This window comes from Phalacrocorax aristotelis, chromosome 6, assembly GCF_949628215.1.
Source record: "Phalacrocorax aristotelis chromosome 6, bGulAri2.1, whole genome shotgun sequence".
In the NCBI taxonomy this organism is placed as follows: domain Eukaryota; kingdom Metazoa; phylum Chordata; class Aves; order Suliformes; family Phalacrocoracidae; genus Phalacrocorax; species Phalacrocorax aristotelis.
Genome location: NC_134281.1, coordinates 44110798 through 44230110, shown reverse-complemented (window position 1 = coordinate 44230110; position 119313 = coordinate 44110798). Strand labels below are relative to the sequence as shown.

At 42.4% G+C, this 119313-nt stretch overlaps 4 protein-coding genes across 45 annotated transcripts in view; 1 reads left to right on the top strand and 3 right to left on the bottom strand.

The window, feature by feature from the left end:
- Positions 1–6427: 6427 nt before the first annotated feature.
- On the bottom strand, positions 6428–29802 carry FYB2 (FYN binding protein 2). 14 transcript variants are annotated; one of them, XM_075097493.1, is made up of 21 exons: positions 29652–29802; positions 27886–27986; positions 25510–26281; positions 24338–24532; positions 23227–23260; positions 20347–20447; positions 19561–19589; positions 18262–18293; positions 17314–17398; positions 16824–16977; positions 14981–15107; positions 14838–14881; positions 14478–14547; positions 12237–12314; positions 10889–10917; positions 10040–10100; positions 9385–9471; positions 7678–7762; positions 7221–7377; positions 7038–7071; positions 6428–6601 (listed from the first exon to the last, which is right to left on the bottom strand). In XM_075097493.1, the coding sequence occupies exons 3-21, from the start codon at positions 26210–26212 to the stop codon at positions 6559–6561; spliced, it is 2148 nt and encodes a 715-aa protein (XP_074953594.1). In that variant the 5' UTR covers positions 26213–26281; positions 27886–27986; positions 29652–29802; the 3' UTR covers positions 6428–6558. The 14 variants fall into 14 exon arrangements, 10 of the variants coding, with proteins under 10 accessions (XP_074953594.1, XP_074953592.1, XP_074953590.1 ...); XM_075097491.1 differs by lacking the exon at positions 27886–27986 and having other exon boundaries at positions 6428–6605; XM_075097489.1 differs by lacking the exon at positions 27886–27986.
- C8A (complement C8 alpha chain) lies at positions 29232–56751 on the top strand. Of its 13 annotated transcripts, XM_075097511.1 has the most exons (16): positions 29232–29534; positions 30653–30744; positions 33353–33462; positions 34039–34098; positions 36546–36593; positions 37555–37609; positions 39690–39786; positions 40732–40876; positions 42073–42217; positions 43726–43915; positions 45403–45621; positions 46948–47188; positions 50860–50988; positions 51534–51691; positions 53989–54211; positions 56151–56751. In XM_075097511.1, the coding sequence occupies exons 5-16, from the start codon at positions 36572–36574 to the stop codon at positions 56300–56302; spliced, it is 1776 nt and encodes a 591-aa protein (XP_074953612.1). In that variant the 5' UTR covers positions 29232–29534; positions 30653–30744; positions 33353–33462; positions 34039–34098; positions 36546–36571; the 3' UTR covers positions 56303–56751. The 13 variants fall into 13 exon arrangements, with proteins under 13 accessions (XP_074953612.1, XP_074953603.1, XP_074953602.1 ...); XM_075097502.1 differs by having other exon boundaries at positions 30653–30710; positions 34039–36593; XM_075097501.1 differs by having other exon boundaries at positions 34039–36593.
- A 3581-nt stretch (positions 56752–60332) lies between these two features.
- On the bottom strand, positions 60333–81744 carry C8B (complement C8 beta chain). The gene is made up of 12 exons (XM_075097513.1): positions 81500–81744; positions 79762–79915; positions 78543–78684; positions 77441–77582; positions 75091–75223; positions 74053–74250; positions 71667–71907; positions 69066–69191; positions 68136–68299; positions 65717–65870; positions 64380–64448; positions 60333–62962 (listed from the first exon to the last, which is right to left on the bottom strand). Exons 1-12 carry the CDS (start codon positions 81634–81636, stop codon positions 62811–62813), a joined length of 1812 nt encoding a protein of 603 aa, XP_074953614.1. The 5' UTR covers positions 81637–81744; the 3' UTR covers positions 60333–62810.
- A 6595-nt stretch (positions 81745–88339) lies between these two features.
- DAB1 (DAB adaptor protein 1) overlaps positions 88340–119313 on the bottom strand; it is a 483333-nt gene continuing 452359 nt past the window's right edge. For 11 of the 17 annotated variants that reach the window (XM_075097522.1, XM_075097519.1, XM_075097518.1 and 8 more), the window contains 8 exons: positions 108767–108823; positions 106175–106237; positions 104932–105040; positions 102117–102665; positions 101171–101298; positions 100175–100246; positions 91245–91296; positions 88340–91049 (listed from right to left, as the gene is read on the bottom strand). In XM_075097522.1, coding sequence (XP_074953623.1) covers positions 91012–91049; positions 91245–91296; positions 100175–100246; positions 101171–101298; positions 102117–102665; positions 104932–105040; positions 106175–106237; positions 108767–108823 — 1068 coding nt within the window. In that variant the 3' untranslated portion in view covers positions 88340–91011. Of the gene's footprint in view, positions 91050–91244; positions 91297–100147; positions 100247–101170; positions 101299–102116; positions 102666–104931; positions 105041–106174; positions 106238–108766; positions 108824–119313 lie in introns of all 17 variants that reach the window. The other 6 variants (XM_075097528.1, XM_075097527.1, XM_075097532.1 and 3 more) reach the window with 4 other exon arrangements.

Below are 119313 nucleotides of genomic sequence, written 5' to 3'. Positions count from 1 at the left end.
GGATGGAGAATCCAGACTCCCACGTGCAAAAAAAACCCACCCCAGAGCCAAAGCTGAACAGCACCCAGCACTTTAGTACCTCTTGGATCCGCGCTGAGACACAAGCAAATTCTGAGCAAACAGCCCTAAATGGTTTTGGGTGCCGGAGATAAGCCACTTTGGAAAGAAGCAGGAGAGGGCGGCTGAGTGGCCATAGGGACAGACATTAATTTTCATCCAGGAAACAGTTAGGAGTGTCCATAACCCCGCCATGAAATGCATTTGAAATGTAAAAGGCTGTTTAAATCATCACTCAACAGAGCATCTTGCCAAGTCACTTGTCCAGGAAACACCTGTTACCCAGTTGATAACGGGCTGGTGCATTAGATATAATCTGCGGTTCAGGAGTATGTAGATGTAGAGGTGTCTTGCCTCAAAATGACACTTGTTCCCTGGGATTTCCTACCCGCAGAACTAATAGTATTAAACAGCAGCAAATGCCCTTGGGAGGAAATATTTGCTTCCTGGAGGTGCGTGGGATTTCTAGGTGGTAGGATAAGCCCTTGTGGCACTTGGCATCTTCTCAGACCCATGCAAACATTAACTCCATATATGGATCTGCAAAACCAGTCCTGCCTAGAAGGCAGTAAGAGTGGCTCAGTTTTCCATATGGAGAGAAACAAAGAGATGAAGCAACTTTTCTGCTTGATGTCAGCAAAGTCAGTGGTGCGAGGAAGTACCTCCTCGATGAACACATTGGATTAAACTGTTCATAACAGCCTTACCCAAATCCACTTTGCATTTTGAAATGTTTTGAGATGTTTCACTTTTTTAAAATTTATTTTACCTTCAAATAGGCTGTCTTCTCATTCCCAGCTGCAAAGAAGCTGCTGAACTTTGGTTACATTTTTCTAGAGGAAAAGTTTAACTTACACAGTTACACCGTGGTCAGTTTTTCTGAGTTATGCTGGTACATGCAGGTGCATCAGGAAAAACAGGGTAGACATATTTTACTACAGAAACTTGAATTACTGCAAGTGCAATTCTTCGAAAGCCACTGGACAGCTGTGCTTTGCAAGCCACAAACTCACCTAAACTTTGCTTCAGCCCAAGGGAGAGAGAGACAAAATTCAAAGGATAATGTTCAGTTAGGCTCCAGCATTAACCTCTAGCTCCTGGATGAGTTAATTCAGAAATATCTTGTACTACACTAGTTGCCAAATATATATATGTATATACTATATATGCATACAAATATGTGTATCTATACATATATAAAAAAAAAAAATGTAGGTAGCATCCCTGTCACTGGCCTCTCAGTTTTGTTTGCCCAGCGGGGTAGGTGGACGCCTGCCATTGCACACACTAATCCTGGCATGCAAGAGGACACGGAGAAAAGAGTTGGTGTTTTTTACACCCTCTTCTAGGTAAAGCCCAGGAGTAGCTTAGCTGACACCATCGGACCCAGCACGGCCTCAGCGGGGCAAGGGAGGAGAGGTGGTGTTTGGAGCCGTGAGCATCCTACCCTCCCACCCTTCCCAGCCAAAGCACTGGTGCCAATAGGGTTTGGGACAGTTCTATTTTCAGGAGTCAGAGATGAGCAGGCGAAGGCAGCGGGATTTTTTCCCTCTTAACGGGTCAGAAATGCATCTTCAGTGTGTGTGTGTCCAGTTTAGCATTTCATAAGTTGTGTGGGCAGTATTGTAAAAATGAAGCAACTGGTTAGTTTCTGTTGTATATACATTTTTTCATGTGATTATGCTATTTGTATTGGAATAGATGAAGTTCAAACAAAATAACCATTCTGTCTACTCCTTTTCATTTTACTGCTCTTTATCATCAGTCACCTTGTGTGCACCCATACAGAAAGAAGAGAGATCTTTGCACAGGACATGAAATTGTGCCTTCGAAATACATTAGGACTGCTGGAAGTTGTAGCTTTATTTCACAAAGTGCACAAATCCCCCAATTTATGCAGTATCTTACTGGTGAGACATGCAGGCCATGTTTCTAAATACTTGAAGTACCATTTGTTGTGCGGTTATTTGGCTTCACCCTTTTATTAGCTGAGAGGAGAGGGGGAAGAAGACTCACACCTCCATCCCTTTGGATGAGCTGGACAAATCCCTGCTCCAGCTCCTGCAGTATTTTACTGGCAAGTTTAAGGCTCCATTTTTGTTTCAGGTGTATGATTTAGCTACTGGAGTCCTCTTTCTTAAGGTCTTACTTTGGTATGGGGTTTCCATTTAGTGCTTTCCTTTGGCTTCCTCAGCCCTCCCCTTATATATTCTTTTTCATCATTTACTTATGAAAAAGCAGCAGCTTCTTGTAATTCTGAATTTCCAGGCAGCTTCTTGGACATGGCGTTAATGATGCATTCGGAGGTACTCACTCTGGTTTTCAGAATTCCAACATACTCTTGACAAACACTGACTTGCAGAGAGCAAATCTAGCATTATTACATGTATTCGATATACATATGTTTGGTCATTAGGAGAACCGGAGAGTAAATCAGAGCTCAACTGCAAAGCATGAGTACACTTTTGGTGTTACAAAAAGTCTGTTTTCAACAAAAGCCTTGAAATTCCTGCTGAAGCTGCCTTAATTAAAAAGAAAATCAAAGTTTATTTGTAAGACCCATCTCAATGGGGTTTTTTCAAGTTCTGAAATTATTTATCCTCATCTCATGAAGCTGTGAAGTACGTACTGTCAACATGGTAATATTTAGTCTTGTTGCTGGAAGCATGTTCATGTCTTCTGTATCATGTTATGTTCATGTATTTTGTACCTCAATGCATTTGGGTTTGGGTTTTTTGTTTTGTTTTGTTTTTCTTTTTTCTTTCAGAGCGCGAAGCAAAACTGAATCCCAGGATAACTGTAGCGTCTGTAGCCCAGCATCTTTGGGCAGGCAAACCTCAGCTCTGTGAGGGAAATGAACTGGACTAGTCCATTGTAATTTTTTTGTCCATATTATAAGGCGTATTTATGATACTATATATTTATGATTTTTTATTTTTTGCTAAAATACTGAACTTTAAAAAGCTCTGAGTATAAAAGCATCCCTTCAAATGTATCATTAACATGAAGCTCAGAAAAAAAATCCTGAGCTCTGTAGATACTCCATCCTTCTCAGTATTTTCTATATTGTCAACTGATGGACTGAGAAGGTTTTGTTTTCAAATTAATTGCTTTAGTACTTTCTGGGGCTAGCTGTTGTGGAAGGGCACAGAGCCTAGGTTCAGTTTTGTCCTTTGTGCAAGTAACTGTGCTTTAGATAATCACAACGAAGCCTTTTACCTTCCATTTATGGTGTGGAAAGTGTTTCTTGACACTGCATGTGATAGCTGTCTCCATGGCTGACATTTGCACTTTAATAAACTCAGCGATTAAAAGAGACAAGAGCAACAAATCCTAAAACTTACTTATTGCACAATCCCTTTTTGCAGGCTGCAGTTGGCTGGAAGCGTTTGCCTCTGGAGATGCTCCCAGCACATCCTGGCTGCAGGGCCATGGATGCCCCAGGGCTTTGGGTGGTGAAGAGGCAAGGAGGGGAATTTTTTTAAAAATACATATATATATATATATATGAATAACAAGAACAGCTTTCCCATCCCCAAAATACATGCCAGGAGCCAGGCCTAAAGATTTTCTTGTATAGTAACATGCATCCAGCAATGCTGATGGACCTGTGCTGACTCAGATCTTGATTCCTTATGCAAAAACTTGGAGTGAAGGATTTTAAAAATATCTCCTTTCTTTGCAGGAAAGGAGCTGGGGGTGGGGGTGGAACTAGGGCCTTAGTTCATATACACCTGTGATGCAGAGGGATGTAAATCCAGTTTAAGCACAAAGCTGCAGTGGGTGGTCCAGCTTCATCCCTGTTCAGTGTCTCTCTTTTACACAATTTATGTGGTACAGGATTGGCTCCTAAGAAATTTCAGTTCTCCCTCAGATTCAGCAAATCAGAATGGTTATCACGATGATCTCCATTTTGAGAAGGAACATGGAGGAATAGGGTTTAAAATTCACATGAAAATTTCTTCAAGTTTTGATGTGCCTAGGATGTACCAGCAAGGCTATTGTCATGGTTGAACCCCAGCCAGCAACTCAGCCCATGCAGCTGCTTACTCACTCCCCTGCCCCGGTGGGGTGGGGGAGAGAATCAGAAAAGCAAAACTGAGAAAAACTCATGGGTTGAGATAAAGACAGTTTAACAGGTAATGCAAAAGCTGTCCACAAAAGCAAAGCAAAACAAGGAATTCATTCACTACTGCCCCTGGGCAGGCAGGCGCTCAGCCATCTCCAGGAAAGCAGGGCTCCATCACACGAAACGGTTACTTGGGAAGACAAACGCCATCACTCTGAACGTCCCCCCCTCCCTTCTTCTTCCCCCAGCTTTATATGCTGAGCATGGCGTCATATGGTGTGGAATATCCCTTGGGTCAGTTGGGGTCAGCTGCCCTGGCCGTGTCCCCTCCCAGCTTCTTGTGCACCCCCAGCCCACTCGCTGGTGGGGTGGGGCGAGAAGCAGAAAAGGCCTTGACTCTGTGTAAACACTGCTCAGCAGTAACTAAAACATCCCTCTGTTATCTACACTGTTTTCAGCACAAATCCAAAACATAGCCCCATACTAGCTATTGTGAAGAAAATTAACCCAGCCAAAATCAGCACAGCTATAAAAGAAAAAAGGAAGAACTTAATTTCCTGACCAATATCTTGACCTAAATATAACCAACCTCTGGTTTAGTTGAGGAAATCTACGTTGCTAGATGTAAAACATTTTTGTATTGTCTTGGGTCATCCCATATCAAAGAGCCTTCCTTCTGTACATGCATTGGCATCTGTCCATAAAAAAAAAGTAGTTTCAAGTGCATTGTAAGGCATCCTCACGTTGAGTCAGCCGCCAACACCAATGCAGAAGTTTGTATTTCGTATTGAGTTGGATCCCAGCCGACAAGGACTGTGCGTAATTGCACCAGGATCAGGGCCCAGTCATGTTTATCACAGGACATATGGGGAGATGTTCTTTTTAAACTTAATTTAAAATAAGAAAAAATTGTTAAATAGCTTCCTTAAGAGACCAAAAAGGACTAGTGCATGTGGCTAATACAAGATTTGCCTATAGTGCTTACAGAGCATGGGATTAATAGATTTCAGGACCTCTGAGCTAGTGCTAGATGGGGAGGAGGATGAGGAAGGAGACCAGGAAGGTGATTTTTTTCTTCACAGGATCAATCCTAAACATTGCCATCCAAAAAATGTCCCCCAGGTAAAGCACCTCCACAACCTCCAACAGGATAATTCCCCGCAAAGGCTATAGGTGAAGGACACAGTGCACATCTCCTGCTCTGAAGCCAAACACACACTTTAGCTCCCTGAACTCTCAATCTCTGCTAGAGAAGTCCAAATATTTGGGCTGGCAAGCTTGCAAAGCTGCGCATGCTTACAGGGGATTGTTTTATTTATTTTTTTGTTGCAAGGATGGATGCAGGCCAACGCACTTAATAGTAACCACATGGTAAAATAAATAAAAATGCCTGTATAGACTTAAAAGTAAATGTTAAATATTTGCTCTGTTTTTTCTGGTGTCTTCTGTGCCAGCTTTGAAATGGCCGTGTGGCAAACAGCAGTTTTATTTTGCTGTGTTTTCCTAAGCCTGGAACATTTAATAATTTCTAATTAAAACATCTACATTTTTAGGATATTTATAAGCAAACTGATACGGGCTCTTAAAATGTGCTGGGGACAGGCAGAAGCTATACACTACAGTCCCATTTAAGGTTTGTTTTTCTTTCAAAGCTAAGTAAAAACCCTATCCACATTTTTCTGCTTTTGAAAAGGTATCCACTGGATACAAATTGCTAATGGATTCTCTTCAGTGTATTTCTCTTCCTACATTTAGGAGCATTTTTCTTAAAATAAGCAATCATATTCCAGGCCCACAGCAGAGAATAGCCCAAACACAGGAGCAACTGTTGGGTAACTGCCTGCTGCTGTGAGTCAGTGAGACGCAGAAGTCAGCCTTTACATATCTGGGATGCCTAAGTTAGCTTACAAAAATAAAGTAAATTTTGACTGAATGCTTTATTTACTCTTTTAAAATGTTTTTTGGAAAGAAATGAGTCAAGTTTTCCACTATTTTTTATATTTAACCCAGCAAGAGTGGTGGTACATACTTCTTGTCTCAATATTTTTGTCAAGACCAAAACCAGTTCATATTTATATGGTTTGCTTTTTAAAGAGCAAATCTTTTGGGGAGTCTTGCAATTCCAGCACCTAAACGGGACAGTAATGAGATGGAGCAACTAAACTGCACAATTTTTTTTCATGCAAATACAGAAGTGTTACCGCTATTTCAGAGCTGACCGGCAAGGTACTCCAAAAAGTGAGAAATAATGAAAATAACTGATGCTGAGGTAATCATTGAAGACATCCTTTCAACAGCAGACAAAAAAAAAAAAAAGACACATTTATTGCATATTTAACAGCGTAAGTGTAAAAAATAAAGCTTTGTTTACATTCACTCAGCTCTCCACAGTTGACCAACTGTCATGGATGCAGGAAGCACAAAAGAGACCTTCAGGGATGCTCCGGGGGATAGCAGCTCTTGGGGCAGTTAGTACTGTCTCAAAAAAAGAAAGTTTCATAGCAATGGGCACCTGGGCAATAGGAGGTTCATTTGTATCAATTATGCATGAACATGCAAGGAAATGATATTGCAGCTGGGAATTTAAGGGTGTATTTTGGCAAGACAATGCACACAGAGTGGCCCATGTTCGCTGCAGATGTGAATTAATATGGGATATGTGAAGGCAGTCAAGAATCTCCAATTTATACAAGTCATCACTGGACGGAGCTTTTTTTTTAGCTGCAGTTGGACTAGAAAACTATAACAGCAGAATAGCAGACTGAAACTGGAAATACTTATTTAATACTGGCTGCTTACATTAGCCTTCCCCTGCCTTCAGAAGTTTTAAGTACATTTCTCCAGATCTCAGATATCTATACACAGGAAGGAGAAGAAAATATGCATCATAATAAATAAAATCTGAGTTTACCTGAAGTTCAAATGTTCCACTAGAACATACCCATCTGAGAGAAGGGGAATAAAAAGAAGTAAATTAGTAAACTCAGAAGCAAATAGACTTGCAGTGGCTAAACACAAAGAATATACTGTTACTTGCCCCTCAAAACTGGATTGAAAAGTGACCACCCATACCAGAGGCTTTCTGCAAACTTACATCTGCCCTCCGAATTGCGGCAAATCACTGCATTGCCCTCCGTGACATCAATAACGTCCAGCTGTTCTCCAGCTGTGACTGGGAGATCAACTCTCCTCTTACTGGCAACCGAGCACTCAGCAGTGGCTGTGTTGATGACACTGATCTCTTTGTCATACTGCAGAGAAGAAATAAACGCATGAGTTATTCTACACTTCTGTGCGTGATGTCTTTAAGGACAGTGAGAAGGGACAGAGAACAGATTTCAGGGTGGGTCGTGAGGCTTTGTTTGAGGCTGAAGCGGGGGAAAAAACACACAACAACACCCCTGATGAAGATACCAGATTAAGGGAGAAGGCAGCAGGTCAGTTGGACATCTCTCCCAGCACAGCTAAGGACCAACAGCTATCCACCATGCTTCTTTTAAGTATGACATGTAGCTGCTTTCTTCCCTAATTCCCTAAATATAGACACGTACCATAAATGTTTCCCTAAAAAATTTCTCTTCTTTTTCCATCTTCTTGCTTTTTTCTGCATTGCTTTTCTTGACTTTGAAACTATTTCTGCATCAAGAGAGAGAGAGACACACACACACTTCTAAGTTCCATTTAAATAACCCTTGGTACATTGAGAAATGCAACCCAGAACCTAACTCCAGTCTTGTCTGCCGCAAACTCTTGAAAGAGCAGAACACACCACTCACATTGCTATCTTTCATTAAAAGTTGAATATACAACTATAATCTGTTGGTGAGCATAACTTGAGCCATTTTGTATCTCCGTTTGGAAAACTCTTGTCTCTGTAAGCAGCGTGGGAACAAACAGACGCTCGATCAAGTGTTTCAAATCAGTTGTGTTTTTATAGAAGTCAACAATTCACTTTTCCCCCAGCAATTTGTCTCCCTATGGTTTTATTTATATGCAGACATAAAGGGTCCCCAGATAACTCTCATCCTGAGTCATTTATGGAAGTTGGGCTTGACACAGCTCTGCAGATTTTTGTTGCTTTTTTAGCACATGAAAGAGAATGTCACCCAAGCAGACATTTATATGGCACTGTAAAGTGAAAACCAAGCTTTTATAACGAGCTCAAGAGGAAAAGTGACCATTCATGCCAGGGCATTCCCTGGGTATGGAGATAACACTTTCTGGTTTTTACATAAAATTTCAGCTATGGCATTCATTTTAAAACTAAGACAGGAAAAAAACAACCAACCACCAAAAAACCACCCACTTGCAATAAATTATTCACCCTTGGCTAACTTTCACACACTTAAAATCAAGAGGAGGGCAAAGGAGAGCTGACATTAGGGACTTCTAAGCTGTGAAGAGACTCCTCCTTGGCAGACTCAGCCTGCAGGACCTGTGATCTCTAAGGAACAGATGAAATTGCATCGACTTCTTGATAGTCTGTAAAATTATACACGTGGCTTTGCACAACACAATGAGTGGTGTTTGAGCAACCCCATGAAGGAGCTCTGTGGTGAGAACCTAGAAAATAGATCTCTGATTTGCATTTGTTTGAAGTCCCAGGTACTGGGTCATGAAAAAGCTCATTGCAATGCACATTTTTCTGATCTAAAAGGGAAATGAAAACTCCTACTTCAATGCGAATTTTTGCAGCACTGGTAACAAAAAGTTTTATTTTTGCTTTTGTGCACAAATGGTACAGCAAAAGGCAATGCAATAAACCCAACTGGAAAAAGAAGACCCAAGAAATCAATACTTTAAAATAAGGGCAAGGGGAACACACGGGCAAATACTATGCTGTGTACAGGACTTCTAAACACAGTGCTTTTGCCAAAATACTAATGGCTGATCCACAGAGATCAAGTATTTAATCAAGGCACAATTAAAGAAGGAATGGGACTGGGCGTGGCAGAAAAGCAGACAACTAAATAGCAAGTAACACCTTTGTCTCAGCTAAGTGGGAAGACATGATACAATTTCAGGATGACACCCTCCGGGTATCCCCTGCTAGCATACAGCTCAGATCCAAGAGTTTGTTTTGCCCTCAAGATATTTTCTGCAAAGTTTGCTGAAATCTGGGTTCAAAGGGAAGGGACCCTGGAGCAGCAGCCAACACAAAATGTCTGCACCCTCAGGGGCATCCCACCCCTGCAAATGACTTGAGACATGCGTGCAAAGTTAGACAACATAGGAAAACGCAGAATGGAAATCAAGACCTTTCCACATTGTTGCTGCTTTTCCTTTGGTCCTTATCCTCTCGCACCATCAGAAACTTTGGCATCCAGTTTTTGTACTTCTTCTCTCTGAGAGGAGGGCAAAGTCACACAGAAATTCGAGTTTTTTCCAGCAGACCATGTCCCCTTCCCAAACCTGTGTACCTACAAAGTCGTAATTTTTCTCTCTGTCTCACCCCACAACCACCACTGAAATGCAAACACTTGCTGCGATTTATACCAGCACGCACTGCCACCACAGTCATCTGGCAGCAAGGCCTTGAGACATGCTGTTCCTATTAAAAGTAATTTTTCTGACAGGGAGCTTGCCAGAACAGGGCTGATTATCGGGGCTGGGAATGGGAGTTTTCCTTCCTTAGGAAAACTATCTGAATTTTCACGTTTCAGGGAGCAGCTCTCTCCTTTTCACATCTCTGACACTAACTAGGTAACATTGAAGAAACATTTTGCAGGATGCTACTTGCCAAATTAAACACACATGGAGAGGGCACCTGGACTGTCTCCAGAGGACTGAGTGCTGACCAGCTCATGACCCTCAGTGGCTTGCAGTATCACAGGCTCCCCAGGACACAGGTTTGTGCCAAAAGGAACATCTCGTTGGCCCATGGCCAGCCCCAGGAGAGGGCACCCTCCTCACCTTGGCTCTCTCGGCCCCACTTCAACATCATCATACACCATGTCCTCCTGGGAAACAGCCGCTGTCAACCAAAACCCAGTAGAGAAAATTATTAGAAGATATCTTTCTGAGTCAAGTACTCAAAGTGATGTATTGCAGAGGAAAATTAAGGCTGCTGCTAGTCGCTCACCCCAAAGGGGCCAAGGCAATGTGAAAGGAAGATCCTCAGGACTCTGAAAACCAGCAAAAATTCCAGCACAAAGCAGGATGCTTGGGTTTGTTAGTTGTGTTTGGGGGCAGTTTTCTGGATGGGTTTGGCCATCCAGCTCCAGGGATGGAACAGGAGCAGCAGCGAAGGCCCAGCTTTGCACTGCAGCCAGCCCAGGCAGGGTTTCCCATCCCAAGGACAGGTGTACATTCACTTCAGCGCCTTCTCAAGGCTTGATTAGTGGGGACAGTTTTTACATCCACCCCCATTTACACAAGGCATGAACTTGTCCCTCCAGCAGACAGCGATAAGCAGCAAAGTTTTACAGAGAGCTGCTGCAGTGCAGTTGGCTTTTAAACACCACTACCGGCCTGGAAGCAGTGGCTCAGTGTGGACTGCTTCACACATTGCCTTCCTAAATATATTCAGATCTGCAAAAGGAATGCTCCTCTTCAAAGAAAATCACCCTAAAATAGGCAAAATACCCACCCTTAAATGAAGCACGAATCTCTATCAAGTCTTCAAAGTTAAACTGCCACGTTACATGATTTTGAGAAAGGCATGATGCCTGAAGTTGATTTTCCATTGTGCAATACATTTGCCTCTTCATACACACACACACAAAAAAATCTCTGACAGAGAGATATAGGTATGTTGCTTACCTAAATTTGGTACTGAAATGGAAAACAATCTGCGGACAGAAAGAGGCTTTTAGAAACAAGTTTGAACATCAGCATCACCCAAAAACACATAAGCACCAACAAGATGGCAGCAAGCAGTGCTTGCTACTTGCTACTAAATGATGGAGGCAGGTCTAGGTATATGGGCTCTGTGACACCAACAGCATTGGCCAGAACTACATCCTTTGCTAAAGAAGCATCATCATCCTCTGGCAACGACAAGACCCCTGTGTTCATGAAGCAAGTTATAAAAGGTCTACATTGCATCCAAAGAACAGTCCAAATTGGCAAAAACACCCTCCTCCTGCCCACCCCTACACCCCTTTCCAATAGCTGGAGGGTTGATGGACAGTTGGTAAGTACAGTCAGTGGTAATGTCCTCCTTGTAGTCTGCCAATATCATGGGCTGCCCAGGAATTTAAATGTGGCAATGATGGTAGATATCTAAGATGCTGTGGGAGCTTTAAGGGTACTGTGCAACAGGAAAATGGCATGAAACTTGGTGGCTTCTTCCCTGTAATGATACTTAGCAGTAATGCAGAAAGGAGCCACTGTCATGGCAGAACACCTAGCATGAAAAGCTTTTGAAGTTAAACAAGCCTTCCTCATATAAAAGAGGAAAGGGTTAATCTGGAATTTCCAAATAAATATGAAAAAGTAGCATTTTCCTGGACTGCAGGCACTGTGCACAGGGTGAGGCATATGCTGGCAGTGGTGGAGGACAAGTTCTGCAGGCAACTACTGTGCACTTAAGGAAAAGGCAGTTTCCATGGAATCTTAACCAGGGTTTTGAATATTAAAGTAAGAGTACCCAAAAGGGCACTGTAGGAAGTTATACAATATCCTCTTTCCTAACTTGTTAGGCTACAGACTCAATAGTAAACTTCTTCAGCAGATGCTGTTGCCAACTTGACTGTAAGTGGTACTTGGAATAAAAAAACTCAACCCTTAAGAGCTACATCAGCGAGGCTTTCCTAGACCTGACCCACAGGTCTAGACAGCAGGTATCACATTTCTATGTTCCCTTGTATGCTTGCATCATACTGAGGTATCAGAAAGGTACCAAAGGCAGCAGAAAGCCTACGAAAACTCAAACACTGCTGTAGGACCAACTCCTGTAGTTTCCTGATGCCAGAGACTTTGGACAAGCTGCACAGATGGACCATTGGCCACATCTGCCATAGCTCCTAGTGAGTTGATAGAAGCACTTTTGGCATAACTTTCCCAGTAAAGCTGTATTCCTTACTCTTAGACCTCCTGCTTTCAAATTATTGCAAATATGAATGCTCAGGTTTGGAGGAGGAAGGGGTTGGACAACCAGTTTTCTTACCTTAAGTTTTCCTTGAACCTGGTATTCTTCAGCTTCAACTTTTCTATACTTAAGTTTCCAAATCTCTGTTTTTCTGTTCTGTCCAAAAGAGAAACCGATTTTAAATTAAAGAGGCACTAGGCGCTGAAGTATATGGGTGTTGCAATAGTCAAAGCCTCAGAGATCCTGAAGCAGGTAAAGTAAGGTAACAGACCTTAGATCTCAGCTCATCAGCAGGCTTTAAGACTTAACAGCATCATGCGGATGAATGGTTGATTCAATGGGATAGGCACCAACACAGCAAAAGGTGCTTAATTATAATATCTGAGATAAAATCTTTGCTTAGCTTTAAACTTTTCTGTGTTAATTGAAGTTGTCCTCCTCTGACCCAACAACTGCAGAAAGATCCAGGTTTATTTGGACTAAAAATTCCCGATGCAAGGGACAAAAATTGCCCAGAAGCATGCAGTCCAAATTAAAGGAGGACATCAGGAGAGTCTGTCTGTGCCACCCTTCATCACACATTTCTGTTGTGTATGTTCTTGAGAAGGATGTTCCACTACCTGCACTGTTCTCTGAAGCTTACGGGGGACTGCAAAGCTACACAGCAATTTTCTAATAAAGTATCTGCAAAGAACAAAGATCATCACATGGGGGACATTACCCATGCGCAACTACTATTAAAACTACTTTATGTGTATCAGTACACCTAATCTTACATGTGGGATCGGCAGAAAGATTGCATAAAGACTGGTTTGGGGTTTAACTTATTTCCTGTGAGGGTGCCAGAGCAGTGGCCCAGGCTGCCCAGGGAGGTTGTGGAGTCTCCTTCTCTGGAAACATTCAAAAGCCCCCTGGACACGGACCTGTGCCCCCTGCACTAGGTGTGCCTGCTCAAGCAGGGGGCTTGGACGAGATGATCTCCAGAGGTCCCTTCCAACCCCTACCATTCTGTGATTCTGTGATTAAGATACTGACCTCTGAACCCTGTGAATTTGGTCACAACCCTAGGTTGGTCAAGAAATTATCTTGCAAACCCAGCAAGATGCACTGTGCCTCTGTGAATTAGGAATAGAGTTTAACTTCTGCTGTTGAGCACCCATGTGCAGAGAGGCGCAGAAGAGGCATGGGTACATTTCCCAGTGGGTGGGGAACATGCACGGTCAGTCTGGGAGCCAGATGCAGATGCCAGCACACTACCCTCTGGCCTGAGAAGCTCATGCACCTCCACCACTCAACTCCCATGGGCAGTTTGCAGAGAAATAACACTTTCACCTTTTAGTAAGTGTCCAGACACCTCCAGGGTTTCAGGTTTCCCATACCTTTTTTCCCCTCTCCAACACACACAGGCTCTATATGCACGCATAAACTAGACTTGAATCCAGACGCAAGCCAGTACGCGTCTCACATCCATAAGGGAAAAGCAGATGTACAGCAACACCTTATTATTCCTCCCACACTGCTCCTTAGAAGAGAGCCACCAGATGCACTCGAGACAATTGTGTGCAGCATCTCCAGCCCATATGCCATTCCCAAAGGCTGTCTCTATTTCTTACAAAGGGATGCAGGAAATCTTTTACCGCATGAGGGTAGGGAACCGCACAAAACTAATAAGTAAAAACACAACTAACTTCATATTTCACCTCTTAATCCATTTGGAAGCTCAGGCAACCTATAAACCTTAGGCTGCAAAACTCATTGCTTTTATAACACACCCTGCGGAAGCAAGTATCTTGAGAAGCTATATAAAAAAGAGCGGGATGCAAGTTAGTTACAGCATGTCAGCCTGGACTCCCTTTCAGCTTTCCAACCTTCTGTGATCTGAAATGTAGGCATTTTGTCCCTTTTTATGGGGACAATGTCCCCATTTGTCCCTTGAGCATTACCTCTTCTGGCACACAAAAAAAGGTGTAATTTCTTAGCTACAGCTGAGCAACGCTTTTGATCAAGAGAAGGCTAGCAAGACTGTCCTGTGTGTTTTATACAAGGAGAGGTCTGTAAGGGGAGAGCTTCCAATGGGTGGAGAGTACTACAAGATCTAACAGAAAGGCCTTACTGCTTAGGGATTTAATTTTGGTAACTATTTTTTTCTCCTGAAGTATCAACCAAAGGGGAGAGAGGGAGGAAGAGGGGGAAGAAATCCACGTATACAGCAACTTTTCTGAAATTGTATTAGGAAAAAATAAAAGGCTTCCAGTCAATACCTGGCATGGGAGATCAAGGTCAGTATTTCAAAATACAGGCTAAGAAATTGCAACTTACTGCCTTTTTGCCGAATTATCACCCCCAATCTCAACATCTTCATATGTTTCTTTGTAGCTGCTTCCTGAAACTTAAAAACCAAGGCATGCCATTATCACAAATCAGTAGCGATGAGGTGAGGTTTGTTGGACAAATTTCACCCAGGCCATTATATTTTACAGAGGTTTCAAGGTCGCTCAAACAAATTCCATGCGACACGTGTGTTGCTCCTCACTGGATTTAATGGGAATTTAGATCAACCAGGCCAGAAGAAGACACTATAGATGCTGAAAGTTAAATGAAGCTATTCGCATCATCTCCCAGGGACCAGCCCAAATTAAAAGCAGCTCCCATTCAAGCTTCCCCATGTGCTGTACTTACTGCTGGCTGAAGCAAACAGACTTGAGGCATCTGACATGTGGCTGCTGGAAGACAGAAGTGTTACATGGGGACGTGCTGCAGTGTAGTTTTTAAAAGACATTGCATAGGAAGAACCATTGCAAAGAGTCCAGGTCCATACTCACAGTCTATCTTGCATTTCTTCAACATCATCATATATATCCTCCAGTGCTTGCAGAGGCTGCCAGGTGTTTTGCTTCAAGGCTGTTCTTTCTACCTCTGGCTTTGGACCACCAACATACATGCAGTGCACTGGAAATGAGAAAGGAATTTGCTTTAGAAGCTTTCTGAGGAACTTCTTTTGGGGCAAGGACAACTCTTGAGGGTAACAGTAGATGCCATAACAAAGAAGAGCCTACAGACATACTTTCCATTCCAGGAGTCCAGGAAAGTCTCTTCTCTGAGCCACTTTGAGAAAGAAGAGCAGAGAACTTCAAAAGATTTTAAGTTTTAAAACATTTAGCTTTAAAACATTTTAAAGTTTTAAAATATTTTAGGTTTAAAAAAATTAAAACATCCATCAGTATTCTTAACTGTGGCAGCTCTGACCCAAATCCTCTTCACCAGAAAACATTCCAAGAGACTATTCATGGATGTCCAGAGAAGTGATTGAGGGGAGGGCTTAGCATGGTTGGTGGGTGTGCTAAGATCCAAATAACGGGACAGTCCACTGGGAAATACACTGTAAATCAACATCTCAGATGTACTTCACCAAGGGCCAGAACCAAGCATGAGAGTTGCACCTCAAGAGGTTAGAAAACAATTATTACTGGAGAACTCCACTAAGTGGCAATATTAAAACCTTAAAACTGATTTAAGAGAGTTGGAGTAATGTAGAAATGCAGCTACACACATAAAAGTAGATAGCGCTTCTAAGTGAGCATGGGTACATGCAGTAGGTCTCACCTCAATATGGTCTAGTTAATGACCAAAATTTCTGCAAAACATTCAAACCCCCATGAAGAAGAAAAAGATGGGGGGGGGGACACGACACGACACCAAACAATTCTCCTAATCAGCCTCTATGATGAAGCAATAGCAGGAGGCTCACCATGAGTCCTTTAAAACAACAAAAAAATCCCAACAGAAATTGCCTCCAGCTGTTCAAAGGTCAAGCAAACCAGCAAGATTTCTTACAAAAACAGACACCTATCAAACCAGAAAATTAAGTGATTTAAAATAATAAAAAAACAACCAAAACAAAAACACTGAGGACCACACCAATAACAACCACAGCCACAGTCAATTTACACTTTCTCCTTTCAGCCTCCTGGTCTGTCCACAGAGCCCAACAGAGCTACTTTTTTCACCTCCATCTTTGAAATGCTGCAATGTCTCTCTAATGGCTTGCAGAGGCAGGAGTAAGTCTTTGCAGAATAGAGCCCATGCACACTTACACCTGAAGGTGCAGAACAGTGTTTACAGAGGAGACATGACTGGGTTTAATTGCGCAGCTAAGGTGCACATCACCAGCAGCAGATGCTATTTTAGAGCATCGTGACAGAAGGAGCCCAAAGTCAGAAAAAGGCTCACTGGAACTACTGAGTAGATGGAACAAGGAGTCATCATCCATCTCAATAAGGGACAGGGGGAGACTTCAGGCTCTCATCCTGCTCATGTGTGTTTCTACCACAAGCCTTAGCCAAAACCATTTCTGAGACTCAATAAATTACAAGAAGCAGAGGAGATGGATTTCAGCTCTCTTGGATAAGGGCAATCTGCTAGAAAAACAAACACCTTGTTTTGAGTTACGCAGATGGTTAACCATCTTAGGAAGCTATTTGCAAAGCCAAAATAAAATATTCAGATGAGAATACAAATCCACATGCAACCTTTTGCCCTGGTTTAACTAAATTGGTTCAAGAGTTGCATCCATATTTAATGTAATTTCCCATATGGAAGGGACATTTGGGCAACAGATGGGACGGAGGATTGAGGAAACCCTCAACAGTGCAACGAGATACTCACAGAACTCCGCTCTGTCTTTTACCAGCCTTTGTGGGGTAGGATGCTTTGCAGTCTGGGTACCGGTCACATCCTGCTTCACTTGCAGCGCCTTCATCCCACCTCTACCATCTTCCTTCTTTTGGATAATGGAAGATATGTATTCATTTCCAACTGTCTGAGATCAGATGTTTGGTTTGGTCAATACAGTCTTTAGAAACAGCTTTCTAATACAAGTTAATATAACTTACATATGTTCATCTATAAGAATATAAGTTGTCTTTCTGTGGACTTAAAACAGTTTCATGCCCTTTTCCGTCAGGGATTTCTAGTAGACATAGGTGCTGCTTGCCAGCACTACCTGCCTTTTAGGCAGAAGCAGTTGAGCAATGAGCAGGCAAAAGAGAAGGCAGAAAAATCCAGGTGATTAAGGACTCAAATTTCAACTCTTTTCCAAAGGGAGGGAGGATAGAAGGAGAAGACACATCCTACAGTAATCTCAAGGATATAGTACCTTGAAAATTTTCTTTGCTTCCTGTTTCTCTCTTTCAAGGCTTGGTTTTTCCTCTTTTTCATCCCTTATTATAGGTCTTCCAGGACTGAAAATTTCAGAAATGAGAGAGATCTCAGAACAGAGACACTTTAGCAAAGTCACAGGCAAACAGATTGCTTTATGACTGTGTCCAAATAAGCAGCTCATTTTCCCTTTGAATAAGATGGATGCCAAAAAGACTGCCAGTACTAAAAGTAAGAGCAAATCCAAATGTGAAGGTCACTGATTACTTGGGGTAATAGCAATCATTCTTGAAAAAGAGACAAACTAAGATGATTGTTTTCTAGGAGCCGGCATGTACAAGCTAGATCCATTTGCCAGTGCGGTACCTGGCTCACCAGATGTGCCTCTCACCATACTATATTGCTATTTAGGAAAGAAGATACAGGAACACGAGGCAGAACTTGATACCTTTTTTCCAGAATCACAACATTTCCCACTGAAGTAACACTCTTTTATCACACAATTCTTCAAGCCCCATTGAAAAAAACAGCCTTCAGCCAATGACAGTAATTATACACTGCAAGGAGTTTGAAACATGACACTTAGAGGATGAAATTCAGTCTGGACCTTGCCTTACCACACAGCTTTGGACCTGCAACCGGGTGTCCCACTTTGAGAGCCTCATACCTCTCCCTTCTTATACTGAAAGAGTTCAGGTTTCAGTAGGAAAAGACAATGTATTTTCTTGTGTGCCAGAGGAGAGAAGAAAATCTCCCCTCCGGATACGCTTTAGAATGAAAACAATCTTAAAAACCATGAGTGCTGACACAGGAGATCATCATCGTCTACATTGTCCTGGTCACAAAATATGAGAAATCTCTTTTTATTTACTGAGTGTTACAATATTCTAACCCTAACCTTAGTTGTGGGGTTAGAAGAAGATTGAGAGAAAGGAAAGGAAATTACCTGGATTTGGCAAAGAGAAGTGTCTTCTGTTTCTAGAATAAAGAAGAGGAAAGCCTTCAGCCACTGCACTTTTTTCAACAGTCAAGCTTTTATACAAGGCCTCAAATGTCATCTAGTATTTAAAGAAATATTTCTTTAGAAAGCCCAGAAGTGCTTTACATTTGGAATAGTCATCAGACAAGGATATTTCCTCTGTTTTGCTGGACAGGGGATACACATATTGACAAACTATATAGGGATAATATAACAGTGCAATGGATCAGGCCAATGAAGCTACTGGTCAGAATGAAAGCAATTACAGCTTGGAGATCTTACAGAAGAGAGGGAAGGGTTTTTCTTAATAAATAAATATTTTCCAACCTACCATAAAATAAGACTAGAGCCAAGCCACAGAACCTCTCCACAAATCATGCACAGATAAGTACATTTGGAAACCTGTGCTATTTCCTGGGCAATTTGATTGCTTTGCAAGTCAGGACTTGAAAGTGGAGTTTGATGTCTTCCAAAGACCGGTTTCCCCTCTTTTAGCAGAGCCAGAACTGATACCTACTACCTGATCATCTCCTGGCAGAAGGTGATGTTTTCTCTCAGCCCAGCTGAAGACTGTGAACTTAGCCATGCAGCCAAGCAGGTCTTCTCTACGGACAGCTGTAGCAATTCCTGTCCTGTGCCATGCACTATTCCGCATTCACTACAGGATATCTCCACTGGCAAGGTGAACTGCCACCACCTTTGTAGCCAGGGTAAAATGAAAAAAGTCAGATCATAGTTTGCAGCAGAAATATCCCTGCAGGAGCAGATGAAAACCCTTACAGTCATTCCTACAACAGTTGCCCTCACTTACGAGCCAAAGCTTGAAGCTCGCTGCCATCACAAGGAACCTGGCTCAGTTTTGCTCTTATGCCTTCACAGAGGGATTACCAGCACCGGCTAGCCTTTGGCAGGAACTTCCAGATCAATGCAGTGGATTTTTCCTCCAAGAATTCATGATCTTGGTATCAGTGCTTGACACTTACTTGGTCAACCACCAACATCCAGATGGTGTTACCACTTCCTTATGTTTGCGCAGCGGAAGTCAAGGGAACTGACTCTCTTCCCTAGTGTGTTTGGAAACCTCATTAGTCTTCATGTCGCCTCTGCAATTTCTTGTTTATTTTTTTGAGAGTGTTCTCAGATAACACACAATGAAATACTCAGCAGATAAAAAATACAGGTACTGAAAGTTTCTAAGATAGGAAAGCATGATACGTTTGACACAGTCAAGCCTGAAGGACCAAAACTGGCCGTGATGAGACTTACCTTGTGTTCTTGAGGCTCTGCCTTAGGTGCTAGAAAAGATATTTGTGAATACGTATTACTTTTTAGTCCATGCTAAAGTCACTGCATTTTAAGTTGCAAAATCCAACTTCAGCCCACATACTCCGCATCCAGGCACGTATTCACCACAGTACGTTCACCATGTCCTACCGATCAGGGTCCTTCAATTTTCTGTTTAGCATTAGCTTACATTCAGAGGACTGCAGCATCAAGCTTGACTGGCCACAGTTTGCATAGCCCTAGGGGCAAAACCAGGAGGGCTGTGGCAGGTCCCCCCAAGGAAGCTGCTTGGCTCCTGTTCCAATCAGAGAGAAAAACAATGTACAAGGCAGAGACTAACCCCCCACAAAAGAGGCAACTTTGAAAAATGTAAGAGCAGAGCAGCAGCAACTCTGATAGAGAAAATTATACTGGGAAAAAGCAGTGATGGAGATGGAAAAGCTCTGTACCGTGTACCTTTCCGTTCCCAAGAAGATGCTGAGGTGTGCCTCACTATCTTTTCTTTCTCTTCTACATGGGTAGCATCTCATGACTTTTCCCCACTGCAGTTTTACTGTAAGCACCATCTCATCACCAAAACTCTAACTTCTTTTTTGCCTGTGCCCCAAAGTCCTCATGCACTGCCAGTGCACAGAAGAATGCTACAGTCAGTCATCTTTGGTCACCCAGACCAATGAGCAGCTGCTGTTCTCAAATTGAAGAAATTATATTATTTCCTTTTTAAAAGGCTGTATCCCAGATAGCATGTAATTCATCTAGCAGTCTTACCTTGCAAAGTACCTTCAATGACACAGAAGGTTGCGGTGTCCCCAGACTGATTCAGGTACGTTGGGGTTTCTTCATAATTATACTGCTCTTCAGGTTGAGCACTGAGAAGATGAAAGAGAGAAGAGGGGTTTTTTTCTGGCTTTTTTAGAAGTCTGAAAAAAAAAATGTTAATCTTAAGGACAAGGAATTCAAGTACTTTGATACTGAGCCTACAAGAAAGCAAAGTGAAATCAGGAATTCCTTGGAGGGGTAGGAGACCTGTGCCAGATGCAGGACTCAGCTGAGCCTTCTCCAACTCCACACTCCCACTGCTTTTCCTTTGGGAGGACAGGCTGCATTTATAGGGCTCAAAGCACATCAAGGGACTTTATACTGGGATTATGGTCTTCTGCCTACAGCAATCCCTCAAGTAGAAACAGAACAAAAAAGTCCAAGGAAATCGGAGCGCAGCAGTTTTCAAACCTACTACAGCTACTTAAAAATTAATAACAACCCAGTTGCACTGTTTGGCCTGCTGTTTCTCACTTTAAGGACACAGGAAGGAGAAAATACAGATATCAGGTGGCATGTTTAAATGTCCTGCTCCCGAGCTCATCAAGTGACATGATCCATGCCAATGTGGTGAGCGGCATGTGCTCCATAGGAGGAGGCAAGGCATCAGAGCCGCAGCACCACACAGCCTCAAGTATTGGGCTTCCCAGCCCAGTCCCCTTCTCCACATTCTCTTTTTTCTTTTCTTCCACCAGAGATTCAAATTAGCATCATTCGGGAATAGGTGCAGAGAGAAATCCAAGCCTTCCCAGATTTCCCAGGCAAAGCCCCAAGGCTTTCCCTCCACCCACGGTGGAAGAAGTTTCGGCAGCTCAGGAGTGTACCAGCAAGTGGCAAATGTCCAAGATGCAGCTTGCAAGGTATGGGGGGGATGGGCTATGGTGGTGAAAAAGCATCAGGAAGAGTTATAGTGAGAAGTTCCATCTTTTAACAGTAAGTCTAGAAAAACCTCAGGGAGGGTTTGGTTTTCCTTGAATCACCCTACTGTCACAACTCAGCATCAAGAGAGTAAGGACTAAGTAGTTGCTGCAAACCAGAACAAGAGGAACAGGAAACTCGAGGTACATTTTAACAGTAGTAGAATGAGAGTAAAAAACAGCACCTAAAGTTTGGCATTAGCACAAGGTTCTGCTGAAGGCTGCCCCAACCCCCTCCTCTCCCCTGCAGCCCCCAGCACTGGGGGCAGTGCCTGCCAGCTTGCTGGTGCCACAGCATGTTTTGGACACGTAGGTCCCACTGAAGGGGGCACACATATACATATTGCATTAATACCACAAGCAGGTATTTTGTCCCCAGTGCCATTGCTTGAGGTAGAGGAGACTCGGAAAAAAACCCTACCCATCGCTTCCACAGCCCAACCCTGGGATAAAATAGCATCCTGAGAACTTGGCTGAACACCAGACATCCCTACCAGCACTGGACCACAGTGCTACACAGGACCTGAAATACAGTTGGCTGAATGGATCCCTGACTAGCATCTGTGAAGGCAGAGTGTTTATCCCCAAACAGGGGATCAGAGCACAAGATTAGTTGGCACAAACAACTAGGTCACAGCCTCTAAGAGACCACACTTCATTACAGGTGAGGCTCCCACTTCTGGGCTTCGGGGTGGGGCTGGAATTTCTGACCTAAGAACCCCATTATTTTGCTTTTATGCTGGAATTAATTTAATTCATTTCCCCAGCTATCACATGGTTAATATTTAACAAGTGACCTACTGTAAAGACCATATCAGAAGTGTTAGAGCAAGATAGCTAATCTTGCTGCAATGTATTACTAGCACAGCTTCCTTGTGGTGCATGACAGCTTTGAGGCTGGTTATTTTTTGACCAGTTCTCTTCTGAAAAGTACAAGTTAAAAGTTAAACAAAACGCCAGCCAATGCTGGCGGGAACACCTCGTGATGTGAAAAGCACGATTTGCTGTGTCTTCAGCTGCAAGAGTGCATTGTTTGGGCACAGAAAGTATTTTAAGGATTCATCTCTTTTTGCTTTGGTTGAGCCATTCTGTTTCCCATTTTCCCAGCTGTATATTCATGTAGCTAAGGCACAACATGTATATGAATATTTTTCTCCACTTTTGCTGTTCTTGTGGCACAGAACCAGGGCTGCTACGCAACCACTCATGACAAGTCAGAGACATAGCAGAAAAAGTCAGGACCCCCTCGTATAAAAAAAACCAAATTGTGTCCGTAAGATTTTTGAGCTGTTTCAGACAGTTGCATTATCAGAAGCTGAACCGATTAGCTTATATCCTCTGGTGAGTGAGTATGGACCACTACTTAATAAAAATCTCACTTCAGCATCTGGAGAGAGCTGAAGTTCTGGGGGTGCAGAGGCAGGGCAGAGGCTCCTGTACCCTGGCTGTGCTGGCTGCACAAACACACAGGAGGGCAAGCTCCTCTGTGCTGGCAAAAAACCACCAACACCTGCTGGTCGCGCCAGGGCTTTGTTTCAGCAACAGTTCTAAAAACACCAAGCTTGAGTACATGGAACACAGGAAGGGAAGAGCACACAGTGGGCAGGTGCAACCAAAGCACCAGCAGTGTTTTCCCTCCGACCAGCTAGACCAGACCTAATGACACATGGGCAGGGCTCTCCATGCTGCTCAAAAAGCCCAGAGGAGAAAATAGGGATGGAGCTTTCTGCTTTAGTAGACAGTCATCCCAGCCAACTTTGAGCTTCCCATGTGGGTTCACACAACCCCTGGGGCAAATTGCTGCCTCTGGGAGTAGGACTTTCCCTCCAGACTGCACAGAGATGCTTCAGCATCATGGGACGGGGATGTTCCTATTGCCTACGAGGCACGTATTGCCTCAGCACATGCTCACCTTTCAAAGGTCAAGTAATCCTCTTCGTCAGCATCTGCACACAAACACACACAGGATTAATGTTTGAAGGCAAGACTGCTCTCCTACAGAACACAGGCTGCAGCGACAGGGAGGTGTGATGGGTATGGCCCTTCCTCAAGGCAGCAAGCTGCACACAAAGGCAGGCGTGAAATAAGATTGCCAGCAGAAACTGGGGATATGGCTATGTTAATGTGTCGTTATTTCATGTTTCCAGGCAACAACCTCAGGCTTTCTAGAGATCAATAATTGAGCAATATTGAGAGAGCATGGAGATGATGACATATAAATGTAACTAGTTTCCTCCATCAAATTAATATATTCAGAAAAGGCAAGTAGGCTAGAAAAGAGTTTCAGTGAAAATCTCTCTCTTTCCCTCTTATTCTTATCAAGGCCAGGGCAGACCAATAAGCACCGGCACAGTAAAGCCAAAGAGAGTTTAGCCGAGCCCTTCCTAGAAAAGCACCTCCATTTGAATTCAGCAAAAGTTGTACCTAAAGATCTGGCTATAATTAAGCCTCTAAAGAAACACTATTTATCAGGTTAATAAGCAGTCTAGAATATTCTATTATGCAACATCAATAAGGTTTTATTACGGGAAACTGAACTTTTGCATTTCTTTATGTTGGAACATTTAACAACATTGCCCTCTGTTGTATTTAAAACAGAAGAGGCAGATTAGCAGACCGGTTTCTTCCAATTTTATTGTGCCTTCCCACAGTTGTGTGCTGCAGAGTCAAGGCATTTCCCATTGAAGTAGAGCGATAAAGATCAGCTTGCGGCTTACGCAGCTGCTGCTGCTTTACAACCAGCTGTGAACTGCTCACAACACGCTGCAGTTGCAAGGAAAGCAGGTTTCTGCAGGGGGGATGATCAACCTGGAAAACCAGATCCCTTTTCCAGATTAAGAGTAAAAATCAGTCTTGCTGACACTGTTGGGCTCTTTTTAAAGTTTGAGAAAGATGCTAGGAACAAGTAACAACGTCCTATTTCCATGTGCTTGGAATCATGGCTTTATAGATGTCAGTAAACTGCAAATTATTATTCATTTTCTGCAGAATGGGTTTGGGAACAAAGACTAGAAATCTCTTACTTATTTCATTTCTCCTGTGGACTGAAGGCATGGTGCTTCGGAAAGCACTGAGATCAAACTTCGGGGGTCTTGCAGGCTTCCCAGGGGCAGGACCCAGGGATTCAGCTGAAGGGAGAGGTTTAATTCTTGGCCACTTCCTCACAGGGATGTGAGAGCATTTTCCTGCTCCAGGCTGGCAGATGGGAGTCTCTGATTCTGCTCCAGAGAAGCACAAGGACATGCAGCAATTAGACCTCATTTAAGCAAAAATCCATGTAAGATCATTAGTTGTTATACAGGCATTTCTAACCATCTCTGCTTCCTCCCAAATTCAGCATCCCCCTTACACAGCAGGGCTCTTACTATGCTACCAGAATGGAAAAATAAATGGAAATGGCCATTTTTACAGATTTTTACAAAGTTAACCATGTTGGGGCCTCAGTTCTTGACAGCTCCCTTCCTCTGGATTATAAAATACTGGGCTAATTTTCTGTACCGATAACATTTTAATCTGCCAGGATTTAGTGGCATAGCAGTTTTCCATACACAGTGTGAGCAAGGTGGCTTTCCAGGGTAAACAAAGACTTAATCTTTTCAGCGCCCCATCATGCAGTGTGACGTTAGCAAGGGGAACTTCATAGCATTTGTGTTTCCTAGCATCAGTTTCTGAAAGAAATATTGCAAGGAGAATATGTTCTCTGAGCTCAAATATGAACTTTTGCAAGGCTTGGAGGGTGCAGAGGGGGGAGTTCAGATTTAAGCCATTTTAATTCAAACTAAACTGTCTTTGCAGGAAAGCCAAGACTTTATACATCTGTGAGAAAACCAAATAGCAGGGCATAGTAACATTTACATTGTAATTGCAAAAGGCCAAAGCAGACCAAAACTGAAGATACTCAACACTCTTCATCTTACTCTCAAAATGTGGATAATTTCTTAAACTGAATTTTAAAAATTTGTTGGAGATGGGGAGCCCTCCCTTTACCCAAGCTCAGCAACAGTTTGGGGCCCATTTCTTGTCTCCAGGACCAGAGAAAAAAAAGAGCACTCCAGGGTGCCAGTCTGGCCTGTTGTTTGAGGGTCCCAACTCGTAACCTCTTTTCTCTCCAGCTGCTGTATCCTGCACTTTCAGAGCACCTACACGCTCATATGCAAGTATATATGCTCATTGTTAAGAGTATAGCTTACTATACCTTTCTGGTGCCGAGGTTGCTCTCTTAGTGCTGGCTGGCAGAATGCAGTTGCCACTGTACTCGCAGCACCTGCTTCATCAGAGTTCCTGTGTCCTCTGCGAGCCGGGGGAAGAGCTGGCCTGCTGCTGTGCAGGGTGCCCTTCTTCTGGGCAGGCAAGTCCATCACGGGCTCACTTCCAGACGGTCGCATCCTGCTGCTGCCTGATGCAGCTGGAGCACACGTTACCCTCTGCTCTGGGCAGGGGTGTACGTACAAGTTTGCTGCCCGTTGCGTTGGGAGCATTGCACTTGCTTTCCTGCTGCCGGATAAAGTACTTTCCCAGATCTGTAGGGCATGGTGGAAAGAATTTGGGAGAGGAGAGCCCTCTGGAGCTGTTTGGGTTGATTCTTGCTGGTTAGTGCAATAGGATGGCAGTGGCTTCTCTGGACTATTCTTGTGAGAACTCAACCCTTTCTCCGAGACATTGCCTTTGTGCTCTTTGTTGTGCCCTGTCGGCTCCACATAACCCAGCTTGGCTCGAGGCCACGCCAAGGGGTTGCATTGGGCGAGCACTGAGGGCTGGGCAGCAGGATGGGCAGGTTCATCCTTGGCATTTAGTATTATCTCTTCTCTCTTACTCAGGGGCAGAGGGCTGGACACAGAGTTACCTCCAGAGCCTGGCTTGGGAGGGATTTCAGCAGGAGGCTTCTTGTGTGGCTGCATCAGCTTCTTGGCAAAGTTGGAGTCATTTTGAAATTTTGCTCGGAGGGCTCTGAAATCAGTCACACCTTCCTGGGAGAGGGAAGAGAAGAGAACACAAAACACCTGCTTTCAGAGGTGGCAACAGGCAATTTATACAATCATGATCATTTCAGAGAGAAAGAGGCTGCAGACTCCACCCTGGTCACCAAGGATATACAGAGCCTGGTGAAAATTTAAAAGCAGGAGAGGAGAGTTAGCTCATTCAAAGAATCCTCCAAAAGCTCACAAATAGCTTCTTATAAAGGCAACAGAGTTGAGACAGGGCAAAAACACAGGAGCAGAGCACGGAAATACAACCAACCAAAAGAACATTAGAGCTTCCCGGCAGAGGTGCTGCGATAGTGGTTATGCACCTGCTGGGTAGGAACGCTGCACTTTATTTTCAGTATACAAGCATCAGCCAGGGGTCAGGTCCATGCTGCTCCAGAGATCCCCAGTCCCCTCCCCACCTCCTTTAGGAAACTCCACCATGGCAAAAGAAGCAACAAACATCTTGGCAGGCTCCAAATGACCCCTGAGACAAAACCTTTTTCCTCCACTGTGTTGGTTCAGCTCAGGGTCCCTATGGATCTTTGGATGCTTCTCCCATTGCTGATATTCCCAACCCAGGAAGCAGAGGACATACAAACCAAATGCACAGCACACAAGGACAGTAAGAGCATTTCCTAGTCTGGGTGATGAATACCAGCTAAGATACTCAATTCCTCTCCCATACAGTTACCAGGCCCCAGGTTATGTATGATTTCGAACAAAGAGAGCTCATCAGTGACAGCACAGTTTAAAAGGGCACTTGAACATTTTGTTTCAGGCCTTTGTCCCCAGGCGTCCCATGCCGGAGGAAGGAGACCACAATTTTTGCCTGCAATGCCATGGCTTAAATTCAGCCCTGAACTGAACTAGGGAGAAAATATGAAGAAAAATTTACGAGCTACTTAAGTCCTTGAACTGCTCTATAACTTTTTATATGCCATGATTACATTAGGTGCACTACTCTGGCAGCTTAGTTCAGTGTGGAGAACTGTAAGGCTTCACGAGAACCTGTCTAATGAGGAAATTGGAAAAAATTATCTAGGACAGAACTTCGTTATTCTGAAAAAAGCCCCAGCCTTAAGTGTTAAGGCAGAACAGATGAATAGCATACTGAGGTTTTATTGCATTTAATTGCACGATTTATTAAACACTGACAATTTCTCTTGAATAGCCCCTTTCACTGACTTTATTACTTTCACAGGGTAGTGCATGATGTAAAGAACCAACCCTTGGGGGAGAGGTTTGAATTGCTCCAATTATATTTCATATTAGTGGTCAGCAGCGTGATGCCGTGCAAGCTGCCCAGACAGCCTAATCTAGTGGCGAGCCGATGGGAATGGGAGTTTTCAGAAGGATACAGAGGATGAATCAGATTTTGGAAAAAAAAATAGTCCCACATGTACCAGATCCCTCCAGCAATGCCAGACAGGAAATAAAGCAGAGAGGTGCCCTAACGCAATTGCACCGAGCTTTCGCACGTGCTGCAGGAACAGTTGAAGAGTTCAATGCTGTTTACCTCTCCTTACTGATCTTCTTTACTGTAGCGTATAGTTTCTCATCAGCACCCTCAGAGACAAAGAAAGCAGAAAAGAAAAAGTACCTACATGTCTCAGTGTGCCACAGGCAAGGTGGACTCCTGCAAAACAGGGTTTTTGGTCAGGACTCTCCCTGGCACTGGCTGTGACAGTCACTATCTTGGTACTACCTGTAATTAAAGGGGGATGAATACAAGCATCCCTTTTCCCCCCTCAAGTTATTATTCCTCTTGGCTTGAAATGGCAGCTTCAGATATTTGCCTAACTGACTGGAAGGTTATCTGCGCTTAATGCACTCTCTGTGCCCTTCACTAGAGTATAGTTTCCCCCAGTTTGCAGCCCGCTGGGATATTGGCACCAATGCCACAAACAGACCCAGTGGGAGGGAAACATATGGCCCCTGGACAAGCACACCAAACTGCCTGGGAGGGTGGGGTTAAGTTGCACCCCATAGCCACCTCCTATACACCAACACCCAGCCGGCCCCGATGCTCTCTCCCCCCCAATAAAGTTCCAGCAAGTACCGCTTCCTTGCACAGGGCTGAGCTTAGCACAACCCTCAGAGGTGCAATGAGTTCTCCCTGTCTCTGCAGGATGATTTTCCATCAGGGCTGGGACTATTTCAAACCACAGACCCATCCAAGCAACTCTCCGGCTCGACCTGCACACCTTGAGCTAGCTCAGGACAATGCTCAGCCTAAACAAGGTGCCAAGCAGGTTGCAGGCAGGCAGGGTACACATCAAGTCCCAGTCCTGCGCCAGCTCAGGGAGGGTTCAGCACATCACGGAGGGGTGCTCCCCTGAAAATTAGACCAGCTGACAAGTGGGGAGATTACACTAATAAATTTAAAGGACTGCCAAAAGCTGACAATGTGTATTACAGCTGCATCTGGCCAAATAATTAACTGTGAATAATAATACATTTGGCAAAAGCCTACGCAAGATAAGAGAGGGAGAGAATAAAAAGGAAACAAAACTTCCGCTGGCCGGAAAGTTATGAGCATTATGTAGTCAAGGGATAGCTAAACTTTCCATATTTTCTCCCTATAAATAAAAAAGTTCTTTTAACATTAATATCATTCTAGGAAGCAGAATAAAGCTCAGTTTAAGCCAATGATAATGATACCTTTTAGAAAGAGCAGCTGGAGGTTTGTGCTGATACCAGGGACTAACCAAAAAGAACCCGAGTTCTCATTAGTTTTCTGCAGTTGCCTTTCTAAAACAAATTGACACCGGAAGAGAAAACCCCAATCTAGGCGTGACACGCAGGACAGCCAAGAGGAAGCACTGCATGTTCCCCTCCTGAAATTCTTCTGGTTTCATCCATCCTTTATCTTGATTTCCAAGGGAGCTCCCGCGGGTAAGTGTTTAATCAGCGCTGCCCGCTGCCCCGCAGTGGGGCGGCTGGAGCCAAGCCCAGGCCCTGGGCACGCCGACGACATCAGGCCACAGACACCGTCTACTCATTAACCCGCCAGCTTCTCCCAGGGGAAAAAAAAAAAAGATCCACTCTACTTTTTGTTAAATTAAGAGGTAGCAACCGCCGCTCATCTCAGAGCGAGGGGGAAGAAACCAAGCACGGGGAGCCCCTCAACCCCTGCTTCGGGCAGAAAACTGTCCTTTTGTTGTCCACACACAGAGCAAAGGGCACCGAGAGCATGCACCTAACCCCGAGTTTACACTGCTCCCGGCGCTTCATGGCGATACCAGCCCCAAAGGTACGCAGCAGAGCAGCAGCTCAAGCAGCAGATATTTCACCCGGGCCGGGGGGCAGAGGAGACCGAGCAGCCCATTGCCGCGGTGAGGGGGAGGAGGAGCAGCGCCCCGGCAGTTACCACGTCCATCCCTTCGCTGCTCCGAGCCGGCTCCAGCGGTTCAGCCCGGCAGCACGTTTCCCTGGCCCTGCCTCCGGCTGCCGCCCGCCCGGCGGCTCCCCGCTCCGCCGCCCGGCCCCGCCGCCGCCGCCGCAGCACCGGGCGAGGCGGGGCGAGCCCGAAAACACACCTGGGCCAAGGCACGGGCCTGCCCCCGGGGCGGGGAGAGCCTCACCTGGGCAGGGCTGTGCTCCCGTAGGCTCGGCCCTGCCGTCCACGCTTCCTTGAACTGACTCACAGGCTCCCCGAACCACAAACTTCAACACCGCGGCAGGCTTTGGATGGGTTCAGAAAGGGAAGAATTGGGATTGGTTTGCTTTTTGAGGGAAAGAACGGCGCTCCCCCCCAGCATGGGTGCCCCTAGAGCACCCGCGTCTATATGGTGTCCATGTACGTGGTAGTTCTCGGGTCCCTCCTCACACCTGGGGCAAGCGAAGCTGAGGGGACTAGAGGAAGCCCACCATGCAGGGGCAATGATCCTTACCTCACCTCTTTGTAGGTCTCCCCACGGGTGACACCCACCCTGCTGCATCAGCCCAGCCTGCACTAGGCTCTTCCCAAGCCAAATCCAGAGACCTCGAAGTGATTAAAACAGACATTTCCCTGGAGGAACCAAGTGTTTTCTTTGCCTCTGGATGGCAGAGCCCAGCAAAAACAGTCATCCTTGCTGATGCCCACACATTTTCTCTAGCGAAGGAGCAACTTCTCACGGTGAGCTGTTTCTCACGGTCCTAAGGACAGACCAGTTAAATTACAGCAAACAAGACTTCTCGCATCACTGGATATTTCTGCCCTGGAGAACAGCCTGTAAAGATCTGTCCGAATATTGAGCCCATGTTTTTACAGAGCACGTGTCCCAGGAAAAACAAGACTGGTTAGCTTGGCAAGAAGAGAACTGAGAGCCCCAGGACTTTCTTTTTCCCTCCATAACTGATCAAATATTATTTCATCTTTCTCTGCAGGAGTGCTTGATGTTTTCCTGTGAGCCGAGATGGCTGCTGCTTGGAGCCCCAGTGCTGGGTGATATTCAGAGGCAGCTGTCAATAGGGCTTGGGTGAGTAGGGAGCTATCGGCAGCCTGAGCAACACTTACCCATCACCAGTTGGCCCTAATCCCACGGCACCTCTCATACGTATTATTCCCAAAGAGCTGCCTGGAAAAGAAACCCTGCAGCAATAGCAAGCCTTGAGGTTAGGGGAAAAGGGACTGGTACAGCATGGCTGTGATGTGTAGGATCTGATAGCAACCTGTGTGCATATGATTGTCTGAAGGTGTCCCAGATTTCTCTCTGCTGATTTGAAGGTAATGGGAGTGATACATGACTTAAGGATGGACATTCTCCCTCTGCACATGGGCATTGAGGAAAGCCTTGCACCAGGCATCCCTAATGCCCTTGGGAGTGGGACCGATGCTCTTGCAGCCTAACTTGACCCAGCTTTCTAGAGCCAAGCTTGAGGAGACCTGGAAAAAAAGGAAAAGAAATCGGGAAAAAAACCCCTCATTCGTCAGAGACATGACTCGAAGTGCGAGTCGCATTCCTCACCACATGAAAAGCCCTGCTGCTGCGTGGTGGTCTTGGAGAAGAAAGGGCGGTCCTGCCAAGCCGCGAGTTGGCAGGGAAGTCCCCCAAGCCAGGGCTGGAGTTGCGGTGTGATGAAAATGAATGCTGGCTTTGTGTACAGGTAGCTGGAGAGGATTTATGCCCAGGGGTATGAATGTAGGCTGTGAATTAAAGCACTGTTGGAGAACCAGGAGCTTGTGACTTCAGAGCCATGGTCCTGTGGAAAGGGACAGGGCAGATTCCTCTATATGGGCTCTAAAAAATAAAAAGAAAATGCCAAAGGTTTCTTTAAAACATGCATTTCATGAGCGCTAGCCCTGCTGGGATCCTACTTGCCTCACCTCTCTTTGACAGCTGCCCCAGGGCTGCCATAAATCGCACCAAGCTATAATAACTGCACAGGGAGTGCGGTGTAGCCATGGTGTTGTGTAGATCAAACACTGCAGAAGTGGAAGCCAGCTTTTTTCTCTGGCTCCGGACCTTTCTGGGGAATGCCTGATGATGAAGAGCTGGCTCTGCTCTATGTAAGCCACCTTTTAAAGGGCCACATGGCACAATTTCCTTAGAGAAACTAACAGGAGATGAAAAAAACAGGACTTTACACCCGGAAATGCTGGAGGGAATGCAGGTTATCCCTTCGATGGCCCTTCCCCTCCTGCCTCACCTCCCCCTTGCAGTGCTGATGCCTCCCGTCGGTCCCCAGCAAGCTGCAAATTGCCGTGAATGGCCACGCCCCAGCAAAACACAGTGACCACCTTGTCCACCGCCACTATTAAACAGGCTGCGCTTTGGTGCGGGAGCTTGGGGTTTGGTCTGGGTTTGCATGCCAGAGGCGCCGACCCAGAACAGGAGTTCCCAGGCACAGCCCTGACTCAGATAAAACCAAATACCATTACTGAGAGTAATAGCACCAAACACTTCCTAAGAGTACATAATGTCCCCAGAACAAACAATTTCAGCTGGCTTAAAAATCTAAAATTTTGTGATTTGGATGGGTTTTTTTCAGTAATGCAGTTAGTATCTTATGTAGACACATCAGTCCAAGGGCTGCAAGTACAGCATTCAGCAGACTTATTTTCCCTGCATTACACTTTTGAGCTACTTAGTGACAGGTGCAATTTGTCATATGTTATAGGCACATTTTTTGGGGGTTGGGGTTTTTTATTTATTTATTTATTTCAAAGAGGTCTTACTATAGACCAGAAACAACAGCAGATCTTGGGAATATGATTTATTCCTAATCTTTTAGGCTTTTAGAAAGGGCAGCAGCATGACTGGTAAAGATCAGAGGAAATTTTGGGGCAATTGACTCTTCTCTGGAAGACAAGTAGATTTGGGTATTGCCTGTGACATAGTTGCTGGTAATGTTAGCCCAGTATCATAATATTATAGATTGGGGGTGGTCTGACAAGCTATTTTCCCTTGTCACAGCTACTGGCCCCACATGTGGGACAGCACTGGAGGAAGGAGATGGGGCAAAGAGTGAGGGAAAGAGCTGCTCCTGAGTGCAATGCAACAGGGTCCTCATATCTGAAAAAACCCCCACCTCAGAACCCATAAAAATGGGCAAAAGTGGATAGTAGGGCACAACCTTTTGCTGGGGGGATTTTGGCTCAGTTTTAATGCCGTATTCTGCCCCCAGGAGGGCCAGAGCAGCCACCCCAGCCAGGCCCCCCACACCTCTCTCCCTTTTTCTGCGAGGAGGTCATATCATGGTTTTCCAGCAGGGGGGGAGATAGGATCACTTGTTCCACCACAGAGACACGTTGTCTTGCGTTACTGCCGTTAACAAGGAATTTAAGAAAATGCAGTATTCTTGATCCCGTCATTCAAAAATCTAACACTTTCTTTTACTGGCCAGGGCAAAGTGTTGTTTGTTTAGGATGAGCCAATGTAGGTACCCATGTGGCTCCTTCAGAAGTTTTAAGATCAACTCCATCGGAGCACTGTAGTAGTCAAGAAAATTAATTTTAAAGCCTTGCAATGTTTCAGGTTTTTCTATCTGTCCAAGGTTGTCTCTGCAGTACGTCCCTGATCCCACAAACGACGTGCATACTTCTTTTCTAGCAATATAACCAATAAAATTGCTCCTGTGTTTCAGGCTGCTTACTCTGGTAGAAGGTATGTCATCAGACCGGTTCAGTATTCATTGACACCAAATGAGGACTGGCATGTCCAGCACTAGAGCTGCGGTCATCTTCTGGTCCTTAGGTGGGTGTTTTCCACACCCCTCTGCAGCCACTGGGTTCAGTAACTGGGACATGTGCCCAATGCACATAAATGACACAGAGCTTTGTTGGTCCTTACAACGCACCATCTCACCATGAGCTTTCCGTGGCCAGAGAATTTAAGCTGGGAATGAAGAACAGCGGAACCTCATGAAATGAGATGCACTGCCAGTGCACAGAGGAAAAGCCTGTTGGTGTTTGCAGGGACTAGTCAGCCGTGTTATCGGGACACAGCTGCTACCTGCGGTGTGCAACCATCACTGTGACAGTGACCACTCCTGCCAGCACCTGCAGGCAGTGTTTGCTGTCACACCATTGACATGGAGGACGTTGACCAGGGTCAGGTACAGCCTGCAGCATCCTTTCCCTGCCCTGCAGTAATGCAGCGCACATGGGCATGAGGCCTTCAAGACTGCAGAAACATCAAGCACAGAGCATATGCTCATCAGTATAAATGATAGCAAACTCATTACATCTTATCCTTTTTAATGCTTCTACTTGTCTTCTGTTTGCTGTACAATATAAAGCCATCTTCTAAATCTAAACTCTTCTCTTGAAGGTATCTGTGCAGAGATTTTGATTTTGAAGTTCTGCGATGAAGACCTTGATAACTAGCTTTGTATCCTTGGCAAAAAGGAAGTTATTGTACCAAGCTCCTCTGCAGAGAAAGCTCTCCAGCGCTTGCAGAGTGGATGAGCTGAGAAAGCCCATGTGTGCTGTGAAAGCATGTGTGAAATGGCGAACTTTCCAAGGGCAGAGCTCCAATTGCTAGGCACAATTTCTTCACCTTGCCATATCTAACATCTCTATAACCTCTGTACATTGCAACAATCTCAATATTTTTTTAAAAAACCCACCTTGCCCCTGAATGAAAGGCTGTCTGCTCTGCACTTTTCCCTGGGGAACCAAGAGAGAACAAACAGCACATGGCAGGTGTCATTCACATCGACAGCAAGAAGCTTGGATACAACTTTGGGGCTATGATGTATCGAACAGAATAAAAAAGAACAGGACTCTGTTCATGGTCTTCAAGTTAGGAACAAATTCAGATTTACAGTATTGTGTGAATAACGTACTACAACAATTATAAATAGAATATTGGCATTAAAAAGGATGATTCTTTTAAGTAACTTTATCCCCTGCAGAAAAACCACGAATATACTAAAAAATAAAAATCTACATTTAAAGAAAGTACAAATGCAAATTGCTGGACAACAACAACGTTATGTTAGCTCTTGTAATATAACTTCACCCTGGAGCTAGGCTTGTGTAGACAGCCATGTTACCAAATGTGCTGCTCAGGTGCTATTTAAAAGATCAATGCATTCTGCAGGCAGAAATTACTTCCCCTTGTTGGGCCAAAGTCATTTGAAGCGGAGGCTTTTTGAAGTAGAAAAAAATCCTGTATTGCTAGAAGAGAGGAAAAAGTGGATGCCTGTTTGTTTACACTGAGTTAATCTGCTCCTGGTTTTAGATACGTAAGAGTTGTAAATGAGGAGTTATGTGTTGTCTAATTAGAGGTTAGCAGTGAAGGGTTTTCCAGGGTCCGGGAAAAGAACTTTGCAATGGGAATAATCCCAAAGTGACGATGCAAATTCCCACCCAGGCTTTGATGCAGCAAGCTCACTGCTTATCCCAGCCCGCTCACAGCCCGTATTTCCATGCTCTTGAAGAGCCCCAAGACTTCAGTTCACGGCTCATCATCCTGAAGGTGACTGCATCGCTATCGACAGCACGGCTAGCATTGCAAGTCAGAGGTTCAGAGAGTTAATTCAGGTTTAGAGGCAAGGATACAACACACGTTTTAGAAAAGTTCAATTCATAATGTTATAAATGGAACCATAACTTTTATATATATCACTTTTGGAACATAACACCTTTGAGAAAGGTTCTTTAATTTCACCTCTAATGTGGTGTGCCTTGCTTGCTGCTTAAATCTCTCTCGCACACCTCCCCCCCCAAACGACCTCACCTATCAGTGTGAAATTGTTGTTGTGCCTGATTGCACAAACCAGCCCAGCCTTTTACCTGGGAGATGTGCCACAAATAACTTTCATTATATATATGGTGTGTTTCTGACGTTACTATCAGCAAAGGAAAGATATAATGCTTCGACAGTCTTGCTTAGATGCTGAGGAGGCACTTGACTGTGCAAAGCAACCATTTATATCACAGGACAGCAGAAGTTTGGACCAAAGACAGATTTGGCAGATGGCCAGGGAGGCTCCCACCATGGAGACAGTGGGGTCCATCCCCACCAGACTTTTATGAGCATTGCTAAAACCTTTTTATGTCGTTCTGTCTTAACAGCAACATGCAGAGAGGCTGTGATGTGTAACAGGGAGGTAACGATGGGGATCGCCTTAGGCTAGTTTCAATCCCCCGCTTTTCTCCCAGGCAAAAGCAATTTAGGTTTAATAGTATATATATATGAAAAATATTAAAACCCTTATTTGAGTACTTCTTGTGTAGGCAAAGAAAGGAGAAGGACTTTCTGAACTCATCTGAAGTGCGTTAGTAGGTAAGGGATCACATTAACATACTCTCGAAGGTCAGAAAAAGGCAGTTTTCATTTCATTTCGCTACAGTTTACCCATGTGCTACATTTCTTTGCGTTTAGCAAAGGCAAGCCCCAGGGTCATTCTGAACTTTAATTACATTAAAAGTAACATGGTAAGAGGTCCTTTTATTTTGATAATTCACAATACCATCTATTGAAATTAGCTTTGCAATTAATTTGGGAAATACACAAAGTGACACTTCTATCCCAGTCTTTTGTGGACAGAGGACAATTCACTGTCTGTTTAATAGCTGTAATAGTCTGAGACCAGATTTTTCTACAATAATTACACTTTCTCTTCAATTTATGGAGGTTCAAGCTTCCCGTTGTCTGCTGGGAACACTTCATTTATTCATGAAGCATCTCATCCCACTTAATCAGAAGAAAAGCAAGGAGATACAGACACTTGTTCAAACAGAAAAGTCTCTGTAGATCTCTTACTCTTTTTTGTTTAACTAATACCTAATGAAGTTATAGATTCCTTATGCATTTTTGTGCCTGCCCAGGAGCCCTCGGGGGAATTTTGCAGGTGATGTGCAAGCTCGAGGAAACAGGCATGGGGCAACTTGAGCTACAGCATGACCAACTGTCTTTCCAATGGCCTTTTTTTCTTTCTTCCAACATATGAAAAACTAAATAGTCACATCTTGTGACTATTATCTTAATAATAAATAACCCATTGTGTTCTTGCTTTGGATGGTATTGCTTTCGTGTGCACATCCACTACTTCTGTGTTAAGATCTCAAGCAATGAAAAGCATTAGAACTACCATTAACACATGGTTCCGCACAGCATATGGGATAGGACACCATTTCAGATCTAGGAGGTATCTTCCTCATCCCAAATCACTTCAGAAAAAAAAGGTTTAGAGTCTTATGTTGCAATGACTGTGTAGGGCTCTCCAAAAGCCAGGTGAAAACTCACACCAGCTTTGGAGACAGGACACTGTCTGATGGGGATAACAATAGAAACATTTCCCTGAGGTATCTGGAAGGCACATGTTCCTCATAACAGAATTCTATAATAATTTTCAATTTGCTGAACCAGGAAGCTTTTCCCTGGTGAGCAACCAGGTACACCAAAATTGCAGTTAGGTCACTGTGGGAAATAAAATTAGTTTCCTCCTCCTTCAAATTAAAAGGAGGGTGCAGGCTGGACAAGAAACATGCTGCTGCAATAGGACTTGATTGACTTTAATGTGGAAACAGTTGCACAGTTTATTATATTCCCTTGCCAGAAAACTGGGAATTTGTTTCCAAAAGGGCAAAGGCCTCTGGGATGTGTCCTGATTCTTTGTGATTCGATCTGTGCCATTGTCAATGATTTACTGTAGCGTTTTGGAGTCCGGTGAGTTCCGTGCTTCTTCTAGCAGTGCTTGCCCCATGGCATTCTGAAGCCTAAAACTTTTGTTTGCAGCTAATCTATAGCAAACATTTGCATATGGAAAAACAATGCGGTGCAGCCTGTGTCAGCTTTCTCCTCTGATTCTCTCTATATGTTCTCTGGCTTTAACAGCATGTCAGGCCACAGCTACAGCACACAGGGAGCTGGAGGCATTGCCTTCCCAGAGGTAAGTTTGTGTCCCCCCCCAACTTTACATATATAAATTATGGGCAAGTCAGTCAGCCCATCAATTTTGTCCTGACTTGAGGCATGTGCACACTGTGCTTTCTGTAAACAGCTACCAGAAAAAAAAATACTGGCAGTTGTCCAAAGCCCAAGCTAAGCATCATAATTCCATCTTACATGGACTGTTTTCACAACGATTTTTGTTTTACAAATGACTATTAAGCCTTCTTAAACTTCCTTACCAAAGTTACCATACTGGTTTTGGGCACTTGGAATGAATTCTCTATACAGGATGATTTATGACTGAATATTTTTCTTATTCTTTTTCATAAATAATTATTTTGCATTTGACTATGTGAAGTTAACAAGTGCGTGTTTATAACCCAATTTTCAATCCAAGCCAGTCCTCATGCCTCTATTTTTCCCCCTGAAAAATATTATTAACCTATACAAGTGTCATTTAGGCTTTGAAGGAAGGGAATAAACAAGTTACCTTTTTTCTAAAGGTATAGTGTCATAGTAGGAAAATGGCTGGATTTTTTTTTCCACAGCTATTAATTTCAGACTTTTTCTAAAGGCAAATATGATTTAGAAGGATCAAAAAAGGTATCAGTGATAATTGGAATGTGGAGACAAGGAGAAGGTGGAAAGGAAAAAAATGTGGTAGTGATACACTTAATTATGAAGGCTTATTCCAATAATCCCTTCTGAAAATGAACAAAGATGAGATTTTTGATGTTTGATGAACTTATCAAACACGGGAGAATAATGAAGAGGTAAATGTAAAATCCAATCGAAGGTGAGCCAATTAAGTACTTTGTGAAGTGCTGAAGGATACAGCCCACAAATCCTACTGTCAGAGTGAAAAGGCATCAATACATGCGTGTCCTCCAGCTCCATGTTTGTCTGCAGGCTCTTGTTGTTTTCCTGGAGCACGATGGCTTTTTATCTCATGCACTGATCTGCATCCACAGGCTCCCTTGCTGAGCTGTTGCAGCTTTCATTTAGTAGTCTCTCTTCTACAGCCTCTGATGAATCCCCAAAGTGCTCCGTAGCTCTGCTAATTATCAATATTTCTCTTTGGACTGCAGTCTCATAAGTAAAACAGACTGCTCATTAGTTAATCACCAAAATAATAATAATAATGTTTTGGCTCAGAATAACCCCTCAAAATGCTTCGAAGGCTGTGGCAAACACAGAGTTGTATTATCACACCACAGATTGCTCCTCAAGACAAAGAAATGCATTATACAAATAAAGATTGTAGGAGTAGGGACAGAAATAGAGACTGTAACAACTGGGCTGGGAGGCAAGAGAAGTAGTTTCTTGCTGTTGTATAGTGATATTCAATGTATGTGCAGAGTCTAATCCAAGGGCCATTGCGATACAACACCCTTGCCATTTTCTTCTTTTATACTCTTCCTTTAATTATTTTCCTCTTCTCAGAATTTATGTTTTCCTGTTAGAAATAGTCAGTCAACAAGTTCTCATAGTCAGCATGGCTTTGTCCCTTGCCTTCTCAGCACTGTTGGTGCAGCCATTCCCGCCGCTCCATAAAGCCCATGGGGATCAGACCCTGATTTCATACTTGTCAGGAAAAATACTGACCATGAGTTAACAATGGTGAAAACAGAGTGAAAATAATAGATTTCAGAGAAGGACCAAGGTGATAAATATCACTACTCCTGGAGTTTGTGATATGCTCCTGAGAAGAAAGGAAAAAAAGAAGCTTTTCCTTAAAACCTCTCTTTTTCTCAAAATCCCATTTACTCAGCGTGTTTGGTCTTATAAGTATGATGTACATATATTTTATTGTAATCTACCTACTGGAAAGGGCTGGGATCTCTTGGGAGAGCAGGAAACCCAAGTAAAAAGCCTCAGGTACTGCACCTGCTGCCCTCGACTGATTCTGATGGTGAATACTTGGACAGGCCATCTCGGGCAATACACCCCCCCATGCTAAGGGATGCTTCCCATTTCCTAAAAAATAGGTTCCTGGTGGAAAAATCCCCTGCTAGCCTCCAGCTCTCCCTAAAACACAGCTTCAAAGACCTTATACTGCTATCTCTTCCCCTGCTTAGAAGAAGAAGCAGAGATGTTAATTCTCCAGCTCCTGTCAACTGTCAGCTGAGCCAGTGGTCAGAATGGACTGATTGCTTTCCTTGCCAAGAGAAAAAAGTAAGACTCCACCGTAATGTATTCATTTATCTTCAGATGTGTCTGTGATGAGGATGTACACACATTAATTATATATATTATACATATTCATCATTCTGAAGCATCCAGTAAACTCATCCAAATATGATGGAGATGCTCCTCTACTAGAGAGGCTCACTCTTACCCTGGTGTAAACTGGGGAAAAAATTTCTTTAAGGCAGCAGAACAGCAAAATGCAGAATCAAGGCAAATTGTGGAATAATCAGGCAGAGTATTTGCCCAAGACTTTCTTTTTCCATCTCGGATTTAATTAAGTATCCCCTGACTCTTAATGCAAATATTCCAATGAAAAGAAATTAAAAGCAGCCTTCATTCATCAGTTCCTTTTCTCAATTTTTTATATAATTTTACATATATCTTCATAATTCAAGAATTTATTTTCAAATAACTGACATAATTTTGCTTTCTACTGAGTTTATATCCCTGCATTTTTTGTTCCTGTGCTTATAATCAGTAAATGATTTGGCTCTTCTTTCCTTCCTGTTTTTTTTTCTTCCTAGTTTAAAGAGCAGCAATTCTCATTAATAATCCATCAGAAATGTTGCAGGATCAGTGTTGTAATTAGTGCCTGTGTCCATCTGAGCCTGTTACATTTCAGAACAAAGCATGTGTAACTGGAAAAAATCCACATTATTTCCAAGGTATAAAATAGGGAAGAGATTTTTAAAAACAGTCATTCCGGCCCACCCCCAAATTCACTTGTATGAACTTCGAGCAAATCTGAGCTCCCTCCTCTCTGCTGACTCTCCTTCTCCATTTCTCATGTGCAAAGTCTGTGGACTACATAGGAAAAATAACAATATAGATAAAAGCGATAGTTTTAATTGCTTTATAGCCTGTGGAGATGATGTCACTGGGGGATACAAGTTAGGTGTTGGCAGTGTTTTTGTCTCTTGTGTGGTTCAGCACCGGTACCGGCGGCTGGTGCAGCCGGCAGGGTTTACGGGGTGGCGATGCCCAGGGCACCTGTGGGATGAGCAAGCTTGCCATGCTGGGACAACGTGCACTGGACCCCCCAGCTGTGGGAAGGACTTCCAGTGTGAGGAAACAGGTGAGTGAACTGGGCACAAACTCCTACCAAGGAGGTTTCAGTCCTGACTGGACAGACCTGGGATGATTTCAGTCCCCTGTCATGGGCAGAGCTTTGCCAAAATGCATTCAGCCCAGCGGCAGGATGGTGAACCAGTGAAAAAGAAAGCAGGAAGTTTCCCCATCTTTGGTTTTTTCCCCCACTTTTACAGAAATCCATTCATGTTAGACTTAGATTTGGATAGAAAAGAAGGCTGTGTGACATGGAAAAGGTTAATATTTCAGTGGAACAAAAAGAGTAGAAATATTCTGCTCCAACTGCTGTGCTACACGCTCACGCTCCCCTCCATGCACACTACCACTCCCACAACACACCACTTTCTCCCCCTGCAAAAGACAGAGTTCAATCATGAATTCAACTAGCAATCTGTTGGAGCGATTTATTTATTTTTAGCCACCCCCAGCTCTGAGGACTGGGATATAATACGGCTGTTCTCTGAAAGTTTGACTAGCCTTGACAGATTTTTGTTTTTACACAAATGACCCAAACTCCCATCTTGAGCATTTAATGAAAATCCTGCTGAAGTTTAGAAATGCACACCAGCTCTGTGACTAGCTCATCTGGACCAAGTCATCATCGCTCTGTTGAGGCAAGTGCGTTGATTCCTGTCACGAATATCATGTCAAGGCTTTCTCCTTACTCCCAGAAGTAAAAGCACTTTCAAGTTGCCCCTCCTGCAAGAGCCATTCCTGAGCTATACTTTCTGCAATACACTCCCCAAATACCTCCTGCAATGGGAAGAGCTAAAACTGCACTTTGACCAACCAGAGCCGACTTCCCTAAGCCAAGCAGAAAAGCTATTGCTTCCTGTATCTCCCTTCCAAAAGCATGACTGTAGATGATAAAATCAGACCATTGAGGTGACCTCTACCTAAGTCCCATCCCACGGGAGCCCAAGGGGGCAGCTGGCTTGGACTCAAGCTGTGCTTGCTCCAGGTTGCAAAGGAACCGCCCTCACCCGCGCCCCCACACACACCACACCCCCCCCGCCAAGGAACTGGGAAAAGCAAGCTTCCAATGGAAAAGCGCTGTTTTTAACACCCCACATGAATTCCTGTGGCCCTGAGATATGGGTGGAAAACAACACTATCAGCGCAAGCTGCCAAAAAGGATTTCTGAAGGGAGCATAAGTGATCAGCTGTACCTATGTACTTTAGGTCGCTGTATTAAACAGCATCTTGTGTGCAATGGAGAGCCAGACTGCAGAGATGGGTCTGATGAGGCTAACTGTGAGGATGAAGATATTGAAAGGCCTTGTGAACATCTATTTCCAATCCCAGGGTCTGAAAAAGCAGCCCAAGGGTGAGTAATTAATCAATAGCTGCTATTCTCACAATCAAAACAGGATCAAGTTTTTTATATTGCTCTTCCTTAGTAATAGCCATGCTCCAGGAATTAATAGGGTGCTGTACAAAACTCAAAAGACAGCTACTGTCCCACCCAACCTGGGTAGGGATGAGGGAGGCAGGAGAGTTCACCCCAGCTTTTATTTCAAATTCTGTCTCATATTTACTATCTGACCTTGGTCTCTCTCAGCCACTCTGTACTTGTGAGTGTCCTTTGTATACTCATGTGACAATATATCCCAGTTCTCTGAGTCCAGTTATCTTTCAACTTTCTTCAGCTGATAAAAGCAATATATTAAAGGAAAGAGTAGAATGTGGAGATGCAGCATCCTGGTGGCTTTTATCCTTAAGGATAAAATTTAACTCCAGCATTTAGGACTTCAGAGCACAGATTCAAGGCAAAGAGCCTGAGCTCCACATGAATATGTGCAGGGTAAACAATCTATCCATGGAAAGTTTTACTGTATTAATTTTCATTTTCTGTTAGGTAATACATGGAAAAGAGGAATCCAGAAGGAGTTTAAAGGCAAATCGTGTGTTGTGACATTTTTGTTTTAAATCTTGTGTTTTAATCAAGATACTGTTTAGTTTCACTTGGAGAACATGGGCTATAGTATAAGAATGTAGTCACCCATCAGCTTCATCCGATGCTCTCTAGAGTCCATGAGACAAATGTCTCTCTGACCTGGGAGAGTCCATCAAAAGTTTTTCCAGACATATATTAATTTTCACCGAACACCCCATTTAATACTGCTCTCTGATATGTTTCTCCTGCATAACATACAAAAGCAATAGCATTTGTTATCTTACTCGTAAAGACAATTCCCTGTTGTGAGGAGCAATGCTGCTGTCTAGTTTGAATAATGCTTTCATTTGGGGCCATGGAATTACAGGGCATATTAAGTAACAGGTGGGATTTCAGAGGGCAGCAGCTGTGATGGCTGGAGAGCAGGAAGAAAGAGGTGTAAGGAAATAATGAGAGACTTGACAAAGCATAAGCAGTCTGCAAGTCTAGGGAGGGCGCTAACTCCCCTGAGAAATGGGACCATTATTAAAAGGAAGGAGATGAACTAAAAAAGGAAACAATTACAGAGAAGGCCAGAAAACACTCTGTGACAGTGAGATGCATTAGGCTGCGAGAGACTCACGGGGGACCTGGAGGAGTTCCAGGGTGTCGGGACTTTCATAAGTACTTGCCAGGAAGGACTGAACAATTTAACTGATTTCTTCATTCTCAAGCATAGGAGTCCAAACCAATGTCTTGGCTGTTTGTCTCCTGCTAGCTTTGGGAAGGAGATATGGAGGGGAACAGACCCAAACATTATATTTTAGGTGCTATCCAAATTCAAAGTCAGACACAGGTAGATAACTTGTAGCATCAGGAGAACAGAAACAGTGACGGAAACTGTTTGGGAAATAAACCAGGGACTGTGGATAACTTTTTGAATGCTGTTTCTCTCCAAGATACAATATCCTAACACAGGAAGAGAGACAGTACGTATATGATCCTAATTTTTTTGGAGGCCACTGTGAGTATGTCTACAATGGCGAGTGGCGGGAGCTGAAGTACGACGCTGCATGTGAACGTCTGTACTACGGAGATGACGAGAAGTATTTCCGCAAACCTTACAACTTTCACATATATCAATTCCTAGTAAGTACTTTGGGTGGTCAAATTTAGCAATGCTTTCCCAGCTAAAAGCCAAACTTCCTATAAAGATATTATGTACATTTTGTCATTCACTACAGGCTGCCTTTCAAGGTACATTTCTCCAGCCACCCCCAAGACAACAGGCAACCAATGATATAAATGCTGCTTTATGGCACATCAAGGAACTAACATGCTTTATCACCCAGGCACCCCCACTGCTTCCCCTGGCCTAGTCAGAGCCAAGAGAAATGGGTTTTCTCTAAATTCTGATATTAATGAGCTGTAGAGCTTGTGCAAGCCACTTGACTCTCTAGAGATGAAGTTGGCCATGTGTAAAACAGGAAGAATGCTATTGGTTCAATCTTTGAAAGCATTTTAAGTCTATGGCATGGCTACAAGGGACATAAATCCAAATTGTGGGTGAGACAAAGACCCTGAAAGCCATCACCATGTATCACAATGCCTATACTCTGGGGGTGGGGTGTTGGTCACATCTGACGTTGGAGACTTAACTAAGTAGAGCAGGGATTCAACCTGGGTCTCCCACGTTGTAAGTGGGCACCTTGGCTACACTGTTAAACATCCATCATGCTTTTTGACATGAATGAAAACACATTATTCCAGGGGAATACTACAGCCACAGGCTCCACGCAAGTGGCTTTCATGTCCTTCCAGCAAGCAGACTCTCCTATGCCCCTTAGATGCCAGTTTGAACCCAGACAGACCCTTCACACATACTTTATTCTCCCATCTATCTGCTGCTGCAGTGGAAGGACATCTGCACCATGATCGGGCACTGAGGGATGCTTGAGCATGTCCCATATGCATCTTGACTTAGGAGCATCTAGGAAGTCACTGACGATGATGTGAGATGTTTTTTTTCAGTGTTGGTAATTTAGCTGGCTTTTTTGAGAGATGGCAAATGGCACAGCCCGGATTCAGCAAGGCTGCTCAATTCCACACACCGGCAAAGTAGAGCTGTCAAGGAAAAGCCACTTCTCTAAAATACAGGCAAAACAATGTTTGCTTTCTAGGACTGCCATTGCAAGAGGCTGGATCACTGCTGTTGGAATGTTTTTTCCTAAATAAATTCATCAGAAGCCGGCTGGAGAGAAAAAATTCACTCCAAAACGTTAGGATTTGGCAGAGCTGTAAGGAACTGGAAGGAGGGGTTTATAATGGGAAGTGTCAAGCTAGCTTAATAGCCACCATTACCAGCTCTGCCTGTAATGGTACTGCTTCAAGTGGTTAAACACAAACCTTTTCCCTGCCTGGATGAAACAAAATGCATGGCTTTATCCACTTTTCTCACATATTTCCAAATGAAATGGCATGTGACTGAGGTCTTTATTCCACATTCACTGCAGTCAATGTCGGTGCTGTCAGGAGCATTGCGGGCTTCAGCAGAGGCACCAACAGCTCCTTAAAGAAATAGAGATTAAAAGGAAGGGAAGTACCTGAAAAATTAATGTCTGTTCCTTTCACTTTAGGCTCATGCTGATTCTGGATTCACTTTTGAGTTTTATGATGATTCAAAAGATCTGCTTGATGCCCTTAAAAGTGACAAATCCAAAACAAAAGGCTTTACCATTGGAATTGGGCCTGGAGCTGGAACTGGGCCTGGAGAATTAGCTTTGCAGTTAGACTTCGGCTTCACTTTATCAGGTGGCAAAGGATCCCTGAAGAATTTCACACAATATACTGCAAAGGTAAAAAAAAAAAAAAGAATAAAAAAAAGAAATCAGTGCTGTGTATGCTCCAATCATGTCATCTGTGCATCGCATGATCTGGCTGTAACTTATGTCAGTTTATTCTCTTAATTGTATTTTTTAACACATAGTAATTGTACCTTAATTTGTTCATGTAATTGCAAATGTATGATCGTTAGTAATCCTGTTTGTTGTTCTTATTACATTTTAGCAAACAGGGAGTGGGAATAAAATTGAATTACGAAGCACCACAACACATGTCATCTCATCCCGTCCTGGTTCATGGCTACATTAAGCACATAAATAAAAAAATGCTTAAAATGATGATGAGGGAGGAGGAAATATCAAGATGTTGATCAAAACAGTTGTCCTCAGGGAATGATCTCTGGTAGCAAATGTATCTTGTTCAAATTAATACAAGCTGCCTTCTGATGGGGAAATATGCTACTATTTACAGGAGGTTAAAATACCATGCTGAAAAAAAGAGTACCTGATAATACTGTGTATTTCTCACAGTGAGTTTACATCATGGAATAGCTGTGATGACCCCTTTCCAATCTAATAACACGAATGCTGGTATTTCCCACGTTTACTGTGCCCCGTCTCCACTTCTTTCATGGCTGCTGACATAAAACAATAACGAAGAATTACTTTGATGGTGTTCTGAGTTGAAATGCCCTTAAAAGCTGTGGGAAATTGGCACCATTATAGTATTTACTGTGCCCTTGTCTAGACTCATACAATGTTTGCAGCTAAACAATGATAAATTATTGGAGGAATCGTTTAAAGGGCTGTTCTGGTTGCACTGGAGCCTTGTCCAGGGTGATGGCCAATCTAGAAGAGGGATCATGGTTCTGGTGGTATATCCAGAAAATACTCCCCCATCAGCACCTTCCTGGCCAGGGTATTCCCCCACAGCTGGGCTGGGCTTGCCATGAGCCCTTGTCTGGCATCACTAATTGAGGCTGTGAAAAAAGCAAAAAGGAATAAACAGCACAGAAAAGAAGGCAGAAAAAGAAATAGCAGAAATGGAGGATGGAGGGGAATCACGTGGAGCCCAAGTCTGACCATATTCTCACATTGATTAAAAAAAACCCCACAGCATCCAAACCCATAGCCCTGCCCTCCACTTCACCTAGGCATATGAGAAAGAGACACTTCCTGTAAAAGAATTGTTACTGATTTCATTTAAACTAGGGCTGCTTTTCATGCCTTTAACATCCACTGAGAGTCACAGATTCAGGCTTTCCTCTGCAAACCTAAGGACTAATAATGACTTTTTTTAATTCAATGTTAAGTGGCAGCTCCTCTTTTCTTTACCTGCAGGACATTGGATTCATTAGAGGTGTGACAAAGGTACAGACAGCCCGTTTCAAGATGAGAAGGGACAACATAGTTTTGGATGAAGACATGCTGCTTTCCCTGCGGGAGCTTCCAGACACCTACAACTATGGCATGTATGCCAAATTCATCAATGACTATGGCACCCATTTCATGACATCCGGCACTATGGGAGGTGTCTTTGAGTACATCCTTGTCATTAACAAGGAGGAAATGAGAAGAAAAGGTTAGAAAACCACAAGATATTATCTGTCCACAACTTTCTGCTCTAAACCAAGCATTTCCAACCTGGAGACCATGGGGTGGGTCCAGTCCACCAGAGTAATTCATCTGGCTATGGCTGCTCCCCACAACCATCATCTCCTAATGTCACTTGCTACATTTCTCTAAACTTCTATTTCTTATAGTCTTTGTTCTGGCCATTGACATGAATGCATAACAGTATCAAACTCATCCAGAGTAAAGTAGGATAGTCCAGTCATGTTTTAGCCTCCTAATAGTGAGAATTTCAATTTTCTGTAAATGGAACTAACACATCGCACTTGGCAATACCTCTGCCATTTTACTCCAGTTAATATCATATCTGAAGACTAACAGACCTCTGTTAGCTCTGATTCTCAACAGATTAGAGTGTATGAGGCTGGAGAGCCACACTTCTAAATCTCAGTTACATAAAATATCTACTGCAGATGTCTAGATTGCAAGAACAGCCACTACTGGCGAGCCAAAATATAACATTTTTCCTAATCAAAAACATAAGATGCAGAACAATAACACTGTACTTTAGTACACTAACTGGATTGTCAACTTTTACAAAGGTGTCAACAATGCAGTAGATCCCACTTCCCCTTAGGACCATCACTCCACTCTACTGAGGGTGACACTGCCTTGGTAACTCCAGGCTGGACATTCAAGCAAAAGAAAATTGTGATCTTGGACAACAGGTGCAAACTGCTGCAGTTGGTACCAGTTGCTCTAATTCCATTAATTTCCATGGTTTTGCCCCAAATTCTGCCTCTGATCTGAAATGGTTGGTACTATCAGTGTTAGGATAACTATTCACTTCATATTGAGTGTTAACCATGATGATTTTTCCACAAGAAATTACCAATTGAGATAATTTTCATCAAGTTGCTGAACTACTAATGTCTGGAAAGATGATGCCTCTTCAAATCATTTATTCACTTTGAAGAGTGATTGATATTGAAGTGAAAAAGATCTTGGCAAGCAAGTCTTCAGGAAGCAGACTGCCAATTTCAGGGGAAGAATGAATCAAGAGCATGTGGAGGGAGGCTATTATTTTGCTTTATCTTGTTCTTGCTGTGTATATAAGGAGGAGATTTACTGCTACGAGATGCCCTATTTTAGGAAAGAAGGATGTTGAAGTTCAGCAAAAGACAAAAATGTGCTCCAGTAGAGACGTAACTTTAATTCCAATGTAGCACAGTCGTTAAGTTTCATCTAACCCAGACTCTGCTAGAAAGCCCACATTTACCAAGTCAGCAGTACTCTATGTCACATGACGTAGACCCAGAAGGACTCACATGCAGTGGCTGATATGACACTGTCTAAAAGCATTTAGTTAAAAAAACAACCACCTGATTTTTCTAATGTTGATCACAGCCATGCTTGAAGGCTGTGTTTGCAAGAGGATTATCTGCCTCCCCTGAGGAATGGTCAGGATCAGGATATAAGCACTCAAGTCTTAAAATCAGAGCTTCAAAAGATGAGTTTGAAGACCTGCAGATGCCTGGAGATGTACTGCTGAGTCCTCACAGGGCTGAGCAGCAAGACACCTGTTTTAGATCACCCACTGCATCCTGAGGGCCCACCTAGCCATTGAGGCTATGTGATGAATGCCCTGGAAGAGAAAACACCCCTTTTTATAGACCAGTGACTAAAGTACATGACCAGGAAAAAGATCCCTAGGCTGAGTCCTCCCTAAATAAGAGACAGCTTGGGCAGTCACTGAGCATCTAGCTAGGCATAGGCATGAGCTGGACTTTAAGCATCTAGGAAACCTGAATTTTGAAAATGACCTCCCCTTTTGGGTTTAGATGCCCAGGAATAGACCACAACTCACTGATGCAGAGCTTAGGATTGCAGTTTTGCTGCCAGACCCATTTCTAGCTTTCAGGCTGCAAGGGCTTGTATGGATGTGGTCATGAGTGAAATAAATACATACGTCAGAACGAGGTCCCTTGTTGCTCCTCCATCAATATTTTTCATTACTTGTTTTTAAAATAGATTGTTATGGTTCTATTATTTAGCAGAAACAGTATGATGTGTTCACACATTACAAGAACATTTATGGGAGAAACATTATGCATAGAGTAAATTAGAAAGAGTCTTCATATATTCTGATTAATTCAAAATGCAGCAGTAAATCTTATTACTCAAGCATATTTAACTATCACAAATTATATCATATAAAAGACTATCAGGGCTCCCCCCTCAAGTGCCAATATTTTCTGTGACCACCCTTTTGCAATGATAACCACTTTTCATTTATCACCACCCGATCTTGCTGCAACCAATAGCAAATTGTATTGACAGACCCTCGCTGAACATAATTACTCACAAGGAACCATGGTGAATCAATTAATCAGGGTGTTCCTCAAGTTTAATTTTATGGCACTCCAACACCAAGATAAGCAATCAGTCATGTTGTTTTGGGTGAATGAACTTTACCCACTGTGTTTACAACTGTTGAACAGTTTAGTACAAGTAATTGAGCGCTACACATTTAATCTTTCTCAAGGGCCCAGTTTTGCAATGCAATGTAATTCCCCTTGAAGTCTTGAGCATGCTTCAGCTCTCACCAGTTTGAGTCGAGGACCTGTAGCCCCTTTCTCAGGATGCCGAGCACCTCTGTCAGTTGGGACCCACCAAGCCAATGAGCAGATACACGCCCTGCATGGCTCCAGCAAGCCTCTCCTGCAGGGTGTGCGGAAGGGAGCAAAACCAGAGCTATGGGTGTTTTACCAGTATTTTAAACACAAGCAAGACAAGACACTGCTTCCCAGTGCTGAGGTGAGGCAGTTCAGCAGGCAATGCTCTGGGCTGGGGCTCAGCCAGAGGGTCGATTTTTAGACCATTAAGCCATGACGCACAAATCCCGCTGACCTCTGTGCCTCCCTTTCACTACTGGGGTATTGATCGCTGGGCTGCTTTGTAAAACACTTTAAGGTCCTCTGACAAAAAGAGCAATATAAAAGTTACCTAGTTCTTACAATACCCATATTTATTGAAATCAATGGATTTTTTTTTTAACTATTACAGAAAACAGCCTTATATTTGCAGTACACTGAAGTGTGTACATAAAACCAGGCTGTATGAAATATGCACATTGCTTACCTTGGTGAAACCACCTCATTAGTTCCCTGCTCCCCTCTGCAGTCACTTCATGGGTCTCCAGTTACATATTTTCATGATGTATGTTGTGGTGCTGGTAGCAGCAGGCAGTAGGGCTTTGGCATTTCTCAGTAGACAGACCCTTTGCAAGTCGCTACTTAAGATGTTACTTAAGCCACTAATAGATGGGTCAGAGCCTCAGTTTAGCAAAATTAGCAAGGATCTATTGATTACAGCTGCTGTTCCCAGCTTTACCCTAGATATCAGTTAGTCTGTAAAAAAAAAAAAAAAGTTTTATTTTTAAATAAATAGACCAAAAGAGGAAATACACACCTGAAAGCCTATAAATATTGGCTTTTTCACTGAAAGACTAAAGGATGTCCTCTGCCCAGAATAGCTCTTGACTTTGAATAACAAGCCATGCAAATAACTGAGTATTTTCTTCATTGATAGGAAAAAAAAACCCCAAAACTAGTAGGAAAATGAACATCCTTCCACTCAGAATTAGTCACTGATTTTACTGTTTTCCTTTCTGTTTTGCAGACATCAGTGCCGAAGAGATAAGTGCCTGCGTTGGCTGGTCAATTGGCCTTACAGTTAGCGACAGTAAACTGCATTCGGAAGCATCTGTGTCAGCCTCTGATTGTGCAAAGAAAGGATTTCTGAAAACTGGTATGCTAGCAGTTAAGGCATGTCTTAACAGATGTCTGTTAAGGCATCTTGCATCACTTCTTCTGGTCACTTGGGCATGGAGATTCAAGTAGGGTCACACAAGGGTACAAAGAGTGCTCTGGTGCCTTCCTCAGCCATGGTTCATGCCTAGTTGTGGGACCAAAGCAACTTTGGGTCCAAGTCTCCAGAAGTACTGATTGCTCTTGAAAGAGCAGGAATTAAGGTAGCAATACCTGGATTAGAGACATGTGTGTGATCTACTGCCCACATGCTAACTAGAAACAAAGGCTGGAGGCATGCAGTCTCTTTAGGTCTTACCAGCTTAGGGCGTTTGTGATGCTCAACTCATCACCAACAGCCTTGTGGTAAGGTGGCAGGGCTCACCCTGTGAGCAGGGAATGCTGAGCAACCATCGATTTCAGGAAGCAGCACGAGTGTGGCACACTGATAGCCTCTTGCATGATTGATCTCACCTCCTTAAAGCAGTTTCTAATGTATGTGTGGAAATGGTAACTAAATAATATGGGGGTAATTCAACTTTTCAGATGCTAAGAGCAACAGTGCAGTTGTGGAAGATATTATTCCCCGGATTAGAGGCGGAGATACCAGTTACAGCGGAGGACTCTTGAACAGTTGGGATGGCAATATGTATCGTCACTGGGGAAGGTCATTAAAATATAATCCTGCTGTTATTGATTTTGAGGTAAGGCTTTTCTGCAGTTGAAGAAACTCCGCTGCTATAAGGAATGAAAGCGTAGTCGAGCAGATCATTTCGTATTTTTATTGTGATCCCATCGCAGAACAAGATTAAATGTAATGGGCCACTGATCTGGTAACCTCTTATTCATTTCACAATGGGGAGTACATCTCCCACAGACCGCATCCGCAGGGAGACGGACAAGGAGCTTAATGCTGGATTAGTGCCGAGTTAAGTTTTTGATGTGTCACCAAACAGCTTCCTGATGAATGGCTCTCTGCTGTTGCATTCATCCCTATTATTCTCCGTGATGCTGTTTGCCCTTCTGTGTAAGCTGGGGACTTATGGGGGGCTGGGGAAGGAGTCTTGCCTCCCCAGCAAAGGCTCTGCATAGACACCCCTGATTTTCACCTGCCTCAGTGCCACAGTGGCTATGCCTAACCTCTGCAGACCATGGTGGGTATTGCTATGGGTGCTTCCAGGAGTTTGTAGAGCAGGTGGGTCCTGCCTCTCTCCATGCTCCACAAAAAGGCCATAAAGATAAGCCAAGTTTCCCTCCTCCCTTCATTTTATTGGATGCCTCATACAATGGAAAGGTCACTGAAGCAGCCTACAGGGCCTCAGAGATTGGGAGGAGATGGGTGCAAGTGGACAGGATGGAAAGGAAGGGAGAATCCAGGGCCAGAGACCACAGAGGCATGAGGAGGCAGGAGCATTCCTTAGCTGTGGCAAGGAGTACCACATCTGCCCTGAGATGCTACGATCACTGGTCTGCTCCAGGAGGGCAGCTGTGGGGTGTGGGGCAAGGACCTCGGTCACAGCAGCGACACGCTGCCACTTCCATCCCTCTCAACTTCATTTGAAAGCACACCTGCTCCTGGCTCTGACAGAGGGTGGGAGAAAGGAAGGTGGAATCAGGAACCATCTGTGTTATTGGCAGGGCAAGAGGGATTCTGCAAACCTTCCTGGGCAGCACCCTGGCAGCAGAAAGCCCTGATAAAGTACAACAAGCGCTTTCAGTTCCTCCTGAATGCATGCTGCAGGTTATTCACCTTTCTGCACAAGTTCCCATCAATTCTGGGCAAAACTTATTGCAATTTTCCAGTAAACCATGGGCTGACCTCTCTGTTGGCTGCTCCAGAGCTCAGTAGTTGTGCAATGGGAGCTGCTGATAAGTGCTCATGTCCACTTCAGAAGCTCTTATCTGCAGCTCCCTCTCGTTGGTTAAACAGGCTTGTACAAATTTGTCTAAGAGCTCTTCTCAAAGCCCAGCTAATCCTCCCCACAAATTGCTTTCACTGTGCCTTGTGCAATGAGATGATGCCCAGCTCTTCTCTGGGACCGGGTTCCACTGGTTCCCAGCCAGGATGTGCAGAGTTTGCACAGATGCATGGATGAACAAATACAAACACGTGTCCTCAGACCAGCCTTAGACTTTTAGCTTTAATATTCAGTTGAATTTTTGTTACTGGTGAAAAGAGAAGGGCTGAGATTTTTTTCAGGGAACCATTTTCTAAACACAGTTTAATACTTAAAACACCCCAATGAGCCACTCAGAGCTTTTCAGGAAGTTGAATGCTACCTCCAGTGCATGAGCCTGCAGCCCTTCAGCTCATCCAGCCATTTTTATAAAACAGGTTGAATGGAGAAGACAAGTTATAATTACAGTTGCCCACGCTGAGATATTTTGGCTGAATGGTACATAGGAACTGGATTTTTCTACTAGAAACATTATACAATGTTATATTCTTAAAGCTGGAGATGGTACAATATTATTTTGCTACATCAAAGGGCAAAATATAGGTAGGTGAACTTCTCCATGCTCGCTGTTTACCAGATGGTTCACAATCTGCTAACCATTAGTGGTAGGTCAGCATTAAGTTTTGATAACACCCACTGTCCAAAGCTCTTACCAAAATATTTTAGTTCAAAAAGGCAAAAAGCATGCAAGAATCTCTGAGATAGTCACAGCACTAAGAAATAGGTCAAAAAATGGGCTTACTGGGGTGCTTTAATTTATTGTTTGAATCCAGACTGAAACTCCAATGCATGTCCAGAAAAGCCAATCCCACACTAACGTCTAAGATGAGGAGGGTTTTGGAACAGTGGTTTCTCACTGGAGCCCATCAATCGTGGTAATGCATTTGCATGATGTACACGGAGCTGTCAAGGAAGACAAATGATTTTTTTCTGAGCCCTGAGTTTATCCAGCAATGTCACAGCTCTCTGACTGCAGCATGGCAGCACCTCAGTTGATACCCAGCTGAAATTATCTCCATGCTATTCACCTCCATCCTATGCAGCTGCAGCCCATCCATGAAATTCTCCGCAGAAGCAACCTTGGCGACCTGGAAACAAAATGGCAAAATCTGAAACAGGCTTTGGATGATTACTTGTTGGAGTTCAATGCCTGCCGCTGTGGACCATGCCAGAACAATGGTGAACCTGTTTTGGTGGGGGAGACATGTTTCTGCCAGTGTCGACCAGGTTATGGAGGCCCCGCCTGTGAGCAGACTAAGCGCCAAGGTAAGACCCCGGCACGCACCCATAGCTGGGGAGGTAGGAAGGCAGCAAAAAGGGACAGGGTTTTCCCCTCCATGTAGTTAACCAACAGCTCTTTGCACCCATGCATCTATCAAGCCTTCGCTTCTGTATTGCTTTTGTTGCTCTGCTATCCTAAGCAGCCCTGCAAGAGACTTAAATTACCAGCTCAGGTGATTATTATAAATAAACTAGTGGAAATGAGGATGTGTTTTATAGCTTCAGACTTTCTGACACATTGCAAAAAGCTGAGCTGGGGTGCAGCAGCAGCTCAGAGGCAAAGCCCAGCTGCCCCTATTGCCAGCTAAGGGGTGGGCTCTGCCTCCCTGCAGTGCTCTATGGATGCAGCTCGTTACTGTGAATGAGACTGTCATCTGGTCCTCGCTGACTGGCATGTCACACCCTCAGGATGGTGATTCTCTGGAGTGCTTGCAGCATCCCTCTATGGACGCCTGCTACAAGGGTGCAAACCCCGACAGGCAGGGAGGGAAGGGAGGCTGAAAGGGTCAGGCTAAGAGACGGGGAAGTGGTGCTCAAGAAATGTGCCACCAAAAATGCTGTTTTAGTAAAAAATTGCCACATCATTGCCAGATTCACACACACCCTCCATCATCACCCAATAGGGAAACACTCTAACTAGAGTATCTATCTTGGAGAAAAAAACGTGTTTTTCCAAAGAGACAGGCTTTTATATTTTCTTTATTACTTTATATGTTATCCTAAAAAATTGAATTAATTGCAAAAAAACCCCAACCTCGGAACACGCTCTTTTACTTTTGTTCTCATTCGTGATGAGAAAAAAAATACAAATCTCAGCAGAAAGATCCATCTTCAGCGCAGCTCCACCAGACAGAGCTCCAGGCCTTCAACTGCGTGCTCCTAACTAGGTTCTCACCATTGGAAAAGCAAAGGTGTGATGAGATAAGGAGGAAGCGCAGAGCTGGGCAGATGGTTTATGAAGCTGAGCTCAAAAACATTGCTTCAGTGACTCAAAAGTGGGCTTTAAAAAAAATAAATCTCAGGTTCTTTGAGTTGCCTCCAAATCCAAGGAATCTACCTTAGATGAGGAGCATGGAAAGCTCCGGGCCCCGAAGCAGCCCACCAAAATGGCCAGCCCATGTGCTCCCTGCTTTTAGCAATAGTGGGGACACACACAGGTCTAGCTCATGGGAAATGAAGCAAATTTTTAGTTTCAGAACTCATTTAAGACCAAACCTAGTTTTTTAAAGAACAATGTTCTAGCAGATGGGAAACCCAGCTTTCCAGGCAGCACTAAGTAAGAGTACACACATCCATTTATGCTGTCTGGATTAATAAAGTGCCCAAGCCAGGCATGAAGGCCAGCTGAGTAAATAAAAAATGACAGTAAATGACAGCCATCAAGCATTCCCATCATTCAGGAGTGCCACCATAATCCATAGTATCGAACGCTCCTGACAACTCAGTCTGTACTGTAATGAAAAAGCCTTGAAATGACCCATCTCCAAAGGGATGGGCAGACTTTTCAAAACACCTCCACGATGTCGGGAGACTTTTGTCCCTCTGCCATGTTTAGAGGTGAGAAAGTTAATGCAGAGAGTGCTGTCAGCTGCCCTTGGAAAGCCAAGCCACCGCCTTTCAGATGAGCAGAGGAGAAAAAGACATAGCTATTGGTGTTTGAAGAAGGTGATGCTGCTTCACCTCCTCTGGCTTCAAAGTGCCTTAATCTCAACAGCTGTCTGCGTGCTGGGCATGGCTGGGATGGACCAGGGAGCCCCACTCGCAGCATATGTTACAGCCGGAGCTGAAATCACGAACCAGTGGTGGCATTCAGCTCAATCGTCCTTGCCTGCTCCCGTGTGAAGTACGCCTCTGCAATCAGGCCATACACAGCATTTCAGTCCTGAATGCCTTCCCCCCTTTTTTTTTTTTAATGCATTTACAGGTGGCGAGATGAATGGGGGCTGGAGCTGCTGGTCACACTGGGCTCCCTGCCAGTCAGGCACAGTGCGGCGCAGCCGGCAGTGCAACAACCCAGCCCCGCAGGGCGGTGGGGAGCCCTGCGTGGGGAGGGACCTGCAGAGCAAAGCCTGCTGAAGACCCACGGGATGGCATTGCTCCCCACAAGTACATGGTCAAGAGCGGTTTGGAGTCTGTGCTGGGCTATAAATACTCTGGGCATAATTCTGTAATGGAATTATGCTGGGGAGAAATAATTGTCAAGTTATGCATTTCTATATGTATGGAGGCACGCTGGATTTGCTGTAGAAAACCAGACCAATTGCTCTGGTTGAGTGAATGAATGCCTGGCTGCCCTCTCACCCTCGCACCTCAGGATGTGATGGGAGCCCCACCAGTTCACAGCAGCACTGCCACAATACAGGAGATGGCAGAGAATCCAGCTGGGTGGCTTCGCTGCTGGGTGACCGTGGGGCTATGACATGGCATGAAATAAACTTACTAAAAGTGTTTACATAAGTAAGCCTGACTCGCAGGAATTTTTATATTTGCCTTTGGAAAACACATTAAAGCTCACGATCCTTGCATTTCTGTGCAGTTGGTATTGACATATGTACCATGAAAGTTTTATAAGTTGGCGCTGTCAGATTTTTTAAGTCCAGCATATTGGCCAGGGCTGCATTTGCAGCAAAGCCATATGCTGCTCTGTATGGGAGGAGGCTTAAGCCTAAAGAAACCGAAGCATCATTGCAAAATGTGATTGCAAACTGATGAAGAATCTTAAATAAATAAATAAAGTAATAAATAGAGAGGCCCAAACACAACCATTTGGCAGAGGATGTTCACACGCAAGCAAAGCTACTCCTCTTTAAGATCAGTGATGGATTGACTATTAGCACACAGGCGTTTTATCTCCCAGGCACCCAGAGCCGGAGAAGATGCTAATGGGCTGCTTGATTTAAGGGGCTTTTTTGAATGTAAGACGTAAATCTCAGCACAAAAATACACACAGTATTGAGCTGTGTCCAGAGACCACAGCGAGAGCCCGCAGCTCTGTCCTCTTAATGAACTGCCACAAAAACCTGGGGTGGACGGAAGGCGAAAGGCACTTCATTTTACTGTGCTTTTCATTACAAGGAAGAAAGAAAAAAAAAGCCCTGAGAAGGAATCTTGCATTATGAAAAGCAACAACAGCAACAAAACCCCAAAGCACAAAGGAGCACTTCTATATACATTTGAATGGAAAGAGGGAGTAGAAAGGAATCATGGTTTAGTGAACGAAATTGCTCAGCTACGGCTCTGATTCTTGGAAATGCTTGTTTTTCAACAGCGTGTCAGTGGTGATTTAGAGGCTGACACTTAGCTGATGTAAATCAGTGTCACTCCTTCACTGCAGCTGATTTATGCTACCTGAAGATCTGGCCCCAGATTTTTTTTTGTGTGTATGTTGCCAAAGGACAGTATTTTCACCACTTCTCTTTTACTTGAAAATGAAACTGTAGGCTGGTTTTGCATATGAAAATAACAAACCATGTTGTCTCAAACACTGAGATGTAATTGTTCTGTGAAAAATCCCTATGATGAGTGGTAAAGCTTTGGCCTTTTTGCCAACATTGTTTTTCCAGGTAAAGGTGATATTTACCCAGAGATGAATTTGCTCCCAAAGGCTTGAATCTGATGTCTTCTAGGTTGGGAAAATGCAGGAGCCTGAAGCACACATATATCCCTATGATTTAGACATCCCAGAGGAATGTGAAATGTAGAATCAAAACAAGTTTTCCCACCAATGGTTTATCAGTACTGTTTGGCATTGGGCTGACAAGTTACGTAGAAACATGAGACAGTGCTCTTACACCATGGACTTGTTTGCCTCATAGGCGACTCTTACCTTTATACCGACTGTTCAGGACTCAGAAAAAATGCCTGAAAGTAAACGAGTATAAAGTCGCCTTACTCAGAAAGCCAAGTATGCGTCTTTTGTGACCAGAGGAAAGAAATTAATGAACAGAAAGATTGGATGCCTTGGAGGCTGGGGAGGGATGGGACCTGCAGAAAGGCAACCTGCATTCTCAGTTTTTAGGGCCATTTCTAGAAGGATAGATCACAGGCTGGAGAACCACCAAAAGAAAAAAAATCCAAGCGATTAAATAAACTGCGTGTGAAATACCACCATGAAGCACACATAAAGAAGAACAAAAAGCTGGGATTTGCCTGCAGTTGTTCATTCTCCACTTTGAAGACCACAGTGTTGGATGAAAACAAGGATACGTGTGGGGCAGAGTTCCATCGTTCACCTTGCAAACCAGGGCAATGAAATACAAACCCAAGGGTTTCCTTCAAATGCCAAAGGGAGCTCGGTAGAAGCTCCCGCTTCATCCCCCTGCTGCATCCAGGGCTCAGACATCTGCACGGCTGAAACTTGTGAGGAGCAAAGCTGAAGTCAAAAGAAAGGAAAAAGCTGCCTGTAAGGTCTGGAAAACAGCAGATTATGAGCAATTACACATTTACAATGCCAGTCAAAGACGCTAATATATCTCATGCTCAAGTGGCCAGCATAAGAGTTGGGCTAGATGAGATAAGCAACAAAAATGTACATTTCTTACTTCAACTAAAAGCTTAGGAGGGCACAATAAAACACTGCAGTTCCACCCTGGTTTTAATGAATGGATTTACTCCTCTTGCACACTGACATACATTTGATGTAGTTATTTATCCTATATATTTCTTGTGGCATATTTCCCAGGAAACCTTGTTTATCTCGCTCATAAGTACATGATTGATGTATGGTGCTTTGGATAAATGGTATCACAATCAGATATTTTTATGGATATAGGCAAACTGGGTTATTAACAAAGGAAGGGCAGAGAGGAACCAGTACGCAAAAGAAAATAGCAAATGATTGATGACAATACACCTGAGGTTGCAAGGTGCAGACTCCAGATAACCAGCTAACAGAAGAGTAGATAAGGGCAGCGCTTGAGACAAAGCTGTATTCTACCTCGGGGTCAATGTCACGCTGACTACCCAAACGCCTGCATCCCTCTGAGCCTGAGATTTTATAGCAGGCAAAAAATTCCCCAGCAGGAGCAGCTCAAAAATTATTGCCTTCCTTTTTATATGGTGTAATGCAGAGGCGCACGAAGATACAAAACATTTAATCCTACACCAAAATACCTGAAACAAAAGAAACGTCAGATTCTGGGGAGTTTGGGGAGGGACTGGCACTTGCTGTGCTGCTGTATCATGCCCAACACAGTGGGAATCTTACTGCTGCACTACAAATAAGTAAAAAAAAACCTCATGCTGGTAATAATTACTGTCTTCATCTCCAGTTTTGCTGATTTACACAAGCAGCAGGGCATTAAAATATGATAAAAGGAAGACAAATCTGCAGGTGTAATTTGACCTGAAATCTGGCAGTTGTCTTGGGTGCTTGCTGGGCTCTTTAGCCATCAGGGTAGAAGAATTAGGAGTTGGAAATCTGGGGACTGTTAACACCTCTGCATGGACTCACTGGGCTGCTTACAACAAAATTTCTCCATCTGGGAGAGAACTTGGGATGGAACAAAAATATCCATCTGATAGAGGGAGAAACCAGAGCACTGCAAAGTAATTTAGCAATACTACGACTACCACAGTGTTCACAAGTCCCCAGCCACAGCCTAGACCACATTCCAGCCTTGCAGGTAAATGTAAAGTGTCTACATGATATAAAAAGACAGGGAGCAAGTGAATCCAGGCTGGAAACCAGTCTGATTTACCCATTCCTGATGGAGATGTTAGGGGCTGCAAGAGTCAAGTTGATTTTGTCCTGGAAAAGCTGGACGTGTCAATTACAACTTACCTAAAATACCCTTTTGGGAGCTTCCCAAGTCATGCTGACTGGATCCGGCATGCATCAAAACAGAAATGTCTCCAAGCAAGGAGGTGGAGGAAATATAGCTTCTTTATTTTCACTGAGTTTCCTTTTTTCACAAGCAAATTGCTTGTGAAAATATAATATGCGATGTAGTAAAGCCCATTGAGACAAGTGTCTTAACCAGAGAAATGGGCTAGAGCAGTGCAACTGGTGCTGAACATGCATGCATTGTGCCTCCAGCCTTCCTGAGTTTTCATATGCGGGTTATTAATGTACACTTACTCAGAAGATGGAAGTTAGAAACACCAGTAAAAGATAGTACCAAAATTTAATGCGTACCAAAATGAAACAATAAAAGCTTCAGCATAGCATTTTTTATTATCCTCCAGGTCCTAATAAATTATTAGTTATTTGAATCAAAGCACAAAATCACAAGGACAAGATAAAGTTATGTCCTTTATGTGAGGCTTCTAAGCCTATAGACTCAATATTCAACCACTGCTGAAATTGTACTTCAGTTAGGCTATCCCGCTGATCTTGAAGATTGTCAAATCTCTCCTCTGTTCCTCAAAAAAACCCCAACCCTGAATATAGAAACCCAGGCACCGCCATTTCAGAAAATCTGGGCTTTTCTGATGAGGGAACAGTCCAAATTCAGGTTGCTACATTTGGCCCTGCTTGCTGCAGCAGTGGATAGACACCCCATGACTATGTGTCAGAGTGCTTACTCCAGCTTGATGATGAGGAAAGGTGGTTAAATTTACAAAAGCCACTCTACTCATCTGAGAAAGTCCTTGAATCAGATTACATTGATGCTTCTCAAGCAGGGCAAGCAACCACACTGGGGTATGTGTCCTCACAGGCACCCATGAACCATGATCAGGGTCCTCTGCTGCAGGGCTTCTCCAGTGTCCTTTCAAAAAGCTTTGAAGAATATCATACTTAGCAGAAGCAGTGACCTCTTTGACCATGACCCAAAATGAACCTCCTGGCAAATTTTTATCACACAAAGGATATCACAGTTATACAGTGGATAACGGAAATGTTTTGGGTTGGCAGCTCAATTACGAAGCCCATAATGACTACAGAGCACTCTTCTTTTACATATGCAATGTGCTCTTCCTTTCTTAAAGCTGTCACAGAAACCTTGTCGATAAATGTGGAGGCGGCATGAGGGCTACAACTAAATGCATGTTCCATTGTTGAGATGTCAGAGAGCCTGAGTTGTTCTTACAAGAATTACATTTAGACAATGTCAGTCTGAAAGGAGAGAAAGTGGTGATACCAACCCATCATCACCAGCATTGCTAAAAACCCTCGGAAGAGTGTTTGACCTTGCAGATGTTAGAAGACTCACAACACTTAGGAACAACTTTGTGCTGGTGGAATTTTTTTCCTGGAGCAAAGCTATTGCTGGTTATTTTACAGTAGGCTCCACCAAATGTCTTTGCAAAAATCATTAACCACCAATGAAGCTGTAGGAGGCAAGTCCCTGGAATGAGCCAGGCTCAGGTCAGTCATGAAAGGGTGCACAATATTACAAGGTCCTCTTTTGTTTGACCTGGATTGCGATGCACGGCTCCAGGTACACTAACAACAGGCAAACCATTCACTTTGCTTTGGCTCTTTTCATAGCAGACTCTCTCCATCTCAGATGTCCTAACCTGAGCAGACGAGCAATATGGTTGCTGAAATACAGGCTTTCGTGGGATCAGACAGATGATCCAGAGCCTGTTTGGGGCAGAGGCAACTACTAAGGGCAGAAGACCTCAGGGGATGTGCAAAGACATTTATTCCAAAATGTTCCATTTATCCTGCCCATGACAGAGAATTACAGAAAAGCTGCCTGTTCATCCTGCTCCAGCAGACAGTCTTGTGACAGCCCCTAGTCAGGGGGAAGGAGGTTCAGCATCTGCTGCAAGTGTATCCATCTCTCCTGGCTTCCAATATCCCCAAGCAGCAGAAGGAGTAGCAGCTGCTTTCCAACTCCCCATCCCAGTAGCATCCTTCTGTCCTTCCTCCCCTTCCCAAGGAACCAGAGCACTGGACATATCTGAGTGTACCCGGGTGTATCCAATACTCTCAGTGTACCTGTTCTACTTCAGAAATGCACAAGTGGAAGCTCATCGCTGCAGTGAGAGTACCACTGCTATAGAGTCTAACAGTGCTTTGGAGTCACCAGACTGTTCTTCACGATTTGGTTTTCGCTCCTTCAAGACAATTCCTCATACAACAAACAATTTAAGTTAAATATAATAAATTGGGGAACTGGGGTAGTGAGGCACAGCGGCTTTAAATGTCACATTAGATACTGCTGCACTCACTGAGATTTAGACTTTAATATGCTGTATTTTGCTCCACATGACACAGCTGTCTTCACAGAAGCTGCATATTAGCGCACATTCTGGTGCACGTAAGATCAAACAGTCTTTTCTTGTCTCAAAGGAACCTTCAAAAACAAGACAATACAATTTAAAATCATGCAGCTACCAAATAAGGCAGGAGATAAAGCATGTCTCAGTCCATTTCAATAAAGAGAGAGAAAAGTCAACATATTAAGAACAGTAAGTACATTCAATCCCATGGGACAACTGCAAAGCATGTCCGAAGGTGTGATACATAACACACACCCTGCTCCCATTGCCTTCTGAAATGTTTGCAACTTCACCATACTTCGATGAGGCCCATAAGGAGAGTGAGGCCAACTGAGCAAGCCAGTCAGGCAACATCTTCCCACTTGGTTTGCAAACTGCTCATCATTTTTGAGTAAGTTCCTAATGATTCCCTCTAGCAAGTAACTGTCTCAGCATCTGGCCCTGAGCATAATGAACCACCGTTTTGCGGTGCAGGGTTGTTGCACTGTCGTCTCCTCGTTCGTTGACCTCCTGAACATGGAGACCAGCTGGCCCAGCACCCCCAGTTTCCATTAACAGCAGCATCTGGGAAAAAACCAAAGCCAGAAAGGACTGTCAGAATAAAGCAGCTCTTTCCATGGGAAGAGCGGTCAGCTGTCATGAATCGTATTTAAATACAAACAGCTCTGTCCCTGTCCACACCACTAACAATATATTTGAGTCATATTGTGACTGTGACATATGAGTGTTGTTTTAAAGATGTTAATTTTCTGTTCAGCATTTTTGGTGATTGTTCAAACTACACTTCATGCACCAAGGACAAGGAAATAAAAAAATGAATTAGCTTTATATTTGTTTGTAGGGCGTTTCTCTCTCTGACTTAGTCCAAGCCTAGGTAAGAAAAACAGCAACTAAACTTGTGTCAGCCACATTCTGAGGTGCTAGGGGAAACGCTCACGTTCTTCTTCAATGAACAACAGCTTGAATATTCAGCTTTCTATCCATTGCTTTTCCTATTACACTGTTTCTTCTGGACCCTGAGCACGTGAGTGACATAAATTCAAAATCCTGAAAATCATGGAGCTGAACACGGAGGCAATACATAAAAGGAGGAAAGGGGAGTGAGAAAGGAAGTTACATGGTGACAAGTGGATGGATGTAAGTCTTTGGGAGGGTCGGATGCAATTACGTATGTGGTAAGCAGACTGGAACAAGGTGTAAGTGACTCCACAGCTTAAGGCTCCATGGACTTGCTTAGAAACACCTGCAAAATTGACCCTCTGCTCAGTGGAATCTTGGCTTAAAATGTATTTCAGCCTGGCTTAGTTAGGACACAGTCATGCAGAATGAGAACTGGATAAAAGACTGTAAACGAAGTACAATGATAAATGCAGTGCATCAAATTGTGGGATGGTGCCAGAGCTCTGGGTGCCTGAGATCTAGTATTATTTAGAATCTGAATTAATGAGCTGGAAGAAGTAAACAAAATGATTAAATTCACAGATCATCCTAAACTAGAAGAAGTTAGGAACATCATTCAGGAGACAGCAGCGATATAAAGTGACCAAGAAGCATTACTAAATGCTTCAAAACAACATAATAAGATTTTAAGATTAAAATGCATGGTAGTATATCCGGGGGAAAACAGTTTGCAACATACTGTCAGTGTCAAAAGGAAAAACTTAGAAAGCAGAGCAGTTGGAGAAGACCTGAGGCTTGTCATGGATTGTAAATTAGGTAGGAGTTCGTATTTTGATACAATTGCAAGGTGTGTTTATGCAGCTTTAAACTGCAAAAGTAAAGCCACCTCCTCATGAGTGCAAAGACATTTAGATGAGGGAAAGCAAAGTATATCTGTCAGCTTTGCAGGTCCCTACCCCCTTGAGGCTGGGCAGGGTGGGGGCAGCCAGCACTGGGCGTTACTCTCCATCTGTCAGCCAACATCCCTGTACACTCCTAAATACTGCTGGGACTGTCTCCTCAGACTTGGGGTCCCTCTTACCTTTCCTCTTGCTGATCTCACAGGCAGTGCCACTGTAGCCAAGGGGACATAAGCATTCACACTTGGTTCCTGAAAGTAAGCATAGATGGTGGGATTAGAGACTTCAAGTCACATTTCCCTGCAGACACCCATTTCTTTTCAGTGCTTCATCTTCTGTGAGGAAGGGACAGCGGGTCAAATGATACCAGCATTTTTCTCCCATGGTGAAAGTATAAAACAGCAATAAAGCAGGGGAGCTGCGACTACCCTGCCACCCCCTCGCCTCCCCAGCCATTTGTTCCTTCTCTGCAGCTCGACCTCAGCTCTGCTGGTGCAGTAATTCAGCAACCTAGGGTACCACACAGTCCCCCTGCTCCTCTCCTCTTGGTCAAGCTGAGAGGAAGCAAACTGCAGCATCAGGAATGAGCACCTGGGATGGGAGCATCCCAGCCAGGCTTTGCGTCAGAGGAGAAGTCAGCATAACCCCACACCGCTGCCCAGGACTGCGGTGTGCATCCCACAGCAGGACACTGGAGGAGAGCTCCCACTTAGGAAAATAACATTCATTTAAAACCTCTTGTTGAGAAGATCCTAAATGAAATGCTAACCTGACTCAGCTCCTAAAAAGTTATTTAAACAAGGGTAATCATAAGACGAATCCTTTAAGTGCTACAATCAACTAGCTGGTACCTGAAGCGATGGTTTCTGCATTAGATACATTTAGATGATAATGATTCTCATCAGTATTTTTGCAGATGTAGATTAGAATTAGGCACTTGACAAAATGGTCCCTTTGTTAGAAGCTCTCATCACATCATATATCTTTGTTTAGGCAGTGCAGTTTTCATGCAATTTGATTATTTTTCCCCTTCATTTTTAAATCACAGCCTGCTTACAAAGGAGGACGGCTTCTCCTAGAAATAGGGGGAGGTGACGGTGATAACTGTGCTTGGCACTTATATGGTTCTTTTCATCTTCAAAACACTCTTACAAACACTAATTAATGCTGAGACAGTAGTCACTTCTCTAGGAGGATGGAAGCAATCTTAAAAGCAAAGGAGGAGACTTAAAGATGTCAAGGTGTTTTGTTTTTAATGCATAACTGAGATGAAACAAATTCTTCCACCAAACTGATACAGATGGTCACTCCCATTAAAAAGGCTCATCCCTTGACTTTACTGTCTTTACTTCCTGGTGGCACTATACAAATAGACCAACTTTTAAAAAATACTTTATTACCTGAAAGAGAAAGGACAGGAGAAACTAAAGAGCAGATTACTCGCCAAGCTTCCTCACTCCCCATGAATTCCCAGCTCATTTCTCTTAGAGGGTAGAGAACAGGTGCAAAATCCTTCTACCTTGCAGAAAGGGAATCCCGTTGCTGTGGCATGGAGCACAGCGGCAAGAACTGGTCTCCAGTTGAAACTCATCAAGGGCCCGCCGCAGATTTTCTTTTATTGCCATTGCATTAGCAAAATCTGTTGGAGTCACCAGCTGATACAGCGGCTCTGCCTAAAGAGAGGGAAGAAACTGCATTCATTTCCAAGTTCAAGATGGTGTGAGTATTGCAGGGCTCGGTAGGAGCACAGCTGGAGAGGAAAATGAAGGCCTTGTAGTACGGGCTCCAGGTTTCCCATTAGTATTGCCTTAAACCTCATGGACAACAAGGCAGCCATGTCATGAATACTTACAGGGATCCTCCCCTTGGTTTACAACCCCAAAACAATTGCAAATGCATAATAAAATACAACAGCCATACTGTCAGTTGACAAATGGGTAAAATTTCACAGAAGTTTCATTAAATTCTTTCTCATCCATTTTCCTAATAATGACATTTCTAGACCAGGTTTTCTCAAACTTACGTTTCCTGAGTGTTCTGTGACTCTGATTTAAAAAGGATCTCCAAAACCCACCCACAAAAATCTTCTTCCCTCCTCAGAGAGCCACACAGCACAGCCAGAGGCAGGTGGTCACAAGCATTCACATTTGCACGTTCAGCTAAACCACTTCTGCATTTCAAGGCTGAGTTCTATCTTTATGAAGCCATATAAGGGTTTCCACTGCCTTCAGAAGGGAGGGGATTTTGGTCTTCATCCGCAAACACTGCAGATGGGGTTGGTGGAGAAGGTAAAGGGAGCAGTAGGGACCAAGGAGACTTTGGCCTGATCTTTTTTTTTTTTTCCTGAAAACAAGGAAAAGTGTGGTCTCAATGTTCCTAGTCACACACTAATGCCAGTGAGACAACATGGGCATGTGTCATCAGAGGATCCATCCTAAATTCCTATCCTTGCTATAGAGATGCCTGCCACACAGGCCACAGCAATACAGTAAGCATGAAAGATTACCCTACTGCTATCACAGGCTCAAGCTACAAGAAATAGAAGAATGTTTCAATAAAAAAATGCTCATTTCCTGCTGCTGTACATTCACTCTTCATCAATTATCTGTGATCCATACTTTGCTTTTTGAATTCAGATCATGCAAATGAGGAAATACACTAAGAGTGACCTGCCAAGTCCCTTCAGCAGATGATTTATGAACTGATTTGCTTTAGTTTTCCCTAACTAAGCATTCTTGGGCTGACATTTAGTCACACTCTGCTGGTACTTTTGATCTTCAAGCCCCACAGGGATATTGGTATGGAAATGAAGGATTATAGATACCAAATCCAAATTACATCCGTCTGGGGTTTTTCACTGGGCAGCCAGGTCACTGATGCCAGGCAAGACAAAGAACATCGTAGTTTCTCATGGGAGAATTTTCTGTACGTGGGATCTAGCGCAGAGAGTTGCATTTCTGTTGTGTCCTGCCCAGAGACCTCCCAGCGCATTTCCGGAAGGTCAATCCACAGCACACCAGGGGCTCGGGAAAGCCACCTCCGCTGCAGCAAGCGCTGGACAGGCACTGGCTGTATTTCCAAACCACATATTTTTGCTTTGGTTCATATTTTTTAGGATTCACCTCTATTCTTTTAAATGAAAAGTTAGAATTTTCAATGAAAACCAAATACCTTTTACAAATATAAATATTTTTGCCTAAAATTAAATGTTACAATGAAAACCAAATATACAATAATAAAATTAACTTCTACCACTGCCAGTCCAAACTCCTGTTTAAAAGGATGATCTCTTGCACTTTTGTACTATTCACTCAGATTGAACTTATTTTGACATTAAAAATGATGAGGCAGAATTGCTACATACTTCTGCTCGCTTTTTACTTTTACAGTGCCTCGCATTTCTAAAACTCGTCAGGATCAAAAAACCCCTGACTCTTCAAAACCTAACTCATATTTTTAAGGTTTAGCTAAGCTGCACAAACATCCAGACATGTATGGTGAACTACTTGGCCTTCTGAACCTGAGAGATTTGTTGCTAAATAGTCACTGGTGCTCACAGAAGAGAGAAATTAAAAAAAAAAAGAGTCCTTATAAGACATGTCACCAGATGTATTTTTGATAAGTGATACATTGGTAAAACAGAAGGTGGATTGTCTGATCTGCTTGGTAGGCAGCAAGCAATTACATCTGCACAGCCAAGATAGAAGGGCTAATGCTGTTTACTTCATGTACTTTCAACCACACCCTTTTTAACGCATCACACCTTTGATTTTCTGAACACCCAGTCTTAGAGAAACTATGCTGCACACTACAGTTCTATGTTTTGCCCTAGAAATTTCCCTGTTCTTTGTATTGTTTTTTAAATCTTGTTTATTCAAACACAGAGTTCTCCAAGACGCTCTGCTAGGTGAGGCTGAACAAAACAATGGACACAAGACCTTTAGCTTTATGATTTCAGGGTTGTACTGTACAGCATCTCCCCACTCCTGCATGAGCGCAGCCGTCGGCAGGTCTTTGTAAGCCAATGCGGTAACGTGTTCACTTGCTCCGCCACGAACGAGGACGATGAAATCTTCCACATACTGTTTTTTGGAGGTGCTGTCTGCAAAAATGCATTCAGAAAGTGACCAGCTCTGCTCAGGAATGTCTTTGTGGATTGCAGACGGGATATAAGCTCACAGCAAAACACCCCTGCGTATGACCCATCCCACAGAGAGGGGAAAGGAAAAAGGCCACAAGCGTTTCAAACCTGAAGACTGGTTTCCCACGCTGAGTGTCCTGTGCCCCTCCTGCTCCCTTGCAACAATAGCCCCATCCTCCTCTGCTGCGCCCTACCTATAGCTCTCTTCCTAAATGTCTTCCCTATGGTTATAAGCTTGCAGGCTCCTCGACAGCCTGAAGCTCCTCACCACCATGAATGTTGCCCATTCTCTGCATACCTTCAGGTGCACCCTCTTCCCACTGCAACACCCACAGCTTCCTACATATCCCCTGAGGCTCCCACAACACTATTACCTCCCTGCTTTCCCCATTTGGACATTTTGGGGTGCAAAAAGCAGCATGCTGGGCTGCTCTGCTGAGAGGTGGGTGGATTGGTAACAGCACCAACCAGGTGGGTAATGGCTGATCTGTCCCTGCTTTTCCCTGGGACACTGACAGATATTTCTTCTCTACCCAACGAAGAAAATCTTGCAAAATCCCAAGCTTTGAGACATCTACACCTCTGTTAAGCTTGGCTGGGGTTAGCTGGAAGACTCAAAAGCAGCTGTGAGGGAGTGAGGAAATATTTCAGACAGCCAAGATCACAAAATCTTCTTTTTGCTCTGACAAAGACTAGAAATTAAATGGCAGAAATGTTTTATGCTTACCTCCAATCTCTTTTAAAAGGGATTTACAGCCGGCTTCAGTTATTCCAAGGTTCAGATAGACAACAATACTTGCACCAATGTTAAAGCCATGCTGTGCACATTTCTGGACATCGCTCAGAGAATAGCCTTAAATACACACCAAAATATTGTAGTGTTTTAATACAACTGTTCGATGTTTTATGTCCATATACACAGAAAATGGGAGTCGATAAATATTTTTACTTTGGGAAAAAAAGAGATGAGATGAAGAAGCCTTTTTAGGGATATTTCACAGATCTATATGAAATGAAACCTCTACATTTTACAGCACTCTGAAACCAAGTGCAAATGCAAGGTAAATGCTGAAAGAGGAGGCTTTTAATTACCAACTCAGCTGTACTGGGTTATGCAGAGCTGCAATGGGTGGGAGCTTGCCCTGTGACTTAAATGTCAAACATCTTTGACAAAGGACTATCCACCAGCCATCCCCATCATCAGGAGTTAGGCTTTTTAAGGGTAACAGATGAAGCGGCTTTTCCTTCTTTTGCTAGCTCACATCTCCAACCCTTTGCTGCCAGAAGAGCCTTAACTCTTTTATGGAAGTTTCCCTATACTATATTTTTTTTTCCTGGCATATAAGAATTTTCCCTAAAAATCTGCAAATTCTTCATATGTTCTTCCCCAAAGTCCTTCTTCAAACTCCTTGCTGTCTTGACACTCAAAAATATTTAAGCAGTCATCATGGTGAAACACCAGATATGATACTCAAGTATCTCTTCTTTCTCTGCTTTTTTGTTGTAATCCCCCACTTTTCCCTGAATTCTTGACTTTTTTAGTTAAACTCATGTCTTAGAATGATAGAATCATTAAGGTTGGAAAAGACCTCTAGGATCATCAAGTCCAACTGTCAACCCAACACCACCATGCCCCCTAAACCATGCCCTGAAGTGCCACATCTACATGTCTTTTAAATACCTCCAGGGATGGTGACTCCACCGCATCTCTGGGCAGCCTGTGCCAATGCCTGACCACTCTTTCAGTAAAGCAATTTTTCCTAATATCCAATCTAAACCTCCCCCGATGCTGCTTGAGGCCATTTCCCCTCGTTCTATCGCTAGTGACCTGGGAGAAGAGACCGACCCCCACCTCGCTACAGCCTCCTTTCAGGCAGTTGTAGAGAGCGATAAGGTCTCCCCTCAGCCTCCTCTTCTCCACACTAAACATGATACAAATGTTTACAGAGCTCACAATGCAAGTATCACTGTATGGCTGTCCTGTTCTTATGCTCTTCTCATATATCTGACATTGGCCAGTTTCTAGGTCAGAAAAGCGGATGCACTGAATTTTGGGTTGATGAAGGATGGCCCCTATTCATGGCCCCTATGTTCATAGTCCATATGCAACTGAAGGCAGGACCCACTACTTTACGTCATCCTTGCCCAGCACAATCCAGGCCTATCTCCTGCCATCTTTCCCACAGAAAGTAGCAAATCATGAACCATAGACACATCTGGCATATTGCATTATATGGGAGAGCAGTGCAAGTACCAACCATGTGACACGGCATGTGTGATAATAGATTTGCAAAAGAAGACTTGATTTCCAGCACAGACAGTACAAACATAATGATGTATTCAAAGGGAAATACCTGAATTCTCAGACTGGACCTACCAAACCCCAGTGAGAACTTACAGCCCAGCTCAGCACAGGGCATAGTGTGAAAATGGTATGACTGCAGGATCCTGATCTAGGTCAGCACATGCTGACAGGTAGTACCTTGATGCAAATAATACACAGTAGTTCAAACAAATGTGACTTGTGATGGGCCCATGCCAACAGCTGAGATATTGGGCAGTGCTAATGTTTTGAATATCTGAAATCTGAACATAAGTTTTGTCCTGCTGGGCTGTATCTGGCTACAGGATAAGTAACTTCCTAGACAGAAGAAGAGCAAACAGACTGAGCATCACACACAACAAAGTCCACTAAATGCTTTTGCAAACAGACAATGAAGGCAGTTACTCACTCCCATGCCAATGAATAATAAGAGAGTGCAGCTATTGATTAATGTCACACGGCTCTCTATCCTACAAAACAATCATCATTTCTCACAAAAAAGGAAGCCAGAGTCAAACAGCAAGAGCAATATCAGGCACAAGAGCCACCCAGCAAATTATTTACTGTTTCCTACATGCTGGAAAAGCTCTTGAGGCTAAAGGTGTTTCAAAACTGTCATCTGAAAGGCAACCGAAAAAGAACTTAGGTGAAGGTTTTCAAAGCTAACGATTCTCATTCACCTCAACATGATGTCAGCCTCCAAACGTGTCATCTAAAATACTTGCTGCAGAGCCCTTTTTTGTGAACTGGCAGCACCCACATCTTCAGAGCTAGTGGAAGCCCACAATGCCGAGCATGCTTTGAAAACCAGGCTCTTTATCCACAGCCATAAAGCACTTCTACTCCTGTATTTTCTGCAGGCTTTCTTTGAGATGTTATTGACTCCTTCTTCCACCATCTCTCTTTTCTGACCTCAGACCTGAACCATCACTGGGTGCCTGCAGAGGGGTTTTCCCACCAAAAAGCTGGCCCCAAAGCTTTTTCCCAACAATCAAAAGCACATACCTGCCTTTTGGAGCTCATTGCTGTTCATGACTAAAGTATATTCGTAGATGCCACCGACGGTAGCCTCTGTGATGTAATGGGTCCCGTAGTCTCTGTAGAGCTCCCTGTACTCGCCATAGCTGTACTCTAACGGGAGCTGATGGAGTCTCTGCAGGAACTCGTAATGCAGCATCAGACCTCGAGGCTTCAGCTTATAAATGGCAACAGCCAGCTCAGAACGAGCATGAATGAATTTGCTGGACTACATCAAATGCAGAAACACAGGAGAATCCAGAAGTAGTGAGGGATGTCGTTCTTGTGACAAGGTGTAGTTATTTGCTATTAAATAATTAAACTAAAGCTGGTCAGGATTTATCAATTTAACAGCTTGCAACTAGAAATCTTTTAACTTAGCAAAACCAAAATTTCTAGTAGTAAAGTTTCTGAAAATCAGGATTCTGACTGGTATTAGAGAGGGAAGAAAGAAGAGGTAGAGACACCCATTACAGGTTAGGTGATGGCTCAGGCCATGACTGGGACAAGGGGAAAGGCAGGCTCCAGGCTCTGCTCTGACAGACCCAGGATGCAAGGACACAAGCAGCATCCCATGAGACCGGTCTACCCCTAACAAAGTTGACCAGCCTTTGTCTCTCACAAGCTCTCTCCCAAAAAATTCTGACACCTGAAATAATGATGATTAGTATGTGATATGGTAATTCTCTGACTGATCCAAATTAATATTTATATTCAACAGAATATGCCATTAACAAAGCTCAAAGGAAAGAAGAAAACACACTCGCGCACACACACATGTATTCATATGTCTCTGTATAGATACATGTACATGGATAAATATTATATCTTCCCTTTCTGGTATAAAAGTCAGGAACAGAAGAGGTCTTTCATCATGTCCAAAGAATTTAGTGTCCAGTTGTTTGGGCCAGCAGGACAAGCACATCGCGGGGGCTCAATAACTCTGTAGCTTAAATAATAAAATCAACACTTAGTATTGGGTTTCTTGATGGATATCTGTTGCAAATGCTTCTCATATACCTCTGATCCCGCCATGGGAAATGCCTCTTTGCAGGAAGTAAAGGCAAGTTTAATAGCAACAAGGAATACTCTGCCATTCCTGAGTGCACTTTATACCGAGGGGGGAGACATAGATCAGTGATACTATTAAACCATTGGCAAAAGCTAGGTTTGTTTACAGCAATAACAGATGAAAAAAAGAAATCAAATGATGGTGCACGCTACCTCAGACTGAATCTCATAAAGCAGTCCTAGGAGTTATAGATTAAAGCATCTCCAGCCAGCTTAACGTGTGCATCAGATCACAGCTGCGGCCAAATCTCCACAGACGAGATGGGAAGTGATTGTGTCATCTGTATTTTGTGTTGTGTGTGTCCTGATCTGGTGAACGATGTGCTTGGCAGCTAGATCACATCAGCCGAAGTAAAATGGCATGTGTTAGTCTATAATTAAACCCATGGAAGGCCTGCTAGCAATTTTCCTTCTACATTATTGTCAAGGCTACCCTGCAGTTGCACAGCTTGGCTTTGCTGTTTGTATTATCATTTATCGAAATGACAGCTCCTGCCTTGCTGAACCCACCTAAAAGAGGGATGGCCTTTCACGTGTGAGACGATATTCTGCAGTGATCACACAGACAGTAGCTGTCCACGCTGCAGACCAGTTTCTGGATTGTGCGTACAGGTGCAGAAATTTCTGGAACTGCAGAAAATCCAGTTTGTCCTTCTTTCACCCCAGATTTCTCTATTAGTCACTGTAACTCACCCATAGGGCAGAGGGAACTCTGGGCTCCTGGTTTTGTTAACTAAACCCCAATTCTGCCTGTGCAGATTCCCTTGGAGGAGGTGTTGGTTGCATCCACTCACCTCCCGCCTGCCAGACTGCTTTGGCATCAGTGGTAAGAACTTTATAATGGCTGGCAGGGCAAGGTGCACAGCATCCCATGGCCGGGGTGCAGCATGGACACCCTGTTAGGAGTGTCACTTGTACATCTCCTACTAGCGAGTTCACTGTATGGAGGGGAGCCCATTTGAGCCGCCTTCTCAGTATCATTTCTTTTAAATGACTTCACTGCAAACATCCAAACATGATGTCCAGCAGGACACTGGGCAGACTGCAGTATATTGTGGCTTATTTCGGAGGTTAGGCAGTCCGGTTCCTGGCTGATAGGCGAACGGAAAAGCTCCTGGGTGCTGTAAACACAACTGAAGGTGTTGTGGCCTTAGTAAACACTTGACCAATGCAAACTGCAAAATCCAGAGGAAGGACTTCATTTATCCTAGTCATGGCTACTGGCCTGATGATGTGGATCAAACCAATACGCACACACATACAGATAACACGTTAGCAGAGAATTAAGTGAAGCAGTGCTTACAGTTGAAGAAAATCTTTTCATCCTTTGAATGAACTTCTTGAACCTGTTGTCGTTCGAATTGTAACCAAGTTCAAACACTCCTGGTATTTTTATACCAAAGCTGAAGCTAGACTGAGAAGCTTTTGCCTTCAGGACACTGCTTTCATAATTTGAGTAGGAGTCATATTCAGTCATTGTGAATTCATATTTGCCTTTGGTCTAAACAGAAAGCAAAAACAATATGTTTAATTTCCTGCACAGCGATTGTATACCTGAAGCATGGGGAAGGAATACAGATACAAATATACTTGTGAATTAATGCTTGCACTTTGAAGATGAAAAGCCTTGTATAATTGCAAAGCACTATTATTATTAACACCGGTACTTCAAGAATACTTGATTTTCAGCAGCAGGAAAGCTACTATCTCCTCCATACTGGAAGGACCTCAGGCTTTTACTTAATATGTCAATCTTATGCAAAGAAGGTAAATCTTAAACACATGCATCAATTAAAGTATGAATTCTAAAAGCATAAGGTTTCCTAGTGGACAGCACTCAAAAATATCATGCTACGTCATCAAGAGCATTAAGGTCAAATATATAATATTTGAAAAATAGCTTTGATGCACCACAGAAATAAGTTATCACGCAAAGCACATGGCGTACTGCTAAATCCTGGGGTGTTGCACAAGGACAGCCTTCCCAGCCTGGGTCTCAAGGCAATCTACAGTTCTATCTAAAATTAACCTCCCCGTGCCCACTGGGTGGCTTTCAGCCCTCTTGGACAGGTGGCACCTGTCTCAGTTTTTGCAATGACAAGGTCCATTGCCATTTATTCCAGTGCACACAGGTATTATGAGGGAACGTGTCCAACTTCATATAGTGTGTGGTCTGATGATGTTCTAGAAGTAGGGCTAAATTCAGCCTCATCCCATTTGATCTCATAAGTTTTGTAATTCTTTATAAAGTGATTTAGTAATGAAATTTTACCGGTATTGCTCACTAAATTTATTGGAATACATGTATGTATGTTTATTTGCAGATGAATCTGACACATACCTCTGGCATATAGCTTTCTACATTGTATGGTTTTCTGAATCTTGTGTCCATGATATAATGGGGAGAACATCCCCCAGCATAATACCTGTGATCAAGAACTAATCCTTCCAAGTTGTTTGTGAAGATATTTAACCTGTACATAAAGCATAACAGCAAAATATTAAGATTAAAATCAAGTTAGGGGTAAACGTCAAATGACTTGGCTGAAAAAGGCAAAGTATTTTTTTGTTTGGCTGAAGGCTCTCCGATTTGTCTTCGAGGGCTTCTTTATTTTGAAACCCCAAAAGAAAGTTTTGCCTCTTTCACCATCTGATCAATGCATTTGCTCCAGAAAAACCTAATTGACTCACAAGAAAGCAAAAGACAGAGTCAAATTTTGATGCTTCAATGAATATATTAATTACAGAAGGGCAACTTTCACCACCCAACGAGGAATGACACCAGAGCATTACCACCACCAGCACTGGGAGCTTCCATAGCCTTTACTGGAACTCTCTGAGAGGAGCAGAAAAAACTGGACCAGCCAAACCCCCCACCCCACCAGGTGGCCCACCCTGATCATCCCCAGACACCCATGGCAGTGCAGCAGCATCTAGCAGCTCTTCAAAGACTGGTTTGCCAACCCATGTCATCAGACCAGAATGATTTTTAATTCACATGTCTTTGTTCTAGTTTATCATTCATTATCTTTGCTGGGTTGGTCAAGCACCAACCAGAAGTCAGTAGATGAGAGTGAAAATTGTTAGGGAACAAGATGTAGGTACTCCAGCAATTGTTCTTGAAATCACAGGGAAGTTTTCCTTTGATTTGAGTGGATGAGGGACAGTAATCTTAACCTGTCTGCTTGAGAAAGGATGTTGCACTGCAGTCTTTCTAGATGGGGTGGTTAAATCAGGCTCATTTGCTTTTCCTAATGCTGCTGTTGGGATGTGTTACAGTAAAAAACCTTCTGTTGCTCATTGTCAGGACATGCTCACATCACCCTCGTGGCACACAGCTGAGGACGTGGCACTCGTCTCCACAAACTCACACTCAAATAGTAACGGAGTCATTAGAGGAAACTTCACTGAAAAAAAAAATTGCTAATAGTCCATGTCATGTCCCTATTAGCGTTCCAGGCCTGTTAGATCTGCCTCTCCTTATTTTGGGGAGAGACTTGCATGATAATGATTCTGAAGCTGTAAAATATTAACTCTAATTTTAGAACAATCTGAAAAGAAGGGAAGTCCACTAAAAGCAAATTACTGAGCAATTGCAGCTTCAAAGAGATGAGAAGCTTGTTCCTATAATTGTCCAACATTATTTTTAATTTTGATTAAACTCAGAAGTACAAAGCATTAGCAATGATATGTGCAGCAGTCATATCTCCAGAGAATAAAGGGGAAATTATGATGTTTCCTTGCAATATGATTTTTTCTTTTCTTTTTTTTTTTTTAACATAAAAAGCTTTTTTCCCCCCTGAAGAATGAGAAAAGACTCTTTTTACACAGTCTGATTTTACAGAAAGTTGCCACAGTCTTAGCCTGTAAAAGCGGTATCACTTCAGATGTGGATTTGAATCCCCACAAAGTTGGGGCTTGCTAACATGCAGGTTCATCCTACCCCACTCACACAAAGGACAAAAATTCCACCATTTTCCACTGTCATGGAAGAAAACAAAGAAATCTTTATACCTCACCCCCAAACCCATACATTGCTACAATACAAATCCATAGCCAGGTTCAGATTTTAGGCAATCTAAGATGCTGATTTAAGTCACTCTATAAGGAGTGGTATAATTGCATGTTCAGATTTTAACAAACCCTCCTCTGCTTTTATTTCAAAAACACAGTTTGAGTTTGAAGTAGTCTCTTGGTTCCTAAAGGCTTGGATATTCCTGCTCCCCACAGACTGAATTAGGCCAAGGTCTAACTCTACTTATATCTGTGCAAATAATTGGGTTACCAAAACTCTCCCACTGATTAATTTAACTGCTAGTACCTGCAGAGATTAGAGAAATCTTTGGTGCTGACATTTCCCTCTTCACTCACCAGGTTTTGGCAACACAAAGAGCACGCACAGGCTCTTGCAGGACATATTTGCAAGCTGAGCTGATGATCTCCAGAGGGTGCACAAGTACTCCTGGGTACACCTGGGACTTCTAATCACTTCATCTCTTTTGGAAAGACTCATAGAGCCAATACGGATTTTCCCGCCGGGCTTTGGGTGAGGACCCCAAAGGCTGCCAGATCCTAACTCCTGCATACAGCAATTGCTACAACTTTTCTCCATTCAAGGTTTATGTCTGAAGCCACATAAAATCATTCTTATCCTTAAGTAAGAAAACATATCATGAAGGTCACTGACTTACCCTTTTGCCAGATTCTCTATTCCCCAGTATTGCTCCATCTTCTGGTCACATTTTTTAAACACTTTTTTGCAGTTCTTTTCATCTGACTGGTCCCCACAGTCATCATCCCCATTACAAAGCAGCCTCCGTGTAATGCATCGCCCTAGGATGCAAGGTGTAAATTACTCATAAAACAATCTATTATCACAGTCCCTGACTCAGAGTCTAGAAATAAAACAAAAGACTCCTGTAGTGTATGGTTCAAATCTAGCTGGAAAATATTTCTTCTGTATCTGCATGGATCACCAAACTCCATCTGCTCAGCTCAAAATTCCAAAATCTTAAAATTCCTTGGTCAACCTAGAAAAATAATATCCCTAATTAAAAGTATAAAAAAAGAACAGAATTTTTTTGTTGCTAAAATTATTTAGTTTTGAGAAAATAAACATGCTGGAGACTGTTCAGCAGACCTTGTATATGGAATTATTCTTTTACACCTTCCCATGTCCATAATTACTGAATTCTTGTTTTTTCAGCCTCACCAAAACACTGGCCTGGGGGACAGAGATCAGAGGTTGCCTTCCTTTGCCCCATCTCCTGTGCTGAGCTCCCCTCTGCCCTGCTGCCCTGCTCCCTGCACACTTTCCTCTCCACTGCCAGGGTGCAGATGCAAAGCAAAGCCTGAATAAATTTTGGATACAGCCAGCTGCTGCCTTGCTTCCCCACACTGCGTACAGTGTTCCCAACTAATTAGTCGTTGCTATGGATGGAGGGAAATGCCATGAGGACCATCACCATAACCTGCTGTGCTCTTGGGCATGTCAAGGATGCCCAGCACATGTTCTCCTGTTGCTGACAGATCCACTTGTGGAGAAATTTTACTGATATGACTGGATTTTAATTTCCTATCTGAAGATTTTAAAGACATGCTTTAGACAGGCAGATACTGGCTAACAGACTCACTGGAAATCACTGATGCAAACACAACACAAGCATGGATGGACCTGGGTCAACTCCTGATCTCGTTTTGGCCCAGCAAACTCTAGAAGAAGCAGAAAGTTCAGCATGGTGGTGTCAGAGATGCCACCTGAGCACCACCACTTCTCACTCCTTAAGTCCTTACCTGTAACTGCACACAGAAAACCTTCACATCTAACTTTATTCCTGCAAGGATTATTTGTAACACAGTCTTCAGTTTCTTTGTCAGAGTAATCACACGGATCTCCATTGAACTGAGAAGGTTGTTCCAGACGGGCAAATCTGTACTGTGATAAAATAAAAAATATTGACTCAAGTGTACAGAAATTGCGAATTTTACACTTGCCTAGTTAAAAAACAAACTTTGTGTCAGGGAGATCTGATCTAAAAGTACTGTCATATATAAAAAAAAGTGTCGGCAAAGAAGTGTGATGCTGGTAATGTGCCTCATTTCAAAGGTTTCTGATCTGCGACAGTTTTAATTTTACTAAGGAAGGATTGAGGATTGGAAGGGATGAAGGAAAGTTTGTTTTTATTTGACAGTTTGTTTAAATGAGACTGACAGGATAGTGTGGGCATTTGCAAGAGTAAGGAAAAATTCAGTTACATCTCCTCTCTTTCAATTAGTGCTGGTAACAACATCCCTTGTTGTTTTCTGTCAGTGTATTTACTTGGCCCTCTGTATGATTAGGGATTTTTTTTCCGCCCACAACACTGCTGTGAAACAGTCAATTACTCGGTCCAATATGTTAGCCCTCCTTTTTTTCCCAGCTTTTAAGTTTAACTCTTTGAAACGAAGCTTCACTCTTCCCAACCCCCATCACTGGTTATTCCCGCTTAAGCCTGGGAACGGCTTCTCCAACTCATTAGTAGAGGTCCCTCTAGCAACAGGGATTTTGCTCTTCACACTGTTAGGATCATTACTTTTGTTTGATGGGGCTTCACGGGTAGAAAATGCTCATTGGCAAACAAGAAAAAGCATCTTAATCCTGAGAGGCACCGAGTGTCTCCAGGTCTCACAGGAGACCATTAGTGGGGATGGTGCCTCGCACTGACACTGGAAGAAGAGGACTCGGTTGGAAAGAAAATCCCTGCAAAGCCTGGGCTTCCTGCCTGTGTTTTCACCAAGTCTGGGCTCACATGTTCTCAGGACAGTGAGGCAGCCTGGAAACCACTGGAGATACTGGGGGTGAAGAGCTGAAGAGCTAAAAGCCACCTGAAAACAAAAGCCCAGTCTCACCTGTACAGGGCTTTCCTTGGCAGCTCCCTGCTGTTTGCCCAACCCCATGGACAAAAAAGACAAGGCTTGGAAGAGGTCCTGCCTCCAGCTTGTCAGACTTCCTGCTTAGATCACAAAAACTCACCCTCTTCTTCTGACAGGGATCACACTTGCTCCATGAGGACCAGGCGGAGAGCACGCAGTCGCGGGGCTGTGGCAGGTTGCTCACGGACCGGGCCCACCTGCTGTTAGCCACACTCCTGTTGGTGCCACTCAGGTCAAGGGACTCCTTTTCACCACTGCATTCAACAACATGAGAGCTTCAGGGTGTGAAACCACTGAGCTGCGAGGACAGAGAAACTTGGCCTACAACCGTGCAAAACCACACACCAAAGAGAACTAACGCTTGCTTAGACCTCACCAAATCTTCCATGCAACATTTAGATTTTGGTACTCATTTCATACTGGCATTAATTCTGTATGAAACCTGATCTACCCTTCAGTGCCCAAGAGTAGGGCCAGTCTTCTACAACACCACCATGAGAGTAAGTCTGCAGAGCACACAGGAGGAGTTACTGCAGGACATTTGTTTGATCTATCCAGCATGGGAAACTCGACCCATGTCCTACCAGCCTGGGCTTCATCTCAAGCTGTGCAAGGCCTACCAAATAAAATAACCTGGCAAAGTGGCCAGCAGTAAAAGCTGTACCATGAGTTCCTGCTCTTGTCCCATTGTTCCCAGCTGCTTGCAGTACAGGCAGCACTTTGGTACCTCACTACTGTACATGACGAACAGCTCCAAGGTCAGACACCTCCATGACATGCACCAGTCACAATGCTAAGGGCTGGCATACACTCAGCATTTTTGAAACCCAGGCTTAAGTGCCTCACTTTGCCAAGCAGGCTATTTTTTCTCAAGCTGGCCCAAACCATTGGTCTTGGACTCTATTCTCAGTTCACCATAGAGTCATTAACCCACTAATCCCTTTCATCCCAGTAATGAACCTGAACCCCAAGTGTGAGCCTGTACTCTTCACCCCAGCACCTCTCTTGCCTTCTCATGCGGCAACTGTCTCCAAGGTTTCCATGATGCCACAGCTAAAATGTTGCCTACTATTTTGGTGGATTCAGTATTTCTGATTAAATCCCAGACAAATGCTTCCTTGTAGCACCTAGTGTAGCCTAAGTGGAAAGCTTTAGTAAAACATTGACAATTAGTTTCTTTTCATACCCACTTTGCCAAGCAAACTACCACAGTAGTGTTCCCAATTCCTCCACCAAGACAAGGAATAGCAACAACTAAAGCTTTAAGTATGATTTAGTGCCTGGCAAGGGGCTCCCGTTACTGCATATTAAAAATCACATGGAATAAGGGAATTTAAAAAACTCATCAGCTCACTGAGGCATGAAATCAGAGCTCAAAGTTCAGAGAGCAGTGGAAAAATATAGTTAGATTGGAAAGATTACAGTCACTGATTGACTGTAGTCCTCTGAAAGTGCAAAATCTATTAAGCTAGCAGAGAAAGAAACAACTATCAGCCAGATTCTTGCCATCTACGTACTCAAAGAAAACAAAACCTCATCCTTCCAGCACAGTCAGGCAGCTAGCATGGAAGAAGGCTGCTCGTCACAAACAGAATTCCACATTACAACACGACTGTGACAGTTTGTCATCTCAGATTATCAAACAGCATTACTTTTCTAAAGGCAGACACATTGCATTATGTTAACTTCAAAACAATGTATTTTGCTGTTTATTAGAAATAGAGAAATTGCTCAAGACGACAATTATGTGCCATACAAAGGGAAAGCAGAGAGTCCATACTGATCTTCCCTCTTTGTCGTATCACTCCATGGACACAGCTTCAGAAACATTCACTTACCCAAAGCAATGAATGGTTAGGATGCCAAATACAGCATAAAGCAGCAACAGCCTGACAGGGTACAGAGCAAATGCGGTGCATGTTGTGCTCATTGCTCCAAGGTACCATCGGCAATTCGAAACCACCATCGTTCCCATTCCGTCTGCCGGGAGGGGTTGAAAATGGTTCAAGTAGAAAAAGATAAATTACCAGGTCGTTTTTCCACACTGTAAACAGCAGATGACCCACCACCTGGCAAATTCACAAGGTAAATGTTGCAACTGTTAGTACACAGCTTTCTAGAGGCAAATGGGAAGAAAGCAAAGATCCGTCCCAAAGCAATTTACGCTTTCATTTGTAATGCTCCTTTCAAGGGTCTGGGAAAAATTAATATTACAACAGATGAAACATACTCCAGTCTTGGCAAGAGGGAAACGATTAAGTAAACTGAAGTCAGCTTTCTAGGAATACAGTAGGCTGCAAAATCATTCATTTATTCCTGCTTTTCTTGTCTGCCTTTCAAAGGAAGGCCAGGCATGAAGCATAAGCAGTCATTCTCAAAACTCAGGGAAAGCCTTCATCCCCAAGAGTGTCCTTTGCTGCCTCTCACCTGGGCTTGGGCTTGGGCTCAAGCTCAGGCTCATGCTGCAGGGGAAGACAAGAGCCCCAGCCCTAGCTGGGCCCTTTCATAGATATCCTCTGCTTCATGTACCCAAAGTCTTAAGCCCATGGAAGCAAGACCTGTCAGGTTATCAAATCAAATGTCTTGATGTTTTCTAGCTACTATGTTAGGTCATTCTCTCTCTTAAATGGTCCTAACAGGGGCAGAGAACTTACCAAGAGCTGATTCCCATCAGTTCAGTTGAGCTTTCAAAGGCAGACCAGGATCCTCAAAAATTTGCAGAATTTTTCTTTGGTTGTCTTTTGAGGCAGCCATCACAGTCCTGCCACTTCTCACTGGCATTTTGATTCCTGAGCCACAACAGTCTTTCCCTTCATGTTCTAATAAGTCTTAACCTACAATTAGCATCCTGGAGAAAAGTTCTCTGAATCTGTGATTCACTGTACAAAATGATTACTATCATTGTGTTTTCCCACCCTTCCTCTTGCTGGACAAGCAGAGGTTCTTTGAACAGATGCAGTCTTGCACTGTGTGCAGCTATGGCTTTTAGCAGCACAGACTCTCACCCTGGGCTGAGTCTGAGTGCTTCAATGATACAAAGAATAAATAAATTTTAATTTGCTCATTATGGCAATGATGGATGCTATATATAAAATTAAACATATTCACTAATACAAAAGAAACCTGACAACCTCAGCAGCAATACTTGGCCAAGTGCTACACCTCTTAACATGTCATAGTTACCTTACAAATGACATTATTCTGACTGTGGAGCCTTCTCTCCACAAAATAAGCTACTGGCTGCTGCATCTTTCCAGTTTGGCAGCTTGATGATAACAATTTGACACAGAGAAGCACATTAACTGATTCCTTGTAGGAATCTGCTCCAAATACAAAGATTGTATTTGAGGCAGCCAGTTTTTTAACCCAATGTTAGTGAACAGACAGTCAGTGATTAACTACCCTTCCATCTCTAGACACGGAAGACAAACTGCTAGGAAAAAAAGGCTTAGGCTGTGCAAAGCTTTTTGTTTGCCTTTTTTGCTTTTTTTTTTTTTGTTTTAAATGACTTTGCCCCAGACTAAAGCCAAGATGTGCCCATGCGGTATAGCTAGCTCAACCTTTGACACAATCGATGTAGCTGTTAATCATTTGTGCATGACAAAAAAAAAATAATTTACAGGAAAGACCTCTCCATACACGGGACCTTTGCTGGCTGGGAAATGCAGTTCACATCCAATATTTCAATAGCATTAAAAGAGAAGTTAAGACTATATGCACAGAGAACCCTCTAGATTGAACTGCACACCATGACAGTGATCTTGGTGTGTGAAGATGTCAAAGCAACCTGCTCCTGTTTTGCCACCTCTCACTACACACATCTTAGTGGTGACCATGCTTGCTCCTGAATTAGCAGAAAGAGGTTACGTTAAAACAGCAGCAGAGGCCCAAGAGACAGAATTTCCTACATGTTAACATACTTTTCAGAGAGAATTGAAAAGCAAAATCAGGTTTGCTACAAAATTTATAATCTGGTTTAATCAGAGATAGGGCTAACACGTAAAATTCACAACCACAGCTCATTTTCCACTTCCTTGCAGCTTGGGGCTTAGCAGGTCCATGGATCCATGGGAATGTCGCTTTGCAACACTGCCTGTGTCCTCTTCCTCCAGCCTTGATCCTTGCAACACCGCCTGTGTCCTCTTTCTCCAGTCTCGATCCTTCTTCATTGCTGACTGTAATAGCTGTGTCTGTCTGCTGAGCTGTTTTTAATCCCAAAGCACTTAGCGCTAACAACACTGTAAGTCCCTGAATGTGCGTTTCATCACACCTGAAAATGAAGCCTAAGTGTCCATCATGAACGCTGCGCCTTCAAGTGCAATGCATCCTTTGCAGAGTTCATAACACCAACCTAAGTTTGTTACCCCTTGCTCCCTATAAATAAAACCTATACAGTTTCACCAAAGATGATTTTTTTTTTAATGGCAGTTTCCTGTCCAAAGAAAAACAGTGAAACATACCAGAGATGAAAGGCAATATGAGACAATCTTTTCATTCCCTGCTTCATAAGTCATAATGCATTTCCTTCTGCAGAACATAACTGGCTCATTCAAAGGTAAGAGGAGGCTCACCCACTGATTTTAATGGTGAAGAACATAAGGTGGCAAATACATGGTAAAATTTACAAGTAACAAACCCTAAGGAATCTTTTTAGACATTTACTACAACTGACTTCGTTGCATCACCATTTTTGTTATTAATACAGTTATTTTCTGGTGGTAAGGCTGGGCTCTGAAAGGCCCTGGATATAAAAAACTCACCTTGTTGAGCTTCTCCTTTTCTGGCTTTGATTCACTAAAAATAATGCCTTATAGTGACGCAGTCCAAATCGGGCACAGGTTCACCTACTCTGAAAGCTCTGACTCTGAGGTCCTGTGAAGATGGTAAGACGGGGGCTGCAGTAATGATCAAAGGATGAAAAACCCACCATGCCCCATCCCTTGTCGCCATCTCCTCTCCATTAGACCTCAAAATAATGCACACACAATCTCATTTTCAAACTAGAAACACCGTTTTTAAAAGAAAAAACGACATTAATAATTCGGATGTCAAATAGTACAAAATTTACAAAAAATGCAACATCTTACAGTATTGTAACTTCTGCCTATTTCTAACACAAACGGCTTCTGACACTGAGAGCTTTTATTAGACTTCTAATAACTATCTGCTAAAGAAGACAAAGATGCCACAAAAGGTCTTCCCACTGCGAGTACCTGGCAATAATTCTTCATAATCCTTTATTTTCACAAATGTCTGAGGCTGAATGGACATTGATTTGCTGCCCGTTAACCTGGTTTTCTTTTAACGTACTGTGATTTCCTTTCTTTGCTGGTGAGGAGTATTTATACAAGTGGTGCTGCGAGAGCTATGAAATGGGGTTGAAAAGCCAGAAAATAATATCAGATCTTAAAAGACCTTTTTTAAAAAAATGCATTCTGTATCTGAAAGGCCCTTGAATGGGTAACATTTCAGGTTGTTCTTCTTACTGAGATTTTTCAGGTGCTGATAAAACATTTTAGGGGTGATAGATGAGCCACAGGGCAAACACGTCCATGAGATAAGACTATTTAAAGCTCTAAAAACTAATAGCCAGATAGTCGTTTCACTAATAGACCTGATATTTCCTGCCTCCCGTAGGATAATTTTAGAAAGAGACAGGCAATGTTACAGGTAATCAGGAAATTGTATCAGGATATCTCCCCATATTCCTCACTGTCATGCTGAAATGTATAATTCAGTTTGCCCACGCTTTCAGACAGCAAGTAAAGCAAGAAAAAAATACCCTTCATCCTTCCCCATGCCAGCTCTCTGCTTTACCTTAGGTATTAAGAAAAAAACCTGAAAGGCTTTTAAATGGGCCTGATCCTAAAAAGTAAATCAGTATGAGAAGACCAACTTGTGGAAGACCTCATCACAGGAGAGTCAACAGAAGCACTCTTACAAATCATGACTTTAGTAACATCAGCCCACAGTCAGGAACAGGGAGTGAGTCCCACTGATTTCACATACAGGAGCAGGACATGAAGCATGAGCAGATTTTTAAATGACCCACATTTTCTTGTCGCCAAATGGCCTTTCACTTTGTTCATTCACCACTGTGTGCTTCCCATGTTGGCTTAGGGAGACAATTGTAGATAATGGATTCAAACCTCTGTAGAAAATTGCCAAGAGATACCCCCTTTCATTTCTCTGAAATTACATTCTTCTGATTGAGAACAATATTTGCCAGAAAACTAATAAAATATGAACCTGACAGGACATGAGTTGTTCAGTAAGAAAAGAAAGAAAAAAGGAAATAGTGCATGGGAACATATATCACAATGTAGAAAAAGGAAGAAAGAGGTTTGCTTAGCCGTTGCAGGAACTGTCACTGTGTAGTGATTAAAGCACATAAAGCATTGCCTTTAATCCAAAGTAAGTGAATTAAAATTGCACATTCCCAGTCTATACAATCAATTGCTTTCCCAGAAGTCACTGACATGGAAAAGAGAGATCTGTCAGAGTCCTCACTTCTATAAAACCGCAGGTTGAATCTGCAAACTGTTTGCTAAATAAATTCTCATTACTGCAGGAGATCATGGCCTTAATTAGCATTAGTTAAAACAGGAACGTTTTCTGAACTAGTCGTGTTTGAGCTGGATGCTCTCATATACAATCTTCAGACTCCTACTGCGCTTAGGCTACAGCGATATTAATGCGATACAGTACATTGACACAGCACAGTAAGAATCGCATTTTCTTCCCCTTCTGAACAATGCCATCACACAGCCAGGTCCTTCCTACTTCAAGATTTCTCACCACCAGCAAACTAGATCTCAAACCTGCACATTCTGAATTTTTAAACTGAGTCTGCATAGCAACGGTGCAACACGAGCCAAGTTTTCTCATTTTTCAACATAAACCAACTTCACTGTGGGGGTACCAGATGAATATCAGTAAGACTAGATTTGGCCCACATTGTAAAAATGCATTTTAGTTTAAAACCATGTTTAGCTGTGTCTTATTTCACTTTAAGTTGACATTTCATACTTTGTTGAAAACTACATAGATCACGTTCCTCCTTCCAAGGACATCTGAATACAGTTAGCTACTTACGAAGTCAAAATGACATTAATGCTAACATGTTTTTATCACAACAGAATGACCTTTATTCTTAGGTGGGATCCAAGTATTTCAGCAATGTTCATTGACAAAGGCAATGAACGTTTCAGCATGACCTACTGGACATTTCTGGTGGATGAGAAAGGGACAGGAGAGCAAGAAGAAGACAGACAATAAAATATATGTGCACACATCCACACCTCTTTCTCTTCCTATATATACACACATACTTCCTACCCTTTAATTTCAATGTGGTATCTTGCATATTTGCATTATTTGCCTGGCAAAGAACGGTACCATTCCTTATCTCGACTGAGAGATCCAGTACTCTGTACCTCTGAATAACAACTTTATTTTGCATGTGGCATCAAGAGCTTCACACCAGCAAAACATCTCAGCCTACCCCATGCATTGCCCCAGCCAGTAGAAAGGTCCAACTGAAATAGAAGGTGGTAACATTAATATGTTTTACTGGATCAAGGCTTTGCTCCCAATTCTGTGCATATTACTGGAAAGTTTTAAAATTTTTTTACTGTCAAAATTGTTATGTTTAAATGGACATTTTTCATTTTAAGTCTTACTTGAAGAGGAAAATGTGAGCACAATCAATTACAGCTTCTCATGCCACAAAGGTACTCCAAGCTTTGGTAGCAGTGCACAGCATAGTCTCTCACAGGAATGTGAGATTTTACAGGAGGTGACTAAAATACCTACTGGTTTGGGACGCTTATCCTGAAGCAGCCAAAAAGAGGCCAAAAACAGGGAGGCAGCAATTAAAAGCAGCAAGTTAAGTATTTGCAAGATAAGCAACTCTTAGAGTGTTTAAGATTAGGTATTCCCCAATTGAGGTGCTTTTTTTTCTCCTTTCCCAGAGATTTCCACTGTCAAAAATATTCACCATGACAGACACCCACACTACACTATAAGAAAGACAGAAGGGCAAAAGCTATGAAACAAACTTACTGAAATTATGCCTTTTTAAAATGTTTTTATTCATAACAGTATTACATGGTGTGTTACATAAATTAATGGAAAAATTCTAAAAACTGTTGATTTTTTTTGTTGTTGCTGAATGCGTTATACATAAAGTTAAAAATAATGTGTCCATATATGTTAACAAATGGTCATTATCTGAGGTAAAGTTAAAGTAGGTTTAGAAATGTACTGCAACAGTCATTTTATCTTTCTCATCTTTATTAAAAAAATATGTGTCAGAATGCAGAAATAAAAATGAATGAAAACCACGGAGTAAACATTTTTGCAAAGAAGGTGCCCAGTACGTTAGTAGATGAAAGGTTTCATCAGACACTTGGATGACTACGATCTATCAAAATATCTTTTCATGACAGGTAAAGATCAAGAACCTACAGGGGATGATAACAGGATGGCTGGTGGGATTCCCTGGTTTTTAAATTTAAAGTGACGAATTTAGTGCTAGTGAAGGATGAAGGATTAAACAATTGCACAAGCTGGGTATTTTAGTTATCTACAATACTGGTACAGTGCAGAGGCCTTCCAGACCTCTCAACTCAGCATCTCAACCATGACAAAGACGATCTAATCATACGACAAGACAATTCAGAATTCGTTTTTATTTATGAGCATTGGTAAAGATAAGACAAAGGTCCACGGTGATGGTCCAGCTGTCTCTCATGAGACACTAAAATCCCAGCCTCATTCCCTCGGCACCTATTCGCTGCAAGGACTACAGAAATGGTCTGCTTCCTACAAATATGACGTCAATGGATCCTCTGAGACATAAATCTCTTCTTTGTCCTCAACGTTTTACCCCATAACTGGAAATGCACTGACAATACTAAACCTCAAATGTCTATAATAAACCAAAATTGCCTTTGTGGCTCTGTATGTAGGACAAAACCCAAAAGAGCCAGTGAGGAAGAAAGTAGCACCACTGTGCAAATTGGGAAACTATTCTTAAAGAAATGTCCTTCAGAAACACTTTTACCTCTGCTTTTAATCCTGAAACACTCAATCCACCAAGTTTTAATTCATCTTCTCCGGTTAGAGAACTTGATCTTCCTTCTAATGGGAAAAATAAGATTCGCCACAAAGCTGTTTGCACATGACTTAAGGAATAAGCATCAAATGACCGTCAATGGGGATGAAAGTTCTCTTCTCTGCAGGTTCATTAGGTCTATTCACAGCTAATTTTTCATTCACATACATTCTGCAACGCACATTTCTCTAATTTCTCTAATTCAAAATAAAAGACTGGAATCATGTTGTGAGATTTGGTTGTACGTATCAACAATCGCAGCCCGGTTATTCTGTCTTCTAAACCATTTTTAGCTTATAACAGAGATGAAAGAAAGTAAAATATTTATAACTCCAGGCCTATTTTAATCATGACAAAAATGTAAATCCTAATGTGTCAATTTAAAAACAAAATCTGCACAATAACCCTAAAAACTGATTAATCATTTGATTTCTTTAACCTTTTTTCCTTTTTCTATTTTTTCCTTTTTTTTCGGTTTTTTTTTCTTTTTTTTTTTCTTTTTAGTGTTAAACCACTAAATTCAATATACTGTAACTGCATAGGAACATCAGGAAAACACATTTGACCTGTATAACAATTCTCTGTAGGGCAAAAATATATAGATTCTTTATGAAAATCATGTGCTAAACATACGAACCCAAACACTGCACTTTTGCTTCATAAATGTAAAAAAAGGAAGTTTTAAACTCTCTTGTTCTGTGTGTAAACAGTTTGATGACTTCTATGCAGAGGTTCTGGAATCGCAAAGGAATGTCAATGAAATGTGATTTCTTGTAAGTGGAGTATGTCCGTGTGAAAACTAGATCATAAAATCATGTGTTCCCATTAATTTCACTAGTCGCTGACAAGCTGACTGCTTTTGGCAAATGCACTTGAGCTTCAGCCCATTATCATAAGCATGTGAAAAAACGTATGTGATGTGAGAACCACAACCTGGGTTTGCCACACCTCCCAAGCGCTGCAACTTGCTACCTTCTCTACTGTGTAATGGCATTAGTAAAAGAATTTTTCATAACATTTATATTTACAAAAAAACTGGCAATTTTCATTCAAACTCCTTAAAGCCATTTCCCCTTTAACATTTAAAGAGTTTAACAGTAAGATTTTTTTCAAGTTATAAAATAAAAATCCCATTTGATTTTTCTGATGTACAAAAAGTGATAAAGATGAACAATTTGATCACAGAATCAGTTTGTTATTCCAAAATCCATGCCATCCTTGTCCCATTTGTAAAGTCTGCTTCATCCAAATTCCTAAACCAGAATCATACCAGTATTATTTGGCAAATGATTTTTTTTTTTCATCAAAAATGGCACACAGAGAAGAAAACACTTGTCTGCATAGCATTACAGCAGCAAGATACTGAAGAAACAAAAATATTCCTTTTCTGCACTTCGTTTAGAATTTCCTAGGAAATACTGACTCTTTTGTCTTTCTTCAGTGGGACTCGATGTCCTTTCTCTACCCACAACATGAGTATTCAAACAGAAAAGCAGCATTTCTTCCTCATGATGCGCTAGAACTTAAAGGTCCATTTGGCAACATTTCCAGTCAGGATGGATAAACAACCGAGTTTTATTCTGTGGTTTCAAGTGAGGAATAATTTCCGTAGGAGGCGTTTTGCTGTTAGATCTGTCCCTTATACAAAACTACAGAATAAGAAATAAAAAAAAAATATGACACTGCCAGTATTTTTTTTGTTGTTGTTGTTCAAATACGTCTACGCAGGGGAAAAAAAATTCAGGATCAGCCTGATGTAAATGATGATGAAGAACATGTCACCGTGACATAAAAAGTGCCGACTTGCGCCCAAAAGGCTGTTGAATGATGCCACTGCTACATACAGATTCTGCTTTTTGCTCAAAAGAAAAAGAATGTCTAATGCTCAATAAATTTCAGATGCTCATTATTTATATGTGGCATACAGAAGATAACAAATGTTTAGAAGACCGAGGAGTAAGATTTCCTAGTCTGGATACCCATGACTCGTGGGGATGGGGCTGGACTTGTGGTATGATAAGCAGGGAGAGTTTTTATTTTGTGCTGCCATAGGAATCTGCCATTGGTTGCCAAAAACATGTCAGGAACACTCGTAGAGCCAGTCCAGGAGGGCAATCATCTCTCCTTGTCAGACAAAATCAATTGGAAAAAAGCATGAAAGCCAAAGACCTGCCAGGTTGTTGGGTGTTGCTTGAGTCTTGGAGCACCACAAGCCTGTAACAATGCTATTTCTTAGGTCTGTTGATCTGGGCGTAGAGAGGTTCTGCTTCCTGAGGATAACAAAAATAATATAAGCGGAGATGTCTCCAGACAGATTTCAGAACATTTTTAGAACATCTGCTTGAGAACAGCAATACCTCATGAGTCAAAACCCAAAGGAAGTGTTTGTGCTTCCTTGAGTGATCATGGCACCCTGGTTGAATTGTGAAGAAAACGTGACATTATTTCAGAAAATGAATGCTTACTATAAATTTCCTCTTCCAGTACTGGCGATGCACCGATGCTCAGGAGGTATTGCTGGGCATGGACGTATGGAGAAATGAAATGATATTTATATGACTAGATGTTTTGAAGTTTACAGGCCAGAAATGTAGCTGGCATAAGACGCTGTTACTTGTACCAGGCTGAGACCCTCCCCACCCCAGCAGCACAACAGCAGAACATAGCTGTGAGTTTTACACAAATGATGGAGAACAACACTTGCAGTCAGAAACCACTGCTGAAAGCTGAGCTGATGAAGCTGTGATGGGATTTAAAATAACAATATGAGTTGCCTATGAAGAATGAGGAAAGCTAGCTCTGTGCAGTTTGATTAGGAGTCTATATAACCATTAGCACAATCATTAAAGCCGGGACGAAAGCATGTCAATTTGCTAACAGATACTTTCTTGGGAATTTCCTGGATGCGGGGGAGAGGAAAATGCTGCCTTGTTCTTCAGTGTTGCTTCATAGCTGACACCCTGTGCTTTAATACTACGTTCATCTTGGCTGCAGTGGGAAGCAAACCATCCACGGACCCTGGAATCCATTCTACTTCATTACCAGAAACTAATTTATTAAACTAAGAATGACATCTAAAAAAAGAACAAGACAGGCAGAAAGGCTAATTAATGCCATACTGCATTAACTCTCCACAGCTTGATAAATATTCAAATACCATGCCACGACGTTGAATTTAACCAAGTTAGAATCAACTCACGCTATAGCAGCATCAGCAAAAGCTGACTTTGAGCTAGAAAACTCTGAAGGCTGGCAAATTGGCACTGTGGAGCACAGAAATGTCTCGCAGAGGATGCCACAAGATTTTAATCACTGCTTATAAAAATGACGCTGCAGATGAAAAAAACAGGCCAAAGGTGGATCCCTAGGGCTACATTTACTCAGTGTTCATGGGTGCCTGGCCAGTGCTCTAGGCTGCGACCCGTCCCGCCTCACGGTGCAACTCACGTTGCATAAGGAGCAACACAACAGGCCTCCTTCCAAAATATGACCTGCTTCCTATGTGCCAAGGAAATTTGTCTCTTATTCCTTGAAATGACTACATTTCTGGAGCTTGCAAAGACTCTGCTTCCCTGTTTCCCATCTACATGAAGCCCTGAGTACACTATGAGCATTACAGGAGAATGAGAGAAATCCTTTGGAATGATTAAATAAAGGCTGCTGAAATTATCCCCAGCAAGAAGCAAATATATTTTGTGACCTTGAAAAAACAAAGGTAATCAGAAGAGATGACTGAGAGTAAATAACTGCATTTCACATACTGTGTGCTAAGTCCACCTATGCCAATTTTCATGTACTGCAGACATGAAGTTGGCAGAATGATCTATCACAGCTAGTTCAGAGAAAATCTGTACTAATTAATGTGGGAACCTGACACACACCAGGCCATTCTTCAGGCATTTGCTGAACCTGAGGTGATTGCAAAGGGAAGTGAAAAGGAAGGAGAAGAAGAAAAGGGGAGGGAGGGAGAGCATCCCTTTGGAACAAAAGATGTCAGTTTTTCAAATGCCTTCGGGGAAAAAAAGAGCTTTTCAAAATGTCAAGCCTGCTTGTTAGAGCTGTCCTCAAATATCTTTAAGATATGCAGATGCGCTGAAGTAACAGGTGTCCTAAGATGTCACTGAATTTGACATCATTGAGAGAGGAGGAGGAGTTCATCACTGGTCATCAGCACTCTCAAGAACACGAGGCCGCCTTTAGAATTAGAAATTTCTTTTATACATACCTGATATTTATCTGAACATACACTTTATGTGGCAAAGGCCTGATTTATATTTTCCTTTTAGTAGACCAGATCATTTTGACTGAAAAATGTACTCTTATGCCTTCATTTTAGCTGATTTCCCCCTCCAGAAGCTTAAACAAGAAATTAATTGCAGTAATTGTGTGCAATCCTCTCAGCCAAGTTTTTTTGTAATGACTGAGATTTGTTTTCTAATATTTTGAGGTAATTCAAGCAGTGCATCTTGCCTGTAGCCCAACACTGCAAATGGTATCTGTAAAGTATTGGTAATGATACTCAAAGAGAGCAAAAGGGCGCAGAAAGGGACAGAGAAGAGGCAAAAGGAGAGCCGACTGCTGCTGACTCTTGACACAGATAGCTTCCTCACAATGCCAGGCAGGGGGGTTTCACAAGTATTATTTTGAAGGGTCTTGGAAGCAGAAATAAACTCCCTTCTTTTTGCGTATGCCACTCAAAAGTCACAGGGAATGTCATTAAAAGGCAGGTGAGCTTAACTCTTCTTACAGCATCAGAGTCATCTCACCGATGTTTTCTGCTTTCTACTTCTACCACTGTGTTAGGAACAGATCTGGAGGGAAGGAAATGAAAGAATGGGTCTTTGTCAGGAAAAAAAAAAAAAAAAAAAAAAAAAAAGAGGAAAAATTAAGTAGCATACAAAGCTTCCAATTCACATGAACACCTTGAATCTTGAAGTGTTTTTCTTTCTATGCAATTGGCCCAGAAGCACTTCTGATGTGCTTTCATCAACCCACAGGGAGAAACCAAGAAGGCATCTGGCAGCACCTTTTTTTTTTGCTGCTAAAACCACTTGAAGGCTTCTATCAACTTTAGGGATATGCAATTTCTGGCAGATGTTTGAAAAGTAAATGTTTTCCTTCATGTCGGGAAGCTGATATCAAAGTAGTGTTTAGCTATATTCTCACATAGTAATGTGGCTCTTTACACTGAACAGTAGCCTTTAAATAATGAGATATTGGAGGACAAGAACATGAATTCACAGGTCAGGTACCTGACCAAAGTGCCAGGTTGCAGTAAGGGACCAGAAATGTCTGAATATACATGCCTCAAGTTAGGGAGCTAAGTATTTAGGAATCTACAAGTAATTTGTATAAGTGTTGAGTTATGAACTCTCAGAATTAGTTGCAAAAACTGCAAAAGAGAAAGTTTTCCCTATGTATGCCACATTTACATATTCCAGAGATACTTCACGCTTAGAATCAGTTTATTCTTCCCATTTTAAGGAACATTTTGCACAATAAACAAGACTGTAGAAAACAGTAAGTTTTTCTCGTATAGTACGCTACTGCATGAGGTAACAAGGCTGCTGATGGTTTTGAATAACATTATGTAAATACTAGAAGTAAATTTGTACCCAATTTGAAGATATTAACATCTGCTGCCCAGCAGAATTTATCATTGGAGAACATCTCTTGAAAGATTCAGGCTCCACTTGGGTGTGTGTACGTGAGCTCCCTCACAAAACATAACATGGGACTTGGTTAGGAAGAAACTATTTTTACATTGGCAGTCCTTTCATTATGGCGAGGCACCCTGCTATGTGCAAAGCTTCAGGCAAGATGTACTGAATTGTAGAGGTGAGGCCCACATAGATTTCTTTGCCCTTTACAATAGGTTCTTCAGCAATGGTTTTACTCCTGGTTGACTGATCTCAAAGGGCAGGCTCAAATGATAGAGTTTCATGAAATAAGTGTGCTGGAACGCCAGCCAAAATGAGAATCTTGTGCTGGGGATGCAAGTGAAGGGAACGGGAGTTCAACGCGTCTTCTCTACTGCATGCTGACTCAATAAAATAGCACATAGTAAACTTGGCAAGCGGGAGCCAAATTAAGTATCTCTGGTGATAAGACAGGTAATTCCTATTGACCCCATAACAGCTAGTGGCTTATCTTTGTTATTTTTGTTACAGTTAGCCTCTATTAGCAGCATAAATACAGTAACCTTCTAGTTCAGGATTATGACTGGAGGGTGCCTCTGTTCTTTCTATAAACCTACCTAGGAATATTTCCTAGTCCCAAATATCTAGTTTAATTATTAGCATTTTAAAAGTCTCTGTCATTTTAGTACCCATATGGATGCTATACATCCATAAGATGAAAAACAACGAGAACTACTCAGAAAAATGAACCCTGCTCCATCTCAGTCTCTGCATAACAATGAACTGCAGCAAAGAAACATGCCTATTATTTCCGGGCCTTTTTCCTAACAAAACAGTAGCCACACAATTTTACTTTCCATCTGTGTATCTGCCAATTCTCCTTCATAACTTTTGAACCCAATGGCCAATTTGAAGCAAATTGTTCAGAAGTCACAGAGATACTACATTACTGCAAGTGCCTTTTTAAAATCAGTTGTTGCGCAGAAGATAGGGAACTTTAAAATGACCTCATTACAGAGAAAGCTAGGAAAGTTTGTCCCCTAATTGAATTGCTGGATTGCCAATCAGCAAGTACACGGCTCTATACAAGCTACATAGTATGTTGTCTCTTGTTCAGAGGACGAAGTTGGAGAAATGGAAGGGTACCTGGCTTCTTCAAGTGGGCTTGGAGACACTGGAAGAGGTGAGAAACGTGTGTATGAGCTGGTTGTATTAAAATGGATAGCTCAAAGGGGATCTTAGCAGTGGAGAAGGCGGCAAATCTGTGGGATGCCTCTGTTCACAGAGCAGCCTGGATTTCTCTGGTCTTGCCCCTTCAGATTCTCTGGGAAATGTGATAATGAACAAACGAGCATGGGGCCTGAAATGACAACTTTAGGGTTACTCTGGAATGAAGCAGTACTTCCCAAACTGTGATCTCTTTCCAACTGCACAACCCTATCTACTTCTCCCTCAGGTTCACAATCTTGCTTTGTGCTGTGTCTTTAGTTTGAGAATGATAGCTCTAGAGCCTACCGGCAGAATAGATCACCTATAATAATTACAAATTTCTCTTTGAACTCTATTCTGTTGCTTTTGAGCCAGATGAATGATGGTAGCAGAACCTGCAAATAAAACCTTTGATATTTTGAGCCCATTCAGATTCTTTGTGCAACAGAAAGCAGACAGAAAGCAAGAGGAGGTTGCAGAATCAGCTTAATACGCCTTCCTGAAGCTTACCAAGCTCCCAGATAAGCCAATGCTTTGTCCGTAAGTTGCTAATTTCTTTCATCTTTCTAATAACAGCCCACATAAAGAGTTATATTAGTCCATCCTGGAGCTGACTAAGATTTATCACTACGAATGGCACTTGCTCAAAGATGGATGATGGCAGAGGGCCACCAAAGTACCACCAAAAGCTGATAGACAAATATTCTAATGAACTGTTGCTCTCCTGACAGTGCTGATAGCATCATGAAGGGTGTGACATATTTTGAGGGCTTATAATCGTCTGCACACATTTCACAGAAAAACTAAACAACTTTTTGAGGAAGATATGCTCTAGCCACAAATGTTTTGAAGGTTTCCTGAGAATCTCTTGTGAAAGACTGCCAGCGCAAGTCTTGAACTGGGCAGCCTATCAAAAGAGCTGTGTTTGTTCCAGCATTTTAAATGGCTTTTATTGCAATAATTGTGGTACCAAATATCCCCGTATTCTTTTTCAGAAGTTTCACCCTGTTGCTAATTTGCCTTCAAGAACCAGTTCATATGGTCCATATGGAGTTAGACCACATTTGTGATACGTAATCCCCGTATTCAGGCTGAATTTGTTCTTTCCACAATCAGGATGTTTTGTTAGGAGATGCTGACCAACATAACTACAGGTATCCGAAAAAGCCTGACAACAGAGTCAAAGTTTGCTCCTCTCCTTCCCTCTTCTCATTTCTATAGCCTTTGCTAAGCTTTCAATTTTATAGCCTCAGGTCTTCCTAGTGTCTTGGCTGCTAGACCCACTGCTGAGGCTGAGTCAGGGCCTGAGGCTGAAATACCCCCAAGAGCAGAAATATCCGCACAGGCAGGGTCTGCACCTAACACTATCATTCAGGCTGACTGGGTGCCCTGCTGCAAAGAGGATAACCAGGTGAAAACTCCTCTGTTCAGGCTTCTAGCTTTCATTAAATAAAAGTTCAATTTGGTAGAATCGTAGCTAAATACAGTCCTTTCCCTCTCTCTCCTTTCACCATAGTTACCCCCCACCCCAATCTCTAAATACAGCAGTAGTGAGTAAACATAAGCCAGCTGAAGTTGGTAGCCTTATTATACAGTGTTCTCCTCACTTCTGGAAAATCACTATCCATCCTCAACGCCGCTCATGAACAAAGGGAAAAAAACCTAATATAAATCTTGCTATGAATAGCTCTGCAAATAGTTAATTTTATTTCACCTGTGAAAGTCAGGCCTGTCTGCTTCTTATCTCCAACCATAAAGGGACAAAAATGCAACATATCCATAAAATGTCACATTTACCTACTAAGAACCCATAGCTATTTGTAGAAGCGTGACTTAAAGAACAGGTACTGGTAGGATGAGGACTTTGAAAGTTAAACTAAAGATCACAAAACAAAGAGAATTAAAACAGAGAGAGGAAGCTAGTAACTGAAAGATGCTTAACTATTTCTACATGAGAATATGGAGTATCAGGAAGAATCAAGAAACCAAATTGCTAAGGTACCCTGAAAGATCAGGATACAATATACTAGGCAGGTGAGCATTCTGAATACATCAAGAGAAGGTAAGGAAAGATACTATATGGGCACAGCCAATTTCATACAGATGCTGGGAACAGATATATTTGAAATCTCTGAACACAATACCATGTCACGCTCCTGAGAGGTCCATTAAGCTGAGTTGTATACTGTGCTGTTCTTGGTGTGAAGAACCATGTTCTAAAGAGTGAAGTAATCTCCCATCTAACACACAAAAGTGGCTTTTAATGCAGACTCTGATTCTTTTGTACTACATGTTTCTCCCCATTAAGTTTCTCTCCAAATGCTGAGCTCAATACACAACACAGTAGTAAGTCCTGAATTGATAATTTTCCATGGAGATTAGACTTTCTGTTGCTCTGACGATACCAGGCTTCAGAATTAGATGGGCTGGTTTTAGCAAGTGGATTTCCTACGGACTGCTGCTGAATGGCACTGCACAGAGGCACAATGATATTCGTGTAACTTCACTGGATTGAGGCTTTCTTTTTGTTCAGCTTCCTGTTCCTGCCTACAGCTTTTAGGAATTACTATAATACGATAATCAGTAACATTATTTAACACTTCCCAGAATATATTTCTGAGAATTATACATATTTTATGCAAGACTCGACAAGGATTAACAAAAAAAAATAAACAGAAGAAATATATGGAATCACTAGTAATATACTGTTCTTATAGCTCCCAGAGACTCTCAACAGGTAAAAGAATGTATTTTACTAAGCGTTATATAAAAGCAGAACAAAAGGAGTCCCTTGCTTGACTGCCTTACACGGTAATATCCATTAACACACTTAAACTACTGTTTCAAGTTATCTCCAGAACTCCTGGTAGGTAAACATATGTGATGCTAGTTTACAAATGATGCGAACTATCTTTGTGATAGTCAGAAAATCAGAAAGAGATTGTATCATTATTCTCTCTGTGATAAATTTCAGAATTACCCTGACTACGATAAACTGCAATAAACAAATGTATATGGGTTTGGAGAATGTAGGACTTGGATGAAAGTCAAGTTCTCTTTCTTCATCTAGGAAAGAACTCTTGAAATGGCTTGAAGCTGGCATAGCCAGCTATGTCAGTGCTGGCCAAGGTCAGGCAAAGGCAAAGCCAAATTACTGTATGGCACCATCCATCTGCAGAAGCAGTTCTTGCTGGAGTACAATAACCAACTGATGCTCTTGCTAGAGCAGCTCACCCCAGCTTGACTCTATCCTTACACTGTCATTTTTAAACTCAACGAGACACAAAGCTTAATGCTACTTTTGCTTTAGCCCCCAAGAGCTGAGCGTTACATGGTGAAGCTAAAGTAGGGGGAGATGCCTTCCCACAGCACCGCATACTATTAAGAGATAATCTTATTACTCCCAAGTGGATCAAAGCTAAGTTACTGTAAGATTTTTTAACCATATTTGATGTACAAAGTAAACTGACTCCTAATGAAACTATTATTTTTGAGTTGAAACCAAATTACTTCGGCTCAGAGTAGGCAAGTCACTGGTAAACACTGCAATTTCTGTAGGAAAATAAAAAGGATTCTACCATTGTTATGGATTTGCTCCAGGAGCTCTGTACTGAAGCACAGAAGCAGTATCAGATCACTTATTTGGGTAATACAAAACACGAATGGCAGACAGGGAGAAGATAATGAAACATATCCTTCAAATAGTAACACTAGAGAGTATTTGGATGGAATAACAATGCTCAGCACTCATAAAACTTTGTAGCTTTACTGTCTTTTTGGTAAAATATATATATTGTATTGAAACAAATCACAGAACATTCACTGGCAGCCACATTTTCTAACGTGTTCTGTAACACAGAAGATGAAAAGATCATCTTTCCCATCTGCCTGGATTTAAATGACTTACATTTCATTAATAACTTTTAAAACATCAGTATGCCAATGGTAATATGAATGATCATAATTTTCAGATGTTTTTAATTTGCAGTTGGAGATAAAAATATACAAACCCATTTCAATACTTTTTACATGCAGATAATAAATGTGCTGCTTCCACTGATTATCACATTGATTTAAGGTAGAGGTTTTCATGTACCATTACATAATTTTATTTAATGTTTGTTATGTGTATGGGTAAGTTGTCTTATCCCATTTAATATGTTACACCTGACTAAAGGCCAGAGTGGATTTGATAACAAAAAATGTTCTGCCTAATACATTGGTAGTAATGACTCAGTTTCCCTATTTTGCCTTAGAATTTGAACACGAAAGTAAGTCTACATCTCTTTAAAGCATGCAGGCAGCTGAAACACACATATTTGCATAAATTGCAACACTTAGTGAATGGCAAAAGCCATGCAAACCACTGAGCATGAGGAGTACACTGTGGATAATGGAGAGTAAAAACAGAAGAGATGAAAAGGAAAAACAAACCATGCATCCATGAAAGCAATGGTAGGCACTGGTGGAAGGATAAGCGAGCACCTCAAGGTGTAGAGAAAAAAAGGACAGATACCTACCCCAACCTGCGCTATCTAGCTACCGACCTGTGGACTTATAGTATCAGCAGTTGGCTCACCAAATGGATCACTGTTGGATGAGGCCTGAGACCCATCAGGCTAGAATACAAGAACATAACACCTTTTTTTCTCAACAATAAGAAAGTGAAAGATCAACATGAGGTTATTTTCATGCTGTGGGCATAACAAGTACATCCTATCTCATGAAAATCAGGAAGTGAGACTTCACTGATGATATGTTCTCAAAAGCCATAATGGTTTCCTATAGCTGATGTAGGCGGGAAAGGACCACACCAGTATCTACTGGAGCCCAGGCAGGAGCCGCCACTGACTTCAGAAGGTACTGGATCATACAAATCAGAACTGCAAAAGGCCTTGAAAGCCAGTGAATCTATGTGAATCAGAAAGAGCCCAAGCTTGCGTTATTTTGTACCTTTGGGTCCTTTTTTTGTACAGACTCCCTGTTACCTTTGGCTCAGTTAGGCTCTTATCTGCCTAAGATACTGTGTGATTTAAACTCATGGCTTGGATAACATTTCTTGCTTTGGTCCACTGAGTCTAAGGCAAAGAAATCACATACTGAGGGCCAGAACATTTTGGAATGTAACTAGGCAAGCAACTGGGATGCAAGAATGTGCAAGACATCAACCACCATCTTTTGACACAAAAACTCTCACATCTCCTTCTGCAGCCTCAGCATGTATGTTGTTTTACCTCAGACTCCCTCACCATCAACAAGTGAATGCTGGTATGCTAAAAAGGACATTGGATACAACTAACATATATAACCTAACATATGAACTCTAAGTTTGTATCCAATATTAGTATATATCAACATAACTGTCAGTTTTTTAGCTATCAAAACTGAACTGGGAAGTGAATGCTGTCTGCAGCTCCCCCTTAAATACCACCCAGCCCTATTAAAATAGCTATTTCTGATACTACCAAACAACATTTAAGTAACTGCTGTCTTTTCTAGCTAAAAAGAGCTAATCAGTGTTTAGAAACCTTGTTGCTACTCACAGCCTCTTGCTCCTCACTTTTGCTTGGGCTTTCAAACCCCTCTTCAAAGAGGTCATCTGCAGCAGGATCACTGGTATGAGATGCTGATGATTTTGATGGAGAACTTTGTCTGGGTGCAGGGGTTGGAGCTGAACAAAGATTAAGGCAACAGCAATAAAATATATATCTGTTAATTCTTTCAGAAAGACAAAGCAGCTGAACATTTGCTCATGCTTTAGAGCCCTCAAATTATTTTCTGACAAGAAGCTGTAAGAGGTAAATTTGAACACAGAAGTCATTATCAATTCCATATATTTGATTTCATTCAGCCGTCTCCAAATTAAGTTTGGCTGCATCTGGCATATGTCTTTAGGAACCAGGGAGACGCCACTACATTACATTACGAATGCATGAGTCACCTGCCCTACGGCAGGTAAGCGAAACAGAAGGTCTCCTGCTGGCCCCTGGTAAATCTGTCCCTCATGAATTCCTCTTTTCAGCAATCTGCAAAATCCCCCATCTCCATGCTATGAACATGATAAGCTTATTTTACAGCTCTTCAAATAATTTCCTCACATGTCCAATACACCAAGGTATTAAAATAAATACACAGCCCCTAATTTCTGCAAAGTATGGCTTGAATGGGACATAAGTGAAACCATTTGTAAGGCTGAATGTCATGAGCCTTTTCCAACTAGCTTGCATATCCCTAGACAGAACATATATTACTGTCTTCTTAGAAATTAAATTTCAGACTGCAGCTATTGGCGCAGTTGATTTCAATGGCCTCTGAATCTCCTCTCTGATACTTTTCTTTATGGCTGGAACACATTTAATACGCTAGACCATGCATGAAGGTTCCCAGTCCATATCTGTGTTGCAATTTACTGTATAAAAAAAAGAAGAAATGCTTTGAGGAGCAGTCACGTCTCAGGAGAGGTATGGCTGAAAGCATATAAATACTCACGTGAATTTGTAGATGGAGTCGTGGAAGTCACAGGAGTCAAATTTAACTGAGAGATGTCAAAGTCATCACAATCATCTGCTTCCTGTGCCATCCCAACTTTGTTAAAGTAACTTGAGAAGGCCTCTGAGGTACAACTGAGGGAAGGCTGATCTGGTTTTCTTGATGGCACTGGTGGAGGCTGAGCCATCTGGAAATCTTTAAACATTTCTTTTCCCATTTTCTGTCTGGGCCTGTCTGTCTGTGGACTCGATCTGTTGGAATCACTTGTGGGTGGAACAGTAGCTATAGGAGCAATGGTACCTTGAAACATGGCTGCTTGTAAAGGCATAACAGTTTGTGTTGGCATGAAGGCAGTTGGTTGGAACTGACCAGCTACAGATTGCCACGGTTGCTGAGTAGGAGGAAAAATACCGGGTTGGCCCCATGCTATCGGCTGTCCTCCCTGCATCACCTGAGCAACTGGAGGCTGAGCACCCATGGCCAACTGCTGTTGAACAAGTGGTTGCTGTCCCCAGAATGAGGGCAGAACAGCTCCCATGGCAACATAACCTACAAAGAATAAAGAGAGCAGGGGGGGCAAAAAGGATGAAATATTTTAACACTTCTATCAAGACTATGCAGAAAAATCTACACAATAAATTAGAAACATGGAGGCTACATTAGTGTTCCCAGAGCTTCAGAACACTTAAAAGGAAAACTGAAAGACATGGTTGAATTCACATCACTGAACAAATACTTGTATACAAACCCACAAATTCGTAGATACTGGCAATAATCCTTGCCCTCATCTGAACACAAAAGTTGTCCTTTTCCTCAGTGAGTACCCCCTTGGGTCTGTGAAAACTTGTGTGCATGGACCTCATCAGCAGCTAGCTGTCTGGCAGCTCCCTTCGCCAGGGCTCTGCCAAAGCACAGCTGGGATCAGTTTGGTCAATCCACTTACCAGAAGCACAGCAGCTCCCAAAACATTCCCTAAACTCATGCCCTTGCAGTATAACCCTGCTCCTCATCACTGAGCTCTGCAGGCTCTTCTTACTACCCTGACTCCCCCCATCCTCTGCCTTTCACCTCTGCCTGTCCCATTCCTCTCAGGGCAGGGATCTCTGGGACTGAACATGACTCACTGGGTCAGGCTGGGATGTAGTTCATCTTCCCAGAGAAGTCCATATGCTGCTAGAAAATGAGTTGCCAGAGCAAGCAGAGGGAAGGAAGAGGACACCCAGCACTCCCTCCCTTCTGCGTAGCTTTGCTGCAGTTTTTCGTCCTTTTTGCTTTTAGTTTTTGCGGGGGAGAGTGACTCCAACACTAGCCAACTTCTGCCAATGACATAGAGACAAAACTGGTTCTAAGTTACAGGGAAGCACCTTCACGTATGTTAGATAACAGCTCAAGGGCCCTCTAATGGCAGTGCAACCTTCTTGCAAGAGAGTCTGTGCTACCTCTTCTGAAACACAGTTCAAACCGCTGGGACTCTGAAGAGCAAAGCAAGTGCCCCAAACCGCATAATAAAGAGAGACTAATTCAGGCTTAAAAAAATGACATTTGGTTATTACCCAGTTACTTTCCAAGCTACCAAGAAGTTGTGTAGGAATTATATGATCTGGTGCTTTGCTATTTACAATAATAAAAAAAAATCTGAAACTAAAACAACTGTAAAAATGTTATAAATTAAACCATGTAATACAATTATGTTCCACTGATGTAAGTATTATGCTTTACAGATATGCTGTTTCACATTTAAATTACGATTTACTGTTAATACTTCACAATATGCAACCTCTCTTTTACTGTCAATACTGTTGGTTTTAAAACTCCTGTTTGTAACCTGAGCGTTTTTCTGAGCCCTCCTGTAGTTTTTCCCCTTTGCTTTCTTTCTAGGCTGTTCTGTAATGCTAAATGTAAGGTTGGTTGCAAAACCATAAAGGGAAAACCCCCAAATAAAAATAAAATAGAAACCAAACTTTGAAAGACTAACTTAATGAGTGATGAAAGAACAGTAACTCGGGAATATACCTATTTCAATAGATGGCTATGATGGATTCTCCAGATGTCCTTTTATCTTGCCCCCACAGTAACCTCATCCAAGCAGCGAGGACTTTCATCTGACATTATCCCCAAACACTTCACCATCAGTGTAACCTTTCTGAGATGCAGTGGCTATTCTGATGCTACAATGCAGCCCATCAGAGAAGGAGTTAACCAATTAGAAAGTCACTGCTGAATGATTCAAGGCGCTCCTCCTCCTTTTTTTTTCTGTAAGTGGAGCTGAGAGTGCTGCTCTTGCAGTGCTCTGAGTATCCCAGGGAGAGATCAGCAGTCAAAACCACATGCCTTGCATGTCTGCAGAATGCTACACAGCTTTGAATTTCGAGCACTTTGAGGAACACAGAAAAGTCTAAAGCACATATCAGGATTTGACTAAGTGGAATACCTTTGAAACGCAACCAAATTCTCCATGTCTCATTCTCCACTGGCGATAGCACTGACTACCATTGCTACTGCAAAGAAAGCAAAGCTAAACTAAACGCTTTTTTTCTCTCTTGCTACTGCACCTAGAAGGTATGGTATCCAGAGGGCTGAACTGTGGTTGAACTCCCAGTGACTTTTTCTGGCTTTTTTTTTAAATAAAATGTGGGTAAATTCAAAATAATGTACACTTTGCTTGGTAAAGACTTGTTTGCCTTGCCCTGCAGTACTGTTCTCAAAACCCTTCCCCACTTCCACAGTACTAACACCCTGAGTACTGAAATGCAAACCAGAGCTGAGAACTGATCACAAAATTTGAGTTAAGTTCATATTTCCCCAGATTTCCTACCTGAGGGTACGGCAGCAGTGCTGAAAGGTACAGAACCAAACATGTCTGTACTAGCAGGAAGTGACTGGGATGAAGATGGGATAAAGGCATCACCTGGAGTAGCAGGAGTCTGCAAGAAAACAGGAATAAAATACAATGATGGCATACCAGCTGCCGTTTCTGCAGCACACACTTTGCTGTTACATCATCTGTAACTCAAAAAATACAGGTTTGGAGGGAAGAAAGAGAAAGAAAAAAGAATGGGAAGATGTAGAAGGAAAGGAGCAATAGAAGTAACAGGATTTGCTGGAGACAGGAGAAAAAGAAAATTAGAGGCTTTGTACCAAAGGGCAAAAAAAAAAATTGTCTGGAATACAACGCATGCAAAATATTGACATAATTTCTTTCTCCAGAACATACAGACTTGTGATTCTAGGTGATGGGTGACAACCAGTAGAGGCAGAAGATGAAGGCATTAATGTAAGAAACAGTAAAGGCAAATTAAATATCTGCAGGATTTATGGAAAAGTGAATACGTATTGCTTCCAATTAGCCAACACGACCAGAACCATAGGTCTACCTTAAAGGAGAAATCCAATCTAACTGAGCAAGCTAAGGATGAGGAGACAGGACTTTGAACATCTAGTCCCAGACACGCTCCAGAATGCCTTGGAGATCTGAGACTGATGACTTGACAGTGCCTCAATTTTCTCAGTATATTCATACCCCCCTACAGCTTAATGTAAGTTTCAAGAACTTTATAGGAAAATTATTGTTTTTTCATTTTCTGATGCAGAAGAGCATGTTGAGAAAATTTTCTTTGCCCTCAAAACACATTCAGCCCTCTCTCTCTTTACTCTTCCTTCCTTTAACGGCAGTTCTGGGATATGTACAGGGTGGAACTGAAGAGACATGATTATAGAAGGCTGTAACTGGGTCTTCCTGCAGTGCAGTGGAGAGACAGAGTGCAGAGAAGCACGCACCTCTGATAAACACCAGGGAAGGAGATCTGCAGCTCAGGTTATATCTTACATGACACCTAGCCCTATATCAGAAAAATAGAAATTGAGGATATTTTTGCACATCACCACGAAGCAGGAACTCCACGTTCAATTTGATTCACTTTTATTTTCTTGCAACATAAAAACTATTTTGAAATCCTCCCCTCTGGAATGGCTGATGACCTGAATTGTAAAGGTGCTCAATAAATGTGCTGAAAATAGCTTGTAGAAAAATGCGCAGTTTGGTTTCCCTGGATACTCACTGGGGGGGAGGTTACATCAGGAGGAGTGGACATGTCCCCAAAAAGCTCTAGTTGGGTAACAGCCTGTAAAGAGAAAAAAAATTATCCATTTATTTTTGAGGAGAAGAAACTGTCAGTTAACTAGCTACAACTTATAAAGTTAACTAGTAACAGCTAGGAATATTAATCCCCCAAAAGCCACGTAGGCCTCAAATGTCAAGTCACATATGGAGGAAGCACATGAGTTCAAGCTATGGGATTTTGATATCACTGATGGACCCAAATAGCCAGCAGCTGATCCTATAAAATGATTCCATAGGCAATTGTCCACCATAAAAAAATTAATAATGTGTGAAAAAAAATATCTAGAATGGGACTGGATGCATTACTGCTCTGCCCTTAACACCAGTGAGCACCAAGTATGATTTATGGCCAGTGCTTTTCCCTGCTTCCTTTTCCAAACCCCCATTTCAAGGTCTTAAAACACAGCAGCAGACTGTGGAAGTAGCAGAAGAATACAGAAGGGAAGGGCTTTTAAAGTGCTGTCTGATTTCCCCTTGCCCAAGGGACAGGTGTGACCTGGATAAGTGGACTTGAAGGAGGATGCTCAATTGGGTTATGGTAAATTTGTAGCTCTACATTTAACTCATGCTACAAATGTGTTCTCAGGGCACCCTTCAGTTTGGTCTCAAAATAGGTCACCCATACAGGTCTCACCCAACTGGACCAGAAGAGAAAAGCACTTTCTTAATAAGGATCACCTTGAATGGCTGCATAATCAAAGCTCCTTCACATATTCTGGAGTAAAATGACTCTTTTCCACCTATTTGCATCTGCGAATCAGTTCAGCTGGAGTCCAGAGATGGTAAAGCATGGATCCCTTATAGCTTTGCAGAAAACCTAAAACCCATCTACTGTCCTTATCGGGGTGGCTATTCTGGAAAGCTGCGATGGGAACTGAAGAACTGTGCTTTCTCCACTGCCTTTCTTTTGCTTAGTGACTTTCCTTCTTCCCTGTATCATACTCAATCACACTCACACATGTGGGAAGCTGCAATTCTTAATTCAGTTCACTGAATCTCCTCCCCAGCTTAGACACACAAACATTGCAGCCTCCTATCATATAAATAGGCTTGAAATTCAGTGGAGACTTGACCTGCAAACGTAGCCAACACTCAGCACTTTGGGCATTAACCACACTGGATGGTCAGTCTTTACAACCTACCGAAGGAGCAAGATTGCCCTAAGATTTTTTCCCACCCTCAAAATTCTATTATAAATGACCCTTTAAGAAATAAGATTATCTTTCAAAAAATAATAATTTCAAAGGATTATACATTTTTGCAGTCCAATCTCTATACTCATATAAAAAAGCAATGCTACAATCACTTAGACTTGGAATTTCTCTAGCAGCTTGGATGAGTCTCAGCTTTATGTCTAATGATGCACCTAGGGATGAATTATTTCACATTTCCTCACATCATGTCTTATATTAAATAGATCACATTGCTTTAGTGCTATGGCAATAAAGATGCCAGGTGACACCAAAGTACAGAAAGACCTGCTTTCGCCTAACGTCTTCAAATTGCTTGTTCACCACCATCCCTAACTCTACCATTTTCCTGCATGACTGGTGGGTTTTTCACTGTTTTCTCCTCTCTGGCATGCTAAGAAATAGCATGTGTCCTTTCAAGGAGGTCAAAAGCAAAGGCTCCCCCAGTGCTTCCGTCCTAGGTGAGGAAGCAGAAAAGCAAGCCCGAGGGGATGTGAAAGGGCAGGGCACACGTGGTTACACAGACTAAGAGGAAGTGTAAAAAGTAAAATATTATACATTTCATATCAATACTGAAAATTGATAGTACACTTTTAAGCTCAGGATTATATGATATGTATTTGAAAAGTGGCAACTCAGGTCTCTGTCCCTCAATACCCCTGTAAAATGGGAATACTACTACTTTCCAGAGTGCTTCAAGATGATGAATCTTTAGACACTCTTTACAGATATAATTCTCTTAATAGAAACTCTGTGGATGGATTTTTAAACAGGCAGCTGGAGGGAGTGGTACAAAAGCTGACTTCACTATTTGTTGTAATAAATCCTCACTCACAATATTCCCCAAGGAAAAGAAATATATTTACAGGGGAATTATTTCTCAAGGAAGAGAAGCCCGATATGCAACAGGAGCTATAGAACTACATCAGAGGATGTAAACAGAGACTTCATGGGAACAGAACTTCATTGTTTACTTACTAGGGACAGTCTTAAACAGCAACACTTAGAGGCGGGATTTTAAAGTCCCAAATGGTTCAGCTCTGGATTCTACAACCCAATGCTCAGCCTGAATAAATGAATGCAACTTCTCTGACATAGATGTAGTTTTATGCGTTTGCAGCACATGAGATTCTGGACACCAAAGAGTTGTATTTTATTTTCGTGATTTCACTGTCACTACAGAACTGATTTCACCCATTACACTTCTTTAAATTATTCACATCTGATATTAGCTATGTTCCAGTGAAGTTAAACCCAAGCCGAACATTTTGAAATTGCACTATTCCTATAGATGATTTAATCTATATTTCCTTAAAACATTTTTAGTGTCACAACCTTACCTGAGTGACTGAAACAAGACTTTCATCAATGTCCAGCAATAAGTTTCCATTCTGCAGCTGTAAAGCATGATTTATGAAATGAAATGAATGATTTATGAAAATGACATGAATTTCTGAGCATGAAAATGATAACCTCCATAATTATTGACTTCACTATTGAAATGAAAACCCTTTCCATCTTGCGGTGAGCACAGATATGAAATCATGCAGTCAAAAGAGTGAGTCTGAATGCTGCTGGGATGTGGGGCAAACATACACTGTATTTGTGCTAAACCTCATCTTCTGGTGTATCAGGCGATTTCACTGCTTGCATCATAACTATTTATTTTCCCAGATATTTATTAATTCAGGAATAAGGATACCCAGTGAGCTCTGATCCTGCTTACATTAATGGAGCTTTTCACTGGCTTGGTGAAAGAAAGGACTTAACATACTCAGGGGAAAGAAAATTTGAGTTTTGGACAACAAAAACTCTAAAGCAATTATTGGCAGAAAAACACAGCTTCCTCTTAACTAGGAGAACTATAACATCAGTGCAAACATATTTAAGATGCGTATCTTCTTTCCATAATAATTTTTAAAATTACTTAAAGTCAAGTTATATTTAAATCTATAGTTTGTGTGTGTAAATATACGTGGGAGTATACTGCCCACACATGCATACATATCTATATCCATTTACATATTTAACACAAATTATCACTTCAGTGTCCTCAGAATGCTAAATTTCAGATAGCATTTATTGCAGTGTTGAAGACTATTTCTTAAAAAACCATAAAAGCAAGTTATCAAAAATCAAATCTTGGATAACTGAGAAGCTACGTACAAGTTATCAGGCAGTAACCCTACGCCATCTTAAAACAAAGAAGTTTAAAAATCCCAGAAACAGCCCATAATGCTTTTTTTTCCCCTCATCTCATCACAGACCTGAATTTAAAAGAAAACAACCCAAACCAAAAACAGGCTGGCAAAAGGCAGAGCTAAATGAAGAAGATGCCATTGTGCACAACCAGGAAAGGACCCAGTCCTGCACCTCTTTGTGCTGACAGCGTGCCCCCCCCAGCCCCAGGTAAGGAGTGTGAAAAAAGATGTGTCCAGTCATTCAAAGGACTTCACAGACCTTGAAAATATTCTTAAAATGAGAACAGAAGGGTTACACCTTCAGGAAGGACCAGTTTTGGCCAGTAGTTAATCACTTTCTGTTCTGACAGCCCCTTCGTTTAACCCCCCCATCCTCCAAGCATCCAGGGATGCGGCTTGCATTGCTCTGAAGCAGATCCTGCCCCCAGCCTCACCGATCACTCTGTGAAACCAGCTGAGAAATAACCGTGTCTCAGCACAGAGGAAACATGTGTGTAGCATTCAACAGACCATTAGAAATTCCCACCTGTGCTACAGCGGGACCTTGCAGAAAACATTTGCCCAACATGTCACAGCACATCCCCAAGTGCCCAATTATCATGTAGCACTTGAGCTGCATCTTCCATCAGCTCATGTTCTGCATCACACACTGGTGAGGAGACACTTCCTAAGGGTGAAATATCCCTGTCTATTAGAGCATGGAACAGCCTGCAACACAACTGTGCTGAGGCTGCAGCACGCCTACTGAGGGCAGAATGTGGCCCTTCGAGCCCTCCTCCAGTTCGGCTTTTCGATACAAAGCGCTTAACCTTCACAGTTAAAGTCAACAATCCCTCCCTCCTCCCCCAGTGCATGACAGAAAATAACCAGAAGCCTGGAAAGATGGTCCAGTCCTTGATCTTTCTCTAGTATTTCTGTCTGTGGATTTCTCCACAGAGTGATGTAAAAGCTTGCTTTAATTATTCAAAAATGCATCTCCTTGAATATGAAAACACCTCTACAGCTTAGTCAACCAGGAACACACCAGTCACTTGCAACCAGCCGCGTAGACCAAGGAGGAGGGAAGAGTATTAATCCTTGTATCACGGTGACATTAGACCTGTAATGAATGCTCCATCTTTCTACACAGGCATGTGACAAATATTGTAAATCTTTTAAACATGAAATATGTAAATCTGGCTTCTTAAAGCAGTAGCAAGCTTTTTAAACCACTCCAGCCAGTAATGAAATTTCTCGTGACACTTTTCACTATTCACTAAAGAAAAACATATTATCCAAGAGCTGGAGAAAAACCAAGAGTACAGAAGCAATGATAAGAGGTAAGTAAACTGCTGTTTTCATAAACCTGAATCAAAACCAATCCACCTCCACTACAGTACTCCCTCTGATGGCCAAGTACTCTGAAAAATATATTTTCTAATCAATGCAACAGTTCAGATTTTAATAGGGAAATCTAAGACAGGCCTCTTGCACTCATAAAAATATGAAGCACCATACTTCTTTCACTCCTACGTATATAACAAGTCAAAATATTCAACTTCCTGTTATCCAGCCTGGTTATACCATAGGCAAGGGATCTACACTGACTTACAGCATGAGACAATGTGCTTAATGTTGCTGTACTTTTGCAAACAAGATGATGAAAGTAGTGTCTTAAAAAAGCTGAAATCTCAGAGAACAAAGCAAAGATGGTGCTTAAAAAGCACTGAAAAAATACACAGTAATTAACTTGTACTCTGATTCAGAGCTCAGCACGTAAAAAAAGAGTATGAAGGTTACTAAATATAGCAAATAACCAGCAATTAGTAATTAACCTTTGAGCTGGGTATTAGCTATTCAAATCTTCTGAGACAGCAGAGGGATTTAAACTTGGTTTGCTGCACTCAGGTTAAGTGCTGTACCACTCAGCCCAGCAGACACAAGAGGGATCATCAAACCACGCTGCCTCTCTGCATTTCCAATTCCCTTTTTCTAACATGTATTTTACAGTGGAAGTCCAATGAAAATGCCAAATGATTAGTCAAACTAAAGATTTTTTGTTTTATTTTGGTTTAAAATGTAAATATTTTGGCTATGACAAATATTTTTTGTGATGGTTTGAAACGTTATTTTAGTTAAGCAAAGCTCCAGTTATTTGCACAACCTTATGCAACAAGTGTTGATAATACTATGAGCTCCATGAGCTGCAAGCAGCTTGCTTATAAACTACAATTCATTCCAAAAACCAATTAGAACTATAACAAAGGAGCATGTCAGAATCGTGACTAAATCAACCATCAGTCAAGCCATGTCTACTAAGTTGAGATGCACTGAAAACATCCAACAGACATATTGTTTTCCTATAAATTACTGTTGGATTAATGAAGTAGCATGATAACTCAACAAAGAAATGCTGAATTACTTCATAATCAAAGAGAATACACTGAAGAATAGGTGTGTGAAGAAAAAATTGTCGATGCCTTTGCAATCTTCAGGCTCCTACAGATCCCAAAGATCCTCAGATGCCCTAACACTTCCCCATTACAGAGGTGATGGCAGCAACGATGTTACCCTCAACCAGATCTACACAGGTATAGCTGAGCACAACCTTTTAGTTGCAAGGCTGCTGTGAACATTTAGGGTGGTTTCCAACCAGTACAGGCCACATCAGCAGCATGGACTGCCATAAAAGTACACTGATTGATTTGTATCCAAAATACATGTATTTGGCATTTGTCACTTACACAGGATTCAAATCTAGTGCTCAGAATCCCATGGGACATGGGAACTCTCCTGTTTAAAGTTTCTCTTTTCAGTTTCATAGGATAACTCTTAACTTGTCAGGAGCATTCTTCTTCAGATAATCCTTCTCCTCTGTATTTTTATTTGAAGTAATAAACCCAAATACTGGCTTTTGAATGATGTACCCAACTACAGGGCAGCCCTGAGCTTCATTGTATTCACCGACTGTCCGGTTTCCTTTGTTTGTTGACTGGGAAGTGCTGGATGTTCCAGTTAAAAATGCTGTTAGTCAACCCTGCGCAGCTAAAGAGGTGGGATGGCTAAGACTAATTGACATAACAGATTATTGAGGAGTGTCCGAAGGAATTGCTCCACTGTTGCTTGATAGCTTCCTTTACATTAAGGATCTCTTCATATGATCAAAACATACGCTTACTCATTTAATTATTTTCTCCTTGTTTGAAGGAAACTTAATTCTGAATTACCTGGGTACTTCAGGTATTTACTCTTATATGAAATAGTATTTAAAATGCTTCAATTACCACTTTTCTCTGACAGACTCTAATAAATCAAGAGTCCAAAAGAGTGACTCTAGCTTAGAGCCAGACGCATGCTGCTCCCAGGCAACACAACACCCAAGATAATTAAACTTCCCAGGGCACAGAGGATGCTGGTGCAAAGCTCCCAGGCACACGGCCACCTTCTCAGTATCTTCTCCAGACCCCACGTGGTGGGTTCAGAGATATGCACCATGGTATACACTGGCCGCATCGCATGTATTTAAAAGAAATGCTGCAAGTCCAGAAATATCACTATGTTGTTGAACTAAACACTTAGGCTGTCAAAATGTCGATGCAAGCTACAAAAGCTGTTGTAATTTACATTTGCCATGCACTAACAGGCCCTAACATGTGTCTTCTAGAAACATAAGCCTGGCTTTAGAGGTAGGTACCTTTACAAATATGTGCAATTTATTGCATGTGGCTGATGCAATGCAAAGATATTAAAATGAAACGTATTTTTCCATTCAACAGAAAACTGGAAACAAAGGGGAAGAGCAAAACATTTCAGCTGATACAGTGGCAAAAGTCAGCCTGCACCAAATTTCATTTCAGCCTGAGAAAGGGTGTCTCAGCTGGAAAATCAGGAACCAATGACAAGCTGCTGGCTGGTACATTGTCATCATCAGCCTCAGCCAGGTTTCCATCCAGACTTATAGCCAGATACATTCATTGGCATCAGTGGCATTTCTTGCCTGAAGATCTATTTCTGAAAGTAATGCACCTTTTGTCCCCAGTGTGTAGCTCCACCAGTTCTCCCTGGGGAAAAAAGGAATGAGGACAGTTGCACAGGACACAGTAAGAGCTCAGCTGGGGAAAGATGAACTGTTTAACGTCAGGGGACTATGGCACTGGTCAGGTGGCCCAATGCAGCCAGCCTTGGTGACATGTGATGGCTTTCTTTAACTGCAGATTGGAGAGACAAGTGATGACGAGAACACAAATTTCCATGTGAGAGCAAAACTCCACTTCTAGACTGTGACAGCAGAGACAGTTTTGCATGCTTGCAGGGAATAAACTTAACAATGGAAGAGAATTAGAAGTAACCCCAAATTTACTATTTTAAAATACAAGGCATAGTCATACAGGTCTATCTCATGGTTTTCAAAATGACAAGTGAATGGAGCTGTAAGCAAGAAACAAGTTATTTCTATCTTCGTTATTGAATACCAGATCATCACGGTACTTTTGAAAACTTGAAATCTCCTGAGTTTCAGCAGGCAAAAAAAGCCAAGACCTGTGAATTTCTGTACTTAATAACGCAGGATAGCACTGAACGAATCTGCAAAATTTTACAACAGCTTCTCCCCAAACTGATGCAAAATGCATGCAACGCTTTCCCTAGAACTGTATTCCTTTTAATTTGTAAATAAACACCAAATTGTTCAACTGGTATCATCTAATGCATACAGTGATACAGACTAGATAAAGCTACAAACTTCACTACTCAAAAAGCAGATTGTGTGTAAATAAATGTTTTAGCAATTTACTACAAGCTGCACCCTCCAAGCAAATCAAAATGTAGTGAATCAATACAACGTGCAGCTGTCAACCTAATATATCAGCAGCCATCAGATAAAATCTGCATCAGTCATATTGCATAAAAGACAAAAATTTACTATATGTAACAACTTTACCCCACAGTCAATGAGCTAGACTTACGGTTCAGCTACATTCTCTTTACTCTGCTTTGGAGAGTATCAAAAGGGACAGAGTTTTACTCCAGAAAATGTATAGTAACCCAGGTAAAGTTAGGAATGCAAATACACGTGAAGCCATTAGACATATGACCTAACAGGCTGCATAACTGTAAGGGGCCACTGAAATGTTTATAATTTATTTATATTGCCCGAGTCCTGTATTAAAAGTGCAAATCTAAACTGCCATCCTAACACCCACATCACCTATATCCAACAAGATAACCGTGTTACCAGGGCAAAACCTGCAGCTTTTGTTTGCTTCTTTGTTTCTTGCTGTTTGTACAGTACAAACAGAGAGAGAACGATGGAAAACTGATCAAGGGCAGTGCTGCTGGATTACAGCTTTCCCACATTATGGGATTATGTCCCGAAATCCTGAAGGATTATACTTTACAAGAATCCCAAAGGCAGGAATCCCAAACGATTGTACTAGGAATTAAAGTAAGTTCAATACTTTGATAGCATGTAATCATTCTGCCGGAGGTGCAGGGTTTAGGATCATATTCAGGGAATGTTATTACAAATGTGGGAATGGAAAGCCTGTTAGCAGGACAACCCTTATGGATTAAAAAGAGCTCAACATGTGGCCCACAATACCAATATGACACAAAAGAATAATTAAATCAGGGCATTTTATTCTCATCTGTGAAACAGTATTGCTACGCTATTACAACCTGCTATTTGACATGCTAGATATAAAATTATGGATGGACTGAAACCAGAACTTTGCATGGGCATATTATCAATGTTCAGAAACCATCCACATTAAAATTCATCATCTTAAATGGTCTATACATGAACAATGGATTAACACCTAACCCTCCAGATTGTTGGAAATCAGATGCTGAATTCAGGTTAACAGCTTTTTGAATATTCTTGCTCTTCCTGGCCTTGCAAGAACAATTTTTCAAGAATCAGTTGAAATATCCCTAGCTTTGAGCTCAGGTGCTAAGACCTACATAAACCATGCATGTAACACATATGAAGAACCCTCATCACTTTTATGTTACAGATGCTATAATCTGGCAAGACTAGGGAGGAAGATTTAGTTTCTGCTTCCTAAGTCATTAGAATTTTTATTAAGGAGAAAACATCCGCAGGAAAAAAGTACCTAAAAAAGGTCTGCATCAGCCAGACCCAACTGAAAGCGGGACCCTCCTGCAATGCCAGCAGCTCCCCTCAAACCCCAAGCAAAGAAAAAAAAACCCCACAGATACAAGTATCTTAAGACATGACAGTGCAATGTGAGCAACATTGCTGGAGACCACCTAGCAACATCTGCCGCAATTGCCCAGAAGATAACACAGGGCAGGTGATGCAGGTCGCAAAGGGGACGGTACCCACACAGCAGACAGAAACAAACAGCTGATGTGTGGAGAGGCTGTTCTAATAAGGGCCTCCGGCTACAGCACAAGTCTCACTCTTGAAGACATGTACGTGACAACAACATCTCACCTTCAGAGCTGAGATGTTACCTTTGGCATGGTGCTAAATGTTTCCATTATAAGCGAGCAGTAGTATCAGAGTTAATATTGGTATTAAATCAAAAGCCAAGCTGAGAGGAGGAGAACATGGAGCAGGTGTTTCCAGTGCTGCACAAAACCTTCTCAGAATAGTTAGTGCAATGTCTACACTAGAGATGCTGGTATGTACATCCGCTTCTATATAGAAAAATAGCAATGGCCCACTAAAACATCAAAGAAACTCATGCCACAAGACATTATCGTAACAAACTAATACATTTTCAAACTTTGCAACAACTAGCTGTGTCTGTTAAAAAAAATGCACGTCCCACGCTGCAATGTTAAACCTTGTACATGGAGTTTAACTGAGTGTAACTAAGTCAGGACATCTGAACACAGGTGCCTCTTCTAGCAAAGGTAAATGAAAACCGACAGCTTTGCAGGCACAGATGGTCAGAAGCTGGGCCTGTGCACTCTCTCTCATCTGAGGTTTGAAAATTTGATCCTGAAAACCTGATTGTGAGGCTGAAGTCAATGTCACCATTCTGCAAGTTGTTTCTGTAAAGCCACTGACGCAAAATGAGGGAAAAGCCACAGCTACAAAGATCTTCTCCAGACCAAGAGTCATAGAAAGAATTCGCTTTGTAGACGATGCTCAGAGTTATCTGGAAAGCTGCTCTGAACAACTTTATTGCCAGACATTTTGGTACGCCATTAGTCCAGGGACCGACCTTCCACATGAACTGGTGGAGCCCAGGGCTGCCCATGCCTTCCAGATGACCCTGGGCACACTTCCTCTGACAGGAGACCTGAACAAATCAGACCTGCAAATAGCACTGTAATCCCAGACAGAAGTAAAACTGAGCTTTCCCAAATGCAGCTTCCTAGTTCGGGCAGAAGGGTCAGGCAGCCCTTACAGCTTCTAGACCTGAGTGTACTCAGGTCCAGCCCAGCTTCATCTGCTCCTCCCGTGCCTTGCCCCTAGGGCAGCCAAATTACTCCCTGTCCATTCCACCCTGGTTTGTTAATATTTTCCACGTAGCTGGTACTAGCCAGAAGAATGCCTGCATTGTAAGGCATCAGCTATAATGCCTTGAATCTTTATACAGCAGTAAGATGAGTTGTGTGAAAGCCTTCATAAAATTGTAAGCAGATAGTTTAGACATTTTGATGAGAAGAGAAGGTTTTATTGTGATGTGACTGACAGTTTGCATGAAGGGTATTTACAGTCTGACTCTTATTACTAAAAACACCATGACAGGTAGAACTTGATGTGGATGTATAATGGGGAGACGATGGGAAATTATGACAAAAAGAGCTCATCAGACATTTCACTTTTTTAGAACAGTTAATTTCACCTACGGAACCACAATTTCCATGTGGAGCGTGTACACTTAACGCAAGCTCTTTGGGGTAAGCTTGCTTTCTTTGTCTGGCTTGACGTCTATTCTCAGTGAACAGAGAATAGCAGAATTGGTCTAAGGAAGGAGCAAAGAGAAATGAATGCAAGAAGGAGTGAATACAAGAGGTCTGAGCTTATACAAAGGAGGGGAGAGATACTAAGAGGATACTGGATATCATGAAAAGCATGCGTCTGGAGCTGAGCTGCACGCCTGGCAGAGGAAATCTACAGGAGGTAGGATTTGCTGGGAAGGGATGCAGCAAAGAGATAGGGGAATACAAGAATTACATTGAGTCAGCAATCTTTTCATCCCAATGTCAGAGAAGTGACTTGGCAACCAGCCACCCCTGATAATTGAGTTCAGTGGGTACGTTCAAATTCTGAGATCCGAGACTAATTCGTTTCTGCCTCGTTTGCACTGTATTTACATTACTTGATATCAGAGATCACGAGAAGTCACACTGTAAAGTACTTTGACGCCTTGTGACAAATGGCCTCACACAACGGCGCAGTAGTGTGTAAGTACATCAGCTATCTCGATGCATATACAAAGTTGAATGCTTCTGCTTCATGGCACTACCAGGAAGATGCTTCATACCGTCAGCCCCAATGGGATCCCATATGCACAGAGAAAGCAGTATTTGCCCAAACGGTCCTGGTTTCTTAAGAAGCTATAGATCTTATTGAAAACCAGTATGAAATATACTTCCCAGTTTCAAAGCAACCTTTGGAAAATGGAGCCTGGCTTTTAGCTTTTACCGTATAGTAGATCTCACCCCATCTAAGCCTAACTATTTAGAAGTTATCATACCCACAAGTCATTTAAAGTTCCTCTGAAGCCACGAAAGAATGATGTGCAGATGTACATTTATTCCCACCTGAGAGAAACACCTCGTGCAGACAGGAGGAATTTCTCTCTGAAGCGGCTATTTCTTTCCAGTGGCTACAGAGAGTCAAGCGTGGAGGGTACGCAGATGACTACTTCAGTATCCCTCACTTCTATGTGCAGAGACTAGAGATAACTTGCCTGAGAACACACCAGAGGAAAAGAATCCCAAGATCGAAAATTGACCTCTGTCCAGGGAATGTGAGCAATTCCGTTTAACTGAAGCAAAACTTGCTGCATTTTTATAGTGTTGTATTTATTGTTGGGAGAGAGAATTCATGGTGCCTGAAAGCTATTAGGAGCTACAAAAAGTTTCTCACTTTATTAATCCATTATGAAATTAATGAAAGCAAGATCTCCTAATAAAGAAAGTGCCCTTATATATTTAAACCAGGTAGATGAGCTAGATTATTTGCCCTCAGATTGAATTTTAGAGGTTTATATAATAATGACAGCTATAAATTGAAGAAAAAAATTATGGCAAGTGTCTCAATGACAGAGAGTCTCAGATGTGGCAGGGTGAGCAATAAATCAGATGGGCAGTGGAATATTAAATTGCTAATTTTAAGAGCTATTGCTGCTTTTCTTTTTTTTTTTTAATGCATACTAATAAAAACGTGAAACAAAAATCTCAGCTACATATTTCTTCCTCTTCTCATTCTTCTCTTTTTCTTCATAAATTAAAGTACATAACTTGTTTGGAGAAAAACCTCTAATCGCTTTAAATTTAACCACAAAATAGCAAAAAAAAAAAAAAAAAGTCTGCAACCAGTTTCATAGAGATGACAGATTAAATATATTTGATGATTACAGAGTAGGTACCATATGCCCTAAATCTCACAGTCATGCTCTTTACCAGGACAGACTAATACCAAAGTGTCTGCAGACATGATTGCAAGTGTACTGTACACCCAATCACACTGCAGCAACCTAAATTACAGACGATACCCAGAG

Coding starts and splice junctions, on each gene's coding strand:
- C8B (XM_075097513.1), bottom strand. CDS start 81,636: ATGGGAACGATGGTGGTTTCGAATTGCCGATGGTACCTTGGAGCAATG. Junction 77,583..78,542: donor TTTTCTGTGTGCAGTTACAG/GTAAGGACTTAA, acceptor CTTGCATCCTAG/GGCGATGCATTACACGGAGG. Junction 68,300..69,065: donor CCTTTTAAAAGAGATTGGAG/GTAAGCATAAAA, acceptor GCATTTTTGCAG/ACAGCACCTCCAAAAAACAG.
- C8A (XM_075097499.1), top strand. CDS start 29,972: ATGGGTTCAGAAAGGGAAGAATTGGGATTGGTTTGCTTTTTGAGGGAA. Junction 51,692..53,988: donor CTGCTGTTATTGATTTTGAG/GTAAGGCTTTTC, acceptor CATCCTATGCAG/CTGCAGCCCATCCATGAAAT. Junction 54,212..56,150: donor TGAGCAGACTAAGCGCCAAG/GTAAGACCCCGG, acceptor ATGCATTTACAG/GTGGCGAGATGAATGGGGGC.
- FYB2 (XM_075097489.1), bottom strand. Junction 20,448..23,226: donor GATTACTTGACCTTTGAAAG/GTGAGCATGTGC, acceptor TCATCTTCTCAG/TGCTCAACCTGAAGAGCAGT. Junction 6,602..7,037: donor GTGGAACATTTGAACTTCAG/GTAAACTCAGAT, acceptor TTTTTGAGACAG/TACTAACTGCCCCAAGAGCT.